This window comes from Canis lupus, chromosome 11 (assembly GCF_011100685.1).
Source record: "Canis lupus familiaris isolate Mischka breed German Shepherd chromosome 11, alternate assembly UU_Cfam_GSD_1.0, whole genome shotgun sequence".
Taxonomy (NCBI): Eukaryota; Metazoa; Chordata; class Mammalia; order Carnivora; family Canidae; genus Canis; species Canis lupus.
The window spans coordinates 22,848,043-22,950,953 of NC_049232.1; the positions used below are offsets into that span (position 1 = coordinate 22,848,043).

A 102,911-nucleotide genomic window follows, 5' to 3' on the forward strand; every position below is an offset into this window, starting at 1 on the left:
TATGTTCCTGGGGTCTTGGGATCGAGTCCCACGTTGAGCTCCCCGCATGGAGCCTGCTTCTCCTTCTGCTTGTGTCTCTGCCCGCCCCCCCCCCCCCGTTTCTCTCATAAATAAATAAATAAATAAAACGTTTAAAACAAAAACAATACATATCAATGAATGTAATATAAATGAATGAAAGTGAATGGAGATGTTGGTAGCATCACTCAGCGCAGATTAAGGGGGACAGTATTATAGGTCGGGAATGCATACGGCGCCTCGGTAGCCCTTGGAGGAAAGATCTTCCCAGGGCCTGCAAAGCCAAGGCATCTTCCTCCACCGCACCAAAGCGCACAGACAGACCTTCTAGGCACTGCAGGGAAAACCCAGCCAAGGTCGCGCGCCTCTCGGCGCGGCCGGCGCAGTGCGGCCTCCAGCCCAGAGGGGGCGCTGTGGAGAGCCAGCAGCTTCCGGCCCGCTTGTCCCGTCTCTCTGCCGCGGCGCCCGCACGTCCTGTTTTCGTTGGCCGCTCTCGGATGGCCGCTGCAGCTGTATTTGCTGCTCCCTCTTAGTGCCTGCTACTCGCCGGGCTGGCCGAGGGCGGCGGGGCCTCCTTCTTTGTTCGGTTCTTCCGTGCATCGTCCCGAGGGGAGCCGCTGTCGGCGCGGGCGGCACCATGGGCCGGGAGTCGCGGTGAGACGGCGCGCCTAGCGGCCGAGCGGCGGGCGGCGTCCCCGGGGTGGGGGAAGAGGCGGGAGTTGAGGTGGCGGCGGGACCAGGCCTGAGCCGGTGCAGCCCCACGTGCGGCCAGCGCGGCCCGCGGCCCGCGGAGCGGCAGGGGGGCCTCGGCCGAGAGAGTGGCTGTCCTTGGGCCGGTGACGGTCACTGGGTTCCCAGCACTGCCATGGCCCGTTGCAGCGCCTGGAGCGGAGCCGCCCCTCCCGGGGGTCAGTGATGGGCACCACGTCCCGCCATTTCCGCGGGGCCCACCGTAATCCCGCAGTCACTAGTGATCCCCGTTGAAGTTCTTAGCAGTTCGCGTTTGCCACGTTTTCTGGGCGCCTGTTGCTATTTTAGTTCTTTGTGCGTGTCTCGTATTTTCTCAAGTCAGTCGAAAGGAGCCGAAGACTACGTATTTTTACATCACCTACAACATTGAACATGACTAGCCTTTTAGCAGGTTACAATACATGCTTGTGGCATGGAGATTATGTCGCAGATATATATCATATTTCTTTATTAGGTGTTTTCTATCCTATTAAAATTGTGGATTGGGGGGGAGGTCTTACTAGAATTATGGTATCTCTTCAAAACTTTAGATTGTTACGTGGTTTGGGACCTTGAGGCTTTTATCTTAGAGATGAATGTTTGCTGTGTATTTAGCAGTGAGTGAAAGGTCCTTTTTATCTGAGATATAAGTAATGAGTAAAGTAATAGTAGTTTATTGAAGTACAGTGAACGTTCAGGGAAATGGACAAAGCTTAAGGATAGAGAGCTGGATGAAAATTTAACAAATCCATAATCTGTGTAACCATCACCTGGATAAAGAGAATTTCTTTGTTTACAGAGAATCCCTGTGAAGATCTTCTAAAATTTCCTTGAAGGCTATTTATCTGGCTATGCAGACCAGGAACCTGGAAGTGATTATTTATTTGATTCATTTTTCTCTCTTAACTGTCTAAACCCAGTAAGATTCTACACTCTGTTTTCATTCTTGCTCTCCCTAACCTAATTCCAGCCCTGATCATTTAGTACTCAGAATGCTACACTTGCCTCAAATTATCTTCCTGTGATCTTGCTCTTCTAAAAATTCCTCACACTGCCGCCAGAGTGATACTTCTAGAATAAAGATTATGCCATTCCTCTCTTTTCATCTGCATTGATTCTCATTGCCTCCAGGATGAAGTCAGACTCTTCAGCACAGCCTTCAGGGCCCATCTCAAGGAAGCCTCTTATAGCCCCCCCCCCCCCCCTTGTGCTCTAGGTTAATTCAAGAAGTTATGAAAGGCTCAGAGGTGGGATGGAGCAAGGTGTTTGAGAAATAAGAGCCTAGTTTGCCTACATATATAGGTGTCATGAAGAAAAGTGGTAGGAGATAGGTTCTGGAAGGGAATTGGGTCCAGAATGTGAGTGGATTGTAGATTTAGTTTTGAAGGTTAGAATTTGAGAGTCTTTGAAGGTTTTGAGTAAGAAATGTGTACCTATGTTAATATAATGTGGTCAGAACTCTGTTTTACAAAGATTACTGTAGCAGCAACGAGTAAAACATTTCAGGGAAAAGGGCTTAGAAGTAAGAAGACAGAGATCTTCTAAAATGTCCTAACTAGAAAGCTCTGATGTGGAATAGTGAGTGAGAACTCTGAGGAGGTGATAATAGTGTGCAGAGAATTTACAGAAGTGAAATTAGTGATACTTCATGTTCTATTAGTTGTGTAGAATGAGAAAAATACTGAAAGTAACTGGTATTTTGAGCCTACTGACTACAAGTTGGGATGATAAATGGCTTGGGGAGGCAAAGGTAGTAAGTTTGGGTTTTACACATTGAATTTCAGGTGCTTGAGGGATGATGTGGTGCGCTTATTCCCTAGCCATCTTATCCATGTTTATTGCTTTAAGTAACCTTTGTATACTGATGATTCCCTTCAACTCTAGACTCGTGTTGCAACTACCTACTTACATATCCATGGGAATGCCTAATATCCTGATTCCCACCCACCCCCCAACATGTGTTCCTTCAGGCTTCCCATCTTAATAAATAGCAATTTTATCTTTCTGCCCAGTCCAGCCACGTAGCTCAGAAACACCCATGAATTCTCCCTTGCTGTCACGCTTGGCATTGAATTAATCCTTAAATCAGGCAGTTCTAGTTTGAAAATCTCTAGATTTTGACACGTCCTAGAAACTCTCCACCTAACATTCTCATCCAATGCACCACTTTCTTACTTGGATGATTGTGTTAGCATTCTGCCTGTTTTCCCTGCTTCTGCCCTTGGCTTCAATTTGCTCTCCCCTCAGCAGCCAGACCAGTGCTTTAAAAATATTAGTGAGGTAACATTACTTCTGCACTTAGAATCTTCCAGTAACTTCTCAACTTACAGAGAGTGAAAGAAAAAATCCTTAGAATCGCCTCTAAGGCTCTACAGGGCCTTCCATGTTTGGCTGCCCTACTGTATCTCTCACCTCATCACATGGCACTCTCTCTTGGTTGTTGAGCCTTAGCCACATCTGCCTTCCTTGCTGTTTCTTGAGCACACCAGTCAAGCTTCCTCCTCAGGGACTTTGCATTTGCAGTACCTTTTGCCTGAAAAGTTTCTCCCCCCTGTATCTTCAAGGTTCCTTTTATTTTCTTCAAACCTCTGAAATATCTGTTGATTGGCAAGTTTTTCTCTTACCACCTGGTATAAAATAGCAAACCTGTGCCCCGTCGTCTCTCTCTTCATTTACTCTGATGTGTTTTTCTCCATAGCACCACATGATGTATTGTGTATTTATTGCTTTAGTTGTCTCTCATCTCTTCATTTACCAGAATGCAAGTTGCTTAGGGCCCCAAGGCAGGAGTTTGGTCTATTCTAAAATTTTTGCTGTCCTTGCTTCCTTTTCAGTATAGTTTTTTCCTGTCTACACAGACTGTAGATAGCTACAGGCATCATTCCTTTCCCCAGATTTTAAGAGTTGATGAATAAAAAGTCATTTCAGTGTTTGTCTGTTAAGATCTTTCGGGGAAAATCTGAGTAATTAAATATAGAAGCTACCTGTGTTTGCTAAACCTAATCTTGAACTTAACATTCTAGCCACTATCGAAAGCGATCAGCATCAAGGGGGCGCTCTGGAAGTCGTTCTAGAAGTCGCTCACCCTCAGACAAAAGAAGTAAACGTGGAGATGACAGACGGTCTAGAAGCAGAGATAGAGATAGAAGGAGAGAGAGGTCTCGTAGCAGAGATAAAAGAAGATCTCGGTCAAGAGACCGGAAGCGCCTGAGGTAAGACTAGTTTCCTAAAAATGATAAAGTGGGCCTTCTCAGGTAAATCAGGCTTCTTCAAAAGTGGAATTTAGTGGCCCCTTTGTGGGCATTCTCCTTAAACCCAGTTCATTTGATGAGGTCCAGAGGTGATTTGCCTGAAGCAAAGACTATTAAACGGTGTTTTAAGTTTGGAAACGTTAGGCTATATTTCTTGTAATCCAGAGAGAATCCCCAGAGTCCCCTGAGAAAGGTGGTTTTATTTTATTTTATTATTTTATTATTATTATTATTTTTTAAAGATTTATTTATTCATGAGAAACACACACACACACACACACACACACACACACACAGAGGCAGAGACACAGGCAGAGGGAGAAGCAGGCTCCATGCAAGGAGCCTGATGTGGGACTCGATCCCTGGTCTCCAGGATCACACCATGGGCTGCAGGCGGCGCTAAACCGCTGCGCCACTGGGGCTGCCCTGAGAAAGGTTTTAAAAACAAGTGAAAGGTAAGGTAATATGTCATCAGGGCTGTTCTGTTCTAATTCTGTCCCAAGAGAGCTGACCACTGTGTTCAGAACAGCCACTAAAGGCAACAGGAGAAGGAAAAGGGCAGAGCCATCTGCAATCCCTGTTTGCTGTTTAACACTTTAAAGAAAAATGGGGGATCCCTGGGTGGCTCACCAGTTTAGTGCCTGCCTTCAGCCCAGGTCCTGATCCTGGAGTCCCGGGGTTAAGTCCCGCATCGGGCTCCCTGCATGGGGCCTGCTTCTCCCTCTGCCTGTGTCTCTGCCTGTCTCTCTGTTTCTCATGAATGAAAAAATCTTAAAAAAAAAAAAAAAAAAGAAAAGAAAAAAAAAAAAGAAAAATGGCTTTTTAAAAGCTTTTTATTTTTAAGTAATTTCTTTACCCAACATGGGCTCAAACTTATAACTCTGAGATCAAGAATTGCATTCTCTACAGACTGAGCCAGCTAAGCACACCTGGCCCACCCGGCCCACCCACCTCCCACTTTTTAATTTCTAAAAAAAATTCTATTTATTTATTTAAAATATTTTATTTTTAAGTAATGTCTGCACACAATGTGGTGCTTGAGCTTGCAACCTCAAAATGAAGAGTTGCATACTCTACCAACTGAGCCAATCAGGCAACCCTGTTTGACACTGTTTTATTTATTTTTTAAGATTTTTAAAAAAGTTTATTTATTAGAGAGAGAGAGAGAGAGAGAGAAAGAAAAAGAAAGAAAGAAAGAAAGAAAGAAAGAAAGAAAGAAAGAAAGAGAAAAGAAAAGGAAAGGAAAGGAAAGAAAAGAAAAGAAAAGAAAAGAAAAGAAAAGAAAGGAAAAGAAAAGAAAAGAAAAGAAAAGAAAAGAAAAGAAAAGAAAAGAAGAAAAGAAAGAAAAGAAAAGAAGCAGGCTCCATGCTGGGAGCCTGACGTGGGACTCGATCCCGGGTCTCCAGGATCACACCCTGGGCTGAAGGTGGCGCTAAACCACTAAGCCACCGGGGCTGCCCTTGGTAGTTTAAAAAACTATTTTTTTTTTTTTAATTTTTATTTATTTATGATAGTCACAGAGAGAGAGAGAGAGAGAGGCAGAGACACAGGCAGAGGGAGAAGCAGGCTCCATGCACCGGGAGCCCGATGTGGAATTTGATCCCGGGTCTCCAGGATCGCGCCCTGGGCCAAAGGCAGGCGCCAAACCGCTGCGCCACCCAGGGATCCCAAAAAACTATTTTAGATTTAAACAAAAGAACCTCCTAATTTTTATTTTACTTTCACTTGCTTACATATTCCTCCGCATCAGTCAAGCAGCTGTAACCTTTCTAGCTGTTGAAAACATTGTAAATAAAAATAATCTTCCTTACACCAAAAAATCGTTTGATAAGTTTCTTATTATTATAATAGGAAATTAGACAAAGTTATACATGTGCTATGAACTGATCACAGAAAAAAACTGTCTTTTTCAAACAGCGGAAGAAGAAATTGAAAAGGTATTACAGGGTACTCAGGGAAAATACTCATTTATGAAAATGTGCATAGTGCTAACTTACTCAGTTTTGTATCATGTGGTGCCAGGAACAGTTTCATAAAATTCATTCATGTACTTGTTAAGTGAAATTGATTTTTTGGGATTTGGTCTTTGACTTTCAGGAGTGAAAGTAGAATCACAAGAAGAGCAAGAAGGATTTTGAGATTATCTAAGTGAATTCTCCATATTATATAGATGAGGAAGCTGTGACCCAGAGAGTTGATCTGCCCTGTGTCATCTCACAGTCAGCTCTAGAATAGAAATTGTTTCCTAGTCTTTTTTTTTTTTTTTTTTAAGATTTTATTTATTTATTCATGAGAGACACAGAGAGAGGCAGAGATACAGGCAGAGAGAGAAGCAGGCTCCATGCAGGGAGCCTGATGTGGGACTCGAACCCACATGATAATCCTAGTGTAAACTCTAGGATTACACCTGAGCTGAAGGAGGCAACGAACTGCTGAGGCACTCAGGCATCCCTGTCTCCTAGTCTTAATTTCTGTGATCTTTCCTTTTTTTTTTTTTTTTTTTTTTTTTTTTAAGATTTTATTTATTCATGAGAGACACATAGAGGCAGAGACATAGAGGGAGAAGCAGGATTCATGCAGGAAGCTTGATGTGGGACTCCATCCCAGGACCTCACACCGTGAGCCAAAGGCAGACATTCACCCAGGCGCCCCTTCTGTGATCTTTCCATAGCCCCATTGTGCCCATCCTTATACTTAGGTTTTGGCTGACTGAAATTTGGATTTTCTACTCTAGACCATAGATTTTAAAAAGATTTATTATCACAGATTTGCTGTTTTTCAACAAATACCATTTTGGCATTAGTATTGTCATTTTTTTCTTTAACCACTTGTAAGAATTGGCTTTACTTGTTCCTTGTTTATCTGACTTGATGGTTAATTGAAATCTCAGCCTTTAATAATGGTAATAGTTAAAAGGGTTCTTTCAATACGGGACAGAACCATTATCTGAAAGAAATTTTACTTGGTTCATAGAATGAATGAAAAGTGTCCTCCTTTTAGGCGTTCCAGAAGTAGAGAGAGAGACAGAAGTCGAGAGCGAAGAAGATCTCGAAGTCGAGACAGGAGACGCTCAAGGAGTAGAAGCCGAGGCCGGCGATCCAGATCCTCCAGTCCTGGCAATAAAAGCAAGAAAGCTGAGAATAGGTAATGTTATTGTTGGACCATATCTCTCCTACAGTTTGGGAACTGACTCTTCCTTATTCTTTCCTTTTTTTATTTTTTTATTTTTTTTCAATTAGCAATAATCGCGCCTCGGATAAACCTCATTGGCTACGATACTGCCACTGCGCAAAGCTCTTTCCTTTTTTTTAAAATTTTATTATTTATGAGAGACAGAGGCAGGCAGAGACATAGGCAGAGGGAGAAGCAGGCTCCATGCGGGGAGCCCGAGGTGGGACTCGATCCTGGGTCTCCAGAATCACGCCCTGGGTCGAAGGCAGACGCTCAACTGCTGAGCCACCCAGGCGTCCCTCCTTTTTTTTTTTTTTTTTTTGTCTTTATAAATAATTACTTATTTTGTCTCTTATGAACTGTTGGTTGAATTTTAATTATAAAGCTTATAATTCTATTGAAAAGTACTAGGTTCAATTAGTTTTAACATTCATAATATATTCTCTTATTTAATACCTACTGTTAATGGTCAGGAATGTCTTGTATAAATATCTTTGTAGGAACTCTTTTTTCCTTTTTTTAAAAATTTTTATTTTTTAAATATTTTATTTGTTTATTCATGAGAGACACAGAGAGAGAGAGAGGCAGAGACACAAGCAGAGGGAGAAGCAGGCTCCACGCAGGGAGTCCGATGTGGGACTTGATCCCAGGACTCGATCACGCCCTGGGCCGAAGGCAGATGCTTAATCGCTGAGCCACCCAATTGTCCCTCTTTTTGCTTTAAAATGATGATCTTAGCATTTCTGACATTGGTTGACAACTTTTTAACTCATGATGTGCATTGCTGAATTGCTCTTCAGGATAGGTGTGAACTTTGCTTGTGTTAAGTTAAATGTACATGTTTCCTTAGGATGCTAGTACCATTCAATTTTGAGAGATATATATCTGTTAGACATAGTATGTTTATCCTTTATGTTTCTCTTTTTAGTGGTTTGTTCTTTGCCTATTTCTAAAGTGGCGACATACGATAGTTGATATAGGAGTTTGTTTCTGTTTTCTCTATATTCCTCTTATTAATCATGAGTTTTTCTCATGTCATTAATTTTATTTTATGAATTTTTTTTATTTGACCAAGATTGGTATAATAATACTCACTGAGATTATTTTGAATTAAAAATAAAATATAATTCAGAAAAGTGAATGAAATAAATGTGCAATCTATTAAATAATTATAAACCAATATCCACATAACCATTACCAAGGTTAAGAAATAGAACATGTATCTCCAGAAGCCCTCCATGTCCCTTCTCTAACTCAGCTCTCTACTACCCCAGATAAAACCACTCCTGACTTTTATACTCATAATTTCTTTGTATTTTTTTTTAATAGTTTTACACCTGTGTTCACATCTGGAAAAAGAATTGCTTAGATTTATATCTTTTTTAATATTACCTGAATAAGTCACATATTCTTTTGTGTCTCTGTTGATTATTGTTTGAGACTCATCTGTGTTGCTTACAACAGTTTATTTTCATTGCTGAATGCTATTCTGTGGCATAAATATACCACTGTTTATCCATTCTACTGAGGTAGGTGTTTGGGTTAACTTTTTGGCTATTGTGAACATTTTTATATATGTGTCATAGTATACATGTGCATGAGTTTCCCTAAGGTGTATATCTAGGAGTGAAATTATATGGTCGTAGAATAAACATAGCTTCATTTTTTTTTTTTAAGATTTTATTTGTTTGTATGAGAGAGAGAATGAGTGGGAAGGGTAAAGGGAGAGGGAGAAGCAGATTCCTGCTGAGCAGGGAGCCGGGTGGAGAGCTTGATCTCCTGGGATCATGACCCAAACCGAAGGGAGACACTTAACTGATTGAGCCACCCAGGTGCGCCCCCCCCCCTTTTTAAATTTATTTATTTGAGGGAGAGAGTGAGTGTGACCACATGAGCAAGGGGAGGGGCAGAGGGAGAAGAATAGAGACTCTAGTAGGCTCCCTGTTGAGTGCAGAGCTCAAAATGGGGCTCTTTTTGAGCCCTGAGATCTTGGCCTGAGCTGAAATCAGGAGTCATTCACTCAACCAACTGAGCCACCCAAGCACCCCAACATACCTTCATTTTTACTGTGTAATCCCAAATGCTTTCCAAAGAGGGAATACTAATTGTACTCCAGTGAATAGTGTGAGACTTGTGTTGCTCCATACCCTTCCCAATATTTGGTATTGCCAGTCCTTTTAATTTTGTTAATTGGTTATACATGTTATACCAGTTAATTGGTTATACATGTTATACCAGTATTGTTGTGCTTTTAATCTGTATTTCTCTGATGACTAGTGAGGTTGAACATCTCTTCATATGTTTATTGGTCATTCGGATTTCTTCTTTTCTGAAATATGTTAAAAATCTTTTGCTTCTTTTCCTGTTGTAGGAGGTTTTTGTTGTTTTAAAATACTCTGGTTGTCATTTGTATGAATGGCACGTATATTCTCTTACTCTGTGGCTTGTCTTGTCACTCTGTAATAATACTTCTGGTGAACAAAGACTTATGAAAGAAGAAATATTTCTCAATTCATGTTATGTATTTAGAAGAAAGTAGGTATTAAAGCCTGACAAGGGCAGTATGATAGAAGAAAATTAAAGTCTATAATTAATCTAAACATAAAAGTTATTATACCAAATCCAAAAATATATAAAGAAAATAACTATGAACTAGTTATATTTATTCCAGGAATGGATGGTTGATTTAACATTAGAAAATAAATCTGTTTAGGGGTGCCTCTGTGGCTCAAGTTGGTTAAGCGCCTGCCTTCGGCTCTGATCGTGATCCTAGGGTCCTGGGATCGAATTCCGCATCTGGGTTCCTGCTTTGCAGGGTGGTGTGTGTCTGTCTGCTTCTCTGTCCTGCCCCTCCTCTTGCTTGTGCTCTCTTTCAAATGAAGAAATAAAACCTTTAAAAAAAAATCAGTGTAATTCTTTATTAATAGGATTCAAAGTGTGCTTGCCTCAGGAGCACATATACTAAAATTGGAATAAGATTCAAGGAGAAAAGTCATGGTTATCTAAGTAGATTTAGAAAGAGCTTTTTTTATTAACTTCAAAATATATTCATGTTTAAAGTTCTTAGTGTACATGAATATAAAAGTGTTTCACAAACTGATTATAAAATTAGAAATGCAAGGGCATAAAGAATCTTAAAGAACAAGAGAGGAGGGCTACTAGATATTAAAACTTGTCATACAATTGTAGGAATTAAGTGTGGTTTTAGTAAGGATAGACAAATAGATCAGTGGAACCATATAAAGAGCCCAGAAACAGATCCCCACATACATGGTCATTTAATAAAAGACAGCAAAGACAGCGTAATTAGTGGGAAAAAGTTCTTTCAATAAGAAGTACTTGGTGGGGGGGGCACCTGGGTGGCTCAGTCGATTAAAAGTCATACTTGATATCAGTTCAGGTCTTGATCTCAGGGTTCTGAGTTCAACCTCAGTGTGGAGCCTACTTTAAAAAAAAAGTGGTACTGGGGACATTTGCTACCATATAATGAAGTAGGATCACCTACCTCATTCTGTACAAAAAAGCAGATTAAAGACCAAATTCAGGGATGCGTGGGTGGCTCAGTGGTTTAGTGTCTGCCTTCTGCTCAGGGTGTGATCCCGGAGTCCCAGGATGGAGTCCCACATTGGGCTTCCTGCATGGAGTCTGCTTCTCCCTCTGTCTCTGCCCTGCTCTCTTTCTGTCTCTCATGAATAAATAAATAAAATCTTTAAAAAAATAAAGACCAAACTCGATGGCATAATTGTAAACTATTTAGAAGTCTGTACTAGAAAATTGTCTTCTTTTCTTCTGGATGGCTTCATCAAATCTGGAAAGTGTAAAATGTACCAAATTTAAAGGGAGAGGAAAAAAAGACTGAATTGATTGCTTTCAAATTATTTTTTTTTTTAGATTTTTATTTATTTATTCATAGAGACACAGAGCGAGAGGCAGAGACATAGGCAGAGGGAGAAGCAGGCTCCATGCAGGCAGCCCGATGTGGGACTCGATCCTGGGCCTCCAGGATCACACCCCAGGCCGCAGGTGGCACTAAACCGCTGTGCCACAGGGGCTGCCCAGAATTTTTTTTTCTTTAAAGATTTATTTATTTATTTATGATAGATATATATATATAGAGAGAGAGGCAGAGAAGCTCCATGCCGGGAGCCCGACATGGGACTCGATCCTGGGACTCCAGGATCTCGCCCTGGGCCAAAGGCAGGCGCTAAACCGCTGAGCTGCCCACGGATCCCCAATGTTTTTTTTTCTTACAAGATACCACACATAGGGGTGAAATGCAAGCCTTTGGGGGTTTTATTTTTAATTTTTTTATTTTTAAAGATTTATCTATTTATTCGTGAGAGACACAGACTGAGATAAAGAGACAGAGACACAGGCAGAGGTAGAAGTAGGCTCCCCATAGGGAGCCGATGCAGGACTCGATCTTGGATCCCAGGATCACGACCTGAGCTGAAGGCAGGCACCCAACCACTGAGCCACCCAGGCGTCCCCCATGCTGGGGTTTTAAGCATTATATATTAAATTATCGTACAGAATGTTAATGTTTTTTTTTTTTTTAAGATTTTATTTATTTATTCATGACAGACAGAGAGAGAGGCAGAGGCAGAAGCAGGCTCCATGCAAGGAGCCCAATGTGGGACTCAATCCCGGCACTCCAGGATTATGCCTTGAGCCAGAGGCAGGCATTAAACCGCTGAGCCACCCAGGGATCCCCAGAATGATACTGTTTTCATAAATTTCTTCTTGTGTTAAATTTTACCTCTCAAATTTTGTCATTTTTATGATATGTCTAATTTTTCTTGGCCAAATTGCCAAATACTTAATAATATTTGCAATTAATGTTATAGGATTAAATTTTCAACTTATTTCCAAGGTGATTATTAATATAAAAGTTAAGTTGACTCTTGGAAGTTTCTTACCTCAAAAGTAAAATGCAAGTCTTTAAATGTATTTTATTATTATTTTTTTTTTTTGAGAGAGCGTGTGTGTATGTGAGCAGGGTATGGGAAGGGGCAGAGGGAAAGAGACTCTTAAGCAGGCTCCATGCTCAACATAGAGCCCGTCGTGGAGCTTGATCCCACTATTCTGAGATCATAACCTGAGCTGAAATCAAGAATTGGACACTTAACTGACTGAGCCACCCAGGCGCCCTCTTTAAATGTATTTTAAATGTGAATTTAAAGCACAAATAATGTTTCTTTCTCTCTTTTTTGGTAGGTCTAGATCCAAAGAGAAAACAGATAGTGGGGAAAGCTCTAAAGAGAAGAAAAAGGACAAAGATGACAAAGAGGATGAAAAAGAAAAAGATGCTGGCGTATGTTTACTAACATGAATAATTGTATAGTATCAAATTTGTTTCTGTGATCACAAACTGTTGGGGTTTTATTATTGCTATTGATTTTATTTTATTTTATTTTATTTTATTTTATTTATTTTATTTATTTATTTTTTTAATAAATTTTTATTTATTTATGATAGTCACAGAGAGAGAGAGAGGCAGAGACACAGGCAGAGGGAGAAGCAGGCTCCATGCACCGGGAGCCTGATGTGGGATTCGATCCCGGGTCTCCAGGATTGCGCCCTGGGCCAAAGGCAGGCGCCAAACCGCTGCGCCACCCAGGGATCCCTTGTTTCTTTTTTTTAAGTAGGCCCTGCATCCAACATAGGGCTTGAGCTCACAACCCTGAGATCAAGAGCTCACAACCCTGAGATCAAGAGCCACCTGAGCCAGTTAGGTGCCCCTATATATTTTTATTTTTATTTAATTTATTTTTTCTTAAAAGATTTTATTCTTTTATTTGAGAGAGAATGAGAGAACACAGCAAGGGGAGCAGCAGAGGAGGAGGGAGAGGCAGACTCCCTGCTGAACAGGGAGCACAACGGGGGCTCCATCCCAGGACCTCAAGATAATGACCTGAGCCAAAGACAGATGTTTAACTGACTGAGCCATCTAGGTGCCCCTATTTTTATTTTTAAATAAACGATAACTTATAAAGAAAGAAACAGGTTAAGGAAAGAACAGTGAAAGCTGTTCCCATTAGAAAATTTTTTTCTCAAAAATCTTTCATGTCTATGTACATTATCTGTTTTTACTTAAGAAAATGTGACCGTAACATATATACTATGCTATACCTTGCTTTTGTTCTGTTTTTTTTTTTTTTTTTTTAATTAAAAAATCTCTACTCCTGATGTAGGGCTCAAACTCAACCCCCAGATTAAGAGTTGAGGCTCCACTAACCCAGCCAGGTGCCCTCCTTTTGTTTATTTTTAAGTTATGCATTATTTTATCAACACATAAGGTCTGAAGAAGAATAAACAGCAGTAGACCCACTATCCAACTTAAATAGATTGCCACACTGTTTTATTTATTATATATTGGAGGTCTGTCCTCTGTAACTGCATAAATGATATAGCTCAATGTTTTTAATGTCTGCATAGTGTTCTGTTGAAACAATGTAGAGAAATCACCTTTGATGGGATGGATATTTAGGTTGTTTCCAGGCTTCGTTATGAATAGTGGTATGTGAATCCTTTTACGCATGTCTTTTGTGAATATAGTATAGGTAAATTGGTATCAGTGAAATGGCTTTATCAGTGTGTTGCATTTAATGTTTTAAAAAATAGCATCAATTACCCTCTAAAAGATTTGTATACTTTTTAAGAGTTTATTTATTTATTTATTTATTTTAAATCTTATTTATTTATTTATTTATTTATTTATTTATTTATTTATTTATTTATTTTATTAAATTTTATTTATTAATGAGAGACACAGAGAGAGAGAGGCAGAGACACAGGCAGAGGGAACAGCAGGCCCCATATAGGGAGGCTGATGTGGAACTCTATCCCGGGACTCCAGGATCATGCCCTGAGCTAAAGGCAGGTGCTCAACTGCTGAGCCACCCAGGTGTCCCTTAAAGTTTGTTTATTTAAGTAATCTCTACACGCAACGTGGGAACATTCAATGTGGGGCTAGGCTACTCTTGCCACCTCAAGATCAAGAGTCATGTGTTCTGACTGAGCCAGCCAGGTGCCTTAAGTTTTTTTTTTTTTAATTAAGTTGGAAATTTTAATTCCAGGGTACTTAACATCCAATGTTATATTAGTTCCAAATCACCATTAAAATTGTGTGGTATTGGGGATCCCTGGGTGGCTCAGCGGTTTGGTGCCTGCCTTTGGCCCAGGATGAGTCCCGGGATCTTGTCCCACGTTGGGCTCCGACATGGAGCCTGCTTCTCCCTCTGCCTGTGTCTCTGCCTCTTCCTTCCTTCCTTCCTTCCTTCCTTCCTTCCTTTCTTTCTTTCTTTCTTTCTTTCTTTCTTTCTTTCTTTCTTTCTTTCTTTCTTTCTCTTTATGTCGATCATGAATAAATAAATAAAATCTTTAAAAAGAAAGAAAACTCAGGGGAAAAGCTTTAAAAAAAAAATTGTGTGGTAGTGGATGCCTGGGTGGATCGGTGGTTTAGTGCCTGCCTTTGGCCCGGGCTGTGATCCTGGAGGCCTGGGATTGAGTCCCACATAGGGCTTCCAACATGGAGGCTTCTTTTCCCTCTACCTCTGTCTCTGCTTCTCTCTCTCTTTCTCTCTCTGTGTCTCTCGTGAATAAATAAATAAAATCTTTAAAAAATAAAATTGTGTGGTAAATTTTCCTGTTTTTTGATATATATATTTCCATATCTGTCTATAATTATGGCATATGTAAATTATTTTTTAAAAATTTTATTTACTTGAGAGAGAGAGATCAGAAGCTGGGGGAGGGGCAGAGGGAGAGGGACAAGTAGACTCCCCGTTGAGCACTGAGCCTGAAGCAGGGCTTGACCCCAGTACCCCCAAGATCATGACCTGAATTGAAATTAGACACTTAACTGATCTAGCCACCCAGGTGCGCCAGCATATGTCAACTTTTTTTATTTCTGTGGTGCTTAATCATTAAGTTTCTGCTTATGGCTGTGAAAATGGTTTGTTGTCACCTTTCCAGAGTATTATTAATCATCTTGATAATGTCTTTAGAATGGCTGTTTTTAGGAAACCTAGACCTAAAGACTAAAAGACCAAAACTTTTTAATCATGTTAATAAATCGCTTTCACTGACTCACTTATTTGTAATAGAAGATTTCTTTTTCATGGAGGAAAATTTGGAGTTTAGTGGATTTAAAGTTGAGAATAACTAATAACTGGAATTTTGCTTGTTAATTTATCTAGTGTCTAGTTTGAGAAAGTGAATTCATGTGTGTATCTAGCTTTTAATTAAAATGTGATTAGTTTATTGTCTTTGAAGTCTGCTTTCTTAGTTGTAGATGCCTTTTTAAAAAGATTTTATCTATCTATCTATCTATCTATCTATCTATCTATCTATCTATCTATCTATCTATGAGAGACACAGAGAGAAAGAGGCAGAGACACAGGCAGAGAGAGAAGCAGGCTCCATGCAGGGAGCCTGATGTGGGACTCGATGTGGGACTCGATCCCGGAACTCCAGGATCACTCCCTGAGCTGAAGGCAGGCATCCCTGTTGTAGATGCTTTTTATTGTGATTTCATTTTGCTGGTATATTTTAAAAGATGTGTGATCTAAATCTGTTCTAATTTGAGGAATTTGTAAAAACGTCTGTTTTCCCTTTTCCTTTTTTATAATTTGGACAGTTTATTTGGAATGTCCCTGGAATAAAGTTAATCTTTTTTTCTCTGTATCTCTCATTTTCCCCCAAGAATTTTGATCAGAATAAGTTGGAGGAAGAAATGAGAAAGCGAAAAGAAAGAGTTGAAAAGTGGCGAGAAGAGCAACGTAAAAAGGCCATGGAAAACATAGGAGAACTGAAAAAGGAAATTGAAGAGATGAAACAAGGGAAAAAATGGAGTTTAGAAGATGATGATGGTATATTCATTTGTTAGACTAGTAGCCTATATAACAATTCATGTAGAATATTCTAGAAATATGAGTCATATTTCATGCTGGGAATTTTTAGGCCATTTTTTACTGTGGAAAAATATAACATTTTAACCATTTTTAAACTTTATTTATTTATTTTTAAAGATTTTGTTTATTTATTCATGAGAGACACAGAGAGAGAGGCAGAGACAGAGGGAGAAGCAGGCTTCCGGCAAGGAGCCTGATGCAGGACTCAATCCTGGGATCACGCCCCGAGCTGAAGGCAGACGCCCGACCACTGAGCCACGCAGGTTTCCCTAACGATTTTTTTAAAAAGATTTTATTTATTTGAGATAAGAGCATGAGCAAGGGGGTGGGGCAGAGGGAGAGGGACAACAGAACTCCCTATTAAGCAAGGATCCCGATGTAGGGCTCGATTCTAGGGCCCTGAGATCATGACTTGAGCTGAAACCAAGAGTCAGAAACTCAACCAATTTAGCCACCCAGGTGCCCAGATTTTAACCGCTGTTAAGTGTATAATATTGTGGCATTAAGTACATTCATGTTTTTTTTCATCATCCATCACCACTGTCCATTTCCAGAACTTTTTCGTTATTCCAAACAGAAACTCTGTACCCAATAAAGATTTTTCTTTACCTTTTTTAAAGATTTTACTTAAAAAAGAAAAAAAAAAGATTTTATTTATTTATTCATGAGACAGAGAGAGAGAGAGAGAGAGAGAGGCAGAGACACAGGCAGAGGGAGAAGCAGGCTCCATGCAGGGAGCCTAATGCGGGACCCGATCCCGGGACTCCAGGATCACACCCTGAGCCAGTGGTAGGCACCAAACCACCAAGCCATCCAGGGATCCCTCAAGATTTAAAAAAATTTTTTAAGTAATCTCTATACCTGATGTGGGACTTGAACCTACAACCCTGATATCAAGAATCACATGCTCCACTGACTGAGCCAGCCAGGTGTCCCTGTACCCAATAAAAATCAATTCGCCATCTTGCCCTTCTCTCTACTTCCTATCTCTGGTAATATCTATTCTATGAATTTGCCTATTCCAGGTACCTCACATAAGTGTAGTCATACATTATTTCTGCTTTTGCAAGTGGGCTTATTTTATTCACTGTTATGTCCTCAAAGTTCTTCCATGTTGTAGCATGTATCAGCCTCTCATTCCTTCTTTATGGCTGAATCATAGTCTATTGTGTGTATAATACTACATTATGTATACCTTTTTTTCTGTTGGATATGTGGGTGGTTTCACCTTTTGACTATTGTGAATAATGCTGCTATGAATATAGTGCAAATATCTCTTTGAATACCTGCTTTTGGTTCTTTTGGATATATACCTAGAAGTAGAATTACTGGATTCATATTGAGCTATTAAATCTCTTGTAATATTTATTAATATGTAAATTGTAGGTCAATGTTCTATTTTTTTTTTAAGATTTTATTTATTTATTCATGAGAGACACAGAGATTGAGAGAGAGAAAGAGAGAGGCAGAGACACAGGCAGAGGGAGAAACAAGCTCCATGCAGGGAGCCTGACATGGGACTCGATCCTGGGATTCCAGAATCATGCCCTAGGCTGAAGGCAGGTGCTAAACCGCTGAGCTACCCAGGCTGCCCCTAGGGCAATGTTCAATAAGGAATTACTGATTTTACTTTAGACTGGAGAGTTGGGTTCTTATGGGCATAGTCAATAAATAGCTTTTTAATTTTTTACTACAAGTAAGAATGTTAGTAATGAAGGTAAATTAAGGGTATGTTTTTAGGTCCTTCCTGATTTTTCATAACTTGGAAGTATTTCCCTATCATATCTGATTTTGATTTTTAGGTTTTAGTGAAGTAGGCAAGTATGAAATTTTATAGGAAAATGGAAATTTGCTTCATTTTTCTGTGCAAAATACAGTGAATTTTTCAATTTTTGTGAAAATTTCAGAGTGGTTTAAATAGATGAAGGAATTGTATTCTTAAGGGACAATGATGTCTTAGTTGAAATTAAAATGTGCTATTTTTTCCTGTGATTTTAAAAATAGGTAATTGAAAGAAAAGAAACCTATAATTTAGGAGTTTTTAGTCTTTTTCAGTTTACCTTATAGTTTATTATTATTACTACTTAAAACTGATATATGTTTTATTTAGAAACTCATAAATGTATTTGCACTGCTGTGTACCTGGGTTGATTGGAAGGGAGGTTGTTTGTGCAGTGAGAGAATCGGTAGTGGTGGGATGCAACCTGAGTATGAAGTATTTCCTTTGAAAACGTGTACAGAAAAGTGATTCTGCCATTTTAGATGATGAAGATGATCCTGCGGAAGCTGAAAAGGAAGGAAATGAAATGGAAGGTGAGGAGTTAGATCCATTAGATGCTTACATGGAAGAAGTAAAAGAAGAAGTAAAGAAGTTTAATATGAGAAGTGTGAAAGGTGGTGGGGGAAACGAAAAGGTAGGTCATTTTCTCTTATTTTTATTTTATTTTTTATTTTTTATTTTTTTTTAAAGATTTTATTTATTTATTCATGAGAGACACACACACAGAGAGAGGCAGAGACACAGGCAGAGGGAGAAGCAGGCTCCATGCAGGGAGCCCGACGTGGGACCCGATCCCAGGTCTCCAGGATCATACCCTGGGCTGCAAGCGGTGCTAAACCGCTGTGCCACCAGGGCTGCCTTTCTCTTATTTTTAAAGATTTATTCCTAATTGGGTAACTTGAATTATTGTAGTGACCTACTAGGGCTGGCTTGCCTAACTTTAGGAAATTATTTCCTCTTCCATCTCAAGAATGCCAGTACTTTTTCTCAGTACTGCAGATACTTGAGAGTTTTAGCTATAAGCATTCTTTGAGAATTAATTTTTTTGTTTTAAGGATTTTATTTATGAGAGAGAGAGAGAAAGCATGTATTGGTGGGGAGGGCTGGAAGGAGAGAGATAGGCAGATTCCCTACTGAGTAGAGTCAGATGTAAGGCTTAATGCAAGGACCCCAAGATCATGACCTGAGCTGAAGGCCAAGGCTTAAGTTACTGAGCCACCCAGGCACCCATGAAAAGTCAGTCTTAACACCATCATCTTTATTTGGTATCTATGTTTGCTGTTGACTTCTCAGTAGGTCCTCTCCACATTTTTTCTTTTTCTTTTTCTTTTTTTTTTTAAGATTTTATTTATTCATTCATGAGAGACACACAGAGAGAGAGGGAGGCAAAGACACAGGCAGAGGGAGAAGCAAGCTCCATGCAGGGAGCCCGATGTGGGGCTTGATCCTGGGACTCCAGGACCAGTGGCTTAACCGCTGAACCACCCAGGCGTCCCTAGTAGTAGTTTTTTTTTTTTTTTTTTTTTTTTCAATTTATTCATTAGAGACACACAGAGAGAGGCAGAGACGTAGACAGAGGGAGAAGCAGGCTCCATGCAGGGATCCCGATTTAGGACTGAATCCTAGGACTTTGGGATCACACCCTGGGCCAAAGGCAGGTGCCAAACTGCTGAGCCACCCAGGCGTCCCCCTAGTAGTATTTTTTAAATGAACTATGTTACATAATTAGATTTTATATAAAATGATATAAAATGATAAAAAATTATAATCCACAGTATTAAGTAAAAACTATATGCTATATAATGCAGTTACATTGCATTTTAAAATTTAAACAAGTTCATAAAGAAAGACTCCTTTTGTCTTTTTTTTTTTTTTTTTTTTTTAAGATTTTGTTTGTTTATGAGAGACAGAGAGGTAGAGACACAGGCAGAGGGAGAAGCAGGCTCCATGCAGGGAGCCTTACGTGGGACTCAGTCCGGAGTCTCCAGAATCATGCCCTGGGCTGAAGGCAGTGCTAAACTGCTGAGCCACCCGGGTTCCCCTCCTTTTGTCTTTTTTGTCACTTAAGTTTTCAGTAGTAATTAAGTTAATTCAAATTATAAATTGTGACAGTTGTTACTGTATTTCATTTGCACACAATTTGTTTTTCATTTTTACAAATACTTTATATATTCTTGTTTCATTTTAGAAGTCTGGGCCTACAGTCACCAAAGTTGTCACTGTTGTAACAACCAAAAAAGCAGTGGTAGATTCTGATAAGAAGAAAGGTGAACTGATGGAGAATGACCAGGATGCCATGGAGGTAATTCTTCATTAATTTTGACTTTGTTCATACTATACTAGAAGTTATTTATTAGAAAGCATTGATGGAGATGTACTTTCTAGTTACAGAAACTTCTGTTAAGAGGAATTCTTGCTATTCTCAACTGTTTTGTTGCTAAATATCCAGTGGATAGAACATTCTAGTATCTGACCTTTTTCTGTATGCCCACTTTTTGCTTCCTCTCTGCCCCTCATCAGCTCACCTCAGGCATATAGGGTGGGAGAAGAAATAAAGTGACAGAATGAATTGAATTTCTTCCTATTGACCTGCATTGTAAAGATTTGTGTGGAGAGAACTATATCAAAACTTCCTTAAAGCCATATTAGAAATATTTTGTCATTTTAGCTTTATGCTGTCATTAGTAGGAGTTTTTGTGAGGGCCAAGAAAAAAGAATAAGTTGAAGAATTCAGAATGTAAATAAGTAAAAGCCAAAGAATATTTTCTAGGACAGGAGAATTTCCTTTATTTATTTATTTAAATTGTTTTTAAGAGATGAAGATTTTAAAATCTAGGAATATTGCCTCCCATAAGGTGAAATTAGTAATGGATTTAGCTTTTTACTTTTTTTTTAAATAGTATTCTTCAGAGGAGGAAGAAGTTGATCTTCAGACGGCTCTTACAGGCTATCAGACAAAACAGAGAAAGCTTCTAGAACCAGTGGACCATGGAAAAATTGAATATGAACCATTCAGAAAAAACTTTTATGTTGAAGTTCCAGAATTAGCAAAAATGTCTCAAGAAGGTAAAATTCTTTTATTAATGTATTGGCTGTTGTGGAATAGAGAGGGATATGCTTTGCTTTGCTCAGGAGGACTATGGATAGGTGTGTGTTGATGCACTAGCAGAGTCATTTGCATAGCTTACCTGAAGAAGTGAGAGAGGAAACTAGATCTCAAGAAGTCATTCTAATGAGTATGAGCATCATCTCCAAAGATTCAGACCAGTTAGGAATCAGTGTAGCTTTGAAGTTATTTTAAAAAATGAGAGTAATTAGTTTGGGTCATGTAGTTGAGATTTTTAGGGTTCAGAGTACTCTTCATTTGAAGTTACCAAATGAATTACTGTTAGTGTTTAACCTTCTAGGGTATGAACATTAGGAACCAATGTGAATCTGTATAATACTGGTAGATAAGGATAATCTGGGCAATTCTTGCTTGGAGAAATACTGTATTACCTGCCAATCATTGTTTGTTATTGATGTTGCAATATAAGACATAATAAAAGCCATATTATAGAAATTGGAGTATTTCTTTTTGTTCCCAGTTAGTGTAGCACTGATTGTATTAACCCTCCCTGAGCTGATCAATACTTGGTCCTGTAGCTTTCTGCAGAGTTAATCTTCAGTAGCACTAAAAAAAAGAATTGAAGATTCTTAATCTTACCATGCCTGATTGAAAAGTAGAAGGCATTAATGGAACAATATTTAACAGTTTATAATCTGGATTTTGTTTTGTAGAGGTAAATGTATTTCGGTTGGAAATGGAGGGCATCACTGTCAAGGGAAAAGGTTGTCCCAAACCAATTAAATCTTGGGTCCAGTGTGGAATTTCCATGAAGATCTTAAATTCTCTCAAAAAGTAAGTGGTTAGCAATTATATACACATTTGTCTTTCTTTCCTTTCTTCCTTCCTTCTTTCCTTCCAGATTTTATTATTTATTTGAGAGATCACAAGAGGGAGCTCAAGAGTGGGGGAAGGGGCTAAGGGAAAGGGTGAAGTAGACTTCCAGCTGAGCAGGGAGCCCAACATGAGGCTCAGTCCCAGGACTCTTGATCCAAGCTGAAGGTAGGCACTTAACCAACTAAGCAACTCAGGCACCCCATCTACATTTTTCTTTTTTTTTTTTAAGGATTTATTTATTTATTTATATTTATGATAGTCACAGAGAGAGAGAGAGAGAGAGGCAGAGACACAGGCAGAGGGAGAAGCAGGCTCCATGCACCGGGAGCCCAATGTGGGATTCGATCCTGGGTCTCCAGGATCGCGCCCTGGGCCAAAGGCAGGCGCTAAACCGCTGCGCCACCCAGGGATCCCTCATCTACATTTTTCAATGTCTTAGTATTCATAGTGGCTCTTTTATACAGTTAACTACATTACATTTTTATTTATATTTATAGGAAAAACTTACTATTTTTTTTTTTTTTAAGATTTTATTTACTTATTCATGAGAGACACAGAAAGAGAGGCAGGCTCCCAGTGGGGAGCCCAATGCAGGACTCGATCCCAGGACCTCGGGATCATGACTCGAGCCAAAAGCAGATGTTCAACCACTGAGCCACCCAGGCATCCCTTACTATTTTTTTTCTTAAATACCTTTATTGAGATAGCATTTACCATGTTATGAAGTATACTCTCTCAATGTATAGTCCAATGATTTTCAGTATACCTACAGAGTTACACAGTCATCACCATAATCTAATATTAGAAAATTTCCTTATCCCAAAAAGAGGCCTATATCCATTCACTTCTCCCTTCTCTTTCCTAGGCAGCCACTAATCTACTGTCTCTAGATTTGTCTATTCTGGACGTTTCCTATAAATGGGATTCTACTAATGTAGTCTTTTGTCACCAGCTTCTTTATTTTATTTTTTTTTAAGATTTTATTTACTTATGCATGAAAGATACAGACAGAGAGAGAGAGAGGCAGAGACAGGCAGAGGGAGAAGTAGGCTCCATGTAGGGAGCCCGATGTGGGACTTGATTCCGGGTCTCCAGGATCACACCGTGGGTTGAAGGAGGTGCTAAACTGCTGAGCCACCTTGGCTGCCTAGTCACCAGCGTCTTTAACTTAGCATAACATTTTCAGTGTTTATCTGTGATGTAGAATGCCTTAATACTTTATTCCTTTTTGGCAAACAAAAAAAATACTTTATTTCCTTTTTTTTCATTGTTATGAATATACCACATTTTGGACAACTTTATTTTGGGACTTTGGGAGATCCAGAGATCTCACTTTTTATCTTGTCTTCCTTTGGTTTGCTTTATAAGGCATGGCTATGAAAAGCCCACACCAATTCAGACCCAGGCGATTCCTGCTATAATGTCCGGACGAGATTTGATTGGTATTGCCAAGACAGGAAGTGGAAAGACCATTGCTTTTCTGTTACCCATGTTTAGACACATCATGGATCAGAGGTCATTAGAAGAAGGAGAGGGGCCAATAGGTAAAATTCTTTTCATTAAACTATTTTTTCAGGTAACAACTTTGTTGTCAGTTAATCAGAAAGACCTAATACTTTATAATGTTCTATTATATCAATAAAGATGTCTTTATGTACATTTCCTTTATAAATTTGGCACTTTGGGGCTGATTTCCCCTTACCAGCAGGTGGAGTGAGAATCTTCAGAGCTCTGGAGTGACATCTCAGAAGTACAAAAACAGCCTCTCCTGGCACAGCTCAATTTTTAAACTCTGACTCGGCAGGTAGACTCCTCGTGCATCTATCTGTTTATTTATATTGAGGTTTGTGCTTAGCGAGTATCATGGATCAATGAACTCAACGTAGAAGACTGTAGCGAAATATATTTTCTTTTTATTTTTGGTCTTAAAAGGCTATATAGTGCCAGCATTTCATTCCGGGAGTAGGTCTTCAGATTCATTTCTTCATTCATTTGGTACAGATCTGTTTTGCAAATTCAAGTAGGGTTTTGTAAATTTGTTCAGGTCCTCTCTTGGAAAAAGAGGGCACAATATATTCCTACTCTGTCTGTGCCCCTCAGACCAAGGTTGTTTCCAGAAGCCACAGTATGGCTCTGCAGCACAGTGAGTCACTTGATTATCTTTGCTCTGTGATTTGCAGTTGAGAATGATTTGCATTCTTTTCAACCAAATGTTTTCCTGATGACTGAGTGAGGCATTTAACTCTCATTTATCTTTTCTATAGCATGTTTTTAAAATCTTAAAATTATCATACACCACAATTTCTACTATTGTAAAGCTTTTGAAATAGTTTTCAGAGGTCCATAAAACAAGTGAAAACAAAAACAAACATTAGACTAAGAAATCTGAATGTTATTACAGAGGTTAAATTTAACACTTTAAAGCATAGTTTGTAGAATTTTGGTGGTTAGGCTTTTGACATATTTATCTTTTCAGCTGTCATCATGACTCCAACTCGAGAACTGGCTTTACAAATTACTAAAGAATGTAAGAAGTTTTCGAAGACCCTGGGACTTAGAGTGGTTTGTGTTTATGGAGGAACAGGAATCAGTGAGCAGGTAGTTATAAAAGGAATATTTGGTTTTTTCATTATTTAATAATGTAAATGTGATTTGTTTTAGTGTTTTGTCTAGTCCTTGCTTTTATTTATTCATTCATTCATTTTATATTTAGTAGAGAGAATTGGGGAGGGGCAGAGGGAAGGGGAGAGAGAGAATCTTAAGCAGGCTCCATGCTCAGGATGGAGCGTTCTGTGGGCCTCCATCTCATGACCCTGAGATCAAGACCTCAGCCAAAGTCATGAGTTGGTTGCTTAATTGAGTAAGCCATGCAGGCACCCCCTCTGTATAGTGATTGCTTTTATTTGTTTATTTTTGTTTATTAATTTTTTAAAGGATTTTATATATTCATGAGAGAAGCAGAGATACAGGGAGAAGGGAAAGCAGGCTCCATGCAGGGAGCCTGATGTGGGACTCGGTCCTGGTACTCTGGGATGATGCCCTGAGTCAAAGGCTCAGCCACTAAGCCACCCAGGTGTTCCATATACTGATTGCTTTTAAAATCTTAAAAAATATGAGGTAGGAAAATAATAGGATGAATTATGCTAATGTTATATTTTAGGATCTTGAGTCTTTCTTTAAAAATATTCATTTATTTATTCCCCCCCCCTATTTATTTATTTTTTAAAAATATTTAGTTTAGAGAGAGAAAGTTCAGGTGGGGAGGGGCAGAAAGAGAGGGAGAATCTTTTTTTTTTTTTTTTTTTTAAGATTTATTTATTTATTTATGATAGACAGAGAGGCAGAGACACAGGAGGAGGGAGAAGCAGGCTCCACGCCGGGAGCCCGATGCGGGACTTGATCCCCAGACTCCAGGATCGCGCCCTGGGTCAAAGGCAGGCGCCAAACCTCCAAGCCACCCAGGGATCCCTGAGAGGGAGAATCTTAAACAGACTCTGCACTGAGCTCAGAGCCCACTGTGGGGCTCCATCTCATTTTCCTGAGATCATGACCTGGGCCGAAACCAAGTGTTGGACACTTAACTGACTGTGCCACCCAGGCGCCCAGGATTTTGAGTCTTTTTTTTTTTTTTAAGATTTTCTTTCTTTATTCATGAGAGACACACAGAGAGAAGTAGAGACATAGAGGGAGAAGCAGGCTCCCTGTGGGGAGTCTGATGTTGGTACTCGATCCCAGGACCCCGGGATCATGCCCTGGGCTGAAGGCAGATGCTCAACTACTGAGCCACCCAGGTGTCCCTTGTGTCATGTTTTTTTTTCCTTGAGTCATTTTTATACCTTGTTTTTTCTGTTCCTCTTTGTCTTTCTTTGCTCAAGGAAGGCTGATCTTTTTTTCATTTTACAGATAAAGAAAAGGCCAGAAAAGTTAGCTACATTGATCAAAGGTTTTAGGTTAACAAATTAGTTTGTTCTAGACCCTAGGCCTTCTGCATTCTAGACCAGCATTTATTTTCTCTAATTCATGTGACATCTTCAAAACGTAGTGATGAGGGCAGCAGTTTAGCGCCGCCTGCAGCCTGGGGTGTGATCCTGGAGACCCGGAATCGAGTCCTGTGTCGGGCTTCCTGCATGGGGCCTGCTTCTCCCTCTGCCTGTGTCTCTGCCTCTCTCTCTGTGTGTGTGTCTCTATGAATAAATAAACAAAATCTTAAAAAACAAAACAAAAACGTAGTGATGAGTGCTTTGTGTTATATTAGTTTTATCTGTATCCTTAAATAATTTCAGCCAGAATTATTTAATCAGACATTCGTTTACTCTCTTACTTTGACATTTCTGTTTTTTTAAATTTATTTTTAATTTTTTATTTATTCATTTAAGAGAGAGATTGATAGTATGAGTGGGAGTGGAGGAGGGGCAAAAAGAGAGGGAGATGCAGACTCCCTGCTTGGTGGAGAGCTCAGTCCCAGGACCCTGAGATCATGACCATAGCCCAAGGCAGGCACTTAACTGAATGAGCCACTCAGGTTCCCCTCTCCAAGTGTTTTCTTTTCTTTTTTTTTTTTTTTAAGATTTTATTTATTTATTTATTCATGAGAGAGAGAGAGGCAGAGACACAGGCAGAGGGAGAAGCAGGCTCCATGCAGGGAGCCTAATGTGGGACTCAATCCCGAGTCTCCAGGATCATGCCCTGGGCTGAAGGCAGCGCTAAACCGCTGAACCACCCAGGCTGCCCCTCCAAGTGTTTTCTAAAGAATGATAGTCATTAGATACTTTGCTATAACTAGAAGGAGGAAAAAAACCAGGTTCTATGATCAAGTAAATTTTGGAAATGTCACATTATGCAGTGTTAAAGTAGACTTTTTATTCTGCAGGACTTCTTAGTCTTTAATAATGAGTATGTTCTGTGATACTAGAAGAATGGGATAAATTAAGTGATATATATATATTTTTAAGATTTTATTTATTTATTCATGAGAGAGACAGAAAGAGGTAGAGACATAGGCATAGGGAGAAGCAGGCTCCTTGCAAGGAACCTGATGAATAATTCGATCCCAGGACCCCGGGATCACGCCCTGAGCCAGAGGCAGACACTCAACCACTGCGCCACTTGGGGTCCCTAAGTGATATTTTGCTGAACTTATTTAAACACAAAATCCTTTCTGAGGAATATTTAGTGTTGTTAAGCACTTTATGTTTTCTAAGCTCGTCTTCCTTGGTTGTTTTGATGACATTTTATTGTAAGAAATAATATTTACAAAAATAACTTGATACATGCATGAATATTATATTTATATAGAAGCCAAACAAAGTTTTATGATCTCTAACACATTCTCTTTTTTCCATTCTATTTCATTTTTAAAACCCTGGTTGCGACTTACATAATAATTCACTAGTGGAACCAGCTCTCTACTTGAAAATCATTGGTCTATATAATTGCTTTAAATACAGCTCTCTCATGTTCCTTTCTTGATTTTGAGGAATCATGTTAAATTAAAATTGGTAAAATTATCTGGTTTACATGGAGTTGAAAGGTACAGCCCTGTGTGCTCATGTTGCCGCTTCCTCTTCCTTCAGTAGTGCTCCAGCATTCCAAAGAACTGAGCAGGAAGCTTTGGGGTCTTTTAATCAGTCCTCACTGTCTTTACCTTATGGAGCTATACAAGGATCTTGGGCAGTATTTTCAGATCTGTTTAAATAAGAATTAGTGATAAATAGACTGTAATATTTAATCTTTTTCATTAGATTGCTGAGCTGAAAAGAGGTGCTGAAATTATTGTTTGCACACCTGGTCGAATGATTGACATGTTAGCAGCTAACAGTGGTAAGTCACGAGTGTTTTTTTTGTTCTCATTTCTCCTTTTTGAATTCTGTACATTTTTTGTTAAATCGAAGCAGATACAAGAAATCACTAAAGTGGTTTTATATTTCTTCTTAAAGCTGTAATATCTTAAAATTTGTATTGCAACACATTTGTTGTGAGCGTTCATATTGGAATTTAATTTACAACTTCTTTTGGGAACTAACTCCATCTGATCTTTTTAGCTCTTTAACATGGATTCTCAGTCAAATTTTGGCCTAGCTTTGCTTTTAACAGGGGAGGGGTTTGGACTTTTTTTTTTTTTTTTTTTAATTCTGAACTTTAGACTTTTTCCCCCACAGGAGCTAGTATTTTCTTATAATACTGGATAAATTAAGGTATTGCAGCTTCAAGAAATTTTATCTTTTATAAATATTGCATGTTTTTTTAGCTCGTATGTTGTGCTTTGTTAAATTATTCCCTATCAAAACTGTTACTAAACTGTTGACATTATTTAACTTCTGTGGAGAAAGGCCCTTCAAGATTTATAGAACTGGGCTTCCGAGACGTAAGCCATCCAAGGTAGGTCATTTAATGCTGTTCCCAACCTTGCAGAACTAATGGGGGCTGCAGATGTTAGTGTGGAATACTTAAGTATTAGCATTTATTTTCGCTTCATTTCTTATTTTTTTTGAAGAAAATGCTTTCAAAGGTTTCCATTGCAGTATTCAGTATGTACATAATAGAGTATTAAAAACTGTGAGTAATGCATGTTTTTCATAGCATTCTGCTTGAATTTCTGTATACATTTACTTCTAATTCTCCGTGAAGTTGGCGAAGTGACATTGAAGTTGTTTGATAAAATCAGTGTGCCTGTACAGTCTACAAAAAGTTTTGGGTTGAATGCTGATAAAATAATCCCTCGTTTTTTTCTCAATGCTGCATTGATTAAGTCTCCTGAAATTCATCTTGATTAATTTTACCTTTTTCCCTTATCTGTCTTTTGGTTTATATTGAAATAACTATTTTATACGTGTTTTTGCCAGGTGATTGATTCATCATTTGATAGAAATGCTTGTGTTAATCCTTTAGAAAGGCTTTCCTGTGTATGTATTTAGTAGTTTTCACTGGCTAAGAAACACTTTGCATCTTTTTAAACCAGTGGAAGCATTTAATAAAATTGAATTTGTTATCTTTATATAGAAAAATGTATGTATGCAATACATTTGATATTTAAAGTTTTTGTGTAGTATTTTAGTTACCTAATGATGTTGAATAGCTTCTCATTAATATCTTGACATGCCCGTTAGAAGCTTCTAACTGTATGGAAGTAGTTTATAAATTAATATAAAAAGGAGGTTTTCTGCATCTAAAATAGTTAGCACTGGAACTTGCTTTCCACACATACGCTGTAATCTCTAATATGTTTTTTCCTAGGTGATGCTGTCAGATAATGGCTGATGTGGCTCGATGCTTCATCTCAGTCTTAGTTTTATGATGTGTTTTGGAGAGGGCTGTTTTCTGAATTTTACAGGTCCTTCAGGCCCTATGATGGTATGCAAGAGACGAGTTTGACAAAATAAAGGGCCTCATATACCCATTGTCAGAAAGTACTTGCCATTAGATTAAGATCTTGTAGACCAAAGTTTCGTTTCACTGTTTAAACATACCTAACTTACCCCTCTGGTTAAGTCAGGCATTTTAGTTCCCTTTACAGTTTTTTAAAGTTGTTGGTAGTCATAAAATGAATTGTGACTGATTTTTAGTTTTCCTTTTGTCTTTATTTTTTTCCCTCATTTTAGGTCGTGTCACGAATCTTCGAAGAGTGACATATGTTGTTTTAGATGAAGCAGACAGAATGTTTGACATGGGTTTTGAACCACAGGTAATCATTAAATGTCTTAGTGTTTTGAACTGTAAAATAAACCTTGTAACTGCCATGAGAATGAAATGTTCATATGGTGTTTGAGAACATATTGAATTGAAATACATTTTTATGTTTTGAATTCATCTTAAAACTGGTTCAGAAAGTATTTGTGCAGGCTTTGCTTATTAGTCTTTTAAAGGTATCCGTGGTAAAATTAAAATTGGAGTGCCAATAGTAGAAGCTTAAGCTTTCATATTTTATAGTTTTTGTTAATGCTTTTAAATAAATTCCTTCAATTCATTCTTTTAATTTTCAGTATAGTACATGCTGTTTACATTCTCCAAATGTAAAAACAAAGACCCAAGAGCATTTGTCTCTTTAGGTTTTCATGTTCCTCATGCATTCTTTGCTCAGATACAAAATTCAGTGATATAAACTTAGAGGGACACGTTAAGAGGTGGTATTTTTATTAATGAGATAAGGAATGCGAGTTATCAGTGTGCTATGGATGCCCCTCAAAATTTACTTTCAGGGATCCCTCGGTGGCGCAGCCGTTTGGCGCCTGCCTTTGGCCCAGGGCGCGATCCTGGAGACCCGGGATCGAATCCCACATCGGGCTCCCGGTGCATGGAGCCTGCTTCTCCCTCTGCCTGTGTCTTTGCCTCTCTCTCTCTCTCTTTGACTATCATAATAAATAAATAAATAAATAAATAAATAAATAAATAAATAAATAAATAAAAACATTTGTCTTAAAAAAATTACTTTCAATCACAAACTGCATTATATGAGATATTAGAAAGGGACACAATTAAAATGATCTTTAGTCTTTTCAGTTTGTTTGGTCTCCAGAAATGCATTGCCTGTCACATAGTGACTGTATAGTGTTTAGATTTAGGAATAATCTAAATGAGAGATCTCGAGAGCACATAAGAGTAAAGAGGAGTGTAATGACCCCTGAACCATGTGAGAAATAGTTAAGGACATGAGGAATAATTAAGCTTGGAGTATAGGACTTAATAGCATCCTTTAAAAAGTCTGTCACATGAAAGAATCATTGAGGAGTGGACCTAGGACCTGTTTGGGAAATTGTATGAAGCTGGGTCTGAGTATAATGTGGGCTGGATAAACATTTGGACATGAAGCAGGGTACATTGTAGAAGGAGGGCAGATACTGAGTATGCTTTTCATCCATGAATTCAGATAGAGAGGCAGGGTGATCCATTTGTGGAAAGAAAGTAGAGGGACTTGATGAATCTGATGGTAGATGGGATCAGATCCCTTTAGTGTCTTTCCCAATCCCAGGAAATCTTAGACTTTATGGTAATATTTACAGTAGGTGTAAAAAAAAAAGTAGGTGTAGTAGTGATCGGGCCTTTATGGTCGATCAATTAAGTTTTGCCAGAGAGAGGTCAAAACAACATTTCCCATTGATATGCAGAGTGAATCATCCTTTGCCATTAGTGCTTACATCTCTTTAAGTACTCAAGGGAGAAATGCTGATTAGTAGTTTATTTGTTGATCACTAAAAACCATGAGAAGAAATTTTAGAGTAAGTTAATGATTATTTTGTGAGCTTGTAGTGTAGATTAAAAAAATGCTGGGTTTGGGTTCATTTCCACTATTTGAGTGTAAAGCAAGCAAGTAAAGGCACTCCAGTTTGAATCAAAGCTAGTTCTAATGAATGCACATGTGCATAATGGTCTCTATCTAAAGAAGAGTGGGCAGGCAGTATGTCTTCAGACATGATTTTGTACTGAAGAAAATAATGAAATTTGGGAACTAAATTAAATACATTCGCTGAATGTATATCTCTCTGAGGTCAATGTACAGTAAGTGTACATGTTGTGCAATGATATAGGCAGAAGGTACAAGACTCTACTTTTCTGTATTGACGTATGTAGGCTGGCAGGTCAAAAGACTTGAAGAAATCTTTGTGTATTGTTTTATTTTATTATTATTTATTTTTTATTTTTTTGTGTATTGTTTTAAATTTAACACTTTCAAGCACCAAAACAAGAGTTTTTAGCATAAAGGTTAAAAGGATAAGATGATAGGATTTCTCAAGAACACCACAAGTGGTACACAAGTTTACATCTATTTTAAACCTTATTATTTTTTTTAACTTACTAAAGAAAAACTTGTACTATCTAGTGGACATCTTCCAAAGGGCAGCAACAGAATGTGAAGAACTCCTTTCGGGTAAAAAAACCAAACAAACAAAAAGCCTTCTTTTGGAACCAAAGACAGTGGAAGAGTAGATTGGGAATCCATTTGTTCTTGTATCTGAAATTGAAATCTATTAAAACTTAGCATCTGATAGGATATTAAAAAGTGGTTTTTTTTTTTTAAGATTTTATATTTGTATTCATGAGAGACACAGAGAGGGCAGAGAGAGACATAGACAGAAGGAGAGGAAGGCTCCCTGTGGGGAGTCTGATGTGAGGCTTGATCCTAGGGCCCTGGGATCACAACCTGAGCCAAAGGCAGACTCTCAACCATTGAGCCACCCAGGCATTCTTAAAAAGTGGTTTTCCATAAGAAATTGCCCACAGTTTCTGGGTTTGTTCATTTAATTTAGTAGAAATAAAGAGTAAGAGAAGAAATTGATTAGATACAGAAGCTAATTGTTAGCTCAAGTTAGCCATAATGGGAGCTAGAAATACATGATTTGGTGAAAGTATGTAAATAATATTCCTTTTAGTTATAAAATGTTATTATTGACATGTTCTATTTTTATTGAGAAAGACAAGCATGTTTTAATTGGCCTAAATTTATTCATGCCTATGCCTAATACAAAGTGAAGGGAGCTAAAGATCCTGACGATATTTACTCTAGGTTTTTACTTTCTTTTTTCTTTTTTAAAATGTATTTATTTGAGAGAGAGAGCTCGTGTATGCAGGAACAGGGCGGGAAGGGCAGAGGGAAAGAATCCCAAGCAAACTCCCTGCTGAGCACAGAGCCTGACTCAGGGCTCTATCCCACGACCCTAAGATCATGACCTGACCTGAAACCAAGAGTCAGAGGCCCAACCAACCAAGCCACCCAAGCGCCCCACCGAGTTTTCACTTTCTTAAAAATACCAATCACATAGTAAAGTGAGACTGTAAATGTGCTTGTCAGTTGTACACTGCAAAGCACCATGTTTGCATAAGTCATTTTAAGGAGCTCACGGTCTCATGAGAGATTATTGTAACTTTGAAGCTTTCTTCAAATTAACATCAAAAATAACTCACTAGATAGATGATAAGACACTTCAGTGTCTGAGTCCTCTTTCTTCAGGCCACTGATGAAGGATTCGGTGCATAAGCAGTTACTGATGAATAAAATGGCTGCTCCTTAAGGAAATTGAGGCACTAAAAAAAGACAGAGTTTTGAAAGCTTATTGTTGAGTCTAATGTAATACTTAACATTAGAGGAAACATTCAGGGACATAATGACAGTTGACTACTCTCCCCCCAACACACACCAAGTTTTATTCCTATTTCATACTATACTCTAGTCCAGGGTAATTTTTACCAAACTACATATCAACATCTCAGGGACCCTATTCGTGATTTTAAAACTGGGATTGAGGGGCACCTGGGTGGCTCAGTGGTTGAGCGTCTGCGTTCGGCTAAGTTCGTGATCCCGAAGTCGTGGAATAGAGTCCTGCATGAGGTTTTCTGCAGGGAACCTGCTTTTCCCTCTTGCCTATGTCTCTGCCTCTCTCTCTCCGTGTCTCTCATGAATAAATACATAACACCTTAAAAAAAATAAAAATAAAAACTGAGATTGGGATATTTACATTGATGAGTAAATAAATCATTCACTTGGTAGCAAATTATTTTCTTGATGGTAAAGAAAAGCATTGCAGATCATCAGGAGAAATAGAAGACATAATGTGTTAAGCTTTTAGAACATCTCTAAAAGGAGCATATGCCAACAATCGAATTGAATTAGCAAAAAGTAGAAAACTGCTACTTGGTAAACATAGTGACTTATTGGACTAATGAATTTAATTTTAGTTTATAAGTGTGAAAGGGGAAGTTTATGGACTTGGCAAATCACAGCTGACTTGAAGTATCTGTAGTATGAGAGAAGGAACATATTGAAAAGTTTCAGGAACAGCTTTTAATCAGTAGCTCCCAATCTGATAGCCAAGGCAATCAAAATGTATACCAGTCATCACTGAAAAAGTGCATAATCATTAGAGTCATTCTACAGACATCTTCATGACCCTAAGCAGTACTAGATACTCAAAAGGTAAATCTAAGCTCCCATGTGCAGTACATTGTTATAGGAAGCACAGGATTTGTAGCTTATTCAGGAAGGTTTCTCTGCACTATGACAAGAGGAGAGTTAGGTTTGCTTCTCCAGAAAACTTTAATCCTTTGATAGTGTCTTTCTGCATATAGTGAAAATTAAAGGTTATTTGTGAATATTCTAGGAAGGCAGGATGTGTATTACTCTTTGAAGAGATTTTCAAGGCCACAGTGGGGCTTTAATATGAATTGTCTGTCTGGTCCTTGTTTCTACATCTATAAAATGAGAAGCTGAGGGACACCTAGGTGGCTAAGTCAGGCTGGGCATCTGCCTTTAGCTCAAGTCATGATCTCAGGGTTCTGGGAATGAGCACTACATCATGCTTTCGAGTCTGCTTCTCTCCCTGCTCCTTCCCCCACTTGTGCTTGTGCTCTTTCTGTCTCTCAAATAAATAAAATCTTCTTTTAAAAAATGAGAGGCTGAGACTAAATGAGCAGTCCTTTGACTTGTTTAGATAAGATACCTGAAAGTCACGATGCTTTGTAATGTCTTAAAAGATGGACACATTCAATACTATTATGTGAATTTGCAATGATACTACTGCCAAATTCATATTATCAGACCAGTCATGGTTAATGATTCCTATTTTTTTCAGTAATATACTTTAGTCATTCTGAAAGGAATGTCATTTTATGTAGGAAATTAAAGAAAGGCATTGCTGATAAGATGACATAAGAACTAAGTCCTCAGTAAAGTGAGAGGTTGAGCCAGGTGGGTATTTGGGAGAAAAGTGTTATAGGCAAAGAACCAGTACAAATGCCCTGACTTGGGAATTTGCTTGGCCAGTGTCCCTGCAGTAGAGTAAAGGAGGGGGATTTTGGTAGGAAGAGAGTAGAAAATAAGTACAGAGAGATGTGCTGATGGTGTGGTGAACATGTAAGACCCTATATGGCTGGGCTAGGAATTTGGATTATTTTTTATTTTTTATTTTTTATTTTTTATGATAGTCACAGAGAGAGAGAGAGAGAGAGAGAGGCAGAGACATAGGCAGAGGGAGAAGCAGGCTCCATGCACCGGGAACCTGATGTGGGATTCGATCCCGGGTCTCCAGGATCACGCCCTGGGCCAAAGGCAGGCGCCAAACCGCTGCGCCACCCAGGGATCCCTGGATTTTAATTTGATGTGATGAGTTGCTATATTGGAAGGTTTTTTTGTTTTTTGGTTTGAACACACCACCCTGAGATCAAGACCTGAGCTGAGATCAAGAGTTGAATGCTCAACTGACTAAGCTATTCAGGCTTTTCTATATTGGAGGGTTTTGAGCAGAGGAATCTGTCATGTAATTTTTTTTTTAATTTTTATTTATTTATGAAAGTCACATACAGAGAGAGAGAGAGAGAGGCAGAGACACAGGCAGAGGGAGAAGCAGGCTCCATGCACCAGGAGCCTGACGTGGGATTCGATCCCGGGTCTCCAGGATCGCGCCCTGGACCAAAGGCAGGCGCCAAACCGCTGCGCCACCCAGGGATCCCTGTCATGTAATTTTTTTACATTTTTAGTTTTCACAATGACATGTGCACATAGGTTAAATGGTGTCCCTCTGCTCCCTTCTCTTTAATCTCTTAGCTGATTTTTTTGGTATTCTACTTCTCTAAATGGTGTGCTTCTGTTTCTCCTTTTTATTTTTCTGTTTTTGATATCACTTACTGATTTCCCACAGGGGAACATAATTTCTGTTTTCCTTCTTCCTGTCACATTCTTGCATCATTTCTTCCCTTATTTTTCCAGTAGATTTTTGTTGCTGTCTTAATTGGATCAGTATATGACAATCTAAATGTTATTCAGAGCTGGGCAGTGTAGTAAACAAATTATTTTTAATTTCCTCTATAACTTTCTGTTTTCTCTAGAGATAATCATCTTTTTATGTTTGTTGCCTAGATTTCTTATATACTTAAAATTAATTAAATGCCAAACTCTGTTTGTTATATAAATCTATCAAGTAGTTGAAACACCCCAAGTTTTCTGTTTATTTCATCTTCCTTAAGGAATATCTTTCTTTTTTTTTTAAGATTTTATTAATTTATTCATGACAGACACAGAGAGAGAGAGGCAGAGACACAGGCTGAGGGAGAAGCAGGCTCCATGCAGGGAGCCTGACGTGGGACTCGATTCCGGGTCTCCAGGATCAGGCCATGGGCTTAAGGTGGTGCTAAACCGTTAAGACACCGGGACTGCCCAAGGAATTTCTTCAGAGCCTCTTGACTTGCTCCAGTCATTCATGGTTTATTGTTCTTTATGCTTGACATACATCTGCCATCCTGGAATCCATCATTCTGAGGGTCCCCTTTGTTTCTCACTTGGTTAGGATCCCCAAAGTTCTGTAATCCAAGAGTAAATCTTTTATTAATTAATTTTTTTTAAATGGAACGCTTCATGAATTTCTGTGTCATCCTGTATCATTCCAATTTCTTTTTAGTATATGTATTAACTGAAGCAAGCACTTAAGTGATTCATTTTTATTTTTTAAATTTATTTTTATTCAAGTATAATTAGCATACAGGGTTATATTAGTTTCAGTACTCACTGTTCAGTACAATATTCAGCAATTCTATACATCACTCAGTACTCATCATGGTAAGTGTATTCTTAATCCTCTTCACGTATTTCACCCATCCCCACACCCACATACCCTCTAGTAACCACCAGTTTGTTTTCTGTATTTAAGAGTCTGCTTTTTTTTTTTAACTTTTTTTCTTTGTTCGTTTGTTTTGTTTCTTAAATTCCACATGTAAATGAAATCCTAGGTTATTTGTCTTTCTCTGACTGACTTTCACTTAGCATTATACCCTGTAGGTTCATCCATGGTGTTTTTTTTGTTTGTTTGTTTTGTTTTTTAAGATTTTATTTATCTATTCATGAGAGACAACAGAGAAAGAGGCACAGACACAGGCAGAAAGAGAAGCAGGCTCCATGCAGGGAGCCCGATGTGGACCTCAATCCTGGGACTCCAGGATCACACCCTGGGCCAAAAGCACAAGCTAAAGCACTGAGCTACCCAGGTGTCCCAGTTTATCCATGTTGTTGCATATGGCAAGATTTCATTTAAATGGCTCATTTTTTCTTTTTTTTTTTTAAGATTTAATTTATTTATTCATGAGAGATACAGAGAGAGAGAGAGCCAGAGAGCCAGGCAGAGGGAGAAGCAGGCTCCACGCAGGGAGCCCAACATGGGACTCGATCCCGGGACTCCAGGATCATGCCCCCGGGCCAAAGGCAGACAGACGCTCAACTGCTGAGCCACCCAGGCATCCCCTAAATGGCTCATTTCTAAAGATTGCCTTCTACCGACATAGGATTTGTGTCCTCCAAATTGATTTTCTATTTGCTTTGGTTTCTGTATTCAGATCAGAGGCATTCTGTAGATGTCTGGGAATCTGTAGTTATCTACTTATCTTTAAGAGGTGGAGAAAAGGCAGCTTAAAATTCAAAGCTCTCTCTGCCAGAGCAGAACCTACTGACTACCTAAGTTTCACTATTGTGATCTGACTGAGTCTTTCTTTTGGTTGGGGACTGTCTTCTTCCTGTCTTCTTGGGCTGAGCAGACTGTCCCTGGAGAAATATTGGCTAGTCTCCGGCCAGAAATGTGAAGGCCTGTCTCTCGTTATGGGTTGAGAAAGAGGACTTGAGGGAGAGACGGGAGCCTCAGCATCAAACATTATGTATTTACTAAATGCTTTTCTTCTTGGGATGTTATCCTTGCCTCATCCAGTCATGCTTTTTTGTTTTATTCTCTCCAGAAGCTAAACCTTTAGGTTTTTGGCTAGGATGAGAGAAGGGCCCATTGCCTGGCTGAGTAGCAGTTACATAGAGGTTGGGTGATTTGATTGCTTCTTAAGCAGGCTTTGTAGCAATTCTCCTTATTTTGAGACCCCACCTTTCATCTCCATGTAGGGAAAACAGCTTTGTTCTCAACTTTTCTTCACTGCTAACGTGGGGCTCTGCTTCCTTGAGCTTGATTTATCTTTTACTGTCTTCAGGATTTTGTTGCTTTTTGCTTGTTTTGTTTTTGTTTTTGTTTTTGTTTTTTTTAAGATTTTGTGTATTAGAAAGCATGCCTATGAACTAGGAGAGAGGCAGAGGTGGAAGAAGACAATCTTAAGCAGACTCCCTGCTGAGTGCAGAGCCCGATGCAGCGCTCCACCTTACAATCTTGAGCTCATGACTTGAGCTGAAATCAATAGTTGGACGCTTAACCACCTGAGCCACCCAAGCACCCCTCCCATCTTGCTTTTATCTTTCTTTGTATGCCAGTACATTTGAAAGCTTTAAATTAAACAGACTAAAAAATAAGAAATAAATTTTTAATTTTCCCACAAGGAAACCACCAGTTCTGTTTCTTTTTTTTAAAGATTTATTTATTTATTTATGATAGAGAAAGAGAGAGAGAGGCAGAGACACAGGAGGAAGAACAGTTCCTGTTTCTCATTAGCAAGTTCTACCAGATATTCCAGGAATGAATAATTTTGTTCCTAATTATATTTTATTTCAAAGTATGAAGAAGGGTTAATATTCAACAATTAAAAAATATTCAACAATTTATAAGATCATTGTAATCTTTTTAAAAACATTTTCTTTTAAAAAATTTTTTAAAGACTTTATTTGAGGGGATCCCTGGGTGGCTCAGCAGTCTAGCACCTGCCTTTGGCCCAAGGTGGGATCCTAGAGTCCCGGGATTGAGCCCCACATCAGGCTCCCTGCATGGAGCCTGCTTCTCCCTCTGCCTGTGTGTCTGCCTGTCTCTCTGTCTCTCTCATGAATAAATAAGTAAAATCGTTAAAAAAAAAAAAAAAAAGACTTTATTTGAGAGGTAGAAAGAATGTGAGGGGGGAGGGAGGCACAGGGGGAGAGAGAAAGAGAGAGAGAGAGAGAGAGAGAGAAAATCAGACTCCCTGATGAGCAGAGAACATGATGTGAGGCTCAATCCTAGTACCCTGGGATCATGACCTGAGCTGAAGGCAGATGCTTAACTGACTGAGCCACCCAGGTCCCGCCTAAGGGCTAGGATTTCTGAGTTGTGTGGCAATTTGTTTGACTTTGTAAGGAACTGTCAGACTTTTCCATAGTGGCTATTTGATTTTATAGGCTAGTATAATATTGGTATCAAAATTCATCTACAATGATACAAAAGCCTAAAAATTATATTGCCCAATAGAGTAATGCTTAAAATAAATAAACAATAAACCATACTGAAGTTGGTGTTCTTTTTTTTTTTTTTTTTTTTAATGATAGTCACACAGAGAGAGAGAGAGGCAGAGACACAGGCAGAGGGAGAAGCAGGCTCCATGCACCGGGAGCCCGACGTGGGATTCGATCCCGGGTCTCCAGGATTGCGCCCTGGGCCAAAGGCAGGCGCCAAACCACTGCGCCACCCAGGGATCCCTGAAGTTGGTGTTCTTTAGATGTAAGGCTAGTTTAAGATTAGAAAAATCAAGTAAGGGACGCCTGGGTGGCTCCTGTCATTTAAGCGTCCGACTCTTGGTTTTGGCTCAGGGCATGATCTTATGGGCCCTGAGATTGAGTGTTTCATTGAGAGTCTGCTTGAAGATTCTCTCCCTCTGACCCTACCCTCAGTTGTATGCACTCTCTATGTCTAAGATACATAAGTACATCTTTTCTTTAAACAAAGAAAAATTAAGTAATATAATCCTTCCTCTCAGAAGAGAGGAAAAAGCCATACATTATCTAAAATGTGGAAAAGGCATTGATAACATTTTATGATTTAAAAATTCAACATAGACTAGTGAGGAACCTCCTTCCCTAATAAAAGGTATCTACAAAAAACTCTGTAGTAAATGTTATACTTAGCGGTAGAACTTTTAACTGTTAACATAAAAAAAGAAAGTAAGGGAGTACTTGGGTGGCTCAGTTGATTAAGCATCTGCTTTTCGTTCAGGTCACGATTCCAGGGTCCTGGGACTGAGTCCAGCATCAGCCTCCATGCTCAGCAGGGAGCCCGCTTCTCCCTTTCCCTCTGTCTACCACTCCGCCAGCTCTTGCTCTCTTGCTCTCTCTGTCAAATAAATAAAATCTTAAAAAAAAAAAAAAGTAAAGTAGTTAACACCCCATTCAACATTTTACTAGAACAGAAAGAGTATAATGTTTAGAAAGGAAGTAGCAAGTGTGATTTACAGATGCTGGGACTATTTTTGTAGAAGATTTAAAACAATCTACAGATAAGAAGACTGTAAAGTTTCTGGGTACCAACTCAGTAAACAAAAGTCATTTACATTTCTTTTTTCAGCAAGTTAGAAAATGTACTTTAAAAATAATTTACTAGAAGCATGAAAAAATAAACCTGACAAAAGATATCTAAGATCTTTTGTAGAAAATTATGAAGATTTACTGGAAAACATTACAGAGGATTTGCAAAGTTATGTAAAGACCAAGCAGTGAAGAGTAACCCTCCTGTGGAAGAGAAACAGGATAGTGTGCTTCTTAAAAATCTAGTTAATTCTTATTTTAGAATTATGTTTTCTTGGGTCTGGGTACCATTTAGTCAGAATGTTGTTATCATCTCCTATCTTATTTTCTTACTGTCTTCGCTGGTTTGTGCAATTTTTAAAAACAATCCCCGTACTGTTACCTTTTACAGCGTTTCTCAGGGGAATTGAAATAAATGTACGTGGTCAGCCAATAGTCTTTAACTGAGAGTACTGACACAAAAGCCATCATTTTGGTTGCTGGATAGAGAATAGCTTGGGTAGGAGTAAAAGCTGGGAGATAGTTGGAATTAGCCAGCTCAGAGATGGTTGATGTTTAGGCCAAGAACCCAGATTTCCAAGTGCATTCGGTAGGACTGTCTGTTTCATAGATTTCACATCATTGATTGGAGTGAAGATCTGGTCTTAGAATTCTGTATATTCCTGGCAAGACCTTCACCCTTCCCATTTTCCAGCCACTCACCACTATCTACCTTGAAATCATTATTGGGGCAGCCTGGGTGGCTTGGCGGTTTAGCACTGCCTTCAGCCCAGAGCCTGATTCTGGAGACCCGGGATTGAATCCCACATCGGGCTTCCTGTGTGGAGCCTGCTTCTCCCTCTGCCTGTGTCTCTGCCTCTCTCTCTCTCTCTCCCTCTCTGTGTTCTTATGAATAAATAAAATCTTAAAAAAAAAAAAGAAATCATTATTAATGATTATTCGTTATTTCTATTTTTCTTGTTTATTCCAGTCATAGTAAGACTCCTAGGATTTCTCCAGGGATCTATAGAGGTACCTATATCCTACTCCCTCAGCAATGTGTCCGCTTGAATTGTTCTCTTTGTTTCTGTTGCTCATATCAACCTCTGACACATAATATGTGTCTCTCTTCCTTAGAATAGAAACTCCCCAAAGACAAATTTTTATTTCTTTTTATTGAATATTCCAAGCACTTCGAGTGATGCTTGACACATAATAGTTGCTCAACAAAAATATGTTGAATAAGTGAAGGAACAGTGATACTAAGAGAAAATAGTTGTATTCCAGATAAAATTTTAAGATTAAGAATATTGAATTTGTGAATTAGGGGTGAGATGAGTGAAAGAGACTAGTGACAGGTGACTCTTCCATCTTTGCTCTAAATTTGTGGGTAACTCTAGATGCCATTCTTAGGAGGGGGAGACTGAGTGGAACAATGAAAGGTAACAAGTTTCAAATGTTCTATTCAGATGTTCTCAAATTTTCCTTTTACTTGGTTTTGACATTGTATGGTTTTTGGAGACTATACTCACCATATTTATTTGCAAATATGTTCTCAGGTGATGCGCATTGTGGATAATGTCCGTCCTGATCGACAGACAGTTATGTTTTCAGCTACTTTTCCCAGAGCTATGGAGGCTTTGGCTCGCAGAATCCTGAGTAAACCCATTGAAGTGCAGGTTGGAGGCAGGAGTGTGGTTTGCTCAGATGTAGAGCAACAAGTGGTAGGTACAATCTTTAGGAAATCCTCAGTTCCCTGTGTGTTGTTTAGGCAATATATAATCCTTTGGGGATCATTGTGATGAAGGCACATAATTTCTAATGTTAAATAGGATACAGTTGCAGCCATTAATATTTTATCCGATAAACTTGAATATGCTGTTCCTTGGAACTGCGTGTTTAAAATGCTCTTTTTAGTTCCTCTCACCAGAAGAGGTGGGGCTAGTGGATGGAAATGTTATATACCAATCTTACTCTTTAGTTAATAGGATATAAGGTCAAGAGGCAAGAGAGAACTAGATGATCATTTGCCCACATTTGCAAGCCCCTTCTCTCAAAGTTAGAAATTTCTTTTGGTCTAACTGGTCTATCAGCTAAAATCAGTATTTTCCTACCCATCCCTAAGGATATAGCAAGGTGTTCTCAGCCATTTGCCACAAATAAAATGAATATTTTTGTTTTAGAGATGTATTTGCACTTTACTCCCTTAACATGGTGCAATTTGATATTTTCAGATTGTGATTGAAGAAGAAAAGAAATTCTTGAAGTTGCTTGAGCTTCTTGGCCATTATCAAGAATCAGGATCTGTTATTATATTTGTGGATAAGCAAGAACATGCTGATGGTCTTCTGAAAGATTTAATGAGAGCATCTTATCCTTGCATGTCTCTTCATGGAGGTAACGTTTAGTAAAATACCTGTTGAGTACTTAATTTGGCCAAGCACTATTGTGTTCTGAATGATAATATTTACTGTGTGCTGTAATGGAGAACCAGATTTTGTATCATCTTTCTTAGTTTTTATTCACAACAACTCTTTGGGAAGGGTAAGCATTATTGTTCCATCTTAGAGATAAAGAAAATAAGACAAAGGTACGTTGGTTTGATTAAATCATACAGCCATTAATCAGTTGGGGAGAAAATGAACTTAAAATTTTCTGTTTTATGTTAAATTGTTTCCATTGTGTCATGCTACTTAGATGTTTTCATGATTGGCATTAGATCTTTAATTGAAAGTAACGTTTCATTTTGGTGTAACATCCCCATTGTTACATGTATGTGGGACTTATAATAGAACACTACACATATGACATAGAGACGATTTGAATCACCTTCATTAACTAAGTGTTCTGGCGGTCTGTGACTTTGTAATGAACCATCCCAAAATTTAGTGGCAACTGTCACTTATTTATAAATCTGTATTTTGGATGGAGCTCAGCACGTACTGTCTAGTTGCTGTTTCATGCTCTTATCTACTGGGATGACTTAATTGAGACTGGGGATCTGTTTCTAACTTGTCTTATTAACTTATATGGCTGGCAAGTTGGTACTGGCTTTTGACTGAGCTCTGTCAGGCTGTCGGCCAGGGGTCATGGCTCTTTCCTTTGCGAACCTCTCTGTGGACTGCTTGGCTAGAAGGTAAGAATGAAAAGCTGACAGACCAGTTAAGGATGATACTGGGAATTGGCAGAACTTTCATTTTCACCATACTCTGTAGGTCAGAATAGTCCCAAGAGTGGCCCAGATTCAAGGGAATGGAGGGATAGACTCCAGTTCTTTTTTTTTTTTTTTAATTTTTATTTTTTATGATAGTCACAGAGAGAGAGAGAGAGAGAGAGAGGAGAGAGAGGCAGAGACACAGGCAGAGGGAGAAGCAGGCTCCATGCACCGGGAGCCTGATGTGGGATCCGATCCCGGGTCTCCAGGATCGCGCCCTGGGCCAAAGGCAGGCGCCAAACCGCTGCGCCACCCAGGGATCCTGGGAGGGTCAGACCCTTTATAGAAGAGAATGTAGAATAGGCCATGCTTTTGCTGTCATCTTTGGGAAATAGTCTACCTTACCATGTGTCATTGTGGATGTAATTAAAAGGGCTTTGAGCATATGTATTTGGTTAGCTTTTAATGTTTGAAAATGCCTCATATTTTCCCCCCTTTTTTTGTTATTGGGATAAAATATACATTACATAAAATTTACCATTTTAGCTGTTTTAAAGTGTATAATTTGGTGGCATTAAGCATTCACCATGCTGTGTAATACTACCATTCTCTACTTCCGGAAGTTTTTATCATCCCAAACACATACTCTATCTATTAAGTGATAACTTCATCTCCAACCCCACCCCCTAACCTAGGCAGGGAAGCTGTATTCTACTTTTTCCATTTATGAATTTCCCTGTTGTAGGTACTTCACACAAATGGAATCATCCAGTATTTGTCTTTATATGCCTGTTTCTTTCACTTAGCATAATTGTCTTTGAGGCTTATCATTGTTTTATCATGTATCAGAATTTTCCATTTTTTTAAATAAGTATTTTAATTCTAGCATAGTTAACATACATTGCTATATTACTTTCAGTTGTACAATATAGTGACATAGCAATTCTGTACATCACTCAGTGCTGGTCCTAAGTGTACTCTTAATCCCCATTACCTATTTCACCCATCCCTCTACCCACCTTTCCTCTGGTAACCCTCTGTTTGTTCTTTGTAGTTAAGAGCCTATTTCTTGGTTTGTTTATCTCCTTTTTTTTTCCTTTGTCCATTTGATTTGTTTCTCAAATTCCATGGGAGTAAAATCATATGGTATTTCTTTTTCTGAGTTATTTCATTTAGCATTTTGCTTTCTGTGTTCATCCATGTTGTTGCAAACGGCAAGATATTCTTTTTTTGTGGCTGAATAATATTCCATTCTAATCACACCACATCTTTATCCGTTCATGTATTGATGGATACTTGTGCTCTCTTCTAGGATTTTTCTGGTTTCAAGTCTCACATGTAGGTCTTTAATCCATTTTGAGTTTATTTTTAAGTATGGTGTAAGAAGATACTCCTTTTTTTTTTTTAACATTAAAAAATACTCCATTGCATGCATATACCACATTTCTTTTATTCATTCATCTCTTGATGGACTCTTGGGTTGTTCCTGCCTATTCGCTACTGTGAATAATGCTATTTTGAACACGGGTATATAAGTATATGTTGAATTTCTTTGGGTATATACTTGCAAGTATTGCTGGGTCATATGGTAAGTCTATTTTTAACTTTTTTTTTTTTTTTTAAGATTTTATCTATTTATTCATGAGAGACAGAAAGAGAGAGAGAGAGGCAGAGACACAGGCAGAGGGAGAAGCAGGCTCCATGTAGGGAGTCCAACATGGAACTCGATCCCGGGACTCCAGGGTCACGCCCTGGCCTGGGCCAAAGGCAGGCACTAAACCACTGAGCCACCCAGGGATCCTCTATTTTTAACTTTTTAAGGAACCACCATACTGTTCTTTACAGTAGTTGTACCATTTTGCATTTTCACTAGCAGTGCAGTAAGATTCCGGTTTATTCACGACCTGGCTAGCACTCATTGTTTTCTCTTATTTTGCTAGTAGATGTGAAGTAGTCTGTCATTGTGGTTTTGATATGCATTTCCCTAATGACTGAGATTGAACATCTTTTTATGTGCTTATTTGGCTTTTGTATATATTCTTTGGAGAAATGTCTGTCCTAAGCTTTTGCCCATTTTTAATCAGTTTTTTTTTTTTTTTTCATTGCTGAGTTGTAGGATTTCTTTATTCTGGATAGCAGTCCCTTATCAGATGTACAATTTGCTTGTATTTTCTTATATTCAGTGGGTTGTCCTTTCAACCTTTGGATAGTGTCCTTTGATGCACAAAAGTTTAAATTTTGAAGTTCAATTTATATATTTTTTCTTGGGGATGCCTGGGTGGCTCATCAGTTATGCGTCTGCCTTTGGCTTAGAGCGTGATCCTGGAGTCCTGGGATTGAGTTCCGCATCGGGCTTTCTGCGTGGAGCCTGCTTCTCCCTCTGCCTATGTCTTCTCTCTTCTCTGTGTTTCTCGTGAGTAAAAAAATAAAATCTTTAATATATATATATATTATGTATATTTTCTTTTATGCCTCTCTTTTTTTTATTTTTAAGATTTTATTTGAGAGAGAAAAAGAGATAGCAGGGGATAGGCAAAAGGAGAGGGAATCTCAGGCAAACTGCATGCTGAATGATGAGCCCATTGCAAGGCTCAGTCTCATGACCCTGAGATCATGGCCTGAGCCAAAATCAAGAATCAGATACTTAACCAACTTAGCCACCCAGGCGCCCCTGTTGCATGTTCTTTTGGTGTTATATCCAAGAAACCATTGCCAATTCCAAGGTTATGAAAGTTTTCCCCATTGTTTTCTTCTGTGAGTTCTAACATTTTAGCTGTTAATTCATTTTGAGGTAATTTTTATGATGCATATAGGTCCAGCTGCATTCTTTTTCATGTTTGTATTCAGTATGCCAGCCCCTTTTGGTAAAAAGACTGTCTTTTTACCCATTGTAGAATCTTGGCACCTTCATCAAAATCATCTGACCATTTATCTGAGGGTTTATTTCTAAGCTCTCTATTTAATTTTGTTGGTCTGTATGTTTTTTTTTTTTTTTTTAAGATTTTATTTATTCATGAGAGACCCAGAGAGAGAGAGAGAGAGAGAGAGAGGCAGAGACACAGGCAGAGGGTGAAGCAGGCTCCACACAGGGAGCCTGATGCAGGACTCAATCCCGCGATTCCAGGATCATGCCCTGGGCAGAAGGCAGGTGCTAAACTGCTGAGCCACCTAGAGATCCCGTGTATATTTGTCTTACACCAATATCATTTCATTTTAGTTTTGATCTTTTTACATTTATTTTATTCATTTTTTATTTTTTAATAAACTTTATTCCCAATGTGGGGCTTGAACTCATGACCCAGAGATCAAGAGTTGACTCGGTGGGGAGCCTGCTTCTCCCTTCCCTGCTCCCCTTCTTGTGCTTTCTCTCTCTCTGTGAAATAAATAAAATCTTTTTTAAAAAAGTTGACTGTTCTACTGAAGGAGCTAGCCAGGCACCTGTTTACATTTCTTTTTTTTTTTTTTTTTTTAAGATTTTTATTTATTTATTCATGAGAGACACAGAGAGAGGCAGAGGCATAGGTAGAGGGAGAAGCAGGCTCCCCACAGGAAGCTCAATGTGGGACTCAATCCCAGTACCCTGGGATCACAACCTGAGCCAAAGGCAGTTGCCCCAGGTGCCCCTACATTTCTTTTTTTAATAAACTTTTTTTAGAGCAGTTTTAGGTTCACAGCAAAATTGAGCAGAAGTTAGAGTTTCTATATATCCCTTGCCCTACACATGCAAAACTTCTCTTCTATTGCTATCCCACACCACAGAGGTACATTTCTTAAAATCGTTCAGACATAATTGTCACCCAAAGTCCATAGTTTACATTAGGATTCACTTTTTTTTTTTTTCTTTTGTAAGATTTTATTTTTGAGGGACGCCTTGGGTGGCTCAGTGATTGAGCGTCTGTCTGCCTTTGGCTCAGAGAGTGATCCCGGAATCCTGGGATTAAGTCTCACATTGGGCTCCCCTTTAGAGAGCCTGCTTCTCCCTCTGCCTATGTCTCTGCCTCTGTCTGTCTCTAATAATAAATAAATAAATAAATAAATAAATAAATAAATAAATAAATAAAAAAATCTTTAGGAAAAACAAGATTTTATTTTTGAGTAATCTCTACACCTGATGGGGGGCTCAAACTCAGATGGATAACCCCAAGATCAAGAGTTGGATAGTCTACTGACTGAGCTAGCCATGGGCCCCATTAGGATTCATTCTTGGTGTTATGAATTTTGTGGATTTGGGCAAATTTATAATGACCTATATCTAGGAATATAGTACCATAATGTATTATTACTCACATAGAAAATACTACCATAAAAATCCTCTGTGCTCTGCCTGTTTATCCCTCTGTCCCTATCCCTTGGCTGCCACTAATCTTTTTACTTTCTCTACATTTTTGCCTTTTCTAGAATGTCCACATTTACATTTAGTCATTAGGATAAATAGACAGTACTGACATACATTGATGTTTTATTTTAGCCCTGTTAATGTCATCATCCTGGAAATGTTTGGTTGCCATTAGCTGCAAAGCTTTTAGTCTAGAACTTTGTCGTCCTCATTTGGAACATTGGGCTCCGCTTTCTTTCCCTGGATGATTTCTCCTCTGCCCTATGTTTAGTGTTTGCTTTTGTTTTTTGTTTTTTTTTGTACTTTTAAATTTAAATGTTTTTATTAACACAGGTATGTCTATGTAGATCTTGTGGCTCAAAGCAAATACTTCTGTTTATTGTGCATGTAAGATTTATGTGTTAGCTTAGACTTTTTTTTTCCAGTTAGTTTGTAGTGGAACAGTGCCTGACAACCACTGATATGTTCTCATAAGAATATTTGTAAATGCAGGTCATACATTATGCACCTTTTTTTTTTTTTTTTTTTTTTTACTCAATATGATGACTTTGATGTCCACTGAAGTTATTGGACTATTTATTTATTTTTATTGCCCAGCACTGTTTATTGTGGATATACCAGTGTTTGTGTCCCTTCGTTTGCTGAAGGCTTATTTGGGTTTTTCCCAGTTTAAAATTTTTTTTAAATTTTATTTATTTTTAAAGATCTTATTTATTTATTTGAGCGAGAGCACGAGCGGGGAGAGAGACAGAGGGAGGGGTGAGAGAGAATCTTGGAGCAGATTCCCTGCCAAGTACAGAGCTGGACACGGGGTCAAGTTGAGGACCCCAACATCATGACCTTAGCCAAAAACAAGAATTGGCCACTCAACTAACAGCCACCTAGGCACATCCTGGGTTATTCCTCATTTTTGCTAATAGGAATAGAGCTGCTACTGAATGTGCAACTACAGGTTTTTGTGTGAACATAGTTTTCATCGCTGTAGGGTAGATAACCAGGAATGGGATTGCTGGGTAAGTATGGTAAGTGTTTATCTAGGAGGGATCCCTGGGTGGCTCGGCGGTTTCGCGCCTGCCTTTGGCCCAGGGTGCAAGTCCCGCGTCGGGCTCCTGGCATGGAGCCTGCTTCTCCCTCTGCCTGTGTCTCTGCCTCTCTCTCTCTCTCTCTCTCTCTGTGTCTAATATAAATAAATAAAAAAATAAATCTTTAAAAAAAAAGTGTTTTTTTTTTTTTTTTAATTTTTATTTATTTATGATAGTCACAGAGAGAGAAAGAGAGAGGCAGAGACATAGGCAGAGGGAGAAGCAGGCTCCATGCACCGGAAGCCCGACGTGGGATTCGATCCCGGGTCTCCAGGATCGCGCCCTGGGCCAAAGGCAGGCGCCAAACCGCTGCGCCACCCAGGGATCCCAAAAAAAAAAAAAAGTGTTTATCTAGGTATGGTTTTCTTTGTTTTTATTCTACTCATGGTTCACTGAGCTTGTAGATTCTGTAAAATTTATGTTTTTAGGACATATTTGGGAAAATCTTGACTATAATTTCTTAAGGTTTCTTTTTTTTTCCTGTGCTATTTTTCTTTCCTTTTGAGACTCCATTATGTGTATGTTCAGCCCTTGAATACTGTGACATTTTTTTTTTTAATTTTTATTTATTTATGATAGTCACAGAGAGAGAGAGAGAGAGAGAGAGAGAGGGAGGCAGAGAGAGAAGCAGGCTCCATGCACCGGGAGCCTGACGTGGGATTCGATCCCGGGTCTCCAGGATCGTGCTCTGGGCCAAAGGCAGGCGCCAAACCGCTGCGCCACCCAGGGATCCCAATACTGTCACATCTTTGATCCTTTATTCACTTTTGGTTTTTCTTTTTTTTTTTTTTTTTTTTTTAAAGATTGTATTCATTAATTCATGAGAAACACAGAGAGAGAGGAAGAGACACAGGCAGAAAGAGAAGCAGGCTCCCTGCAGGGAGCCCTATATGGGACTTGATCTCAGGCCTCCAGGATCATGCCCTGAGCCAAAGGCAGGCGCTAAACTGCTGAGCCACCCATGCATCCCTTCACGTTGGTTTTTCAGCCCTTTTTTCTCCCCTCCTTAATTAAGGTTGGGTTGTTTCTTTGACTCCAATCTTCAAGTTCACTGTTTTCTTTTTGCCATCTGCTGTTAAGTCTATCCAACTCTCTCTTGTATTTTCCTGTTTCTCTAATTAGATTTCCTGGCCATCTATTTAAGTTTGACTTCCTTCCTTAGCTTTCTAGGGCCTTTCCTCAAGCAAAATCTTTAAAATAAATAAATCAGGGATCCCTGGGTGGCGCAGCGGTTTGGCGCCTGCCTTTGGCGCAGGGCGCGATCCTGGAGACCCGGGATCGAATCCCACGTCGGGCTCCCGGTGCATGGAGCCTGCTTCTCCCTCTGCCTGTGTCTCTGCCTCTCTCTCTCTCTGTGACTATCATAAATAAATAAAAATTAAAAAAAAAAATAATAAAATAAAATAAATAAATCAAATCCTTTAAACTCAGCGAGTGCCATTATTATTCTATATTATCAAAAATTCCAATTTCTGCTTATTTTTAGTCACTCTCTTGTGCCTTCAGTTAATGGTTTTTTTGTTTTTGTTTTAATACTTTCGTTAGAATTTATAGTTTTTATCTGTAGGTGGGTTGGTCCAATAAATAGCTTTTCCTACATTGAGGGAAATGTATGTTTTTTCTTTTTTTTTCCTTTTTTTAAGATTTTATTCATTGATTTGGGAGAGAGAACGGGCATGAATGGGGGGAGGAGCAGAGGGAGAAGCGGGCTCCCCCGCTGAGTGAGAAGCCCAACCCAGGGCTTGATTCCAGGACCCTGAGATCATGACTTGAGCCGAAGGTGGATGCTTAACCGATTGAGCCACCCAGGCACCCCAAAAATGTGTTGTGCTGTTTTTATAAGTAAGGACTTCCCCCCCGCAAATAATCCCTTGTCTGTACTTCTCTTTGGTCAGAATTACATCACATGCTTCAGGAGTTCATGAGATCACAAGTATTTGTGTAATAACCTCACTATGTGGTTTGCCTTTTCTACTTTAGTTTTGTTAGGAATGTATAGTGTTTTAAAAGCTTCATGGCATATTATATTTACACTAGACTGGATGCAGAGATATGACATGCCAGCTATCCTCTACTAAGCCAGACATTAAAGAGATTTAATGTGAAACATCTTAATAAATTACTATTTTGGAAGGGTTATTTTGCACGAAATTTTTAAAATTTATAATATGTGCTTTATTTTTATTTTTAAATAGGTTAAAAAATACCTTAAATTATTTTCATTCTAGTTTCTTTTTTAAAGGATTTATTTATTTATTCATTCATTCATTTGACAGAGAGCACAAGCAGGGGGACAGGGACAGGGAAAAACAAACTTCCCCACTGAGAGTGGAGCCTGACACAGGGCTTGATCCCAGGACCCTGAGATCATGAACTGAGCCAAAGCCAGATGCTTAACTGACTGAGCTACCCAGGTGCCCCAGTTCTAGTTTCTAATAAATTAAATATTGATAGAGATACTTATGTAGAGGGTTTAATCCTTATTAATTTTAAGACTTGAAAGGCATCCTTAGCACAGAAAGTTTGGGAGGGGTTCATTCACCTCCTAAAATGGAGACACTCTTCTCTGGTTTGATATACATTGACCATGTGTTGGGTGAATTTTTGAACAAACTTGAGGTTATGTTTATTTTTTTTTAATTTTTTTAATAAAGATTTTATTTATTTCTTCATGAAATACACGATAGAGAGAGAGGCAGAGACACAGGCAGAGGGAGAAGTAGGCTCCATGCAGGGAGCCCAATGTGGGACTCGATCCGGGTCTCCAGGATCACACCCTGGGCCGAAAGCAGGCACTAAACCGCTGAGCCACCCAGGGATTCCCGAGGTTATGTTTAAAAGGAAGAGGGTTAATTGCTGCTAGGCAAGTATCCCATATATTTAGCATATCATATTCATTTCACATAATAAAGCATATGCAGTTGACTTAGGTAGTCAAGATACATTAGTCTAAAGTAAAAGTTTTTGTACTTCATACATTTAATTTATATTAATACTGATTCCATTTTTCTTACAAGACTTTTAGGTTCAGTGTTGGATTCCACTTGTTTTGATATTAGATCCAAATACTTTCTTTAATTCGGTCTCTGAAGAGTACTTAAATTTTAGGTAATAATATTAATTAACATTGATGCATATTTAGATGCTAAGTTATTCTCTGTGTTTTAAACTCAGATCTTATGTGAACCCTTAGAGTATCTCCTGCTACAGAAAAGAATTTCAAGGTTTGAGAATTTACCCCATTCTGTTTTTTTTTTTTTTTTTTTTAAAGATTTTACTTATTTATTCATGAGAGACATAGAGCGAGAGGCAGAGATACAGGCAGAGGGAGAGAAGCAGGTTACCTGCAGGGAACCTGATGTGGGACTTAATCCCAGGACCCTGGGATCATGATGTAAGCCAATGGCAGTAGCTCAACCAGAGTCACCCAGGCGCCCCTCCCCGTTCCATTTTGTAATTACTAGAAATTTGCCATCATAAAATCAATTTGTGATCTGTGATCATAGAACATTTTAGCATTTTATACCTTCCTTTATCACTTATCCGGAGGCTCTATGGGTACCATATTTAAAAGAGATCCAATTGGGTGTTTTTTAACCAGTGGATTTCAAACTGTATTTAAAAGGAATGTATAATCACCTAAGTATCTTAAAGTGCAGAACCGGATTCAGTAGTTTGGTTAGGATCAGGTTCTACATTTTAACAACAGGCCATGTGATGCTGCTTCTGGTCCTCGGACAGAAATAGCAAGGCTCTAATAACCCATAGGAGGAGAAGGATGTGAATCCTGTTAGTGTAGGCTAAGTATACCTGCCTTTTCTTCTTTTACCTCTTAAACAGGTATAGGTTAATGAATCGGAGATGGGGCTTCTGCAGTTACAACCCGTATACACAAGAAAGGGGGCAAAACAAGGGCAGATTTAGAAGATTCATAAATGAGTTAAAAGCAGTAGCCTTTGATCTTGCCATTAAATTCCCATAATATTTTATTTTCTCTATTGAGTTGGTGGACTTGTGGGCAGTGTAAGTTGGATTTATTCTCTACTGTACATTTTTACTTATTTCTGTGTCAGAGGAAATGAAAAATTTAATTTCATTGTGTGGTTTTATAACTTTTTTAAAATTTTCTTGCAGGCATTGATCAATATGACAGAGATAGCATCATAAATGACTTTAAGAATGGGACGTGCAAACTTCTCGTAGCTACTTCTGTTGCTGCCCGAGGTCTAGATGTGAAACATCTGATTCTTGTAGTAAATTACAGCTGCCCCAACCATTATGAGGATTATGTGCACAGAGCAGGACGGACTGGAAGAGCAGGCAATAAAGTAAAAAGAATTTTTTAAAGTTGATTTCCATTACATTAAAATATATATATATATTTTTTAAGATTTTTAAGGAGTAAATAATAGGAGTTACAGGAACATTTTGAAAATGCTCAGTCATCAGAATATGGGGACTAACTGATGTTCATCATTTCTATGTATAGTAGTATTAAAATTATCATAACTAGCCATTCTGTTTTGGCAGATAGTGTTATGTCTTCTTTTAGGATTTTTTATTTTACACTACCTAAAAATTTCTGCCTACACACGTACATGTATATGGTTTGGGATCTTTCATTACTATTTTTAAAATGTGGGATCATAAAATATACTCCTCCCTGAAACTGTCACCCTTTTTTTCATTACTTCCCTGTCCCACTCTGTACACTATATATATTACTTGCTGTTTTAACTCACTTATGGTCTGGTGAGTATATATAGTCTAACTCATTCTTTTTGAAGATAGCAGAATATTCTGTTGTTGGAATCACTGATGATGATATATTTGATATTCCAACCCTGAACATTCAAACTGAAGCAATAATTAATAATAATAGGATATTCTTATGGTTTATTGAATGCTAGATGCTGTTTCCCTGTGATATACATATATTGTCTCACTTTATCCTCATAATTTCCATTTGAGGTAAATGATATTACCCCATTTAATAGATGAGAAAAGCTAAGGCACATGGAAATTAAATTAGTTGCCCAAGCTTGCATAGCTAATAAGTAGTGATGGCTTTTATTCTTTTAACCTGAGTTATTTTGTAGATTTAAGGAAGTGTATAAAGGGGCATGCAGTAAAAATTACAGCCTTTTTGGTCCACATACAGTCTTTGTCATATGGGTATGGGTGGGTGTATGGGGGTGTGTGTGGGTGGTGTGCAAACCTCAAAAAAGAAGTGATACCAGTCTTAGCTCATGGACAGTACAGAAGCAGGCCATGGGTCAAATGTGATAATTAGATATTCCTGAAATACTCTATTAAGCCATGTTTTAAAATTTGTAGCACTTCTCTGGTAGAGGCAGAGTATATTGTAGAGATGACTGTCTTGATTGTGGTGTGCTATTCCCCTACTCCCAACTCTAGCTTTTGTCTTGCCTGAACCAAAAAGCTCCTGGAGACATGTGAAACCTTTAACTTTGGAGAACCCCAGGGAGATGATGTAACTGACTTCATTTCTGTATATAAAAATTTTTGTAAAAAAAAAAAAAAAAAAATTTTTTTGTATGTGTGTATATATGTATATGTGTATATATATGTGTGTGTGAGTGTATGTATACATACATATATACACACACACAAATGTTTTTATATCTTTTATTGGTCTTAAAAACTGTGTGGAGGAAAAATTATGTGGAAAGATACATCCCAGAAAATAAGTAGAAGTTAGTTGGGGTAGAGTGGTGTTGTAGGTAGTGTAGAAAAGGAGTGCAAACAAAAGGGGAAAAATAATGTATTATATTAAAATTTATTTCTATGACAATGCAGTTTTGCATTTATGTAAAATCATATATTTCTACTTAGACATAAAGAAATTAGAAATTTTCTGGTTTCACATATATTTACATATTAAACTTGGACATTTCACTTTGAGGGGTTAAAGAATTTAGTAGGACTCTTCTGTTGTTTAAAATTATTTAATAACGAAGTCAGTCTTAAGAGGATTTATTAGGTGGGTCAGATTCTGTCTTGTGATCTAAGTTAGGGTCATGTTGTTAGTGTCTAATCTACTTTTCATCCTTCATTAGGGTTATGCATATACTTTTATCACAGAAGATCAAGCTCGCTATGCTGGTGACATCATTAAAGCACTTGAATTATCAGGAACTGCAGTGCCTCCGGATCTGGAGAAACTTTGGAGTGATTTCAAAGATCAACAGAAAGCTGTAAGTTTTTTTAACTCCCATTATTTTTATGCAGCTCATTATTGTGTTCTAAACTTCGAATATTTAATACTTGTAAACTTTGATAGAATTATTTTATCTCTTTAGAGAGGTGGGAAAAGGAATGAAAACAAAATTCTCTCTTTTTCTTCAACTCAGTGTTTGTATAATCTACATAGAGTTCTTTTTTTGTTGTTCACACACTAGATGAAGTGTTTTTTGTTATATTGGTGTGCACTACCTTGAAAAATATTTAATGACTCCTAAATTCCTGAACACTGAGGTTTTGTAGTATGAAATTAACTTTTTTGTTTTTCCTTGAAAGGAAGGGAAAATAATTAAAAAGAGTAGTGGGTTCTCTGGTAAGGGATTCAAGTTTGATGAAACAGAACAAGCTTTGGCTAACGAGAGGAAGAAGTTGCAAAAAGCGGCTCTTGGTCTGCAAGACTCAGATGATGAGGATGCTGCAGTTGATGTAAGTGTCGTTTATCTAAGCCTCATTCTTCCCAGTTGAAGCATTTGTTGCTTTCGTTCTGGAGGTCTTAACATTTGCTTGTTGAGAAAGCCAGTTCTTGCAAGCCTTTCTGGTGTGTGCCCTTCCCAACCTTTTCTTTCTCTCTCTCACTCTCTCCCTTTTCTGTCTCTCTGTATATTCACGTATGCTCTACCCTATTTATGTATTTTCATAAAAATGAAGCCATACTTGCCTTATAACCTTTACAACAGTCTTAAGTTGAAATCTACTCATTTTAGTAAATTCATTCTTGCTTTTTTTTTTAATACATTTTGTTTAAAGATGTATGTATTTGAGAGAGCAAGCAAATAGGAATGGCAGGAGAGGCAGGAGAGAATCTCCAGCATACCCCCTGTTGAGCACAGAAGTCCAGTGCAGGGCTTAATCTCACGACCCTGAGATCGTCCATGATCTGAACTGACTGAGCCACCTAGGTACTCCTAATTCTTACATTGTTCTTTGATGGTTATATAATATTTTGTTATATGAATGTCCCACAGTTTAATGAATCTGACCCCTAATTTTCAATATGTGGGTCATTTCTACATATTCATATTTAGAATATAAATATACTTTATTATCATAAACTGTACTTCAGTGCTTATCCTACATTTAATTTTGCACATTCATTCAGATTAAGTTTTGAGGTTAAGTGTGTAAATGGAATTGCTAGTCTAAAAGGTGTATCTGATTTGGTTCTCAAACATTGTTAGATTGTCCTCCAGCAAAGTGAATACCAGTCTGCATCCCCTCTAGTAGTATGAAGAGTACCTGGCTCCCCATGTCTTTTTTTTCCCCCGTGTCTTTAATAACATTAGTACTAATATATATTTTTTAAATTTTATTTATGTATTCATGAGAGACACAGAGAGAGAGGCAGGGACATATGCAGAGAGAGAAACAGGCTCCCCATATGGAGCCCAATACTCTGAGATCATGCCCTGAACCGAAGGCAGATGCTTAACCACTGAGCCATAATATTTTTATTTTTTAAAACTAGGGGCAGCCCCAGTGGCGCAGCGGTTTAGCGCCGCCTGCAGCCCAGGGCGTGATCCTGGAGACCTGGGATTGAGTCCCACGTCAGGCTCTCTGCATGGAGCCTGCTTCTCCCTCTGCCTGTGTCTCTGCCTCTCTCTCTCTCTGCATCTCTATGAATAAATAAATAAAATCTTTAAAAAAAAAAGAAAAAGAAAAAAACTTAATCATTATAGAATATCCTCACTTACAGTAATACTCAGTGGGGCTCCTGGGTGGCTCAGTAGGTAGAGCATATGACTCTTGATCTTGGAATTGTGATTGCAAGCCCCACCCACATTGGGTGTAATAGAGCTTACTTAAAAAATAAAGAGCAATAATTGTTAGCACTTTTTGAGTGTTACTAAGTGCCATGCATTGTGTCAAATGCTTTACAGGGATTATTTCATTTACTTCTGCACATTATCCATAGAAGGTAAATACTCAAGAGTATTCATGTTATAATTGAGGAGACTAAGACTTAGGAGTATTAGTCTTTTCAGGTGTACAAAGCAATTAATGGGATGAGCTGGGCCCTATACCTAATCCATTCTTATTTTAGAGCCCTTGTTCTTAGCTAATGGCATTATTTGTGACCCAGTGAAGAGGGACCCTGAGGACTCAGCAAATTCAGTGTTTCACAGAGTATTCTTTGGAACCCAAAGAAGCTTGAGCTTTAGCAAAGGATGTTTTCATTATAAAATAATTTTGGAAAATCTTCCTAGTGTATACCACTAGTAGTGATATAAGCATATCAAAGTATATGTAAAGTCCTCAATTCAAGAAACTTGTTTAACTTTGTTTAACTCGGAAGTCCTGGGGATCCCTGGGTGGTTCAGCGGTTTGGTGCCTGCCTTTGGCCCAGGGCGCGATCCTGTAGTCCCGGGATCGAGTCCCACGTCGGGCTCCCAGCATGGAGCCTGCTTCTCCCTCCTCTTGTGTCTCTGCGCCTCTCTCTCTCTCTCTCTCTCTGTCTATCATAAATAAATTAATTAATTAAAAAAAAAACTCAGAAGTCCTCCACATTTGATCATTGATCATAGTTGTTTTGTGTTGTTTTTTGTTTGTTTTTTTAAGACTTTATTTATTCATGAGAGACAGAGAGAGAGAGAGAGAGAGAGAGAGAGAGAGGCAGAGACACAAGCAGAGGGAGAAGCAGGCCCCATGCAGGGAGCCTGACGTGGGACTCAATTCCGGGTCTCCAGGATCACACCTGGGCCGAAGGTGGCACTAAGCCGCTGAGCCACCGAGGCTTCCCTGTTTTTTTGTTTCTGTTTTTGTTTTTTACATATTCTATTAAACCTTAGCTCAGGACACAATTTTAGAATCAGGAATTCAATCTGATCTAGTCATTTGAGAATTTGAGGCCCAGAAAAGGTATTTGGTCTACAACCACATTGGCTGTTAGGTACAAACAGCAGCAGACCCCAGATCTCTCACTAACCCTATGCCACTTCTTTCTAGTATACCATATTGTCTTAAAATTTTTTTTTTTTATTTTTTTTATTTTTTATTTTTATTTATTTATGATAGTCACAGAGAGAGAGAGAGGCAGAGACACAGGCAGAGGGAGAAGCAGGCTCCATGCACCGGGAGCCTGATGTGGGATTCGATCCTGGGTCTCCAGGATCGCGCCCTGGGCCAAAGGCAGGCGCCAAACCGCTGCGCCACCCAGGGATCCCCATATTGTCTTAAAATTTAATTAGGTCAATGTTTTAGTTATTGGTTATGGTGTAACAAATCAATCCAAAACCTAGTAGTTTAAGACAAAAAACATTTATTTTCTTACATTTCCTTTAGGGTAGAAAATCAGGAGCAGTTTAGCCTGGTAGTTCTGGCTTAGGGTCTCATTGAGGTTGCAGTAAAGCTATTGTCCCAGGCCGTGGTCATCTGAGGGCTTGACTGATAGAGGATCATCTTCTTTTGAGATGGCTCACTCACTGTGCTGTTGGCAGAATACCTCTGTTCTTTCCTCTGCCTGTGTGTCCTCACAATATGGCAACTGGCTTCTCCCAAGGTGAGTCAGCTAAGAGAAGGGGCAAAGAGGAAGCCTTTAAGGCCTTTTATGACTAATGTCTGGAGTCACACTGGAGTTACTACTTTATTCTGTCTCTTAGAAATATATCACTAAGTCCAGCCTACATTCAAGGAGAGGCTCCACGTTTTGAAGGGGAAGAGTATTAAAGAATTTATGAACTTGCTTTGAAACACCTCAGGTTTTTGAGGGGAGGAGGAGCAGAGGGAGGAAAGAGAGAATCTTAAGCATGATGCACACCCAGTACACAACCTGACTCAGAGCTCGATCTCAAAATCCTGAGGTGCATGATCCAAACAGAAATTAAGAGATGCTTTAACCGACTGAGCCCCCAAGCACCCCCAAAAATCCACCTCAGTTTTTTAATGTTACTTTGAACATTATTTCAAATCTCATTGTATGAAATATATCAATTCTTTCTCTGGTTATTTTTTTAATATATATTTATTTATTTTAGAGCATATGCATGAGTGGGGAGAAGGGCAGAGGGAGAGGGAGAGAAAGAATCTCAAATAGAATCAGCACTGGGCATGGAGCCCTATGTGGGGCTCAATCTCATGACCCTGAGATCATGACCTGAGCTGAAATCAAGAATCAGATGCTTGGACTAAGCCACCCAGGCACCCCATCTAATTAATTTTTAAAACCCTAAACAAGCTCTTCTCTGCATTTGAGATTTAGTAGATAAGTCCTTATTAGCCTAATTTAAGTGTATAAAGGGATTTGCATCTCTTTAGTTGGCATTGTCAATAGTCATTGTTGGGCAAAAGGCATCCTTAAAAGATGCTTATAGATAGATATGTCCAGCCTCAAGATGACCTGGTGGCACTTGGACTCAAGTGGCTCCTGGAAGAGCTGAGGTATTCACGCTTTGTTCTTGCTTTGATGGGTAAACCAAACCTTACTTGTTTTCCTTTTTTGGCTCAAAGGAATAGTGCAATAAAGCCTTCTTTTCTGGGGGATCCCTGGGTGGCTCAGTGGTTTGGTGCCTGCCTTTGGCCCAGGCGTGATTCTGGAGTCCCGGGATTGGGTCCCGCATTGGGCTCCCTACGTGGAGCCTGCTTCTCCCTCTGCCTATGTCTCTGTGTGTATCTCTTATGAATAAATAAATAAAATCTTAAAAAAAAAAAAAGGCTTCTTTCCTGATTCTGTTACCCAATTTTTTATTTGAGAGAGAGCATGAGTGAGGATGCACAGAGGGAGAGGGAGAAGACGACTCCCCATTGATCAGAGAACTGGATGTGGGGCTGGATCCCAGGATTGTGGGATCATGACCTTAGCTGAAGGCAGACACTTAACGTACTAAGCCACCCGGGTGCCCTGTTACCTATTTTTAAGGCAAATCCATTTACACTTTAGAAGTTGGAAAGGATTTTGGGAGCCCCACCTTAGGATCATATACCATTCACCCTCAGAGCTTGTTGACTATATTTTTAGTTGCCCATTGGCCTTGAGTTACTGCCCTTCTTCCAGCCTCTTTCACTGCAGTTTAATTTTGCCTCAAGGCTTGAGCCCTGAAGCATCTCAGCTGCATTATGTTGGGTACTCTGTCTTGACAGCACATGGTTCTCAATTGCTGAACTGGCATGTATATTCTGGACCACTTAGGACTGTGTTCAGTAGGTTCATGTGGCATTGCATCTCTGTTTTTTCTTTCTCTTTCTTTATCCTGCCATAGATACCTGACTTTTAAAGTGTGCCATCCTCAATAATTACCTGGTCTATTTTCCTATTGATATGTGTGTTTGAATTAACATAAATACAACTGTCTAAATCCAGTCATTTGGTAGAAATATTCTTTATTAGTTTCTGTGGATATATCTAAATTGGTATTTTTAATCCAATTTTTATTAATCCTTTTTTTTTTCTTGTTTAGATTGATGAACAAATTGAAAGCATGTTTAATTCAAAGAAGAGAGTTAAAGATATGGCTGCTCCTGGAACATCTAGTGTCCCTGCTCCAACTGCAGGAAATGCTGAGAAATTAGAAATTGCTAAGAGATTGGCTCTTAGAATCAATGCTCAGAAGAATTTGGGCATTGAGTCTCAGGTATTAAGTAATTTGTTCCGAGTTTTAGTCAGTATTTTTGTCAGCACAAGTGAACAAGTTGTTCTAGATGTTGAGTTAGCAGGAATTTAACATTAATCTAAATACAGAATTATTTAATTATTTCATGTGGATGATTCTTCTAGTATGGTTAACGGAGATCTTTTTTGTTGTTGTTGTTGTTTTTGTTTAACTGAAATCTTAATGCTTATTTTAGAATGCCTAACTGAAGCATGTTAGCTGTAGATACTTTTATAAAATAATATTCTGATTGAACTTACCAAAATCTTAAGGAAATAACTCCCTTTTCCTCTTTTTTTTAAGACTTTATTACTTAATTAATTCATTTATTAAAGCATGAACAGTGGGGAAGGACAGAAGGAGAGGGAGAAACAGACTCCCAGCTGAGCAGGGAGCCTGATTCAGGGTCAATACCAGGACCCTTGGATCATGACCTGAGTTAGAGGCAGAAGTTTAACTGACTTACCAACCCAGGCACCCCTGCCTTTTTCTTTCTTGATTTTTTAAAAAATATTTTATTTATTCATGAGAGAGAGAGAGAGGCAGAGACACGGGCAGAGGGAGAAACAGGCTCTATGCAGGGAGCCCCATGTGGAACTCGATCCTGGGTCTCCAGGATCAGACCCTGGGCTGAAGGCGGCGCTAAACCACTGAGCCACCAGAGCTGCTCCCCCACCCCCCTTTTTAAAGATTTTATTTATTCATGAGAGACACAGACATAGGCAGAGGGAGGAGCAAGCTCCCTGATGGGACTTGATCCCAGGACCCTGAGATCACTTCTTGAGCCAAAGGCAGACGCTCAGCCACTGAGCCACCAGGCATCCCGCCATCTTTCTCTTGAGAGCTTTTTTATTAAGTTAATTTTTAACAAATTATTATCAGTTAATTTTTAACTAAGAGTAAACTTTCTAGCATTCCCAAATAATAGTTTGTTAATTTTAACAGTGTTTTGGAGATTTTGAGTGTTTGTGGATTTATAGGGCCCTCTCTCCAGTAGGCTGGATAGCTTCGGGAATAGCTGGAAGATCCAAGCTAGATACTAGTACACTTGACTTAGTGAGGCAGCCACAATCAAGGCTTAGAGTCTCGGGTTTCTGTGTTGTTTAGCCAGTGAGAATCATGTGTCTGCTATACTCAGGCCTGTACTTTCTCTGGAAACAGGGATTAATGCGCCTAATATAATATTCCCTGGGATTATTACTGCTAGTAACTCCTTATTTGTGACATCAAATAGCCCTACCTTCTCATTGTTAAAAAAGCTTGAGGTTTGAGTCATGTATTACCTACAAAATTCTGTCCACATTAGGCATAAAGTCAAATTAAGTCCAAATTAGAAAGGTTTGAGTGTAAAATAAAATTAGAAAGTCAGTCATTTACCATAATTTAATGAATATTGGCTTGGGCTATGGGGGAAGGAAGAGCTCAATGGTGGTAGTGGACAAAGATTCTAATTTAGAGGAAACTCTTAGGAGCCACAAAGTTATATAAATGATTTTAGATATATTTTTTAAAGATTTTATTTATTCATGAGAGACACAGAGAGACAGAGGCAGAGACACAGGCAGAGGGAGAAGCAGGCTGCACACAGGGAACTCGATGTGGGGCTCCATCCCAGGTTTCCAGGATCACGCCCTGGGCTGAAGGTGGCACTAAACCGCTGAGTCACCCGGGCTGCCCGATTTTAGATATATTTTACTATATTTGCTATCAACAGTTACCTAATTTTCTATGATCCAGTAGAATTTTTAATGATAGAGTTGAGTGTTCTTTAAGTGTTCTTTATTTTCCCATCAAAGTAAGGAAGATAGATTTATTATTAAACTATTAATATGTACTGCTAAATTGCACATGAGTAGGACTCTGTATTAGAAAGGTGGTTCTAGTTAGTGGCTTTCCAGAGAATAATTTGTGGTAGGATCGTTGATCTTGTCTCTGTCCTCATTTGAGATTTGACTGTAGGTCTTCTTTAACTGCAGGATGTGATGCAACAGGCTACCAATGCAATTCTCAGAGGTGGCACCATCCTGGCTCCCACTGTGTCTGCCAAAACCATTGCAGAGCAACTTGCTGAAAAGATCAATGCCAAGCTCAATTATGTGCCTTTGGAGAAACAAGAAGAGGAGAGACAGGATGGTGGACAAAATGAGTCTTTTAAGAGATATGAGGAAGAATTAGAGATCAATGACTTCCCACAGGCAAGTAACAGTTTTAAACCTTTTTAAAATCATGGAGTAAAAACTCTTGCTTCTTTAGGAACAAAAATTTCTTCTTAAAAACCCATGAACATATATTTTTTTAAGATTTTATTTATTCATGAGACACACAGAAAGAGGCAGAGGGAGAAGCAGGCTCCATGCAGGGAGCCTCATGTGGGACTCGACTCAATCGTGATGTGGGACTAAATCACAGTACTCCAGGATCATGCCCTGAGCCAAAGACATACACACTTAACCCCTGAGCCACCCAGGGGTCCCTCCATGAACATTTTAATAGCTACTCTTTATCTAGATGAGGAAGACAACAATAGAAGTTGTATTTTTATGAATATATTCTAGGTGCATTAGGATCTAAATGATTTTATGTGAAGGTGTCAATTATATTCTTAATATTGACCGGAATATTATTTAGCCAACCTATTCTTTGTCAGTACACCAGGGATTTGTTCTATTGTAAAGTGATTTTTCCCCCGACCCTTTCTTTCATAGACTGCTAGATGGAAAGTTACTTCTAAGGAAGCTCTGCAAAGAATCAGTGAATATTCTGAAGCTGCAATTACAATCAGAGGAACGTATTTCCCACCTGGCAAAGAACCAAAGGAAGGAGAGCGGAAAATTTACTTGGCAATTGAAAGTATGTATTATTGGTTCTGTTGCCGCCTTGAATTAGGTCAGAGTTGATACAGATGTAATAGAAATGGAGAGAATGTAAAGTCATTTCTAGAGAGGATAAAAATAACATGTATAAGAAAATAGTTCCATATATCATTTAAGGTCTTTATTTAGAAATTCAGGATATATAGAAAGGTGAATGATCTTTATATAGAACTCTTTCAGTCTTGACAGTTCAGTCACATTAGAAAATCACTCTAAAAGAAAACATGTATTTTAAGGACTAATATGTTTATTATTCTAAAAGGTTTTTTTTTTTTTAATTTTTTTTTATTTATTTATGATAGTCACACACACACAGAGAGAGAGAGAGAGAGAGAGGCAGAGACATAGGCAGAGGGAGAAGCAGGCTCCATGCACTGGGAGCCTGACGTGGGATTCGATCCCGGGTCTCCAGGATCGCGCCCTGGGCCAAAGGCAGGCGCCAAACCGCTGTGCCACCCAGGGATCCCTGTTTATTATTCTAATAAGAATATTCTGGCCAGAGTTTAGGTTAGAACGTAAATCAGTAAAAAAAAAAAAAAAAAAAAAAAAAAGGAAATCAGTATATTAGTTCACTTAATGAATATTTATCCAAGCAAGTATTCCCTGTGAAATTATGCCCATAAAAGTTCTTGCATATCTTTAAAAAAATGAGAGGACAAATAATACCATAAGACAAAGTGTATGAGATATGTATTATCTAAGACTGATCAGATTTGCACTTTTTTTCCCCCCAGATTTATCTTAGAGACTGTGTGTGAGAAAGTGTATACAAGTAGGGAAAGTGGCAGAGGGAGCAGAAAAGGGAGAGAGACTCAAGCAGACTCCTTGCTGAGTGTGGAGCCTGACATGGGGCTTGATTTTATGACCCTGACTGAGATTATGACCTGAACCTAAACCAAGAGTCAGACACATAACTGAGCCACCCAGGCACCCCAATCAGATGTGCTTTATAACTTTATTTCACACATTCATGAATGAGTTTAACAGTTTCCTTTTTGATTTTCCCCCTAATGTAATATTCTCCTGCATAGTAGGACAATTTGAGATCAATGACTTTCCTTCATTTATATTTAATCTGAATATCTTTGTAATAGACTTAAAAGTGTAGACCAGCCACATCCTCTTCATCTATTTAATGAACTAAATATTTTTTGGATACTGTTTTTGGAGCTGTGGAGAGGTTGATTCTGTGTGTTCTGTACATTCAAAGTCTGCATACATGGTGCTTTAAATGGCTTTGATGGCTGCTGAGAAGCCGCTCTCATATCATGTATTACCTCAGGCACTGGCCTAGTTACTTTAAGGTGCATACATCACTTCTGACAAAGAAGCCTTACCTCATCCCTCTTCACCACTCTGTAGTTCTTTACCTATTTGTTTTTCTTCACAGTACTCATCACATAGAAATTGTAGTATATTTTTATTTGTCTATGTCCCCCCTACTAGAGTTATAGGAATGTAGTGACTTTGTCATCTGTTCTCTTCCCAAAGCAAATGGTTAAACACTTGATAAATTTTCTGAGTAATACATCTAATTAAGCCCTATAATCACTTGTCTTCAGAATACAAAGTATTATTTGACAGGCATATCCTCTATTTGATCTATTTAGAGCTGTACTGTCCAGGAGAATGCTCTATGATGGCTATGGAGCACTCAAAATATGGCCAGTGTGACTAAAATTTGTAAATTTAATTTTTTATTAATTAAAATTTTTGTAAAGGAATTCATTTTTTATTTTTTTAAAGTAATTTCTACATCCATCGTGGGGCTCAAACTCCTGATGGCAAGATCAAGAGTTGCATGCTCCACTGACTCAGCCAGCCAGGACCCCCAATTTTTATTAATTTAAGTAGCCACATGCTTGGCTAGTGGCTACTGTAATGAATAGTTTTCCTCTAAAGTTTGTGGTTGGAAAGATCATTGGAAGGTATTTAGATCCATTGAAAGTGTATTGTAAATAAGATTTGTCTCTTGGTGACACAGTTTGTTCTTGTTATATTTTGGCATTTATTTAATTTTGTGAAGACTTTATAATTTTAGGGAAGTTCTTTACTGAATATAATCTACAGATGATTTACTTACGTGTTAGGATTTGATTCTTTCCAGGCCAAAACAAGGAATCCCACAGACATGACTAAAAATTGATTAGTGCTGTGCCTGTTTAGTCACTTTCCTTTGAATTGGTGACCTCAGTTGTTTTTGTGTGGCATCTTAGCATAAAGACACAAGAAGAGACACACATGTGCAATGTATCCCATCTACCCCTAGGTAGAAATTGTTTGCTGCCCCAAAGTGCGAGATGGGGTCAGAGTATGTTAAAGCACTGAAAAGTGCTGTTGCCAAGATTCTGCTGGTTGGGATGGTTTTTGTTTTTCCTTTAATCTTTTTTTCTTTTCCTTTTCTTTTCTTTTCCTTTCTTTTCTTTTTTCTTTTCTTTCTTCTTTCCTTCTTTATTTTTTCTTTAGTTTTTGCCTGATTGCTATAAACTTTTGATTAGCTTTTATAGTTCTCATACAGTTGATTTCAGGTTTTTGCAAGTTTATTCACTTTTTGTCAAAGATCAGGCTTTTGGAGTTCTAGGCTGCCATTTTCACTGATGCCCTCTCACTATTGAACTTCTTAGGTTAATGATGAATTGTAGTAATGGGGAAATTCAGATGTACCCTTTGTATGTTCCATTTTATTCCCATTCTGCCATTATTTTATGGATATTTAAAAATTCATGCATATTTAAGATTTATGTATATTTTTAAATGGTATACAAAAGATGTAGAGCTGGAACTGAGCAAATTGTCTATTTTTGTTTGTGATTGTGACTTTAAGTCAGTTTTTTTTTTTTTTTAAGTCAGGTTTTTAAATGCATCTTTTTATGTGTCCTGAAAGACTTTTATTCTGCCAATGACTGTGTGTTTCTAAATCATATGATACTCTTCTTTATTATGTAGTACAATGGGATTGCTGGCACCTAGTTCTTTAAGGAGAAAAAATTATGCTGACATCTTTCTGTGCTTGGAACTGGACAGGTCTTTCCTATTCCAGTGTTCTTTAGGAGGACGTACAGGATGGAGACACAGTGTCATCCAATGGAATCTGATGATAAAACCCTTGGTATACATGCAATCATACTTTTATTTTCGGCTTGAATATCATGGGTGTCATTTAAGCAAAGCCAATACTTTTTTAAATGCCTGCCTTACAAAGAGCTGAATCAGAGAGAGATATGATTGTTTGCTTTGAAAAAGGATCCTTTATGTAGTTTTTGAATTTAAAGGTAATTATGTTTAGTATAGTATAAATATATCAGAGTTCATCTTACATATAATTTTATCAGAACTTATCTCCTCTACTGCCAAGTGAAGTGAGAAGCCCATAGCTTCTGCTTAACTTTTGCAGTCACTTCGAATGCTGGTCATTTCTTTCCATTGTCAATTTGTACTTAGGAAATAACCTCAAATTTTTATGATCTAAGCCAGCTTTTTTCTCCCCCTCTGTAACAAGACAATCTTGTCAAAAATGAATCTTTAGAATTCTAGAGCCATAGTGATGCTAAAAAGTGGAGATTAGTAATTAAAATGATCCAAATCTTGGAGATTTTCATAGATGATTAGTTTTTTAAAGGATTTTTTTTCTTAGTTTTTGAAACGCCAGCCAAATCAACTGAACTCTAATAGGATGAAAACAGGTGTTGGAAGGAGCCTAGTGTCATCTGTTTCTAGTTCTGTAATTGGAGGGACCCTACTGCCTGGCTCCTTGGAGGCTCTGTGTGGCTCAGCGGTTTCAGGCCTCCCACCAGGCAGCGGGAAGGAGAACAGGAAGGACTTATGTGCCTAGCCATCCTGTATAATTTATGGCCTGTTTTGTGACCCTCTCTTTTTACTAGTGGAGAATCCCTTAAAAGCAGCCAGAGTTGTTTTAGGACCAATGAAAGGAAATGCCTCTTTTCCATGGCAGCTTATAAACATATGTAACCTATTACCTAAAGAAGCTTTATAAGTCAAAACTTTAAACTGGTCCAAATGGTCAGGCACTAACTTAAGTAGGAAAATTACTTTTCTACTTGAATTTAGGTGAGAGTGTCATTTTCTTTCTTTTTAAAACAGCACAGAATATCAGCAAGCTTCACACCAGTTCATGCCAAGTGTAGCATATTTTCCTCCTGAATTTCATTTTCTTTGTAATTTTTAGTCTGGCTTTGCTCTTGATTCTACTCTTTTGTTTACTTTCATCCACCTCTCTTCTCTTCCAGCACCCACAGCTTTAGAATGTGTGGTTGCTGGCTGGTGGAGGTGTAGGATTTAGATTAGATATGTTGCTATGTCTTCACCCATATTCCCAGCTCTTTCCTTCCTATTGTTAAACTGTTTCTTCTTTCTCCTCCCCTTTCTCTCCTTCTCCCTTTCCTCTCTCTAGGGTCAGAAAAGGTCGTTCACCTCTAATAAGGGGAATTCTTGTAGCTTGTAGCTTGTTTTCCTCTTTTGGTTTTCTTACATAGAATGATAAATATATAGTTCTCTACATTGCATCCCTCGTTCTCCTTATATTCTTTAACATTTCACTCCTCATCCTTTAATTTCTAATCTATTGGTCCAGCTCTTTCATTTTTATGTGTGCACAGTGCTACCTATTGTTTTTATTTTTATTTTGTTTATTCACTTTTTTGGGAGAGAGAATTTTAAGCAGACTCCACGCCAACGCAGAACCCGACATGGGGCTCAGTCTTATAACCCTGAGATCATGATCCATGCCGAAATCAAGTTGGAAAATTAACCGACTGAGCCACCCAACTGCCCTCCCTTTTTAAAAAACTTTCATTTCTTTGTTTTTATTATTATTTTGTGTGTGTGCTACCTACCTAGACTTACACCTGCTCCCTGGCCTTGTCCCTTGGCTTCAGATCCCTTCACACGACCACCCTTCATAGCTCTCTCTTGTGTCCATGTCTCCTTTACTTCTGGTTCATATTTCCATTGGCCTTACTGATATTTCCAACTAGATGTCACATGAGCACCTCAATTATAGCAATATCAGAAGTGAATTTCATCCAGCATTACTGCTGATAATACCTGTTTTTGGATTTGGTATCTTCCTTATTACTTTATTTATCTCTCAACTCTTAGTCACTTAACTCTGCCTAGAGAAGTGAGGGAGAGGTTTTTATAAGAGTGATATTTAAAAGTCATTCTAACAGACTATTTCCTATCTTCTCATTATGTTGTAATATCTTTACAAGTTTGTTTTTCTCATAGTCTGCAAGATCATAAAGAGCATGAATCAGTTCTTTGTATAATGAATCTCTAACACTGTATCATATATGATAGGTGCTTAATGTTTCTTGAATTTAATAACTATGGATGAATGTGTCCAGAATGCTTCATCCTCTTGGCTATCTTACTAATGTTCTTTTACACTCTTTTCCAACCGCACTATACTTCTCTTCAGGAATTAAGCATGCCTTTTTTTTTTTCTTTTAAAGGTTTATTTATTTATTTGAGAGTGAGAGAGCATGAGAGGGAGAAGGGAAAGTAGGGAAGGGGAGGGAGAAGCAGACTTCCCGCTGAGTGGGAGACCTGATGCAGGCTCAATCCCAGGACCCTGATAATCATGACTTGAGCCAAAGGCAAACACTTAACTGACTGAGCCACTCAGGCACACATAAGCATGCCTTTCATTAATTTGTACTGCTGCACGTGGGATTCCCTTTGCAAAATATTCCGTGGCATAACTTCTTCAATGTGGCTAGTTCTCCATCTTAAGGAATATAATAAATGCCCAATAAATATTTGTTAAATAAATGAACCAAGGAATTTATATATGTATTTTTATGATTATATTTATTCATGAGAGACAAGGAGAGAGGCAGAGACATAGGTAGAGGGAGAAGCAGGCTCCCTCTGGGGAGCCTGATGTGGGACTCAATCCCAGGACCTGGGATCATGCCCTGAGCCAAAAACAAACACTCAGTCACTCAGGCACCCAAGCATCCCAAGGAGTTTATATTTCTCTTCAACTTTTTCTTAGTCTCTTTTAGACAAAGTGCTAATCATCTTTTCTTTGGTCTTTTTTTTTTTTTTTTTAAAGATTTTATTTATTTATTCATGATAGACATAGAGAGAGAGAGGGGGAGAGGCAGAGACACAGGCAGAGGGAGAAGCAGGCTCCGTGCAGGTAGCCCGACGTGGGACTTGATCCCGGGTCTCCAGGATCAGGCCCTGGGCCAAAGGCAGGCACTCAACCACTGCGCCACCCAGGGATCCCTTCTTTGGTCTTTTTAATCATACCAAGAACTCTTTTTTTTTTTTTTTTTTAAGATTTATTTATTTATTTGAGAGAGAGAGAATCTCAAGTGGACTCCACCCTGAGCTTAGAGCAGGATGCAGGGCTCAATCTCAAGACCCTGATACCATGACCTGAATCGAAACAAGAGTTGATCACTTAAGTGACTATGCCACCCAGGTGCCCTATACCAAGAATTCTTAACACTACATGTAATGTGATCTCACTGGTTACATTTGAAACTCTACAAGTAATTGGAATAATAATGTGGATGACATTCTACCAAGTTCTGAAAGGCTATCTTGCCAGGTAGTACAGTGTTTCTAAAAGTCATCTACAGTATTTCCTACTGGATCTCCATGACATGGATAAACATCCAGTGTAATTCTAGTAATACGAATAATGTTTTCTTCTTACTCACCAGGTGCCAATGAACTGGCTGTGCAGAAAGCAAAGGCAGAAATCACCAGGCTTATAAAAGAAGAACTGATTCGGCTGGTGAGTGAAAACCTCAAGGACTTATTTATTTGTTTTAGTAAATATTTTATTGAACTATAATATAAATTCAAAAAAGTACACAATTCTAAAACATACAGGTTGATGAATTTTCACAAAGGATGCACCATGATGTGATAACTACCCAGATCAAGAAACATGGTACAATACCAGCATTCCAAAAACCTGTCTCATGCTCTTCCTGTCACTGTTCATTTCCCCCAAATGTAATGGTATTCTGACTTTTAACCTGGTAGATTAGTTGCACCTATTTTTGAACTCCATATAAGTGAGCTACATTACTGTATACTCTTTTGTATCTAGTTTCTTTTTCTTTTTTTATAATAAATTTATTTTTTATTGGTGTTCAATTTGCCAACTTACAGAATAATACCCAGTGCTCATCCCGTCAAGTGCCCCCTCAGTGGTATCTAGTTTCTTTGACTCAGCATTACTTGGAGGAACTCCATATTGTTGCTTGTAGCAGTAGTTAATTGTCTTTCACAGCTGTGTAGTATTTAATTTGTGAATATACCCACAATTTTTGTATTGACTTTGGGGCTATTTTGCTTTTTTGTTTTTAAGAGTAACACTTCTATAAGCGTTCTTTAAAAAAAAAAAAAAAAAAAAAGATTTATTTATTTATTTAAGAGCGAGAGAGGGTGCCGGTGACAGGGGCAGAGGGAAAGGGAAAGATAGTCTTAAGCTGACTCCATGCTGTGCATGGAACGAAATGGGGCATGATCTCACAACCCTGAGAGCACGGCATGAGCCAAAATCAAGAGTCAGATGCTTAACCAATTGAGCCACCCAGGGGTCTCTTTTCTGAGAATTCTTTCATGTCTCCTTTGTACATACAAGTATGCTTTTTTCTTGGTTATATGCTTGGAATAGAATTGCTAATTATAGGTGGATATAGTTAGCTTTACATAAATTTTGCTAACTAATTTTCCAAAGTTGTTATGACTTGGAAAAGACATTGTTTTATAGACCACCATGCCAAAGAAAGTGAACATATTCCAGTGTCTTTTTTTTTTTTTAAAGGCTTATTTATTTACCTTAGAGAGAGAGAGTACACTCTAGCAAGGGAAGGGGCAGAGGGAGATAAGCAGACTCCCAGCTGAGTGTGAAGCCTGCCGAGGGGCTTGATCCCACAATCCTGAGATCATGACCTGAGCCAAAATCAAGAATCCAGATGATTAACCAACTGAGCTGAGCCTCCCAGTTGCCCCCAACCCTGTGTCTTTAGTGCCAGTCGAAGCTTGTAAACTTCCTATAATATGTGTTTTGGGTGAGGACCCTTTGAAAGGAGGCTTTGTCCTTTCTCTACAAATGTTTTTTGGTTTTTTTGTTTTTTCTTCAGAAATTCCCCTTACGGAACTTCCCTTGAGGGGATAAAAAGTTTAAAGAATAAAAGATACACAAAACAGAAAGGAAGAAGAAAAACCTTTTTTTTCCCCTTTTCTTTTGAAAAACAGTCTTTTAATCAAGTTCTTTTTAGACTGTCTCACCAAGGAGTGATAGAAAAAGAACCTTGATGCCACCACCATTAATTGATTCAAAGCTATTGTACAAGAGTAGTCACATGAACACAAAGATGATTGATTATTAAAGAGTTTTTTCTTCCTTGGTATAATAATACTAACATTTTCTGTTCTAAATATCTGATAATGCTAGGCATTTGGAAAAGAAGTTTATTTGACATGTATTCCTTTTTTTTCCTTTGCTTTTTCTGACCATGTATCTTTTTTTTCTGTTGCAGCAAAATTCATACCAACCAACAAATAAAGGAAGATACAAAGTCTTATAAAACATCTGGAAAAAACTTTTTACCTGTGCTGGCCTGTGACACATGTGGCATTTGTTGTCTCCAGTTTACAATGTATTGTATATTAACATTTTTAAAATTCTGTCTTGCTGATTTTTTTAAATACATGAAACCAGTATTTGCTAAAGAAATCTTCTTTCAGTAAGTACCACCAGAATTATCAAACTGTATTTAAAACAGGCCTGTTTTCAGAGTATGATATCCTTTAATGTAAGCTTTAAATATCAATATTTTAAATATCTGGATAATATTCCAGAAGTTTAAAAAAAATGGAAATATTTGGACTTTCTATTGACAGTAATAAAGTACACAAGTCACTAAGGAGCTCTTCACCTTATCCTCTTGAAATGAAATTCTGATCATCTTCTCAAAAAAAAGGTAAAATTCTCTAATTTGTGTCTCCCCTTGAGCTTAAATTGTACTTGACTCAGTGGAACAATATGAACTGGATATAAGAATGTTATAATAGAATTTTTACAAAATATTTCAGTTTTTGTTTCAATTTTAATCATCATAAATGGGCAATAGTTGGACTGCTTTTTGGTTTTGTAAAATTAAAGATTTGTAGTATAAGAGTTTTTGCATTTCTTTACACTGCAAAGAGCTTTAGTATTTACTCCTTTTAGGTTCCCCTCACAACCTCTAGCTCTGTGTCTAGCTACTGACTCTTTTTTAATCTTCCCTAAAAGAAAGTGATTTGTAGCCTATAAATATTAATGTTTCCTCTCTCCTCTGAAGCGTTTGTTTATACATCTGTACATAAAAATACACTGCTAATTTTAATCCACATTTTCTCCAGGATTATTGAGTAGGTCATGAACTTTCTTTCTTAAAAATTTTCAAGCATAATGGTACCTATGTTGTAGACTTAGATTTAAAGCATATCTCGGTGAAATCTAGTTCACAAGGAGTCATAAATTATATCTTTGACCCCCCCAGATATATTTCCTGAATATTCTAATTTAAATTGTTATAATTGGATCACCCAGTATTCTTTTCAAGACTGCTGGTGTATTAGAACTTTGTATTGTTGTCATTTCTTGAAAAAATAAAATTTCTAGGAATTAAATAGATATTTCTTAAATTAAGAGATAAAGTTTCTGAATATTCTTAGAATTTAAAAAAAAATAAAGCTTACCAAAATATTAATTGTACAATAAGTGGTTAAAATGACAAGGGGTATCAATCATTATTTCTTCAATATAGTTATTCTTATTGAAAAACTAAGATGAATATAACTGGGAAATACTTTTGGATCCCTTCCATATCTACTTTCTTTCTTAGGAGAAGAAAACAGACAAAACACAAGTAACAAGAGAACCAAATAAACCATTTACTCTAAAGTGCAGGCATCTTGGGTTCCTTTCTCCCCCTTCCCCCAGTTTATTTATTTGCTTATTTTTATTACGTCTGGATAGTTTGGTTCTTTTGATAGAATATGTGGCAGTCTCACATTGGTGACAATTGGTGCTCCCTTCAGCCTCTGGATCACTTTGAGATTCAGAGTTTTACATCATTTTAGCATTACTATCTTTATGTTTGTATATCTAGTTGTAATAAACCACTGATAGTATTTTGTCCTGAAGTGAAACACATTTCTCTGTTACTACATTTTTTAGTTTCACACTGACTCTTTGATTTTTAAAATTTAAATGATGTACAGACTAATTTCTTTTTTTAATGCAGTATCAATATTTGCTCATGTTTTCTAAATTCCTTATAAAATAAAGTTAATTCAACCTACACTTTCTTAAAATCATCTCTGCTGAAATGTTTTATGCTGTTTTCTCTAATTTGGTTTACATTGGTAGGCATGTGAGAGAAGTACTGTACTCTCCGTATCTTTATTTAAAAATTTGAACAACCTTACCACTGAGATTTACAGTTCTATCCAAAAATATCTTTCTGAAGAAGGCTTGTAGTCTTAGATTATGTTCGTGTTTGGCATAATACAGGCTATAGGTAAAATAATAGTTCATGTGACAGTTGGCACTTCACCACAGTGCACTCATTTTACAAAATGGAAGTATAGAATTTACCAAAGATGGCTAAGTTCCTTCCAAGTCCTTGTAGATGCTTTATTATTTGATATGTTTCATTTCTTCTTAGCTTTGTCAGTGTACAAATGGTGGTCAGCTAGTAGCACTGTACACCAGAGACTGCAGTCCTTCCTCTGAGGCAGGCAGCCCCTACATGTGAAGTGTTTGGTTTGTTTGAGCAGAACCAGCCCTTTAGTACCTGGTATTTATAAATCCTATAAAGCCAGTTGTGAGATCTGCTTCTAAATAGCATATCAGCACTTTAAGGATCACAAGCTAGAAAGCAAAGACTCCAAAATTGTAATTTAGCTTAACCTATGATGCCTTCCTTTTCTTCATTAAACCAGCTAAGATTCTTTAATGACAGATAACATAGTGCTTAAGATAGGAACTAGGGGGAAAATGGCATTTGAATTCTAGGGCAAAAAGCTACATTTGGTTTAGTAAAAGGTTCTCTTTTGGTGTTTTATTGATGATGGATGCTAAGCTCTTATAGCAGGCAAGAGTTCTAAGTAACTAGCCCAGTGTGATCCTTGAGATCAGATGCTTCCTCTTAAGATTTGAGTCTGGAGCTACTAGTTCTTTACAGTTTGGTACATAGTTTTATTTAAGAATTGGAATTGGTTGGCATTTTTTTATGCCTTCTGCTTCTGGCATGAAAAGCTTAAGATGGCTGTGTAAATATAAAGACAAAGAGTAAATGAATATGTGTAGAGGGGATGTCTTAGCTTTTTATTCAGTTTAGGTGATGTAATCTTCAGAAAACCTTAATAAAATCTCACTTGAGTGGGCTGTTTGGCTTAGGAATATAATCAACAGCTTACTGTTTAATGTTAGGCAAGCTCTCTAGAGCTAAAGATGGCTACATTTCCCTCCCTAGTTAAAGATTCCCTAGTGTTCTCAATTGCAAGTATTTGAAGGTCTTTTTTTTTTTTTTTCCCCCTCCCTCCTATATCAACGTATACTTTTCCTGAGGCAGGAATCCAAGTAGAAATGTGAAGAAAAACTGTAAACAATTTCTTTGCAAAATCCCTGCAGAATCAGTGATCTCACCTTTATGGTACGTTCTGGCTTAGCTGGTATTTATGTATTTGTAAGTGCATACTATCAAATCTTACATGACTGGAGAGGATTTTTTTTTTCTCTTTTTAAGATTTTATTTTTAAATAATCTCTTCACTCAGTGTGGGGCTTGAATTCACAACCCAAAGATCAAGAGTTGTATGCTCCACTGACTGAGCCAGCCAGACGCCCCAAGGAATTTACTTTTGATTATTTTTCTTGACCTTATTCTTTTCCTAATACGGCTTCGGCTTATAGTTGTTCATGATTTTGAAGCTCTAGCCTTTAAAAAGAAATTCTAGCTTTGCATTACCTTGGGAGGGAAAAAAAGTGGAATAAAAAAATAAAGTTTTAACAACCCTTTGGAAATCTGGAGCTCAGTGTTATCCTTTCAGATATTATTACAATCACTGTAGAAGCTAGAGTTTCGGAATGAAAAAAATTCCTAACCATTTTTGATATATGGAAATACCTGATAGTCCATGTTTTGAATATTAGACTCTTTTCACAGTTCTAGCTATTATGGAATAAAGAATATGTGAAGATTCAGTATGAAAAATGGGCTTTGTCCATAGAAAAAGCGTATCATTTTAACTTGGCACTTGGTAGTAGATAGATTAATAGTCTGTCAACTCTTCTTAGTACTCAGCAGCCTTGGATTTAAAGTGTCCATAGCCTTTATTTCTGAATTCCTAGTAATCTATTAGGTCCCTGGGTCCAGCAGTTCAAGGATCTTTGAAGGCAGTATTTTCTCTCTGTGCTTTTGCCTGTGGAAGTCTTCTGGAAGCTGAGACCCCCAGAACTATACTGTTGACTTTTGCAAAAAGAGTCCTTTCTATTTCCCAAGTCGGCCCAGGGCCCAAGTTACCAATTTGGAAAGCTTGATGGAAAGAGCAGAGGAGTGAATGCCTAGGAGCTTCAAAGAGAACACAGGTTCCTTTATTTAAGGGTGTCCTGGGGTCTTTATGATTCTGTGATGCACGTTCAAGTTTGAAAACTAATTACTTTCTTTCGTTCCTGGGTTTTGACTGCCTGCGATCTACCTCAGTGGTCTCCAAAGTGGGGCACATGTGTAGCAAGCCATTTGGAAAGCAGGAAAAATATACTAGAGCTATTTATGTTACTTTTTTAAAAAGATTTTATTTATTTATTCATGAGAGACAGAGAGAGAGAGAGAGAAGCAGAGACATAGGCAGAGGGAGAAGCAGGCCCCATGCAGGGAGCCTGATGTGGGACTCGATCCCAGGTCTCCAGGATCACGCCCTGGGCTGAAGGCGGCACTAAACCACTAAGCCACCTGGGCTGCCCTATTTATGTTACTTTTTAAATCTCATCCTTTAAGATACTTATTTGAGAAGGCGAGAGAGCTCCTGTGAGGTAGGTGTGGGAGGGGCAGAGGGAAAGGGAGGAGAATCCTCAAGCCAACTCCCCAATGAGTGCAGAGCTGATCCCGGGATCCTGAGATCAAGAGCCAGTCCCCGTGACTGAGCTACCCAGGCACCCCATCCTTTAAATTTTTTTCAGTAGCTTTTATAATATGTTGTTTTATGACATACTGTGTTTAAATATATTGGTTACAATAGTGGTAAAATAGTTTATGCACATAATTTTAAATAAATTTTTCTATATTGGGGATACTTGAACAACCTTAGGCAGGTTGCTTAAATGCTTTATTTAAAATGTTTGCTTTTAAAGCATGTAAAGATAGGGCCTGGCATATGGTAAGCATCCAGAAAGTGTCAGTACTATTATCATTACAGTGGGTTTGGGTTTCTTTATGCTGTCTTTCAGCATTGCTGTTACTTTCAGTATTGCTATAAGCTGTATACCTAGCAAGGACAGTCCATGGCTACTGATAAACTAAATCTAGAAAGTGAGATTCATTTTTTCTATGTCTTTCAGTTCAAGTGAAAGTGTTTAGGAATACTTGTTGCCTCAGTTCAAAGGTCTTTAGAGGCAGCCAGCTCCCAGCTCTAGACAAATACTCCTTTTATAGCCTTTCTTTTGCATGTGTACAATCACCATTTATCATTCAAAAACTTAGTAGCTGGTGGTCTGTCCATCTGATCTGGCCTGCCCTGAGCCAGGCTGAAGCTGTTGGAGAAGAAATGAAGAATGTTGGATCAAGTCCAAATTATATTTCTTGGGTATACATTTCTGAGGAAGAAATGTTGGTTGATAAATCAAAGAGTGTGACATTTAAAAGTGTGCTCTTGGGGATCCCTGGGTGGCGCAGCGGTTTGGCGCCTGCCTTTGGCCCAGGGCGCGATCCTGGAGACCCGGGATCGAATCCCACATCGGGCTCCCGGTGCATGGAGCCTGCTTCTCCCTCTGCCTGTGTCTCTGCCTCTCTCTCTCTCTCTCTCTGTGTGACTATCATAAATAAATAAAAATTTAAAAAAAATATTAAAAGTGTGCTCTTGTTGCCCATAAAGTGATAATAAACGGCTCTGCTCTTGAAAAAAAACTCGACATTCAGGACTAGCTTTATGTTTTGCGTGTACTATAGTATCTCATTAAAGCCAACCTGAGATGATTCTCAGAAAACAACAGATTACTGTATTTAACACTATATTCTAACTATCAACTTGATTTTTTTGTCTGCCTCACCAGAATGTAAACTCCCTGAGGTCAGGGACCATGTTAGTCCTGTATCCTCAGGACTTTGCATTCAGTAAATACATGTTGAATTGATTAGTTGCTTGTCCAGTCATATAGTTAGTTAAGTGGTAAAACTGGATTTAATTCCACCTCTGTCTTTACCCATTAGCTCATTTAATTTCTTATCCCTGCAAGGAGGACTTTGTCTTCATTTCACACATACAGAAACTTCTGGAAAGAGCAATGACTTGCCCAAGGAACCACAGGAGACAAATGGCAGAGAGGCATTCAAACCCAGGATGTCTGACTTCATCTGTTATTCTGGCTACCTCTCCACTGGGCCAGCAAATCATTTGACCTTATTAGGACAAAAGTTTTTGTTTTTTTTTGTTTTTTTTTTTTTTATGATTTTATTTATCTATGAAAGACAGAGAGGCAGAGACACAGGCAGAGGAAGAAGCAGGCTCCCTGCAGGAAGCCTGATGTGGGACTCTATCCCAGGATCTCAGGATCACAATCTGAGCCAAAGGCAGACACTCAACCACAAAGCTACCCAGGTGCCCCAAAAGTTTCTGTTTCTAAAATGGTTTTATGGGATCCCTGGGTGGCGCAACGCTTTAGCGCCTGCCTTTGGCCCAGGGCGCGATCCTGGAGACCCGGGATCGAATCCCATATCGGGCTCCTGGTGCATGGAGCCTGCTTCTCCCTCTGCCTATGTCTCCGCCTCTCTCTCTCTTTCTCTGTGACTATCATAAATAAATAAAAATTAAAAAAAAAATAAAATAAAATAAAATGGTTTTATGTACAAATCCCATTTCAGAGAAAAATACAGAGTTACGGATCTGGAATAGTCATAGTATGGAAGTGTTACAGTGCATTCTCAAATTCCACTTCAAGAATAAAAAAGAGGACTTGAGTAGAGAAAACCAATTTTAATGTTTTTTTGGAAGGCTCTTTAACATGTCCTCACATCCGTGTATATATTTTAGCTGTCTTCTACATTTTCCTTCTGTATATCACAGTATGGTATAATCAGTCCCATTTTGTAGTATTTTATGGAAGTAATGAATCAGATTATTTAAAATCTTGTTAGGAAACTGCCTGCCAGAAAATGAACAGGCTAGGGTTTTTTTGTTTTGTTTTGAAAGGTTTTATTTATTTATTCATGAGAGACAGAGGCAGAGAGACAAACAGGTCCCCTGCCAAAACCTGATGCGGGACTCCATCCCAGAACCTCGCGATCATGACCTGAGCCAAAGGCAGACGCTCCACCACTGAGCCAACCAGGTGCCCCGGGACTGGCCTGTACTGTATTTGGTTTTGTTTTCCTGTTGCTCCTCATGTCTTTCCTACTGGCAGCAGTGCCTGGACAAATGCTGTGCTCAAGGCAGAAATCAGTGCTAAGAATTACCCTCCCCAGTCTTCATTGCATAGGCAAAAAGGAGAAACACTGTCCCTAGCCTCTTCGCACTAATATAATATTTTTCCCTGGACTGCCTTCCCAATTCTGGCTCCTACCCTTTCTAGCATATTCGAATTCACAGGGGGAAGACCTGGGGAAACCGATCCCCTTCTGCTAAATGGCTTGTATGGGGTGACTGATATGCTAGAAATTTCACAATAAACTACATAAAGGTGGGGGGGTTGTAAGTAAACTACTTCTAGTCCCATCCCTTCTTGTGATGGTGTCATGAAGAATATGGCAATTCTGTTTATAGATATAGGTATAAAAACTTTAAAAGTTATACCATGTTCTACAAAATGCGGCCTTTCATTAACACTGATCCTAGGCCCGAGGGTCCAAATGCCTTATATTTGAATATTTCCCATCTTGTTAGCAGGTGGAGGTCTCCTCCTACCTATCCATAACCAGTAAAAGGCAGAACCTGAGTCCTTCTAACATGCTTTGGACACTACATGACACAATTAGGCATTAATTTACCAACAGCGATCAAAGGCACACTTTCTGGAACAAGACAGCTGGATTCAAATCCTGACTCCATCATTTATTAGTCTTGTAATCTGAGAAGTGGGGTCAAGTAGGAGTTCCAACATCACAGAATCGCGCTAAAAATCAATCCTGTAAAGAAGTTACTCCCGCTTCCGGTGGGTCTCCGGCCCTTCCGCGGCGCCGGGTCTGCCCCGCCGCGCGAGCGGCCCCGGCCCCGCCCCCTGCCTGGCCCCGCCCCCTGCCCGGCCCCGCCACGCGCAAGCGCAGTCGCGCTCCGCCAGCCACCCTCCCAAGGCTTGCGTGCTGGTCGTCGGCGGGAGATTGGGTCTCGCGATGTGCGTCTGCGTGTGCGTGCGCGGTCCTCGCGAGCTCGCGCACGCCTCCCCTCGCAGTCCTGGGCCGGGGCGGCCTCTTCCTCCTGCGTCTGGGGCAGGACCCTGAGAGGTGGCCGCGGCGAGAGCTGAGAGTCAGCGTCCGGTTCGCCGCCAGCGGCCTCGCTGCCTGCCCGTCTGACGTGGGCTCTTCGCGCAGCGCCGAGGCGGCGGGCTGTGGGAAGGGAGCTGGGCCGGCGGGAGCTTCCCAGCTGATGGGCAACCCCTGGGCGCGCTGAGGGGCCGAGCTACCAGCGGCTGAGGTAGGTGGGCGCGCGGGGTTTTGTCAGTCTGGCTCCGAGCGGAGTCGGGGCGGCGGGAGCTCGTGGAGAAAGGCGAGGAGGCGGCCAGGACGGGAGTGGCCCAGCCCGCCGGTGCGGAGAGGTCTCCGACCCACGTCTGAGGAGGGGCTCTGGCCCAGCCCGCAGCGGGAGGAGGGGCCCCGGACGTAGCCTGCTCGTCCCTCGGCGTGGAGCCATTATTGGGGGGAAATGCCTCCTGCGGCGGGAGGGAGGGGTCACCCTTTCTTTTCTTCGAGAGGTCTCAATTAGCCGTCCTCCGTGCTCCCCGTGTTAAATTAAAGCCTGCCGGCCTCGAGGTAGACGTCTAGATTGAGTGGCCTGTGGACTTCTGCAGCTTGCACAACTCCCGAGTGCACGGATAGCGGGCTCTGAATTTTGCTTCTTGGAGATTACACGACTCTTTCTCTAGTGTGGGCGTGTATCTTCTGCAAAGTTTTTATTGCTAATACATTAATAATCTCTTTTGGTTACAACAGGTAATGCATTTCCAAACGGCTCTTGTCAAATAAGGATTCTGGCCCCGGGGAAACTGCGCGTGGGGCACAGTTAAGGGGTAGAAAGAAGACAAAGAAGGCCGTTATTTATGATCTGTCCTGGTATCAAAACTTTCCGTGGTGGGACAGGATGCATAGCTTCTGGCATTCGTCTTGGCCTTTGCTGAATAGACTTTGAGTGATGTGGGTCACAAATGGACTTTGGTTTAGAATTATTTAAAAAAATTAAAAAAAAAAAAAAAGATTCTATGTAATCGTTACAACCCAAACCAACCTGAAAAAAATCTTTGAGAATTACGTGATGTTTGGATCTTTGGAAGAGAGCAAAACTTGGATTTCTTGAAAGGAAGATTTTTCTGCATGTTTAGAAAGCTTCAGGAATGCTTTGTGAAGTTACTAAAAATAGTTTTAGTTCTTTATGTTGGCAGTAATGCGTGCCACATTCAAGAGAAGAGAGGAATTGCTTCATAAAGAATGGCGCACCCAAGCTTGGACTTTTGGGTTTAAACGCAGTAAAAGAGCTTTGTGCATTGCAAGTTTTAGTGTGTGTGTGTGTGTGTGTGTGTGTGTGTGTGTGTGTTTTAAGATTTATTTATTTTAGCGGATGGGGGAGGCTATGGGAGCAGCCGAGGGCAGGAGAAGAGAGAATCCCAAACGGACTCCCCGCTGAGCTTGGAGCCGGACGCGGGGGCTCAATCCCACGACCCAAGCGGAAATCAAGAGTCAGTCTCAACCCACTGAGCCACGCAGGCGCCCCAGTGTGTGGTTTAAAAATCCTGATTTAGTCTTAGTTAAAATATGTCGAAGCTCTTAGTTGACTCCCTTATATTCAGTGAACCATCTTTAAGGTAATTAATCTTTGAGAGTCTACGCTTTGTTTCGTAACTCTTGGCTTTCTTTCAGTCCAAACTTTATAGAAATGTATTCATTCTGACTCTCTTAAGAAATGTGGCCTGCATACTTTGAACTCTGTACTGTATTGTGGGAAGAGTCTTACAAGAAGGAACAGTAGGCTGACCAGCCCTGAAGTAGGAGTAGGAGACATTATTAAGAGTAGGATTAATTAATGCCTGTGTATGTAAATAGTACTTACAAACATTCATATCCTGTGTGTGTGTGTGTGTTGTGTGTGTGCAGATGATGATGCACACAAGGATCTAATGGTGTTGATTCCCATCTTAAAAGGTTGGAATTTGAATATAGAAGGGATTGGTTTTAGCTCTGTTTCCTTATTAACTACAGAAGTGACTGTCATGGTGAATTTCTTTTCCAACTCTTTTTTGTTTGTTTAAGAGAGAGCTGGCTCAGGCCTATGGGTGAGCAGAGTAGGGAGGGACAGAGGGAAAGAGAATCTTAAGTTCCACACTAGCGTGGAGCCCCACTTGGGGCTCAATCTCGCCCCTGTGGTCATGACCCTAGTGAAATCAAGAGTTGGACGCTTTAACCAGCTGAGCCACCCAGGTGCCCCTCTTTTCTAGCTTTTTTTTATTTTTTTAAGATTTTATTTATTCACGAGAGCCACAGAGAGAGAGGCAGAGATATAGGCAGAGGGAGAAGCAGGCTTCATGCAGGGAGCCCAATGTGGGACTCCATGCAGGACTCGATCCCCGGACTCCAGGATCACGCCCTGAGCCAAAGGCAGGGAGCCACGCAGATGTCCCTCTTTTCTGGCTTCTTAATCAGTTATTGAGTAAACAAAATGCTGATTTTTTTGACAGCAGGGAAGGAAAACACAAAATATAGATAGAAGACTAGTCCTTAGAAATGATCTTTAAGTCAGTGTATCATTGTATTTCCATTGGAATAAACAACTTTACTCCTGTTTTGTGTCCTAGAGCTTAGAATAGTGTTTTGCATGGAGTTGGCTCTCGATAAATGTGAGCTATGTCAGAAGTAAATTAACATAATACAAACCAAATGCCTAAATTCCTAGAGAAGATTAAAGGAATTGGTGAGAGGTGCTTTTTTTTTTTTTTTCCAAGTTACAGGTCTACTTTTTATTTATTTATTTCTTAAAGCTTTATTTATTTATTCATAGAGAGGCAGAGACACAGGCAGAGGGAGAAGCAGGGTCCATTTGGGGGAAGCCTGATGCGGGACTCTATCCTGGCTCTCTGGGATCACACCCTGGACTGAAGGCGACGCTAAACCGCTGAGCCACCCGGGCTGCCCTACAAGTCTACTTTTTAAGTAGTGTATTTTTTTTTCAGTGTTTGTTCGTATCTGAGTAGAAGATACATGGCAGCATCTTGCCTTTAAAAGCCTAATGTAATATAAACTGAGACTCGGTATCTCTGTATTAGCTGAGTGCTAATGTATCGTGAATGTTCTGCTACACTAAAAGAAGGTAAAGTTAAGGGAAGTAAGGTCCAGAAGAAAGGTTTAGTAAATTAATGATAGGAACTGAAAAAGCATGAAATGTAAAGCACTGAAATAGACTGTGGGAAGAAATGTTTTCTTCCTTTACTGTCAGTGCTACTTGTGGAAGGGAACTTGTACCTTTCTACCTCTTTTTTACTAGAGCTTTCTTTGCAGCAGAGGAATTTGTGAATAATAAAATTGAAAAAGGCATCACTTTTTCTCTTAAAATCTTCTCAGAGGTCTGTTTCTCTTTTTTTTTTTTTGTATGTTGTCTCTAGTTCAGCCTTATTGGCAATAAACTAATATTTTGATTCCTGCCTAATTCCTGTTTATATTTCTGAATTAGTTTATAACTTGAGGGGGGAAAGGAATGTGGTTAGTTCCTTCACAAATTCCAACATTAGCTTTTCTTGAATATGAAAAACAAAGCTGTTTGACTTTGTAGATATTATCAACAGAAAGGTTTTGTGGATTTTTGGGGAGAGGAGCTAAAGACATGAATAAAAACTTAAACAGGATTTTTTTTTTTAAGATTTTATTTATTTATTCATGAGAGACAAAGAATGAGAGGCAGAGACACAGGCAGAGGGAGAAGCAGGCTCCTCGCGGGGATACCGATGCGGGACTCATCCCAGGTCTCCAGGGTCACGCCCCGGGCTGAAGGTGGCACTAAACCTCTGAGCCATCTGGGCTGCCCAGAATTTTTTTTTTTTAAGATTTTATTTATTTATTCATGAGAGACACACAGAGAGAGGCAGGCTCCATGCAGGGAGCCCTATGTGGAACTCGATCCTGGGACTACAGGATCACGTCCTGGGCCAAAGGCAGACAACTCAACCACTGAGCCACCCAGCATCCCTAAACAGGAATATTTTAAAGTGGGTCTTATGTTTTCATTTTAGTAGAGCTGGGTGATTCTCATGGCAGGGGTTGAGTTTTGCCCTCCAGGAGATATTTAGCAACATATGGAGAAACTTTAGATTGTCAAATTGGGAGGGAGAAGAAGAGAATGTAGCTACTGACATCTAGTGGGTAGAAGCTAGGGATGTTCCTAAGCATCTTAAAATATACCAGACACCCACTCCCCCCAAGAATTGTTTGACTCAAATGATAATGCTATTATTGAGAAACCCTGATGTATTTGTAGATTATGTTGAAATTGTTGATCTGAAGTCAGGTTACCTGAATTCCTTTTTGGCTTTACCATTTCCTAATGAGTGCCATTGTCAGGTTGCTAAAAATCTCTCAGTTTCTGTAAAATAGGTCTAATAATAGTATGTTCCTTATAGAGTTGTGTGGATTAAGTCAGATAATATGCAAAGTCCCAAGCTTATTACCTGGCACATAGTAAATGTTCAAAGACTTAACTTTCAGCTCCTATTACTACATGTGGAACACATTTTGATGATCTCTCTTAATTTCTGAGCTGAAATTAGAATTTGAGCTGGTGAAGTGATGATTAATAACCTATTTCTTCTTATATCCTTAGGGACTGAGTGAAGAATTGCTCCTTTTAATATTTGTGTTTAACTCAATCTTGTTTTACAAGACTTCAGCCATAAACAAGTAGCTTTTTATTATAGATATTCTTTCTTTATAGTTAAGACTTTTTTTTTTTTTTTTTAAGATTTTATCTATTTATTCATGAGAGACCACAGAGAGGCAGAGACACAGGCAGAGGGAGAAGCAGGCTCCCTGTGGGGAGCCTGATCCGGGACTTGATCCTGGACCCAGGATCATGCCCTGAGCCGAAGGCAGACACTCAGCCACCGAGCCACTCGGACATCCCTATAGTTAAGATCTTAAGATAGTTGGCAAATAGCTTTGTATGTGTTGATTTTCAGGAATTATTTAGTAATTTAACAATTCAATTCTATGACTTGATTCTCATTTCCTTTTACCTTTATAACAGGTTTTGGTGCAATTTTACATATATGGTATAGGCAAACATTAACAACTTGGGGGCTAGATCTTACTATATACATCTGTGACTTTTTCTAAAACTGAATTAGAACCTGTATCTTTATACCTTATTGAAATATAATACTGTAGTGTCACCAAACTCATTCTCTATGTGTCCAGATAATATGGCTGTTTAGGGCTGGCTTGTTTTGGTGGTGATTGTAATACATACTTTATAAAGAGAAAAAAATCACAGGGATGTCTTCACAGACAAAACAGAGACTGGTCTGTTCATTAGTCACAGGGCTCTTTTAAGGGAAGAACATCCACACATGTTTATAATCAAGGAGGAAGCAGTATTGTACATTCAACTTTCTGTCTTGATAACCATACCTTCAAAATAGGAAGTATTTTATTATGATTGTTACCCATATTTTTGTAGTATAATTCTCACTTGTGGAAGAACTCATTTTAGCTAATGGAAACCTCTGTTCACCCTTTATATTAGTACTTCCTCCTATTTAGATAGATTGGGGTTTTTTGTTTTTTGTTTTGACTGATTAGTTAATTTTTTAAAAAAGATTTTCTGTATTCATGACAGATGTAGAGGCAGAGACACAGGCAGAGGGAGAAGCAGGCTCCCTGTGGAGACCCTGATACAGAACTCAATCCCAGGACCATGGGATCACGACCTGAGCCAAAGGTAGATGCTCAACCACTGAGTCCCCCAGGTGCCCCTGATTGGTTAATTTAAAGGGAGTCAGTACCTTGAGAGATTGTGTTCTTTGCTTGGCACATTCAGTGCTTTATAAAGTGTAGTACACTGAGAATTCTTTTTTTTAAAAGATTTATTTAATTTAGAGGAAGCATGCATGTGTGCGAGTTTAGGAAGGGCAGAGGAAAAGAATCTTCAAGCAGACTCCCTGCTGAGTGCAGTGATAGAACCCATGGGATCATGACTTTAGCCACAACTAAGAGTACGATCCTTAACTGACTGAGTCACCTAGGTGTCCCTTTACTAAAGATTCCATATTAATAATAAATTATAAGGGCAGCCCAGGTGGTTCAGCGGTTTAGCGCTGCCTTCAGCCCAGGGAGTGATCCTGGAGACCGGGGATTGAGTCCCACGTCGGGCTCCCTGCATGGAGCCTGCTCCTCCCTCTGCCTGTGTCTCTACCTCTCTCTCTCCGTGTCTCTCATGAATGAATAAATAAAATCTTTAAAAAATAATAATAAGTTATAATAAGGAGGAAGTGTCCACCTTGTGGCAGCTGTGGCCAGATCAGAAGTGTATGTATGTAAGAAACAGAATAAAAGGCCAAAAGAAGACATTCTAAGAATGTTAAGCAAATGAAAAAAAAATATTGTTACTAAGAGTTCTTGTGTTTGTTGTTATCCTTTTAAGGTTTCATGATCTAGAAGAGCCTATAAAATGTAACAGATTTATTCTGTACTTTATCCACTTTTCCAATTCCTAAGCAGAAAACATGGCTACTAATGTAGTATTACAGTTGAGGTATCTCGTGTAAAGTAAGTCCATATCCTTGATTAAGTTGAGGAAAACAAGTATCTCTGAATCTGTTGATGTGTGTTTGTTTATAAGTGGTCTAGAGTCTTGCCTGTTAGCATAATTTTTTTTTTCTGTCTGTAATTTTAGATAGCCTGTATAGTTTTCGGAAGGTGGGCTATTTTCCCACTGAATGCTGTCATACAGGTATATATTTGTATATGTGTGTTTATGGATATTCGTCTTTTATTTTTGGTAGAAAATGATGCATCCTGTTGCCAGCAGTAATCCGGCTTTCTGTGGCCCTGGCAAGCCTTCCTGCCTCAATGAAGATGCCATGAGAGCTGCTGATCAGTTTGACATATATTCCTCCCAGCAAAGCAAATATAGCCACACAGTCAGCCACAAACCAATGGCTTGTCAGAGGCAAGACCCGTTAAATGAAACACACTTGCAGACTACAAGTGGCAGAAGTCTAGAGATAAAAGATGAACTAAAGAAAAAGAAAAATCTCAACCGATCTGGAAAACGTGGCCGACCTTCAGGAACCACCAAATCCGCAGGGTACCGTACCAGCACAGGCCGACCCCTGGGAACCACCAAAGCAGCTGGATTTAAGACAAGTCCAGGCAGACCTTTGGGTACAACTAAAGCTGCGGGATACAAAGTAAGCCCAGGGAGACCTCCAGGTAGCATTAAAGCTCTGTCCCGTCTTGCTGATCTTGGTTATGGCTGTGGCACCGCTGCTTTTCCTTACCCTATGATGCACAGCAGAGCAGTTCATGGGGTAGAGGAAACCAGCAGCGAAGTCAAACCACCCAATGAGTGAATGAGGCAGGAAAGGAGGGCCAGGTTTAGAAGGAAGATTGTGAATAATCCCAAAGCTTCTTGGATTTATTTTGACATACATAATTTTATGGCCTGGGCTTTCCAAATTGTTTCCCCATTTGATTTGTTTTCTTCCTTTTGCTCAGAAACTGCCATATGCTGACAGATGCACTCAGGGCATGAGCAGTGGCATTGTATTTGTATATAGGTTCAAGTGTAATACCTAACTAAATCATTTTTGCTTTTCTTTTAGAGTTCTGGTTGTGTCTCATATTTCATTACTCCTTTGGGCCATTCTAAATAGATGCTTTATGTACTAAACAACTGAAACCATTATACCTGTTAGTTTGTGAAGTAAACCTACAGTATAATAAAGGTAATATCCAAGGTATTTTTAACTGATGGAACAAAGCAAACTAATGATTCAGGATTACTTGAGGTAATGGCTGTGAGTTTTTGTAACATTTATTTTCATGAGACTAGACTCAGATATTTGTATGCTTTGGCATTTACATAGAACTTCAGATGTTAAAAATCTTACTTTTATTGTTCTAGGTTTAAGCAGCAGAATCTTATTTATTTTATTTTATTGATTTACATGGTGTTAATTGATTTAACCCTTATTCCTAAAAACTCTTTAGTGTTTGCCTTTCAACAATGATATGTTGTGTATTTCTTAATTGCCTAAGAGCATATATACCAAACACTACAAACAATTCATATTTACAGAAAAATTCAGCTTTTTAATAAAAACTGCACATTACATTTTTGGTGAAATATGCATTCTGAGAATAGCATACTTAATAGAAAAAGAAACATTCTTAAGGTCTGCATGTAGCTGTAGTCACTACAATTTGCCTTTCATATATTTAGTTTTAAAGCATTATGCTTAAAACATTTATTAATGTTCATTTATTAAAAATGTTTTTTAGTTTTTTCCCTGAGAAATTGTCCCATTACATTAGCACTTACTGTGGTTTCAGGTTTATATCTGCCAAAGGACGCAAATCAAGTGGTAGAGTCTAAAACTGTTATAAATAAACTGCAATTGTCTGTCAGAACCCAAATATTAAGGAATACATAGGAATACCATCTATGCATGCATCATGTAAAAAAAATATGTTGATAAGTTTCATTGAAATTTAATTGTGGCTCCAGTGAGACCACTTCATCTAAAAAAATTTTTCCAACGTTTGCTTTAAGAAGCAATACAGAAAAAAAAGGTATTGGGTAGATATGGATGGTAGGGACAGAGAAAAATCACTTTTCTCCCCTTTCTGAAAGTAATAGTCTTTGTTAATAGACATTTTATTTATTCTGAGTTTGTTCTAAATAAAATAAACTATTACAAACTTCGGATTTGAAAAACAATTCCACTCAAATCGTGGAATTTTAAATGCCTTTGAGATTATAGTATAGATTTGCAGGACCCAAAAACTTTTAAAATAATTAAAATTTTAAAAGGGCACACATTGTGTTGTTGGGCTTGCTCTCAGTTAATGCAAACTCTGATTGCAAATGGATGTCATGTTTCGTACCTTTTTTATTAGGAAAAAAGCAGCAAGCCTTCAGGTGTTCCAGTGATGCCTGACACAATGAGCTGGACTTATGCTGCTCTTTACAGTTAGAGGTGTTGCATTGTATGTGGGGACTGTGTGTGCACTGGCATCTAAGACAGTGACCTCAACAATTTTAGCTTTGCACAAACCATAGAGAACAATATTCGATGACTATATAATCAGTTGTAACATTCTGGCAGCTAAATTGCTACAAGAGTTTCTCCTTGCAGAAGCTCAAAATACAAAACTTTGAATAATTTACTCAGAACAGTATAACTTCTGACACACACAAATGCTTACATCTTTATTCATATATTCGTGTATCCACTTTTAATATTTATGTGTCATTTAGTTGTTTCTCAAGATGATGTTCAGCAGTTGGCTACTTAGAAATATACTTAGAAGTCCTCTTCTGAGTTCCTGAAAACAGTTGTTTAATTAAATGTTATACTGCAAGGTAATATAACTGTCAAGGATTTGGTTTCCTGTTGTTTTTATACTGTGTCCATTTGACATTTCCTTTCAGTTTATTTTCATTCTTGATTTTGATGTACATACCCTTCCCTTTCTCTCTTCCCTTTGCTTCATTTATTCCCCTCCTCTTTCCCCATCCTCCAGCACATCTACTCAGTGGTGCTGTGCTGTGTGTCAGAAGATAAAACAGGTGTATTATTGTATAATGAATTTTGTATACATGTTACTGAAATGGTGAAATCAGCTAAAGGAATTCTGTTCATAACCGTGTTTATTAATATCAGGAGCTATGTCCCAGGATAAAAAAAGGGGGACAAATGGCTACAGTTGTGAATGGTTAACAATGTTTAGAAAGCTGAATTTTCTGTTCATGTAAGTGTTTACCTGGAGTATTAGATCTGTATGGTGGTGAGCATCTCCTGATTCCACTTCCTTTTCTCCTTGTGAACAGTTTATTGGTGCCATGCTGAAGAGAAAGACATCTAAGTGATAACATGAAGTCTTAAAATATAAAATATTTTTACTTCTCTATAAAGACTACATTGTGCATCTTTTGTAACACTGTCTCGTCATGATAAACACTGAAATAGCATGTTAAAAAATTGCCTATACTTTAATATAATCAGTTGGGGAAAACTGGCCTTTTCCTCCAATTGTATGATTGTTTCTTAAAAGGTAAATTGCTAATTTTATATTGTAGAATTCTGTTCTTCACATAATAGGTCTCACTATTCTGTATTAAAACTGTTGGTCAGAAAATGATCTATTCAAGTAAGTTTGCTTTACTTTTTTTCTTTGAAAACTATTTTAACATGCCTTATTTATTATCATGTTAACAAATAAGCAGTAATACAAATGAAATTTTCATTTTTTGACAGATAAAACCTTGCATAACTAATCTTTGGTATGGGATGATTTTGATACTATCTTTGGAGTTTTGCACTGGATATTAAAAAAATACTGGCACAATGTATTGGAAGAAAACAAGTATCTGATTAATTTTTAATATTTGGGGACATTTTTAAAATCAGTGTTCAGTTAGACTGAAATATTCTTTATATTTTTTATTTACTTTTTAAAGGAAACATCTGTTGAAGTAATAAAAGTACTCTTCATTCCAGACTGATGTTTGTGTGAATTTACATGTATATTTTCATGAAGTAATAGAGTTTCTTTGAGTCAAGGAGGAAAAAACAATTATCTGGACCCATTTGTTAGGTTAAAGGTGATCCATCCAGTGTAAGAAAAACCAGTGTATGAGCTAAAACAAAACAAAACAAAACCCCTTCTCCTTTATATTCTAAGAAGCTTTAAAAGAATAATTCAGGGGATGTTGGCAATACCTGCTGCTCTGTCAGTCATTGTCTCTATATGCAGTAAAATTTTATCCCTCTATAACATAAACCTTCACAACAGTTCAAAATGTTTTTTTCCTTGGACATAAAATATTTAGATGCTATTATATTTTTGTTTTTATTATGGCTTAACTATATGCTATTAAACTCTAGGATGTATCTAAATCTTTCCTTTGCTTTTCCCTCCACCTCCTCCCAAGTAGGTAAATCTGTACTTTCACAATGTATTTAATTTTTGGGAAATTTAATGCTGTAGTAAATCAAGTGTGTGATTTATAGTAATCAGACCACTTTGATTCTTTAAGTTTCACAATTTCCTTTTTCCACAGATAATTACAGAGAAAATAATTACCAAGTAACTGATATAAGCACGCTGTCCTCTGCTGTAAAAAGTCCAAATAGATACTGTGTATGTTTTTATGTCCATGAACTTGAGCTACTCGTGTGCAATTATGTGTATGGGAATGGAGTAGTGTTCATGATTTGTATCTACATCATCATATGGATGTATATTTATTAATAAAGTCATTACTTTAAAACCAACAATGTTTACTGCTTTATTAGCACAATATTTGTGAAGTAGAGGAATGGCAAGTAGTAAACCTTTATCATGACTGGATCTTGTATTTTCTTGGCTTTCTGAAATCTCCCCTGTAGTTTGTTTTTCTTAAAATATTTACATAACTGCAATTTAAAATCCTAACTTATAAACAAATCTCACATTGTTTGCTTTTTCTTCCCATTATTAAAATGCAGCAGGCTACTAGTTCTGCCAAAGGCTTATATTTAAATTTGAGTATGGTTGATCTTTTTAGTTTAAAAATTTCAGGTATTGGGGCCCCTGGGTGGCTCACTCTTGGTTTCCACTCAGGTCATGATCTCAGGGTCATGGAATTGAGGCCCCTGTTGGGCTCTGCCCTCAGCTCAGAGTCTGCTTGTCCCTCTCTCTCTGCTTCCTTCTCCTGCCCCCACTCACTCGCTTGTGCACTCTCTCAAATAAGTAAATAAAATATTTCCCAACAAATTCAGGCATTAAACATGGCTAATTTGTTGTTTTAATGTGGGTTTGTTTTTGTGTTTTGGTAGAGAAGCTTGCACAGGGAGCAGAGGAATGGGGTGGGTAAGGGTGGAGGAAGAGGGAGAAAGAGAATCTCAGCAGGCTGCCTGCCCAATGTTGGGCTCATCTTATGACCCTGAGATCATGCCCTGAGCCATAGTCACTTAACTGACTGAGCCACCATCCAGGTACCCCTGTTTTAATGTTAACCTCAGGAAGAACAGCATGTGCATAATTGTAGTTGTTAAATATTGGAGCTATAAAAGGAAAACACTTTCCCCTAATTTTTTGAACATCATTTTTTGAACCTTTTTTATTTTCTCCAAAGCCTGTGCAGGTCGCCTAGACAGAGGTTTGCAAACTAAGGCCCACTGTCTATTCTTGTAATTAAAGTTTTACGGAAATAGCCATTCTCATTTATTAAAGATTGTCTATGGCTGCTTTTTTGGCAGAGCTGAGAAGTTCTGACATAAGATCAGCAAGGCATAAAATACTTAATAATGATTCCCTTATGGGAAAGTTTGCTGAGCTCTCATTTAGAAGGATAAATTGGAGTAGGAAACAGAATCAAAACCTGAAAAAAGATGGGTTTTTTTATGCTTTTGAATAGTTGTAAATATTCTTCAGATTATACCTAAAAGCATTTTTATGTGTGCTTTTCCTCAAATTATTGAAGTACTTTGACTTCTATGTGAGAATGTGCTGTTGATTATAGGTTTCCTGTTCCTAATCTAAGGATGAGATCTATACTGTCATAGTACCAGACCATTCTCTGTGGCTCAAAGGATTAGTTATTTACAATGTCTTTACCACATTTTCTGCAGGTTTTTACATAGAGTTTTATAATAAAAACATATTCATTATAATTAAACTTGCCAGAATTCTCACTCTCTGGCAATTGTCAGAGAGCAAATCAGTATCCTGTTTGGTGAAAAGCCAGCCAATTGAAGATTTGTAGGTTGAAAAGAAGGCAATCTCCATTTACCACCTAGAATTCATGCATTGAATATTATTGACATACTTGTGGTTTTGATCCCATTAGTCACCAGTGGTGTGTGAGAATCACGAACAACTTTTGGGAATATAAATGAATTGACACTTGATAGTTTTATGACAACAGAAAAGCATGAATTTTAGAACAAATACATAGAATGTTATACCTTTCGGTGAGAATGTCCTACTAGAATGAAAGTAGGTCTGCTGCACAGGGCACCTGGATGGCTTAGTGTTTGAGTGTCTGTCTTTGGCTCAGGTGGTGATTCCTGGGTCCTGGGATCAAGTTCAGCACTGGACTCCCCGCAGGGAGCCTGCCTCTCCCTCTGCCTGTGTCTTTAATGAATGAATAAATAATAGGTTACCAAAAAAAAGGTCTGCTGCTACCATACATTTTCCTTTCTCAGCACCCAGATGTCTTTGTTCTGAGTTTATGAGAATTTTATTCTCAATATCAGTAGTTTCAAGATGTGCATCATGGGTATCTCATCAAGTACATGGGAATTTTAGTGCCTGATTTTTGCAAGAGCGTTAGAGTAGTAGAGGTGAAGTAACACACAAATGCTTGGGGTAAGCTGTTCGCAAACATAGAATACACTACAACGTGGCCTTTTTGGTGATAACCATTATAAAAAGTCACCCTTAAAGAAACTTGTTGCTTCAAAATTAATGCCAACCATAAATCCTTTCTGAAAATGAAAACGCAAAACCCCCATTGGAATGAAAGTATAATAGGGTACAGTGGTAATGGCTTCAATATAGTACTTGGCATAAATAAACACTTTACATGTTTTCATTAAGTCACTGCAGTTTTGGGATGCCTGGGTGGGCTCAGCGGTTGAGCGCCTGCCTTCTGCTCAGGGTGTTATCCTGGAGTCCCGGGATCCAGTCCCACATCGGACTCTCTACAAGGAGCCTGCTCCTCCCTCTGCCTGTGTCTATCTCTGTGTGTCTCTCATGAAAAACTAAAACCTTAAAAAAAAAAAAAAAATCACTGCAGTTTTATAGAATGGTATCAAAAAAATACCCCTTTTCCTGGTAGGAAAACTTGAATCCCATGGAAGAAAAGTTTACCCAGAATTACACACCCAGTAAGTGGTAGTCAGCTCTTAACTTCTAATCTTCTACTCCCCATTGGAAAAAAAATTTTAATGGGGTTCTGCTTTTAGTAGGTATTTTTGTTACCAGCCCTGAGACAAATGTCACTTTGCAAAATTAATATATTCATTTTGTCTTCATGCCAGTGGCTCTTCTGAGAATCTAGGGACTCTGAACTAGCTTCTAAGCAAGGAGAGTGACTGAAAAAGTTAGACTTTCTTTTTCTCTAATTTGTCTTTTTCATTACTCTTAAAATCTTTAGTCTTTTCTGTTAGGTTTTTATTGCCATATGAGGTAGGCATGGTTTTGAAAGTATAGTCTGTCCATTTTGTTTTTGAGCTTCCTGGTACTGGTTAGTGACTGCTAAGAAGTTAGTATGTGATATATTGTCTATCTATCCCTTTACGGTTAGGCTAGCTCTTCCTGGGGTAAGAAGTTGTGTGTAGAGGCGCCTGACTGGCTCAGTTGGTTGAGCGTGTGACTTAGTCTCAGGATCGTGATTTCAAGCCCCATGTTGGGCATGGAGCCTACTTAAAAAAAAATTATAGAGTAGCAGTCATACCTTTTGCTGCCTTTCAGCTCCTTGTGATCTGTCACAACAGTTTCTTTTCCCTTGTCATTTTTGTGTTGATTTTATTTGCTGACTTTAATATGCCTCAAATAACATTTCAATCCTTTCTCATCAAAGAAAAAACATATATTTTAAAGATTTTATTTATTTGACAGAGTTCACAAGCAGGCCAAGAGGTAGAAGCAGGCTCCCTGCTGAGCAAGGAGGTCATGGGATCATGACCTGAGCCAAAGGCAGATGCTTAACTGACCGAGACATCCAGGTGCCCCTCAAGGAAAATATTTTTAATTAGTTTTGAAAAATCCTAGTTTCTATATTTGTATGACCCTTGGTTCATAATAATGCTGTTTTTGATACTGGAAATTTTAATCTTTATTAGGTTAATGTCTTTCTGAATATCTGAAGTTTCCCATTTCATCTGCCTATCTGCATGTATCCTATGTATCAGGGTTCACAGTGATAGGTTTTTTTTAAGACTGTTTACTTTTTTAAGGATTTATTTTATTATTTTTTTAAGATTTTATTTATTCATGAGAGACACAGAGAGAGAGAGAGAGAGAAAGAGGCAGAGACTCAGGCAGAGGGAGAAGCAGGCCCCACGCAGGGAGCCTGACCTGGGACTCAATCCCTGGTCTCCAGGATCACGCCCCGGGCTGAAGGCGGTGCTAAACCACTGAGCCACCTGGGCTGCCAAGGATTTTTTTTATTTATTTTTTTTTTTTTTTAATTTTTTTTTTATTTATTTATGATAGGCACACAGTGAGAGAGAGAGAGGCAGAGACACAGGCAGAGGGAGAAGCAGGCTCCATGCACCGGGAGCCTGACGTGGGATTTGATCCTGGGTCTCCAGGATCGCGCCCCGGGCCAAAGGCAGGCGCTAAACCGCTGCGCCACCCAGGGATCCCCAAGGATTTTTTTTAAAGCTCAACTCCATACCCATTATGGGGCTTGAATTCACAACCCCAAGATCAAGAGTCATGTGTTCTTTTGACTGAGCCAGCCAGGCACCCCTCCAGTAATGATAGTTGTAACAGGGAGCCCAAAATGCAGTGGTTCTGATAAAGGTAGCGTACTCCTCACCACATAAATGTCTTGTGCAGTCTTTCAAAGACCTGGTCTCCAAGGTGACTTTTGCCATTTTCAGAAGATGGTTTCCAAGATTACTCTTTATTTTAGCTGGCCTGAAGGGAAGGGCCCTTTAGGTAAGTTGTGTCACTTCTCACGGTTCTTTGACTAAAGGTTGGTCACATGACTGCCTGTGGCTTGCAAGAGGCACTGAGAAGTCTAGTTCACCTTTGGGCAGCCATAATCAGTTACAGATGGAGAGAACGGTTTTAGTGGCAATCTTTACCATGTCTCTCTGGGTAAGGGTTGTGGGCTCCAGTTGGAGTAGAATGAAGAAGCAAAATCCTACAGATTACATGAAACCATACGAATGTTTCTGACGCTAATTTAAATCATTGCCTAGGTGTTATTTATTTATTTTTGAACAATTGTTATTCATTAAAGATTCTGAGTGTCATCTTTGGGCCAAACACTATTATGAGTGCACTAGATGACTGGTTTGCAGTCTAATGGAAGGTTCAGTCAAGTAAACAGACAATTACACAATATAATTAACGCTATTTCTGGAGTAAATGAGGGAGGAGGCTATAAGAATATCCCAAACAAAATGACATTTAAGCTAATAAGCACTGAAAGATGAGGCAGATTGATGTGTGGAAGAGGGGAGAGCATTGGAGATGGAAAGAAAACACAAAAGCCTGGAAAGCGTGATATTCTTCAACAACAAATAATTATATGGTGAGTGATGGTGGTGAACAAGGGTTGAGAAGGGGAAATGGAATGGACCTGATTATAGAAGGGTCTACAAAATCATTTTAAAGAGTTTCTATTTTGAGGACAGTGGTGAGCCATTGGAAGGTTTTTAAGTAAAGGAATGATTTATATTTGTGGTTTAGGTTGGCTTGGAGGAGAGATGAGAGGCAGGCACAGTGGTAAAGTCTCATTTGGGTGAGATGCTAAGATAAGGATTGGGCAGTGGGGAAGAGAGAGGGGACAGATTATGATCTGAGACACAGTTGATAAAACCTAGTATCAGTATTAAGGGAAAAAGAGGAATCAAAGATAATGGTGGGGAGGAGTACCTGGTTGGCTCAGTCAGTGGATTATGTGACTCTTAATCTCAGGCTAGCAAATTCAAACCCTATATTGGGCATAAAGATGTGATTTAAAACTAAAAATATTTTTAAAATAAAGATAGTATTAACTAGACTAGGAACATGGGAGTGTGCGCACATTGGGGAGAGGTTGTTAGATGGAAGCTACCCAAGCCAAGTATGACGATTAAGATGGCCTCTGCCTACATCAAAGGGTTGTTATTTCTAGAATAACCCCAAATCTACCCCTCTGTGGATGAAAGTAAATACTGGTTTCATAGCTGATGGAGGGTGTGAAGCAAAAAGGAACTTTTTTTTTTTTTTAAATTGAGGCATATTGACATACATTATATTAGTCTCAGGTGAACAACATTTGTTGTTGTTTGTATATATTTGTATATATTGCAAAATGATCTCTATAAGTCTAGTTAACACCTGTCACCATACATAGTTACATGATTTTTCTTGGGATGAGAACTTTTAAAATCTCTCTTAGCAAGTTTCAAATATGCAACATAGGGATCCCTGGGTGGCTCAGAGGTTTAGCGCCTGCCTTGGGCCCAAGGCATAATCCTGGAGTCCCGGGATCGAGTCCCACATCAGGCTCCCTGCATGGGGCCTGCTTCTCCCTCTGCCTGTGTCTCTGTGTCTCCCGTGAATAAATAAATAAAATCTTAAAAAAATCCCAAATATGCAAAACAGTAGTAACTATAGTCCCCGTGTTGTACATTACATCCCTATGATTGTTTGATTGATTTTTGTAACATCCTTTTCACCCATTTTGCCCACTTCCCGCCTGCCTCTGGCAACCAATGATCTATTCTCTGTATCTATGAGTTTATTTTTTTCTTGTTTTAGATTCTGTATATAAGTTAAATCATACGGTATTTGTATTCCTGTCTGACTTGTTTCACATAGCATAATGCCCTCAGTTCCATCCATCTTGTCAAAAATAGCAAGATTTACTTTTTTATGATTTAAAAATATTCCTCTGCGTGCATGTGCGCGTGTACATGTACATGTGTGTGCAAACTATATTTTCTTTATCTGTTCATCCACTGATGGCCTCTTGGATTGCTTTCATATCCTTATTATTGTAATTAATGTTGCAATGAGCACGGGGGTGCATATGCCTTTCTGTATTAGTGTTAATCATTTCCTTTGATAATTACCCAGAAGTAGAATTGTTGAATCCTTTTTTTAAAAAGGAAACTTTTTTTTTAAGATTTTATTTATTTATTCATGAGACACACAAACACAGAGAGAGAGAGAGAGGCAGAGACACAGGCAGAGGGAGAATCAGGCTCCATGCAAGGAGCCTGACGTGGGACTCGATCCTGGGTCTCCAGGATCATGCCCTGGACTGAAGGTGGCACTAGACCACTGAGCCACCTGGGCTGCCCGAATTGTTGAATCCTATAGTAGTTCTAAGTTTAATTTTTTGAGGAATCCCTGCACTGTTTTCCATAGGGTCTGTACCAATTTATATAATCACCAAGAGTGCACAAGGGTTTCCTTTTCTCCACATCTTCACCAAACACTTGTTATTTCTTATCTTTTTGATAATAGCCAATTGTTAGATAATTCTGACAGTTGTGGGAACTAGAACATAGAAAATTTGTTAATATTTTAGGTAAGATAAAAAAATTTTTTTTAAAGATTTATTTATTAATGAAAGGCACAGGCTGAGAGAGAGGCAGAGACACAGGCAGAAGGAGAAGCAGGGGGATCCCTGGGTGGCGCAGCGGTTTGGCGCCTGCCTTTGGCCCAGGGCGCGATCCTGGAGACCCAGGATTGAATCCCACGTCGGGCTCCCGGTGCATGGAGCCTGCTTCTCCCTCTGCCTATGTCTCTGCCTCTCTCTCTCTCTCTCTCTCTCTGTGTGACTATCATAAATAATAAATAAAAATAAAAAAAAAAAAAAAAAAAAAGGAGAAGCAGGCTCCCTGCAGGGAACCCAGTGCGGGACTCGACCTCTGACCCCGGGATCACAACCTGAGCTGAAGGCAGGCGCTCAACCGCTGAGCCACCCAGGCATCCTAAGACAAATATTTTATTAGTTGTTTTCTCTGGCTTAATAAATTCAGTAAATCTTAGTAACTATTGAGCATCTCTGTAGTGTGGCAGCTCACATACTGAACAAATCCCCACCCTTAAGGAGTTCATAGTAGAAAACATATGCCTTACTATGTAGAACTTAATTAAGCCATGCGATGGCAATTTTATTCATCCCAAACTGATATTTTAACATGCTTTATCTCTCATGTTAGCTAGTTGATTTTAGTACAAAGACAGTGAAATGACAGCTCATTTGCCTAGTCCTAAGCTTTAGGCTAGTTTTTAGATGAATTTCACAAAAGAAAACTGAGAGTGACTGGCCGACTTGGTCTGTAGAGCATGTGACTCTTGATCTTGGGGTTGGGCATTCGAGCCTCATATTGGGAGTAGAGATTACTTTTTTCTTTATAAAGATTTTATTTATTTATTCATGAGATAGAGAGAGAGGCAGACATAGAGGAAGAAGCAGGCTTCCTGCAGGGAGCCTGATGTGGGACCCCAGGATCCTGGGATCATAATCTGAGCCAAAGGCAGACACTCAACCACTGAGCCACCCATGTGCCCCAGAGTCGTGAGATCGAGCCCCACATTGGCTCTGTGCTGGCATGGAGCCTGCTTAAGAGTCTCATTCTCCCTTTCCATCTGCCCATGCCCCAGCTCATGCTCTATCTCTCAAAATAATAAATGAATAAATAAAATCTTTTGAAAAAAGAAAACTACTTATAAGCTTGTGATGATGTTGGCTTTATATAATGTTGGGAGTTACTTATGTAACTATTGTGCTCCCTCTGTCATACAAAGAAGTAAGAACTATAAAGTGTTATGCATCCTCAGTAAGCCAGGTACAAAGTTAACTGATGACTGAAACTGATTATGGTGTTTTGGAGTAACCAACTGAACTACCATCACAAAAACACTAAAAGTCATTATAAACATTTTGTGTAAAAAATTTTTTTTCGGAAATTTCAAACATAAAATTAAGCAAAAAGAGAGTATATAGGGGGGCCTGGGTGGTTCAGTCAGTTAAGTATCTGCCTTTGGCTCAGGTCATGAGCTCAGGGTCCTGGGCTCAAGCCTCACATTGGGCTCCCTGCTCCGTGGGGAGCCTGCTTCTCCCTCTCCTCCCTGCTGCTCCCCCTGCTTGTGTTCTATGTCAAATGATTGTATAAAATCTTAAAAACAGGGATCCCTGGGTGCGCAGCGGTTTGGCGCCTGCCTTTGGCCCAGGGCGCGATCCTGGAGACCCGGGATCGAATCCCACGTCGGGCTCCCGGTGCATGGAGCCTGCTTCTCCCTCTGCCTATGTCTCTGCCAATCTCTCTCTCTCTGTGTGTGTGACTATCATAAATAAATAAAATTAAAAAAAAAATCTTAAAAACAACAACAAAGGGACACCTGGGTGGCTCAGTGGTTGAGCATCTGCCTTCGGCTCAGGACGTAATCCCGGAGTTCCCGGATCGAGTCCCATGTCGGGCTCCCTGCATGGAGCCTGCTTCTCCCTCTGCCTATGTCTCTGTCTCTCTTTCTCTCTCTCTCTATATATATATCTCATGAATAAATAAATAAATAATCTTAAAAAAACCCAAAACTAAACAAACAAAAAACCAACAACAAAGTGAATATACAGCCCCTCAATGTGACCACCATCAAGTTTTAGTAATTGAAAATGAAAAGCCCATTGGGCGCGATCCTGGAGACCCAGGATCGAATCCCACATCGGGCTCCCGGTGCATGGAGCCTGCTTCTCCCTCTGCCTGTGTCTCTGCCTCTCTCTCTCTCTCTGTAACTATCATAAATAAATAAATAAAAAAAAAAAAAAAAAAGAAAATGAAAGCCCCTGGGGCATTTGAATGGCTCAGTTGATTCAGTGTCCAATTCTTGGTTTCAGCTCAGGTTATGATCTCAGAGTCATGAGATTGAGCCCCGTGTCCGGCTCTGTGCTGTGCCCAGTGTGGAGTCTGCTGGAGATTATCTTCCTCTGCTCCTCCACTGCTTATGCTCTCTCTAAAATAAAAATAAATAAAATCTTTTAAAAAGCATCCCATGCAAAAAATAAAATTAAAAAACAAGAAATAAACTCAAATAAATAAAAACAGCACAGGCTATTCCTTTTTTTTTTTTTTTTTTTTTTTTTAATAATCTCTACACCCAGTGTGGGGCTTGAATGCACAACCTGGAGATCAAAAGTAGCATGCTTTACCAACTGAGCCAGCCAAGCACCCCTGCAACTCCTGAGAAGAAAGATATAAATAATTTAGAACAAAAGGGTGGAGGTAGGGCAAATCTGTTTGTTTGTTTGTTTGTTTGTTTGTTTGTTTTTGCTTGAGGCGGGGCATCCATCTTCTCTTATCCTCAGACTTCGGTGCTTTTAGTTCTGATACTTGAACTTGCATCATTTGTCCTCCAGTTCTTGGGTCTTTCAACTGGGATTTACACCATTGGCTCCCCTGGTTCTCAGGCTTATGGACTCAGACTGAATTCTATCACCAACTTTTCTGGTTCTCTGGATTGCAGATGGCAGATCTTGGGATTTCTAGGCCTCCTTAATCTCATGAGCCATTCCTATAGTAAGTCTTCTCTCTTTTCTTTTTTTTTTTAAGTTTTTATTTATTTATGAGGGACATACAGAGAGAGGCAGAGACATAGGCAGAGGGAGCAGCAGGTTCCCTGTGGGAAGCCCACTGTGGGACTTGATCCCAGGACTCTGGGATCATGACCTGAGCCAAAGGCAGATGCTCAACCACTGAGTCACCCTGTCCCTCTTTTCTCTTTTTAAAATATTTTATTTATTTATTCGTGATAGAGAGAGAGAGAGAGAGAGAGAGAGAGGCAGAGACAGGAGGAGGGAGAAGCAGGCTCCATGTGGGGAGCCCGATGTGGGACTCGATCCCGGGACTCCACGACTGCGCCCTGGGCCAAAGGCAGGCACTAAACCGCTGAGCCACCCAAGGATCTCTATCTCTTTTCTATTGGTTCTATTTCTCTGGAGAACCTTGACTAATACAGCTATCATAATCATTCATTAAGTGAAAAGCTGAAGAGGAATTTTATTTTATTTTATTTTTTATTTTTTATTTTTTTTGAAGAGGAATTTTAAAATGGATGAATCAGGCAAAGGACACCTGAATCCACAGACCAATTTTAATACCATAGCAAGAGACAACTAGTTATTATGGGCAAACTAATATGATGCAGTAGGAAATACAAAATACCACCTAAACTGACTAAAACATCAAATTGGAATTTCCTCACACCTGTAGATCTCATTACCAGTTTACAGAAAATACAGAGTTTAGAGAATTTAAAATAACACCATGTGGATACAATCAACAAAAAACAAAAGTTAGGGGAAAATGACCTAGTTTCAACAAATAAATTACAAGGAGTAAGAAAGGGAAGTGGAACCCACAAGAGAGACTTAAGAGACACATCAACTGAATGCAACTGGGGGCCTTATTTTGATGTTGATTCCAACATTTATGTGACAAAAAGTCATAAAATATTAGCAAACCAAATCTAGCAATATACAAAGGGAATTCTGTACCATGACAAACCTGGGTTTATTTCAGAAATGCAAGACTAGTTTAGCATATAAAAATCTATTAATGTGGGGCTCCTGGGTGGCTCAGTTGGTTAAGCACCTGCCTGCGGCTCAGGTTATGATCCCAAGGTGGTGGGATCCAGCCCTGCATGGGGCTCCCTGCTCTGCGGGGAGTCTGCTTCTCCCTCTCCCACTGTCCCTGCATGTGTTCTCCTTCCCTCCTTTTCTCTCTCTCTCTCTGTCAAATAAGTAAATAAATCTTTTTAAAAACCTATTAATGTGGGACGCCTGGGTGGCTCAGTGGTTGAGCGTCTGCCTTCGGCTTGGGACATGATCCCAGAGTTCTGGGATTGAGTCCCGCATCGGGTTCCTATATGGAGCCTGCTCTCCTCCCTCTGCCTGTATCTCTGCCTCTCTCGGTGTCTCTTATGAGTAAATAAATAAAATCTTTAAAAAATCTGTTAATGTGATATACCACATTCATAGAATAAAGTAGAATAAACCATTTATACAGTAATGTCAAATAAGTCATATCAGTAAATACAGAAAAAGCATTTTACAAAAATCCAATGCCCATTCATGATTTTTTTTAAAGTTCTCAAAAAAGTGAGAAAAGAGAACCTTCTTAATCTGTAAAAGGCCATGTGGTTTATGTATCATAAACATACAGCTGACATCATACTTAATGATGAAGACTGACAGAATGTTTTCCCCCCCAACATCAGGAACAAGGCAATAATGTCCATTCAGACTATTTCTATCGAATAATATATGGAAAGTTCTACCAGT

The 102,911-nt window shown here is 38.7% G+C and overlaps 2 protein-coding genes and 1 pseudogene across 4 annotated transcripts; 2 read left to right on the top strand and 1 right to left on the bottom strand.

Annotated features, from left to right (window-relative positions):
• The first annotated feature begins 479 nt into the window (after nucleotides 1-479).
• On the top strand, nucleotides 480-73,585 carry DDX46 (DEAD-box helicase 46). Of its 2 annotated transcripts, none has more exons than XM_038552199.1 (23): nucleotides 480-672; nucleotides 3,771-3,959; nucleotides 6,999-7,142; nucleotides 12,387-12,483; nucleotides 15,877-16,042; nucleotides 18,347-18,498; nucleotides 20,053-20,166; nucleotides 20,765-20,930; nucleotides 21,645-21,765; nucleotides 23,176-23,351; nucleotides 24,284-24,405; nucleotides 27,549-27,627; nucleotides 29,406-29,488; nucleotides 41,512-41,676; nucleotides 42,187-42,349; nucleotides 52,659-52,852; nucleotides 54,605-54,742; nucleotides 55,065-55,214; nucleotides 60,179-60,352; nucleotides 62,347-62,565; nucleotides 63,076-63,220; nucleotides 69,942-70,015; nucleotides 71,775-73,585. In XM_038552199.1, the coding sequence occupies exons 1-23, from the start codon at nucleotides 656-658 to the stop codon at nucleotides 71,820-71,822; spliced, it is 3,096 nt and encodes a 1,031-aa protein (XP_038408127.1). In that variant the 5' UTR covers nucleotides 480-655; the 3' UTR covers nucleotides 71,823-73,585. The 2 variants fall into 2 exon arrangements, with proteins under 2 accessions (XP_038408127.1, XP_038408126.1); XM_038552198.1 differs by having other exon boundaries at nucleotides 481-672; nucleotides 60,179-60,355; nucleotides 71,775-73,425.
• Nucleotides 7,210-7,294, bottom strand: LOC119874103 (annotated as a pseudogene).
• Nucleotides 73,586-79,832: 6,247 nt separating the features above from the next.
• On the top strand, nucleotides 79,833-91,188 carry C11H5orf24 (chromosome 11 C5orf24 homolog). Of its 2 annotated transcripts, none has more exons than XM_038552201.1 (2): nucleotides 79,833-80,126; nucleotides 86,689-91,188. In XM_038552201.1, exon 2 carries the CDS (start codon nucleotides 86,692-86,694, stop codon nucleotides 87,256-87,258), a length of 567 nt encoding a protein of 188 aa, XP_038408129.1. In that variant the 5' UTR covers nucleotides 79,833-80,126; nucleotides 86,689-86,691; the 3' UTR covers nucleotides 87,259-91,188. The 2 variants fall into 2 exon arrangements, with proteins under 2 accessions (XP_038408129.1, XP_038408128.1); XM_038552200.1 differs by lacking the exon at nucleotides 79,833-80,126 and adding an exon at nucleotides 85,590-85,625.
• The last annotated feature ends 11,723 nt before the right edge of the window (nucleotides 91,189-102,911 follow it).

What these genes read in the sequence shown, in the direction of transcription:
- DDX46 (XM_038552198.1), top strand. An exon ending in ACATGGGTTTTGAACCACAG is followed by an intron (nt 29,489 to 41,511) that starts GTAATCATTAAA and finishes ATATGTTCTCAG; the next exon opens with GTGATGCGCATTGTGGATAA. An exon ending in AATTTACTTGGCAATTGAAA is followed by an intron (nt 63,221 to 69,941) that starts GTATGTATTATT and finishes CTTACTCACCAG; the next exon opens with GTGCCAATGAACTGGCTGTG.
- C11H5orf24 (XM_038552200.1), top strand. Translation starts at nt 85,602, where the DNA reads ATGGGATCACGACCTGAGCCAAAG. An exon ending in GATCACGACCTGAGCCAAAG is followed by an intron (nt 85,626 to 86,688) that starts GTAGATGCTCAA and finishes TATTTTTGGTAG; the next exon opens with AAAATGATGCATCCTGTTGC.